Here is a 144,179-nt window from a genome sequence, read left to right on the forward strand (position 1 = left end):
ATGGAAACAGCTACAAGCATGACTCAGATATTCTAGGCTTCAGAGTGACAATCCTGGAATTTTACTATATAGATGCTTGGGAGCAGTTTGCAGGGGCCCAGCCAATAATAAAATGAAAAGGATAAGAATCAGACTGCAAAGGGCTTATTCAGGTCTTGCTCAGAAGCTAGAATATGCCAAGATCTATGGTAAGAGACACTTGACCATTAGACTCTGATGCTAGTCCCACCTCCTAGAGGGAACAGTGTTTTCTGGAGCCTTACAAAAGGGCGTTGAATTGCATGGGCTACTGCTCTTCTTTTGCATGAAGGGGAGAATATGGCCCTTCACTACCTTCATACACATTCATTTTGTTTATTTAATTACAACAGTGCTCATTGGGGTAGCAGATGAGATACACATCTCATTGTTGTGAGGATCCTAGAGCGGGGGTGGGCAAACTATGGCCCAGGGGCCACATCTGGCCCTCCAGACATTTTAATCCGGTCCTCAAGCTCCCATCAGGAACCAGGGTCCAGGACTTGCCCTGCTCTGGCGCTCCAGCCAGGGAGCGGGGTCAGAGGCTTGCCCCACTCTGTGCGGCTCCTGGAAGCAGTGGCATGTCCCTTCTCCCCCCGCAGTTCCCATTGGCCAGGAACCGTGGCCAACGGGAGCTGCAGGGGCAGCACTGGCAGACAGGGCAGCACGCAGAGCCACCTGGCTGCGCCTCCACGTAGGAGCCGGAGTGTGGACATGCTGCTGCTTCTGGAAACTACTTGAGGTAAACGTCACCCGGAGCCTGCACCCCTGACCCCCTTCTGTGACCCAACCCCCTGCCCCAGTCCTGATCCCACTCCCACCCTCTGAATCCTTCGGTCCCAGCCTGGAACACCCTCCCTCCCGCACCCTGAACTTCTCATTTCTGGCCCCACCCCAGAGCCTTCACCCCCTCCCACACCCCAATCCCAAATTTTGTGAGTATTCATGGCCCGCCATACAATTTCCATACCCAAATGTGGCCCTCGGGCCAAAAACTTTGCCCACCCCTGTCCTAGAAGGAGCAGGCATCATAAATTCGTATTCTATTGTATATCTGTACAAGACAAATAATATCATGCCTGAGTCATGTGGAAACCCATCATTAAAAGAACTTAATGAATCAAAAAGAATTCAGTTATTAAAAGTAACACAGTTTAAACTAACTCTCCAGCACTCACCATCTTCAAGAAGGTTAATAAATAACTCCACATCTGCCAAGGAAGTTATACTAATGAGATTGCTATTATCAGTCTTGCAAGAGAGTAAAGCCTCATTCCAGCTCTTTTCCTCTTTATGAAGTTTGTAGCAGTTGCGGTTGTAGGGATACCAGCCAGTGTTACAGCGGGTAGGATGATACTTCCATATATCTTAGTTAAACAATAAAAGATAAGACTATATTACACAAAATTAATTTCAGGCTATGCTCTATTGTTTTCTTAATACAGTCATAGCTTTTTTTTTTAAATTTACAAAAGTAGAAATATAAAACCATCCAAAACTACTAGGTAAAGACAGAACATTTCCACATACGAACATGCAGTATCATGTATCAAAATACAAATGCTAAATATAGATACTTTTTTGTAAAAAAAACAAAAAACAAAAAACCCCACCAAATGAAATATTACCATTGAGAGACTTACCAAATGTTTCATATTCTGTACTATTTCCATATTTTTTGCATACATAAGGCAATCCAGATTCACATTTATAACTTTGCCAGTCATACTGCGCCTTTGAATTAAACACCACACAGTGATTTTCTCCAAGTGCGCTATTGGTGAGACCTACAACCAATTTTTAAAAAAAAACGTAAAATTAACCATAATTTACTTTTGAATTGCAAAACAGGCTTACAATCTTCTACAAGTGTTATCATATTGATACACAAACCAAAAGCTCTCAGTAAAGTAAAACAAGTTTTATTGCTCAGCACTGGGTAATGCAAAGGAACTGATTGAATTCACAGGAATTGGATGGTTGAACATCACAATCTATATTTGTTGGTACGTGTTTGCTCACTGAGTGCTATCCCATGAAATACCTGAAAAGTTCCAGTGTCCATTTTCTGTGGAAATTTATAGCCTTGAAATATGGGACAAGGGATGTCATAGGGCTTATCATAGTAACGTGAGACTAATCAGTTAAAATTCCCAATAGAATACATCTTTAAAATACCCTTTAAAAAGTCCGATCAATGAAACCCTGATCTATGTCCCTGGAATTTTGAATATCCCTCCAAACGAAAACACAAAAAGGGCCAATACTCTTATAAATTTCAGTTATAGAGAACATACAATTACAATTCAATAATATAGTGCAAGAGGAACATCAATTACTTGATCTCCAGTTCACAAATGCCAATGATGCTCCATCGGACCACTGCCAGCCAGAAGATTCATCCAGTCTATTTAGCCCTGTCCATAGCAGAATTCCTTTAGTGCTTAACTTCTCTGAAATATAAAAAATAACCAAAACATGTTGAACATTTCAGATGCAGATATACTGTTCTGATCTCTCATGATGATAACAAAGCAAAGCTTAAAACAAGTCTCCAGAAGGCTTAGGAATGCCATTGGCATTTAATCTTTGCTCTTGAAAATGTTCTATTCCATTACTAATCAGTATTATACTGAAAGACAGCTAACTCAGCCAGTCACAGTGCAGGGATAACATATGTCTGCAACAACATGATCTCTTCACCTTCCATCCTGTTTCAGGTTTTCTTGCTCATTATGAATGAAATATGATTTTAAGGTCAATTATAGTAAACAACAAAATTGTCAGACACTTAAATGAACATAATTTGTTGGAGAAGAGTCAACATGTTTTTTGTAAAGGGAAATCATGCCTCACCAATCTACTAGAATTCTTTGAGGGAGTCAACAAGCATGTGGACAAGGGGGATCCAGTGGATATAGTGTACTTAGATTTTCAGAAAGCCTTTGACAAGGTCCCTCACCAACAGCTGTTAAGCAAAGTAAGCGATCATGGGATAAAAGGGAAGGGTCTCTCACGGATTGGTAACTGGTTAAAAATTAGGAAACAGAGGGTAGGAATAAATGGCCAATTTTCAGAATGGAGAGAGGTAAAGAGTGGTGTCCCCCACGAGTCTGTACTGGGACCAGTCCTATTCAACATATTCATATATGATCTGGAAAAAGGTTAAACAGTGAGGTTAAAACATTTGCAGATGATACAAAACTACTCAAGATAGTTAAGTCCCAGGCAGACTGTAAAGAGCTACAAAAGGATCTCTCAAAACTAGGTGACTGGGCAACAAAATGGCAGATGAAATTCAATGTTGATAAATGCAAAGTAATGCACATTGGAAAACATAATCCCAACTATATATATAAAATGATGGGGTCTAAATTAGCTGTTACCACTCAAGAAAGAGATCTTGGAGTCATTGTGGATAGTTCTCTGAAAACATCCACTCAATGTGCAGCAGCAATCAAAAAAGCGAACAGAATGTTGGGAATCATTAGGAAAGGGATAGATAATAAGACAGAAAACATCATATTGCCTCTATATAAATCCATAATGCCCACATCTTGAATACTGCACGCAGATGTGGTCATCCCATCTCAAAAAAAGATATATTGGAATTGGAAAAGGTTCAGAAAGGGGCAACAAAAATGACTAGGTGTATGGAACGGCCTCCGTATGAGGAGAGATTAATAAAACTGGGATTTTTCAGCTTGGAAAAGAGAGGACTTGGGGGGATATGATTGAGGTCTATAAAATCATGACTGGTGTGGAGAAAGTAAATAAGGAAGTGTTATTTACTCCTCATAACACAAGAGCTAGGGGTCACCAAATGAAATTAAGAAGCAGCAGGTTTAAAACAAACAAAAGGAAGTATTTCTTCACACAACGCAGAGTCAACCTGTGGAACTCTTTGCCAGAGGACATTGTGAAGGCCAAGGCTATAACAGGGTTCAAAAAATAACTAGATAAATTCATGGAGGATAGGTCCATCAATGGCTATTAGCCAGGATGGGCAGGGATGGTGTCCCTAGCCTCTGTTTGCCAGAAGCTGGGAAATGAGCGACAGGGAATGGAACACTTGATGATTATCTGTTCTGTTCATTCCCTCTGGGGCACCTGGCATTGGCCACTGTCGGAAGACAGTATACTGGGCTAGATGGACCTTTGGTCTGACACAGTATGGCCATTCTTATGTATAAAAATATTTAGTGCCTTCACCTGCAAACTGTAGACATTTCAAATCCTAGTGTAATAGGAATTTCAGAGTTTCCTGTTAGCCACATCCTATAATTGAAAGTGAGAATTGTTGGGATTCCCTCCAAGACCTCTTTCCACTTGGCTTCCCAAGAACTCAGTTTGACTCCAGACTTTGTCACTCAGGTATCTTCATTTGGCATACAGCAATGCTACACTGAGTTGATCAGGCTCAAACGCAGTGGGAATAGATGAAGGGTTCAGAATAGCTCCAAAATTACACAGAAACTCTCCCTTTATATACATATCTTATTGCATTTACTATACATTACATCACACGTTTTTGGATTGGATTGGTTACTTTGAGCTGTCCATGCATTGTCCATCCTGACCTCCTCTTTACCACCTCTTTACATTCCTTCCTTATCTTGTTTGCAGTAAATGGTTCCCTGGTTGTCCTCCCTCTGATCCTGGCTGGCCCAGACATTTTATCTTTTTAGCCTAATGATCTGTTTACCTCCAAAGTCTATCTTCATGAAATGGGGACTCCTTCAATGTGTTAATCACTCATGTCAGGCCAGGCCTCAGCTACATTCCCTGCTTCTGTTTTTCTGTTTTATATTAGCATTCATTTCATCTGCATCATATTCCTGTCGTTCTGTGCTCTCTTTTTTAAGTTTATTATCCAGCAACACATGCCTAAGACCGCGGTAGTTGTAATTATTTGAACCACCATCAATATTAGACTTAAAGTAGGAACCAGGGGATGCAAGGGCTCTTCTGGTACAGCCCACCACGGTGTTTCCACTGCCTGAACAATAGCATCCCAATGATAACAATATAATTGCTCGGCTATTAGTTGGGCAATGGACACAAACTGCTCTATTTTCCTTTGTATCAAATCAGTGATGTTAATGGACAAGGAATGTACGGGTGCAAAGAGATTGGTCACCAGTGATTCCCATTTGGTGTTGTCTGTCATGACCTCTGTTACATTCTCCTTCATCTTCACACTTGGCCATAGGGCATGGGTCCCAATCTGAGTCAGAGAGGTGAGGTTCAGACAAAATCCATCCAGCACCCTGTCATGGTTTTGTCTCCACTGAAAAGTTGTGGTATCCCAGAGCACATACTGTGTCCCCAAGCCGTACCACCTCCTTCACTCTCTCTTTAATGACTAGTTGGGCCCAACCTCCCTTGCTTGTGGGAGGTTCATTCAGGCTGAGCACTCACAGCACCAGCTGTGCTTGATTTGTTTACAGCAGACTGTGTTTATTTCATCTACTCATGTTGCCATCTTCACACTGGGATAATGTTGTTTATAGGTCCCATTCTCTATTGTACTGTTAATATATACCATACATACTGTTAACATATACCAATCTTTTAGGATTCCTGGCCTGTCCATCTAGGAATAGCAATCACAATTGTCACAGTTGAATTATTAATTTCATGTGGTGCCCAAGATCCAGGACCTTTTAGCCTCGCAAATTGCAAATTTTCCTTCCCGATATTCTTAAATCCCGTATCCATTAGTGTGGTTCAGATAAGTGTGCTGTTTAACATTCACCCCATTTTATTTCTTCTATTCCCTCCATTAGATGCATACCAAGTTTGGTACCATATGTGGCACACAATATTCAATGAATCAATCACAGTATTCACAGATATATTAATCCATTTTAAAGTTTGTGCAACGGAGTGCATTTTACTAATACTTAATACCTCCTGCTGCAAGGTTAAAGTACTAATCCCTCCTCCCTTTTTAATGCTCAACCTAAACTATCAGTTAGCAAGTTAATCTTAAGGTTCAATTCCTTGATATCGGCATAATTCCATAGAGAGACCCCAACTCCAGTGCTACACATATGGTGCCACTGTGTCCCTTTTGGCTGTACGATTTTTGTGTCTTTCTTGGAATATGCCTCCCACCGGATCCTCCCATAATCAAATGTGTGCCCTGATATTATTGGTAAACTATTTTTTTTTTTACATGGGGCTGGGCAGGTTCCAGTCAACCTGTGTTTTGTACAGTCTAAAATATACCTAGTACTGCTGTTTCATGAGCGAGGTATATAAAAATACCATTTTCTAGCTATGGAGCGGTTATTGGATAAAATAGAGGGGGGAAGTTGAGCCCTGTGGAGGGAGAACAGTGTGGATATGCATAGGAGTCTGTGGGACCATGGGCTCACTGTTTCGAACCACCCTCCACCAAACCAGTGAAAAAGAATTGATGATAATGTCAACTATCCATCTGGGTCCAATGTCAGTACAATTAGCGTATATAAGCACACCCACAGTTCTGAAATTCTAGTGCATGCCATAGTTCCCTAAGTCCATATCAACCACCTGGACTTCATTAGCCATCTTGACGTTCCGGACCCACTAGAACTGGAGTCAGAGTCCCGGCAGCTGCAGGTTTTTGTCAGTCAGAATTCATATGCCCTGTAGGTAGCCAGATAGCAGGCCCCCTGACACCTACACATGGCAAGGTAAATCACCTCTCGTCACTATGATCTTAAGCACGGTGCCAGAGGGGTTTACCACAAGACCAGATGAACATTCATCTTCTGAGGCATGTCAACATCTTTGGCTTTCTGCTTGGATAGGAGTGATCTGAACAGCTGTAAAAATTCACCACAGATCTAATGCCACACCAAACCACAAGAGTGTGCCCAATGTTGGAAGCCACCACCACTGCATGGATGCAGAAGGGAAGAAACCATTTCTAGATTCTCTCTTTTACTGAACTTTGTGAATTTTGAGCTGGCTTGCATGAACTCAACTCTGCCCTTTACTTCCCAGGTCTACCAACTATACAGAGGGTCCAAGCTGATCCAATATCACACATGAACCATACCTCTTTGCCTTTGGGAAAGTGTAGTAGGGAGCTAGATCGTGGATCATGAATTTAGATCCTACTTGATGTTCAGTTAGATCTCCTTTTGCATCGAACCATGCCTTGGCCTTCTGTACTTCTGCCTCATTGGTTACCACCATGCTTTTTTAGACCTGTAAAATTTGCATCTGCCAGTCCTGTACCCAGGCTTCTGATAGAGCTACTGTAGCCAGATGGGCTGGAACTGGGTTAATCCCATCCTCCCACAGTGTCATTTGTCTTCTCATCAAGACCTTGTAGGGGCAAAAGCCTGTGGATCTGCACTCCCTAGCTCTGATATGCATTAGTACCAGTGGTAACATTTCATCCCAATTGCTGCCTGTAGCATTAACCCTTTCCTGAGTTCAGATTTTATGGTTCTGTTCATTCACTCAACCTGTCCTGGTGCTGCTGGATGACACGGGAATGTGGAACTTCCGACTGATGTCCAGCAGTGCACACTTCTTTGACAACAGACCCCACAAAGCTGCTCCCATTGACTAAGACAATCACCTTAGACACCCTTGTCTGCAGGACAAATTGTACACCAGTTGTTTTGCTGTAGTTAGGGCAGTCATATTCTTGGCGGGGAAGGCCTCAATCTAATCAGAAAAAGCACCAACAACCACTAGCACATATTTATTACCTCTTGGGCTTAAGGGTAATTCCCCAGTATAGTCCATTTGAATTCTTTCCCATGGACCTCTGGGTGCCTGTCTCATAAGAGCTCCCCTATGATTTCTGTTAGCTGGTTGTGTCTGGCATAGATTAGGCAGGCATCAAGATGCTCCTTTAGGTCCCTTTCCCATTTGGGCCACAACCCCCATCTTTGCCAACCTATTTCTGGCCTCTGCCAGTTTGGGGTGGCCACCCACACTGGACCCACACACCCATAATAGCAGATCTTTTCACATATCCTGTGGTACCAACCATACCAAACCATTTTCTGATTTTACACCTAAGAGTCCCTGCTCTATTACTAAATCCTGACCTGCTACCTTCACTTCCTTGCAGCATGCTTGCTCCCAAAGTGATCCTAGCTCCAAATCGTTTCTGAATGTTTTGTAGCCACACCGCTATAGCTTGTGTTTGTTGCTGGCCTCGAGTGAGCACTGCTACCGGGGTTGCTTCCAAAGCGGTCTCCCATGGCCAAGGTGACCCAGTAACTGCTGCATCCTTGAATGCTAGGTTGGCTGCCTGATTCCCTTTCACCAATGACCTTTTTTTCCTGTGCACCTCAATTTTAACCAAAATCAGCCAGCATTTGCCACATACTACTGAATTTGATCTCTCCTCCATCAGTAGCCCAGTACTTCTTCTGAGCCCACCAGGCTAACATTCATACAGCTCCCATGAACACCCAATCTGAGTCCAGAACTATGGTAAGTTTAGAGAGATCCCTTTTCTTCCATCAACACACTGATAACTGCTGCCACGTCTGCATACTGAGCCGATTGACTGCCATTTATATTGTAAAGTGTTTATAATTATTCCATCCCTCAGTTTTACTGCTGCCAGACCTCCTTTCCTCTGTCCTTATGCAGATAGATGGCAGTATGTACATCAAACCTCCTCTTGAACTCTGCCAGCATAAAGTTATTTAAAAAGATTGGATACCCAGTGCTAGAGGGGCTGACCTCACACTCATGTAGCATCCCTCCTATGCAAATTTCTGCAATCCATTCCTTTGGTTCCATAAGCTGGACAGCCTCCACATTTTCTCCTTGCAAAGCCAGAGTCCATTTCTGAATTCTTTCATTGCTCACTTGCCCAGCTGATAGGTTTCCTCCTAGAACTACCTTAAGGGGAGTATGCTGGCTGACTATAAACATGTTTTGGCTTCCCACCAAGCTTTTGTGCTTGATAATAGCCCAGTATGCTGCCAACATGATTTTCTCACACCAGTTATACTTTAGTTCCACACCCTGCAGCAGTCGGGAGGCAAATGCCACCGGCTGATCCTGATCTCCATATTTCTGCATGAACACAACCCCTTTACTGTTTGGAGTTAGACTTTTTAATGCACCCAGTGTTACTCTCATCCGGACTAGTCAGTAGCAGAGCGCCCCCAAAAGCCTATTTGGCTCAGCCACTGTTTCAGTGTGCTCTTCCTGCCAATCCCAATGAGGTGCCATTACCAATTCATACAATGGACTTGCTGGGGAGAAAACTCCCTGCAAAATCCTGTTATTCCAAGAAAAGATTGTAGAGCCTGTTTGTCTGTGGAGATGGGCAGTTTGGAGATTAACTCTGCTCTCTGGTGGTCTATGTTTTGCCCTTCCTCATCTATTGACACTCCCAAGAAAGTCACCTCTTTCCTTGCCAGCTGTACTATTTCCACTATTCACTTTTAATCCTGACCACTGCAGACACTGCAAAGCCTCAAACAAATCCTGTTTATGTTCCTCTTCCGTAGGGGATTGAATCAGTATTTCATCAATGTACTGGATGAGTCTGTCTGGCTGAGGGAAGTCCCAGAGTCCATGCTCACATGAAGCAGTGTAAATGGTGGGGGAATCTTTGTACCCCTGGGGCAGTACAGTGCATGCATATTATATGCCCTCCCCCATGTAAAAGCCATCCTGTACTGACACTCTGGGACTAGGGGGAGGGACCAGAACCCATTACTAATGTTCAGCACAAAAAACCACTTCATTCTATGAGAGATTTTTGCAGTCATCTCAGGATAAGCCATCACTAAAGCAGCCACAGATTTTGCCCTATAGTTTATGCTCTTATAGTTTACGGTCAACCTCCATCCCCCTCCTGGCTTCTGCGCTGGCCAGGCTGTGGAATTACACACTGAGGACATTGGCTTTATCACACCTTGCTCTAACAATGCCTCCACTTCTCCTGAATTGGACTGAAGGGACTCCTTAGGTACTGGATATTGACTCTGGGGTGGTGGACTTGGCCCATACCTCTGAAAAGGTCTCCATTAGTTGGGGTACCCAAGCAGGTGTGTCCTGTTCATATCATAGAGCAATTTCTTATGCATTGGGCATGACACCTCCTTCCACATTCCCCCAAAGCACCATATTAGTCAAATCCACCACTAATTTCATTTCCACTAACACACGAATCCCTAGAATTTCTTCTTGTGAATTTACTACCATGTCACAATCTCCATGTTCCTATTATAATTGGTTCCTTTTCCCTAATCTGAACTGGACAAGTTACTCCAGTAACTTCCTGAATCTCCCTTCCTCTGTCCCTTTTGGCAAGTGCCTTGTCATGGTTATTGCTACCCCACTGTCTAGTAACATGTCCTCTTCCACTCCCACTATAGTGATGTTTACCATGGGGCATGCCAGCCATCCTGTAAAAGGGGTGCTACGAGAGACAGCTGGGGTGCAAGGGTCTGGCAGCCCTATTGGGAGCTCACTGGGTGAGGCTGCTCACCAGACTGGCTACCTTGCAGAGCTTTCAATCTCTTCACTTCCTCTCCAGTTCCTCCTCCTCATTCTTAAGCTGTCAGAATGGCACCCAGGGTCTTCCGTGTTCCTGATCTACTTGTCCCTTTCCCCAGAGTCCCTTGCCCCTAGAGCTGGATTCCACTTGGAAAATCTTGGCTTCTGCCATCAACACTGTGGATTTATATGTAGCCCCCACCAGTGCTCTCCTCTGGACAACAGACTGTCCAACTTAGAAGGATTAAGGTCAAATTGTAAAACACAATCCTTGCATTCCGGTGACAGCACAACTAGCAACATTTCAATGTGCGTTCTCTCTCCTGTAGCTAGTAAATTATGCATATTAGGCTTCCGTAGATTCCACCACTGAAGGAGGCAATCTGCTAGTTCACTCAGACCCTCCTTCGGGAAGAACTTCATATTAAACACCTCTGCTTGAGCTGATCTTAAATTGTAAAGCACCCATGCCAACTCTGCCCCTAAAACTGAATCCTCCAGGGTATGCTCTATGACCCGTGTCCATAAACTTCCCAAAGATTTCTGCAATACCTTCTCCCAATCCTGCATAGTTAAGTGGTTCATATCTTTCAAGGCCATTCCTTTAAAAAACCACTGAGTATACCTATTCCAATCATCCCTCTACTGCACAAGCACGTCCCATAGCTACACTGCAAATTGGGAAAACCCTGCTGGGTCCCGTCTCCCATCATGCTGGCACTGTCACAACTAATCCCGTAAATTTGCTACTTGTTCCATGAGCTGGTCTTGTTCCTCCTTAATGCCTCACAGCTTTCATTCTTCTCCAAACATGTCTTGTTGGATTGTATTGCATGTACCTTGTATATTTCTTTCTGCTCCTCCAGCCATTTCTTTCCTTTTCCAATTTGTGGACTTGAATCTTTAAGTCCTTCAGTTGTTTATCCAAGGCTCGGATTCCCAATATTAAGCCTTGTAACAAAGTCTTTTGCTTGTCTGTTTTACATTTCTTATCCAGCACTAGGTGTTGGAGTTCCTTTTCCACCCAGTTCCAGTCTCCCCCAAACACATCTCTGGGGAGTCCATAGGGGCCTCTTTTGGACACAACCCACCCCTCCAGTGCCCTGGCAACTTCTTCAAATTTAAACCCTTCTAATGCCATTGCAAACCTTGACACATACAATAAACTATACATTACCTGCTCCAGACGAATGGATCTAGGTTGAGGCATGACACCACTATGTTGGGATTCCCTCCGAGACTTCTTTCCATTTGGCTTTCCAAGAATTCTGTTCAACTCCAGACTGTGTCCCTCAGGTATCTTTACTTGGCATACAGCAACACTACGCTGAATTGATCAGATTCAAATGCAATGGGGATGGATGCAGGGTACATAACAGCTCCAAAGTTACACAGAAAGCCTCTCCCTTTATATACATTACATATCTCATGGCATTTACTATACAGTGCATCACACGTTTTTGGATTGGCTTGGTTACTTTGCAAGAAGCAATTGCTGTGCAGCATATCCTGTCCATGTGCGACCTCCTCTTTACCACCTCTCTACATTCCTACCTTATCTTGTTCATCATTATTTTGCTTGTAGTAAATGGTCCTTCCTCTTATCTTGGCTGGTCCAGACATTCTGTCTTTTTAGCCTAATGATCTGTTTACCTCCAAAGTCTATCTTCAAGAAATGGGGCCTCCTTCCATGTGTTAATCACTCATGTCAGGCCAAGCCTCAGCTACAACAACAGGATAAAACTGATATTTGTAGAGAGGGGAAGTATCAGGATTCAGAGCAGTCTTTAGAGCACAAAACTAGAAGCCCAATTCTGCAACCCTTTCCCTATACTTATATTCTTTAGTCAAACTAGAAATCCCATTGACTTCAAGGGTTTCAGGATCAGGCTCTAAGGGAAGATCACAATCAAAGGCTTATTTAAGAGACCCTTTCCACAAGCAGGAAAACAAATATATCAAAGACAAAGAAGTGTTTTCTGTTTATGAAGAGAGTGTCATTCTCCCATACCTGATATTTACTTAAAATCTGCAAAACCTTCTGGTCAACCCAATCCAGTTAGTACAGGTACCGCAGAATAAATAGATTTTGACACAGGGAAGAAGGTAGTTATAGCTTGCAATTAAAAGGCTCTCACACTGTATTTGTGAAATTCTCCAGGGAAAATGAACACACCTGTAACTTCCTGTAATGGGGGCACTCATCTCTTGAGTGCTGGGTGTGAAACTGCAGTCCTTTTCTCACTCCAGGCACCCCCCGCAGTCTGCCAACCAACCTTGGCAGGTCTTCAGCAGCTTGTCCCTCCAGCCAAGTCATTAAATGTAAATGAAGCCTTTCTGCAGTACCAAAGTGTACAATAACTAATAGTCTATTTGCTCTCGCTAGGGTCTTGAGCCCCAGCTCTGGGCCCATTAAATTCGGCTCCAAAACAAGGCCTATCCCTTTCTTGGGATTTACACCACTTTACCTGTGGCTCTTAGGGGAACCTAGGCTCACCCACTACTCCGGGTTCTAACCCAAGAATCTATAAACAGCAGCCATGTACTACTTACTCCAATCTATGGCTGCTATTTTCCTGGGTCTCTTCCTAGTACCGGGCCCCTTTTATCTCCAGCCCTATTTCAGGGCCAGCATCCTCTGGTTCTCTCTCTCTTCTTCACTCCGTTGGTCCCAACTAGGAACTGACGTGTTAAAGACACTGCAGTGTATTTTTTTCTAAGCCTGCTGGTCTCTGATTAGCTGCTTCTGTGAGGTTTCTCTAGGCAGGCCTGGAAGACCCACCTTTGCTGTTCCTTTCCTGTTACTTCACTGCTTCCTGGGGTGGCATGTAGTAGGACTGTGGGGTCTCCCTTAGTGAGCTGCAGAGGCCAGATACACCCCATCACATACCTTCCCCTGCAGAAGGGAGTTGGGGTGGTGGTTCTGTCTGAGGGTAACATTCCCTCTTGTACAGGATTTGCCCTGCTTCCTCAGGGTCTTCTCTCCCAGACCTCTCTGCCTGGAAAACATGTTCAATTTAGGCTCCCTGGGAGTTCCCCTGCTCTGGAGTCAACATACATCAAAAGGTGGGTTTGACCAGTTACCCTTTAACTATGTTCTCTAGCCAGGGGACACTTTTTGTTTAGCTGTTACAAGGAAGTCAGCCAGGTTCTTGCCAATACCCTTATCTTCCTCAGAGAAACATGAAGTGGTGAAAGCCTGGAGTTCCCCCATTATAGGTATCCCATACAGTGCACATAGTCCTCAACAGTCCATGGCATGCTGTAATTTATGATGTGCCGAGCGTTCAGCTAGTTGAAGCCCTTTTTCATCTCTAAAGTGGTTAACAGCATTGGGATTTCACTAGAAAGAAACTTTTCTGCTGTGGCCTCCTGAGCTGGAGAGGAATCTCCCTGGGTGCACCTGCATGTACAGCTTTCAGAGATAAGGCTCTCGCAAGCTACATTTAGATCACTTTCAGAATTTCCAAAAACCAGGGATTGCACTGTTTTGCTAACTGCTTGTAGTATCTGGCTTAGCAACACCTGCTTTTGTTCTTTCTGTACCAATGCTATTTTATGGATGAAATTCAGTATATCGGGATCACTTTTATCTTCCTTTTTCCTCTGGCTATAGCTCTTCTTTTTAGCAGGGGTCCAGTTGTGGCTTTGGCTTGCAGCTTCATTGTGATCTCATATCATTAGGTCTATAGCAGGGCAGCTCCTAATTACAACTGGCTCATGTCCCTCCTGGCTCAATCCAAGTTCCTGTTGTAGTGGTTGCACCCTGCACGATTCCAACTCTTTTCAAAGGATGGGCTACCTCAGCCTTCAGGCTTTCTCACTCTTTATCTTTAACCTGCTAGACTTCAACCCTGACTGGACCTAAAGCAAATTATAGAGCTAAGTCAGCAACTTCTGCAGCAAACACTGCTGTTCCCCAGTCTCTTTTTCAATTATGAGATGGGTCCTGTTCCCACTGCACTGCTTGGGCTAAGATCTGGTCCCTTGAGGAGCGCATCTCTTTGAGTTCCTACACGGCCTTGACCTTTTAGACCTGTAGGATGTTGAGTTGAGCCATGACTTCCTGTTTGACCCCATCACCTGCAGTGACCCTATCTTCTACTTTTCTCCACTTCAGTAGGGGTTGGGTAGCTGTAAAGGCTACTGCCATTATTGGAGCCTCTACAGTCGACAGAGGCTTGGTACTGGCAGCTGTTGATACTAAGTCCTTCACTGGGCGGTGAATCCATATCCTCACACCATTTTCCTGGCTGCTCAAATCCTTACCCCGCTCCTTGTGGGGATGTAAGGTTCCTGGTCAACTATCACCCTGCTTTCCAGTTCAAGTCCATACTTGTGTTTTTAATCACACCTCTCTGCCTTCTCCTGGACCATCATCCTCTGTCCTCTCAATTCCTCAAATTTGTTTCAGAAAGTGGTTGCTGGCTCAGATGGATTCTCGTAGCTGAGCGCTGAAGTCATCCCATTGTCCTATGAGCATCTCCTTCTTGCTCCGTTGTTGCTGCAGCTTGCAGCACTAAATTCTGATCTTGCAGACTCATCTGATGTGCTTCCAAGATCTGTATCTGGTCCCAGAGGGCTTGTAGAACTACCTTGTGTTGGTAGCTGGTCCTACATCTTGGAGATATTCTGCAAAACTCTCTGTAAATCCTGATGTAACTTCATGTTACAAAGTTTGCACAGCTGTCAGCACCAAATCTTTGCTCTACCAGATCACCTCAATCTTGGCTCCACTGTCAATGTAAAGAGTTTTCTTCTCCATCTGTTGTTGCCTGCAACTCTTTTGATTCTCCTTTAACTCCTCCGTGAGCTTGTCTAGCTGTTCTTGGAGCTGGGAGGTCTTAGTCTGCTTCACTACCTGCAGACTTTGCAGTTGCTCCTTTAGCAGCCTCTTTAATTCATCTCCCATTTTAGACCCATCTCCATGAGTAGCTGCTTGACTGAGGAGGGACTGGTGTCTGGATCCTGACATTGGGCTGGATCTCTCAGTCACTTCTGAAGCTTGTTTGCTCTCTTCTATTCCAGCTGCAGCAGTTGCTTCAAATTCTTTTGCATGGTACTGTATTGTCCATCCACAGTGTCTTGACTGGTTGATGGCTTCGGTCAACTAGTTCCCTGTTCCCCTTAGCTGTCTAGTGGCCATCAGCCTGGCATTTCTTGGACTCTGAATCCCATAGCTGTTTTAGCAGCACTACCTTCGCCTCTAAAGCAGCGAGGGAAGATCTGATTTAGACACCATCATACCTCATCTCAGCCTAGACTGTATAATTGTTGTCCTAAACGGATCATCCCAAGTTGTGCTATGGCTTTGACTGTCTTCAATTCAAACTATCCCAATCTCAGAGCTCTGTTTTCCTTCTAAAATAGGGGTTCCCTGGTCCTGTGTATTGGCCACCACCATGATTGGTCCCTCCTGGTAAGGCTGTGTTGGGCCCTTGTAACCTTTTTCAGGTGTCCTGTTAAACGACTGGAGTATTTTAAACATCTGTCTACAAACCCTTAACTGTTGGCTTCTTGAGCACTACACCCTATGCTTTCTGCTGAGGAAGACCCTGTTAAGAATATAAGACATACTGGGTCAGACAAAGATCCATTTAGCCCAGCATCCTGTCTTCCGACCAGTGGCCAATGACAGATGCTTCAGAGGTAATGAACAGATCAGGTAATATCAAGTGATCCATCTCCTGTCACCCATTCCCAGCTTCTGGCAAACCAAGGCTAGGGACACTTCAGAGCATGGGATTGTATCCCTGACCATGCTGGCTAACAGCCATTGATGGATCTATCTTCCATGAACTTATTTAATTCTTTTTTTAAACCAGTTATGCTTCTGGCATTCACAACATCCCCTGGCAATGTGTTCCACGGGCTGACCTTGCATTGTGTGAAGAAGTACTTATCTTTGTTTTAAACCTGTTGCCTATTAATTTCATTGGGTGACCCATGGCTCTTGTGTTATGTGAAGGCGTAAATAACACTCCTCTATTTACTTTCTCCACACAATTCATGATTTTATAGACCTCCACTATATCCCACCTTCATTGTCCCTTTTCTAAGCTGAGCAGTCCCAGTCTTTTTAATCTCTCCTCATATGGAGATTGTTCCATGCCCTTCTCTGTACTTTTTCCAATTCCAATATATCTTGTTTGCGATGGGGCAACCCGAACTGTATGCAGTATTCACTATGCGGGCATACAATGGATTACTATAGTGGCATTATGGTATTTTCTGTCTTATTATCTATCCTTTTCCCAATGGCTCATAACATTGTTAGCTTTTTGACTGCCACTGCACATCGAGCAGATGTTTTCGGAGAATTATTCACGATCACACCAAGATTTTTCTTGAGTGGTGACATAATTTAGACCCCATCCTTTGTGTGTACAGTTGGGATTCCGTTTTCCAGTGTGCATTACTTTGCATTTATCAACACTGAATTTCATCTGCCAATGTGTTGCCCCTTACCCAGTTTTGGGAGATCCCTTTGTAATTCTTCACAGTCAGCTTTGGACTTAACTATCCCGAGTAATCTTGTACTGTCTGCAAAATTTGTCACCTCCTCTATTTATCCTTTTCCAGATCATTTATGAATATGTTGAACTGCACAGGTCACAGTACAGATCCTTGGGGGATCCCACTATTTACCTCCCTCCTCTGTGAAAACTGACCATTAATTCATACCCATGTTTCCTAACCTTTACCCAGTTACTGATCCATGAGGGGACCTTCCCTCTTATCTCATGACTGCTTACTTTGCTTAAGAGCCTTTGGTGTAGGACTTTATAAAAGGTTTTCTGAAAGTTCAAGCATGCTATCTCGACTGGATCACCCTTGTACACATAGTTGTTGAACCCCTCAAAGAATTCTAATAGCTTGGTGAGCCGTGATTTCCCTTCACAAAAGCCATGCTGACTCTTTCCCAACAAATCATGTTCATCTATGTGTCTGATAATTCTATTCTTTAATATAGTTTCAACCAACTTATTTCCCTGGTACTGAAGTTAGGTTTACTGGCCTGAAATTACCAGGATCGCCTCTGGAACCTTTTAAAAAAATTGGTGTCAAATTAGCTATCCTCCAGTCATCTGGTACAGAAGCTGATTTTAAGTGATAGGTTACATACCACACTTCGTAGTTCTGCAATTTCATATTTGAGTTCTTTCAGAACTCTTGGGGGAACTCCATCTGGTTCTCATGACTTATTACACTTTAATTTATGAATTTGTTTCAAAACCTCCTCTATTGACACCTCAATGTGGGACAGTTCTTCGAATTTGTCATCTAAACAGAATGGTGCAAGTGTGGGAATCTCCCTCATGTCTGGGATATCAGACATCTCATACTTGATGCAGTTAAATGCGTACCCCTGTCTCTTCATCCTACCTTGATGGGATAGGGATTTGAATCCCACTTCTGGCACAAAGTTGTAACCAGGGCATTCACTGCCTGATCACCTCCTAGTAGCTAGGTGTGGTAATGCAGTCCTTTTCTCACCTCTGGCACCTCCTGAAGGCTGCAGTTGACTTTGGCAGGTCTTCAGGGGCTTGGCCCTCCACCCAGGTCACAAAGTCCAAAGAAGCCCTTTCTGGGGTATTAAAGAATCCAATAACAAACAGTCTATTTGCCCTCGCTAGGGTCTTCAGCCCTGGCTGTTATAGATTCAACCCTTTGTTTGGGGTCCAAAACAAGGCCAGTCCTCTACTTGGGGTTTACACCACTTTATCTGTGGCTATTAGGGGAACCTGGGCTCACCCACTACTCTGGGTTCCAACTCAGGGACCCAATGAACAGAAGCCACGTACTACTTACTCCAATCTGTCACTGCCATTTCCCTGGGCCTCTTCCTACTGGGCCCCTTTTATCTTCAACCTTATCTCAGGCCCAGTTCCCTCAGGTTCTTCTCTACCTCCAGGCAAGAGAGGAGCACCCTTTTTCACTCCTCTGGTCTCAGCCAGGAACTGACCTGCTAAGGTCCTGCAGCTTCTTTTAGTTAAGGCTACCAGGCTCTGATTCGCTGCTTCCATGAGGTTTCGCTATGCAGTCCCGGAGGACCCACCTTTACTGTTCCTTTCCTGTCACTTCACTGCTTCCCGGGTTGGGATGTATAGGACTTCAGATCTAACTGTATGGAGCTGCAAAGGCCAGATACACCTCAGCACACTTCCAAAAAGGCTTCAGTTTCAAGAATGAAATAATAAGCCTTATGGTAAACCATTTGGAAGGGGAAAAAATTAATAAAATAACTACATCCTGGAGTAACATATACATAAACCTTGGACTTTGTTTGTTAAGCCCATAGCTTACTTGCACTCAGATTTAAAAATTTTTATTACTGGAACAAATGGTGTGGAAAGGCCCTGAAAACAGAAGTGGGTAAGAAAAGAGGTGTATATGCTAGATATTGGTGGCTATGTTGCAGCATCTCTTTGCAAATCTATGGAAACCCTTCTGCATGAATACACTGGTTGGGGCTCCACAGATCTAAGTAATGAATAGCCACTCTATACAGCCTGCTCCTCAGGCAACCTGGCTGAAATATCCCAAAGCTGTGAAGTTTTGATCTAGACTTGGGTCTGAACTTCTCCATAGTCTGGGGATGTTTGGGTCCAGCTTTTGGTTGGGGCCCATTTCTACTAAAGAGCAGTATTTGACACATGGGATGAAATCCTGGCCCTTCTGAAATGAATAGAACTGCCCAGCTAAACAAGCAAAATATATATTTAAGTAAGTTTTAACGTAACTACACATCTACTCACCACTTATATACTTCTGTTCTGCCATGTCTGTAATACTCAGCAAATCTCCTCCTTGTGTCTGACAGGCAACACGTGCCTCATTCCAAGAAAGAATAGAAAAAAGATTGAACTGGTAGCAAATTTGGGTGTCAGGGTTCTTCTCCCAAAAAATATCACTACCAGGCTCTGTGTGAAAATCAGTTAAAAACAACATGATGCAACAAAACAATTACAGAGAACACTATAATATAACAATCTAGTTAATGTTGAACACAACGTGGAAATGCTATTGAAGCATGAGTTTGAACTCATTTTCAATGTTTAGTGTTAAAAGCACACAAGGAAATAGGATGCTATGTGAATTTTAAAAGTTTAAAAATTTTCACCAGTATAAATGAACTGTTCAGCTTTTCACAAAGTTAATGAGTATTAGGGGGAAGGTCCTCATCTGGTGCAAATTGTCATAGCTTCACTGCAGTCAGAGCTATGACAATTTGCACCAGCTCCTAGAAGCTTAATGGTGAAACTAACTCACAGGGAATTTTGTAGGAACACGGCGAACCCCGATCCCCACAGCCGGAGGGGAAAGGCAGTTACATTTCCCCTTACCCAGTGTCCAAGAGGACACTCTGTTAAGGGATGAACACATTATGAACAATTAATGAAGGCAAGGCTGGTAGTACTGCTTATTAAGATTTCCTGACATTTCCCCATTATAAAACCCTGTTTTTAGTTGCTTATAACTTTGCTGAACTCTAACTATTTGGGCTGCAATTTTCCACCTTGCTTGTCTGTCTCAGGCAGAATTTTTTTGGTTGAAATTTGCTCAAAATAGCTCCGCTGTTTCCGAGAACATAGGTAGGGGAAAATATGTTCATCTACCAATGTTAAGAAATTCTGGAGACCTTTTCCTTCAAAACGCTATAGTGTCCCCATGCTTTGGAGTGGGGACTTGAAATTTAGCAGTGTGTGGTCTTGGGTCTCATGATGTGTCTTTTGCTATCTGTGATGGGGCAGCTGCTCCACACTATCAGAAAGGGAGTTAAAAGCAGCCCTAGGGAGGCTGTGCCGGAGGCAGCCAATTAGAAAAGGTCTGAGGGGAGCAACCAATCATGGCCTGGCAGGCTCATATAAGAAGGGCTGCAGGGCAAAGCAGGAGGAGTCACTCCCTGGAGCTTGAGGAGGAAGGTAGACTGGCTGCCTTGCAGGCTGAGGGCAGCAAGCACCCTGGACATAGCAGTGCTGGAGGCTGAGGCCAGGGCAAAGAGGGTGCTGGGGCCACAGGGAAGTGGCCCAGGGAGATCCACAGAGGAGTTGCAGGGGATGCAGTAATTGGCTGCTATCTATAGGGTCCCTCCCACCCTGCTCCTCGCCACTGGGGAAGTGGCTAAACAGTAGACTGCACTTGCCATGGAAAGAAGTGGCTGGACAGTGGATTGTAGCTCCCCCGGAAGGGGGGAGAACCGAGTGCCAAATACTGAGCCTGTTAAAGGCAGCGTGGGACCAAAAGCAGCTTAAAAAGGTGTGCTGTAGTCAAAAACAGTAGAGGCCCTGTACCAAATGAATCATCATCCACCTGCATGCTGTGGAGAAAGTCTCCATAGATCATCTGGATGGGTGGTCTGGTAAAAGGGCAAGGGTACAGTCAGTGGAGGTCAGTGGACATCCCTTGTATTCATATTTTGCTCTAGGGATCTGGGTCTCAGAGATAAGCATAAAGAATTATAGTAATGGCTATAATTTTTTGAAGAAACATCCATACTAACAGAATGGCAATGATCTTGCAATTCATAAAACAACCTGCTCTCCTTGAACTAGTGTATGACATCAAACAAACTTTTATTTACAAAACAGAGAAGAAAGGCAGTACATACCAGCATTTGGGCAAAACCCCCATTTTTCATCTCGTTCATACTGACTTGTTGTGGCACACCAGTAAAATTCCCTGCTCTCTCTGGTGCATTCGTAGTACCATTTGTTCTTATATTTAAATGGAAAAATACAAGGGAGACCAAGAGAATTTCCCAGCAGGGTATATGTTTCTACAATAAATAAAATAAAACGAAATGGAAAAATCTGTATCAGTCAAATACTAGTTTCTTTTCTACTTTTTTTTTTTTAAACTTGATATCACAGCAATGCTGTTATTAAGACTACAGCAGCATACCCTACATCAGCAGAAGTTTATTTTTTAAAAATTCCAGTCAACCTAAGATTTTCAGGCAATTTTTCAAAACTGTGACCCTGATTTACTACTATAAAAATGTATACGCAAAAAGTAATTATGCATACAAAATCTACATTTGAGACTAATTGCACATAGAAATGTCCATGCAATTTGCCTGATCTGCATGCACAAGTCCTTTTAGATACATTTTCAAGAGCAGGGCTTTGAACATCATATCCTTCTTTGTACATATTCAATGCCAAACAAACCCCAAGAATTTTATGGTTTTCTACTGTTCTTGAATTTTCCCTGTTTATTCCTCTCTTCTATAGTTCCTTGACGCTAGAATTTTAATAAGTGTATTTTACCAAAGGGAAAAAAAAATATTTTACAGTGTGAATGGTAACAATCTGACTTTGGGGAAGAGTAACCAATGCTATTTGAATTCACTATATCTTTGGTTAATGCCTTTACAAAACAATCTAGATTTTTTCCTACTATATTTTCATTAACAAAATATGGAAAAAATTAAGTACATCTGAAAGCTGCAAAGAAGCTTTACCTCACTAAATAATTTATTAACTTCATACTATTGCCCTTCAGCATAGGGGCATTTTTAAAGCACCATAATTGTTTTTAGCATGAAACTAATATTTGTGAAAGTTGCTGGACTGATAGCCTGGAGATCAAAGCCCTCTGTCTACAGCTCAGGCACAGCATACAGAGTTTTAGTTTCCCAGAGCTGATGGCAGTCCGTCTCAATAAGGGTGGGAGAGTAGTTTATTCACTATGAATCTCGTTCAAAGCCCAACAACGTTAACGGAATAGGGTCTACGGCTGGTTGGAGGAGGGCACTGGAATCTGCAGGGGTGATGAAGGCTGCTGGAGCCTTCAGGGGTTGGGGAAGGGAACATGTGGCAGCTTGCTTGGGCTACGAAAAAGGAGCTTCTGGAACCTGCCAGGGAGCAACGGGGTGCAACTGGAATTACCAAGAAGAGGGCACACTGCAATTTACACAGGGAAAGGAAAGAAACTGGGGAAGGGAGTGCTGAGTGCTTAGGAAAGGTGAACAGGGGGTCAGAGAAGGAGAGAATGCTGGCCAAAGGGGTTAAGAGAGGAAATATGGAGTCCATGTCAGGGGGAAGTTAGAGAAATTCCCTCCTGATATTTGTGCACACACATTGTGTGTTTGAGCTTGACTTTTTCCTCTTGAAACATAATACATGCACTGAAATGGAGGGCAAGGGAGGGAATGATGGGATCTGTGAAGACTTTGAAAGTCAACACCAGACTCAAAGTACATCATGCTTTTTTAAAAATCAAATCTGATGATTATTTGTAGTTTGCCTGAGGATTTTTAAAATCATAGGGCTTGTAATATTGGGATCCTGATCCAACTTGTGATGCTTTATAATACTGTAAAAAAAACAAACACACACCCTGATTTTAAGACTCAGCATGATCAGGTCAGGAATGATAATGAAATTGATAAGTTATGTCTCACTTTGCTTCAGAGAAACTGTACAAAATTCTAATGGCAATGTGGATGGAGACTGTTTTATTTTTACCTTGAAATGGACGTTCACAAAGATCTTCATCATAGGACATGTACTGCTTCCACTCGTGATTAGTGATTCTTTTTACCACAACGTGTTTGCCATTTTCAGCTGCTAGTTTGTATTGTGATGCACCAACCAACAGCTTTCCCTTACAGTTCCACCATAATGAATGCTGAGCAGAATCACATTCTAACAGGCTTAATGGTTGCTCTTCATTACTGATGTTCAGTCCTAGACAAGTGCTTCTGCCTATGTTGAAAAGATGACGTTTCGATACCCATTTCCACAACATATATTTGGAAAGTTGATTGCAGTCTTCAAGAACAAGTCTAAATGTATCTGCTTTAATGCACAGGTTGAGATGTTCACTTTGGATGATAAACATCCCTTTGTCTGGGGAAAAAAGAAGTTTCAGTTCATGATACTTTTTTGCAGATTATTATACGTTATGCAGGACCAGGGCCTTAGTTTTGACCATTTGAATTAAAACATGCTTAGCTTTTACAAAGAACTTTGAAATTATCTTTCAAATTACATGTAAAATATTAAAAACAACAGGTACTCCAAAGACAAGAAGACTGTTCCAAGTTGGTGGTGGCATAAAAAAAAAAATGCATTAATCTCTCAGCAATCCTTCCCAGCCCAATGCAAATAATCCCACCCTTTTATTTAAGGCTAGTACTTCTGAACTCACTCTTTCTTGTTTTTGTTTAAGTATTCAGCATTGTGACACCTATTTTATGTTATATAAAATGTTAACTACATAGGCCGAGCAATCAAGAGCAATCAGTAATTTTTATTCTCGGTTGCGACATGCTCAGCACTTTCTAAAAATCAGGCCTGTTCAATATAGCTCAAGCTGGCCACCCAAATAATGAGGCACCCAAAATCATTAGTCACAAAATCTTGGCCATAGAGAATTCATAGAATCATGGAAATGTAGAGCTAGAAGGGACTCCGAGAGGTCATCTAGTCCATCCCCCCTGCGCTGAGGCAGGACCAAGTAAACCTACACCAGGGGTAGGCAACCTACAACATGCGTGCCAAAGACGGCATGTGAGCTGATTTTCAGTGGCACTCACACTGCCCGGATCCTGGCCACCAGTCCGGGGGGCTCTGCATTTTAATTTAATTTTAAATGAAGCTTCTTAAACATTTTAAAAACCTTATTTAATTTACATACAACAATAGTTTATTTATATATTACAGACTTATAGAAAGAGATCTTCTAAAAACGTTAAAATGTATTACTGGCACGCGAAACGTTAAATTAGAGTGAATAAATGAAGACTTGCACACCACTTCTGAACGGTTGCCGACCCCTGACCTACACCATCCCTGATAGGTGTTTGTACAACCTGTTCTTAAAAACCTCTAATGATTGGGATTCCACAACCTCCCTTGGAAGCCTATTCAACTATAACCATAGTTAAGCTCTGGAAAGATTTTCCTAAAATCTAACCTAAATCTCCTTTGTTGTAGATTAAGCCCATTATTTCTTGTGTTCCCTTCAGCGAACATGGACAACAAAGAACAGTTAAAGGTTCTGCAAGTTTGCAAGGTCAATGAGAAGAGTCCAATCATAGGATTGGAAGAAACCTTGAGAGGCCTCATGGCAGGACTAAGTATTATCTAGAGTCTAGACCATCCTTGACAGAAGTTTGTCTAACCTACTCTTAAAAATCTCCAGTGATGGATATTCCACAACCTCCCTAGGGCAATTTATTTCAGTGCTTAACCACCCTGACAGGAAGTTTTTCCTAATGTCCAACTTAAACTGCCCTTGTTGCAATTTAAGCTCATTGCTTTTTGTCCTATCCTCAAAGGTTAAGGAGAACAATTTTTCTCCCTCATCCTTGTAACAGAATGATGTTTGCTTGTTTTGCAACAGAGTTACACTGTTAACTCCCAGATCTCTGTCTGCAGTAGTCCTTCCTAGGCAGTCATTTCCCATTTTGTAAGTGTGCAACTGATTGTTCTGTCCTAAGTGAAGTACTTTGCATTTGTCCTTATTGAATTTCATCCTATTTACTCCAGACCATTTCTGCAGTTTGTCATGTTCATTTTGAATTTTAATCCTGTCCTCCAAAGAACTTGCAACCCCTCCCAGCTTCGTATCATCTGCAAACTTTATAAGTGTACTCTCTATGCCATTATCTAAATCATTGATAAAGATATTGAACAGAACCGGACCCAGAACTGATCCCTGTGGGACCCCACTTGGTATGCCCTTCAAACATAAATGTCAACCGCTTTAGAATTGCTGGCTTTTCTCTATCCAATATAGGGAGATGGGCAAGCCTAGTACAGGAAAAACATACTGTGAATAAAACAATATGCTTAGGTCATCATTCTATGCCAAAAAAAAAAAAAAGTCAGATTGCAAGGGGTAAAAGGCCAACAACTGTCAGCACTCTCAGTTCCTGTTTACTATGTTCAACACTGCAAGAGGGCACCTTCACTTCCCACAAAAGGCAGTGGGAAACTTCTCATGCTGGTAATGAGTGTGTTTTACTCCCCTCAGCAGCAGCAGATGGGAGAGTAGTAGGGAGTTGCTCGGAATAGGGAGAACTTCACTGTCCTCTGACAAGACATTGGGAAGGAGAACAATGGTGAAAACCTGATGGGATGCCTACAGTCTGTTCTCCCAGGATAAAAGGCAGCCATTGAGGTGGGAGAGGGGATCTTTGTTTTCCTCCCACCAAGGGTCCGTCTTCACTGCAGAATTAACCATGGCTCTTACTTGGGAGTTGTCTCTAACTCCCTTCCTGTCCACACACAAAACTTTTATCTCAGTGTGATGGTACTTTCAACCCAGACTAGCTGGCCTATCCTGGAGGTGTAGCCAGAATGTGAGGCTTTCACTCAGGCTGGTAACACACTCACTCTGCAGTGAGGACCCAGGCTAGATCACTTAGTTCTCTACTCCCTTCCCACAATTCCCCTATGTGCCCAGAAAGCCAGAGGAGTTCTCCCACAATTCACTGGGAAAGAATCATACAGCAGCTCAGTTTACTGCAGCACAGAGAACCATCGGATTTGCCCCCCAAAGTCCTAATGCCGCACACCAGTCAGGCTCTGTAGTGTGGCTGCTCACATCTCAGGTAGGTTCACCCTGGTGCGAACACCCGAACACTTAACTCTGCAGTAAAGACATGCCCAAAGACAGAGAAGAGAGGCCGGGAAGCTATCAGAAGGGTAAATAGAGATGTGCATTCCCCTCCCCAAAAGCAGAGGAAAGAAGAGCAGATCTTCACCCCTCTGCCTTCTGGCAGGTAGGAGAAACTAGCATGGAGGAATCCTTATGCTTCTCACCAAACATATAATTGCTGGGGTGGGGAAAGGAACATCTTCACTCCCCTCCCTAAAGTTCAGAACAGAGCCCTGAGGAGAGTGGGCTTTCCTCAGGGGAATGGGGACAGCACCACTATCCTCCCCTAGGACAGAGTATAGAGGACATGGGGGAAGCTGGCACGGTGGCAGTGGGGGTGGTGAAACTTTTCTCCAGAACAGGAAGGAAGAAGCAGAGAGGACTCACCAGAAGAGGAGAGGGATCTGGTTTGAAAAACGGAGAGCATTTCCTAGTGTAACCTGGTGATTATGTTCACTTCCCAAACAAAAGCCAGAGTCCCATGCTGCTGCCAAAGAGCTGCACATGTAAACATGCTGTCAGTGTGAACACATCCCCCAAACAGGCTGAGTGCAGTCTACAACTGCAGGACAGAACAGGAGGAAAACAAAAAGGAAAAGGAAAACTGCAGGATAGAACAGGAGGAGGAAAAGGAAAAAGCAACAACATTAAGCCCAGGGCTGTTCAAAGCAGCTGCCTTTCGCACTAGTTGCTCAACATGGGTGGCTCATTGCTTCACTTACTCAAAAAGTAGGGCACTTGGTCTTGACTCAAAGCTGCATCGTCTTCAGCCAAACTGCAGCAAACTAGCAGCATGGAACAAACCAGGAGTTGGATCTGCACACACAGCATTTCTGCAGAGTAACAGCTCCTGGCAAACACTTTCCTATGGACTCAGTCGATGCAAGAATACCACACTTTTCAGGGAGAGGGCGATCCTGGATATGCAGCTGTTTCCCGGACCACCACAGCCACTCTGACTCCTCCTGGATTGATGAGGGGGGAGGGACATGCAAACCCCCACCTCCACTAACAGCAACTGCTTTCTGAACAAGGGGGAGGGACATGTCTCGCCAGCCCCCGCCTAAGGAAGGGAAATGCAGGAACCCCACCCTGTTAATCTGTTTCTGCCTAGAGGAGGGACATGCAGCACCGACTCCCTCCAACCCCTGCTTGGGGAAATGACATGTAATTTCCCAATCTCACCCACTCTGCCCCGCAGCCCGAGGGAGGAAATGGCAGGGACCTTCTGCACCCTCCACGTCACTGCCACATGCTGCCTGAGGGAGGGGAAGTGAAATACACCACACTTCTCTCCTGGCCCCAGAAAATCCCAAGTGAGGTACAGGCAGCTCCCCTGCTCACCCCACCCCTCCCGCTGGTCTGAGGAAGCAGAAGTGCCATGCAGTTTCCCCCAAGGCAGCTGTATCTTCATTCCCCCGGACCTCCCCAGCTTCAGAGCAAACTTCTTGGAACTTGAGTGACGTTCTGGGGGACTGTCTCTGGGAAGCTGATAGGGAAAGAGGTCTCTGTTTAAGGAAAGAGGGACATGCTAAACAGAAGGGGGAGAACTGTTAGCTGGTATAAAGTTAACAGCTGGTACAAATACACTTCTAATCTTAATGGTATCAATACATTTCTAATTAAGAGGTCAGGACAATGTTTTTAATGCTAGAAAGCAAATTCAGAGTAGAGATTAGTATGAAATGGTGTGCGGAGCACTATACAAGACTGAATCTGTGACTGATTGGGGGTTAGCCAGCAGTGGGCTCAGACTGACTAGAGCAAAGTCTGACATGGGCTCCCTGACTGGTGAATGGCTCAAGTGACACAATTAAGACATGCCAAATTAGAAGACATGGATTTACTTGAAATCTGAAAAGCACAAACTCTGTTCCCTGTGCCCCTGCCCTGTACCCAATTGCAAGTATCCTGAAAAAGAGCACGAAAATTACAGGAGGACACTAGGCAGAAACAGGCGATGCAGCAATTCCTGGCAGTGTCCAGTCACATGTACTGACTGGACACTAAAAATCCAGTTGCTGCAGGCAGCTCAGGGGAGAGTGGCAGCCTGTCGCCCGGCCCTGAAGTGGCAGTTACCATGGCAGCATACATGAACCAGCTTGGGCTGCCCCTTTGAGGAGCATGGTTTGCAGGGCTGCAGTGGAGGACAGAGTGCGGGGGGAGGAGGGGCATGGCAAGGGGGTAAGGAGCTCCCCTTAGGGAGGAACACAAACTGCTCCACCAGCCAGTGTTTCCCCAGCCCACACTCTCAGGCAGCTCCAGGGCGGGGAGGGCCCGCGCGGGTGGGGATGGGGGTTGCTGGGCAGCAATGCACAGGGAGGCAGGAGGGCTGCATCCTAGTTCACAAGCAGGGTGGCCTGGTTGCTCCCATGCGGCCGCAGTGCTCTTCTGACCTGCACTCCCAGGCAGCCTGCTGAAGCTGGGGTTTGCAAGTCCCTTGGGGCTGCTCACGCTGGAGTTGAGGGGGGAGAGCAGTGAGCGATGAGGCCTGGGGGACGGTGTGGGGCTGGTTTTCAGACATTAGAAAGTTGGCCACCCTAGTTGCCAATTTAGTCATTTTCCAACCCTTTCCAAAATTCAAACACCCCCTCTAATTTCAATTTCTGGAGAAAGTACTGGGACAGAACACAGATGGGTGGAATTAATATGAAGGTACAGTTTTAATCTGGGTAGGCTCTTCCCTCCCTGGCTCTGCTATTCATGAGAAGAGATAACCAAAGTCCATGTTTGTGTTCAGAGCATAGCTGAAATCCCTGCTTGATTTCCAGCTATTGTTGTGGTGACTTGTCATCTTGTTTCTTTTTCTCTTTCTTCCCCCTTTTATCATATCTCCTGCTTCCCCCCCCCCCCCCCCCCAAAAAAAAGATACAAGGGAGGAAAACAGAGTCCTTGGGTTTGAGGGAGTTGAGTGAAGGTCTATCGGGGAGAATGGGGAACCAGGAGGTCAGGGCAGGCTACTAGGTCTGAGGCTACAGGGAGTCAGTAAGTGGTTGTCATTCTCCCTGCACAGAAAGGCAAACAAATAGCTGGCAGATGAGGCACTGCATCATATTTTGCATCAAAAACCACAGCAGCAGTAGTCAAAAGAAAGGGGCTGAATTACAGAACTAGCTGGGGAAAATCACGTTCTCTGGATGGTTTGGCAAGTTGCAGTACTCTAAGAACTGTAATGCTTCTTTCACAAAGGCTGAAATTTTCAGACAGGCTCAGACCCTGCAGCTGGGATCAGTAAGATTTCAGTATGTTGGGTGATGAGTAATTTCTTAGAATCTAGCCATTAATGAGATCCCTAAATAGGAGCCAAGCTCTTTTGGAAAAATCTAGCCCCAATTCTGGGTGCTAAGAATTTGAAAATCTGGCCCTGAGTTCTTTTGAAAATCTGGCCTATAATGACCCTCTGGTCCAGTTAACATTTGATGACCTTATTACCTGAAATCTGCCCAGCAATGCCTCGCTTTTCCTATGGGACCTTCTGGGTCACATCGAGGGATTGCACTGCTCACATAGCTGTACATTCAAAAATAAAACTACCCAGCAAACCATGAAGTTCTGAGTGGAGAGAGTATCACCTGACTGTTTAAAGCCCAGCTCTTTTTTCTGTGTATTTTAATGTAAACAGAGTTGGTACCATAGATTTCAAATATTAAAACAAATGTTTTATCAAATAAAATTAGCAATTTATTAATTCTAAGTGGCTTTACTTCCACCCCCCATCATTCACATTTTCCTCCATAACTAGATGCTTCTTCAGTCTCTTTTAGGCCCATATTAGGAGAGTTTTGCCAATTTAACTATACATCTTCCTCCAAGAGATTTTCTTCACTGTTTTGGGCTCACTTATTTCCCTCTGTTCCACATCCCTCTTTTCTAAACATGCCTCTCAATTTCCCAGTCCACCATCTTCTTTCCCTGCCCCTTCACACATTAGTTGCCTCCACATATACTAGTGACATCCTGTAACCATGTTGCCAGGGTGGCAAATCCCAGTGGTTCTTCAGGGCACAACTCACCCCGCTGCAGCTCTCCACTAGTATGTCTATCTCTCAGAGGTCCAGTGTAGTGGTGTTTTGGCCCTCAGGCCAGAGTACCCTTTGGTCCTACTCCTTTCAGGGCACTGAGGCTCAAAGGTAATCGGGAACAAAACAAAAACAGGGTTATCCACAAATCTTCTGTAGGGCCTCACCCTTCCATTCTTGGCTGGTCTCTCAACCTATCTGTGCTCCTGCCAAGTCCCCCACAGGGGTGTCTGGTTGTCCCTGCTACGAGAGCTGATCCAGCTGGCAAGCGAGCTCCATTTCAGGGCTGAAACCAGGCTTCTCTCCCACCTACAAAGGCAGAGCTCTGGACTCCTCCTTGGTCAGGCCCAAACTAGGCTAGCTCTCCTCCTTTTAGCTGTTCTCTCCACATCCACCAATGGCTGTGGGTGTAGCGGGACAGCTGGGTCCACAGGCTTTCCCTAACCTTTTCATTGCCAATGGAGAGCCCGTCAGCCTCCTTAATCCTCTCATTGCCAGTGTGAGGCCTCTCTGCCCCATCACACCCACAGAAGTCCCCATTATTTCCCCACATACTAGTCTGTATACACTCCTGGTACTGCTTCACACACCAACTCCCCCCACTAGAGCCTCCACACACAGTCACTAATCTCACCCCTCACTAGAGCCCATCCACAAACACTAGCCACTCTCTCGCCAGTGCTAGGGTTGCCAACTTTCTAACTGCACAAAACCAAACACCCTAGCCCCACTCCTTCCCCAAGGCCCCACTACCTGCTCACTACATTCCCCCTCCCTCAGTGGCTCGCTCTCCCCCACCTCACTCTCTTTCACTGGGCTGGGGGAGGGGGTTGGGGTGCAGGAAGGGGTGAGGGCTGTAACTGGGGATGCAGGCTCCAGGGGGGGGCCAGAAAGGAGGGGTTCAGGGTATGGGAGGGGGCTCCGGGCTGATGCAGGGAGTTGGGGTGCAGGAGGGGTGAGGGCTCTGGCTGCAGGCTCTGGGGTGGGGCCAGGAATGAGGGGTTTGCGTTGCAGGAGGGGGCTCTGAGTTTGTGGGGGGCTCAGGGCTGAGGCAGGGGGTTGGGGTACAGGGTTACCTCGGGCGGCTCCTGGTCAGCGGTACAGCAGGGCTAAGGCAGGCTCCCTGCCTGTCCTGGCACCGCGCTGTGCCCTGGAAGCAGCCAGCACCAGGTCTGGCTCCTAGGTTTGAGGGGGGGGCAGGAGGCTCTGTGCACCGCTCTTACCTGCAGGCACCGCCCACCGGCTCCCATTGGCCGTGGTTCCCAGCCAATGGGAGTGTGGAGCCAGTGCTCAGCGCAGGGACAGCGCACAGAGCCCCGTGGCACCCCATCCCTGCCTAGGAGCCAGACATGCTGCTGCTGGCTGCTTCTGGGGTGCAGCGGAGAGGCAGGACAGGTAGGGACTAGCCTGCCTTAGCCCCGCAGCACCGCCTACCGGACTTTTAACAGCCCGGTCGGCGGTGCTGATCGGAGCCGACAGGGTCCCTTTTCGAAAACCGGACACCAGGCAACCCTAGCCAGTGCCCTATAGGTGTACAAGCTTCCCTTCCTTCACAAAGTAGCCCACCACCTTCACTAGAGACCCTCCACACACACACTCTGGCCATCCTCTTGCTAGGGCCCCCACACTCTCACACACTAGCAGCTGTCCATATTCCCATGGCCCAGTGGAGAACAGAAATGTCACATCTTTAGCTGAACTGTACTTGAGATGGCAACTAAGCAGCCTCTATTTTGCTGTTCTATTTAATGAGCTGATTTGTAAATAATTTGCATTAAACATTACACATGTTGCTTCACAGAACTTGGCAGATATGCATTAGCTCCTCCAGGGAGGGCCCCACTGTCATATACTCTAGCAATAGTGCCAAGAACAAACAGGCCCCCAAAATCATGAGATCTTTTGAAAAATATAAATTTTTTAAAAATTTGACTTAATAGTTTTTGATCATTTAGGTTTCACTTTTCAAGCATTTATCTCCATCAAAGAGGGCTAGAAAAATTACCTTTTTAAAAATGAAAACATTTCCAGCATAAAAATGGCATTCAACTCTAACACCTCCTTCTGCCACTAATCCCCCCCCCCAAAAGAAAAAGCCCCCAAACCTACTGCAAGCAGAGTTTTTATCCCAAGAAGGGAGAAATGCCAGAGCGTCCATGAAGTCTAGTATAGCTTTGGTATTAAGAAAACACATCAACTATTGCAAGACTTGCATCACAAGGTTCACTCACCACTAGGGGAGCCTCTTCCTGGCTCTGCTAAAGTCCAACGCCCCCTTCTATGGATCATTCATGCTCTCTCTTCATGACTTGGCCCTCCTGTCAGGTCACCATACCCCTCCCCTTTCGGGATACCAAAGTCCCACTGGATGACTGTCCTAGGCAGTCTTCACTCCATTGCCTGGTCTGTGACACTTCCCCAGCAGCTTGTAGGGGAACCCAGGTCCACCAATAACTCTGGGTTCCAGGCCAGGGACCCTGCAACCAGCAGCCAAGGTCTGCACAGTCCCAAACCTTGCTACTGTTTCCTTGAGCTGCTCCTACTTCATCTCTATCAGGCTTTTTGCCTCTATCAGGCTCTTTCTCTACCTTCCTCTGGGTATGCCCTTCCCTCAGGGCCAGGGCTCCAGCACTTTGATTCTCCCCTGCTTTCCTCCTTTCCCTCTCTACAGCTAGGGAGTGACTGTAGGGCTCCACACTGCAGACCCCTTTCTGCTGCCAAATCCCTGACTATCATAGATCCGCCTGTCCCTTCTCAGCTGGGCTCTATTCCCAATCAGGGGCCTCTCTAATGTGACCTATCAAGTTAATTGGCCCCCCTTCTCAGCCTCATTAACCTTTGCAGGGCTTGTGTGGAGGTGAACACCCCATCACAGCTTGCAATAAAGTTGTGAGAGTTAGCAACAGTGCACTGGTCTCCCCACACACTATCCCACCCCTCACTAGATCCCCTGTACACACACACACACTACATCACCTAATTCATCTTCCGCCCTTCAGGCCTCACCCACACATACACTAGCTTCCCCTCACTAGCTCCCTTTGCACAGTAACCCTCCCACCTACGTAACCCTACATCCCACCACATATTATAATATCTCACTCCCTTGGGCCCTACTCACATGTAAACTTGCCTCCCTTCATTAGGTCCTTTTCTTCACACACGGTTGGTTTCAGGGTCTGCCTACCAGCTACTTCACCCTGTACATACACACAGCTAGTTTGTGTCTCCCCTATTCCCAGCAGGGCCGGCTCCAGGCACCAGCGAACGAAGCAGGTGCTTGGGGCAGCCAATAGAAAGGGGCGGCACGTCCGGGTCTTCGGCGACAATTCAGCGGCGGGTCCCTCAGTCCCTCTTGGAGCAAAGGACCCGCCGCCGAAGAATGAAGATGCTGAAGTGCCGATTGCGGCTTTATTTTTTTATTTTTTTTTCCCACCGCTTGGGGCGGCAAAAAAGCTGGAGCCGGCCCTGAAACCTAGACTCATATACACATTAGCACCTCTCCTCTTATAAACACAGTTGTAAACTGTGGGAGTCTCCTTCCTCCCCTACTTGCAGCCTACCTTCCTCCCAGGACTGGGGCTGCAGTGTGTTGACTGAAAGGAGGGAAACAGAAACAGGCAGCTGTGTACAGACTCCCCAGCATGCCATCAGCATCTCTGCAGGGGGAGAGGAAGAAGCACAGAAGCAGCTGCAGCTCCTCCTCCCCTGCTGCCACATCCCATGAGAAAAGAAAGGCTGCACTGCGCAGAGGGGCTATAGCTAGGGATACTTTGTATTGTTTTCACCTGTCCTGCTCTAGCGGAGGATTTGGGAGCAGCAATAGAGGGAAATAAAGTTTGTGGGGATCTGTCTCTTCACCCTCCCCATAAAATCATGCATTTTCTTTTAGTTACAATGACTGTAGTTGGAACAGAATGGCAACAACAAAGTACCAATAAAAACTAATCAAGTTGACACAGTAAGGAGTCTTACATACAAGCTAGATACTTATAGTGCAACTTCATTTCTAGCATTAGACCCAAGCAACTTTCAGCTGAACCTGCTTCCAGCTCACCAGTGTTTTTTAACTGTAAGGCCTCGTCTACACTACTGATATTTTGCAAAAATTTCTCATCTTTGTTAACCACTGGTGCTAACAATAGTGTAGATAGCTGACCAGCTGCTACCAGCATTTTAAGCACTAGGTCATGTAACCCTGCTCAACATGTAACTGATATAGGCCAAGATCCAGCAAAGAATTTAACCATGTACTTAACTTTAAACATGTAAATAAGACCATTAAAGTCATGGGACAACTGATTTGTTTAAGTTATTTGCTAGATTGGAGTCATGGTGCTTAAAATTCAGGTGGCTTCTGGTTAACTATATACAGTAGGGATCTCAATGTTGCTAACACCAGTGGGGTGGAACCAGTGTTAGTAAACTGTTAGAAATTGGCAAAGTGTCTCTAGAGAAGATATGACTTAAAAGAGGTTAGTATTGCTTGGGGACACACAGAATCATAGAATATCAGGGTTGGAAGGGACCTCAGGAGGTCATCTAGTTCAACCCCCTTCTCAAAGCAGGACCAATCCCCAACTAAATCATCCCAGCCAGAAATTTGTCAAGCCTGACCTTAAAAACCTCTAAGGAAGGAGATTCCACCACCTCCCTAGGTAACCCATTCCAGTGCTTCACCACTCTCCCAGTGAAAAAGTTTTTCCTAATATCCAGCCTAAACTTCCCCCACTGCAACTTGAGACCATTACTCCTTGTTCTGTCATCTGGTACCACTGAGAACAGTCTACATCCATTCTCTTTGGAACCCCCTTTCAGGTAGTTGAAAGCAGCTATCAAATCCCCCCTCGTTCTTCTCTTCTGCAGACTAAACAATCCCAGTTCCCTCAGCCTCTCCTCATAAGTCATGTGCTCCAGACCCCTAATCATTTTTGTTGCCCTCTGCTGGACTCTTTCCAATTTTTCCACATCCTTCTTTTACTGTGGGGCCCAAAACTGGACACAGTACTCCAGATGAGGCCTCACCAATGCAGAATGGAGGGGAATGATCACATCCCTCGATCTGCTGGCAATGTCCCTACTTATACAGCCCAAAATGCCGTTAGCCTTCTTGGCAACAAGGACACACTGTTGATTCATATCCAGCTTCTCGTCCACTGTAACCCCTAGGTCCTTTTCTGCAGAACTGCTGCCTAGCCATTCGGTCCCTAGTCTGTAGCAGTGCATGGGATTCTTCCATCCTAAGTGCAGGACTCTGCACTTGTCCTTGTTGAACCTCATCAAATTTCTTTTGGCCCAATCCTCTAATTTATCTCTACCCTCCAGCGTATCTACCACTCCTCCCAGTTTAGTGTCATCTGCAAACTTGCTGAGGGTGCAGTCCACGCCATCCTCCAGATCATTAATGAAGATATTGAACAAAACTGGCTCCAGGACTGACCCTTGGGGCGCTCTGCTTGATACCAGCTGCTAACTAGACATGGAGCCATTGATCACTAACCATTGAGCCCGACGATGTAGCCAGCTTTCTATCCACCTTGTAGTCCATTCATCCAGCCCATACTTTAACTTGCTGGCAAGAATTCTGTGGGAGACCGTATCAAAAGCTGTGCTAAAGTCAAGGAATAACATGTCCACCGCTTTCCCCTCATCCACAGAGCCAGTTTTCTCGTCATAGAAGGCAATTAGGTTAGTCAGGCATGACTTGCCCTTGGTGAATCCATGCTGACTGTTCCTGATCACTTTCCTCTCCTCTAAGTGCTTCAGAATTGATTCCTTGAGGACCTGCTCCATGATTTTTCCAGGGACTGAGGTGAGGCTGACTGGCCTGTAGTGCCCCGGATCCTCCTTCTTCCCTTTTTAAAAGATGGGCACTACATTAGCCTTTTTCCAGTCATCTGGGACCTCCACCGATTGCCATGAGTTTTCAAAAATAATGGCCAATGGCTCTGCAATCACATCCGCCAACTCCTTTAGCACCCTCGGATGCAGTGCATCTAGCCCCATAGACTTGTGCTCATCCAGCTTTTCTAAATAGTCCTGAACCACTTCTTTCTCCACAGAGGGCTGGTCACCTCCTTCCCATGCTGTGCTGCCCAGTGCAGCAGTCTGGGAGCTGACCTTGTTCGTGAAAAAAGGGACGAAAAAAGGATTGAGTACATTAGCTTTTTCCACATCCTCTGTCACTAGGTTGCCTCCCTCATTCAGTAAGGGGCCCACACTTTCCTTTACTTTCTTCTTGTTGCTAACATACCTGAAGAAACCCTTCTTGTTACTCTTAACATCTCTTGCTAGCTGCAACTCCAAGTGTGATTTGGCCTTCCTGATTTCACTCAGCAATATTTTTTATTCTCCTCCCTGGTCATTTGTCCAATCTTCCACTTCTTGTAAGTTTCTTTCTTGTGTTTAAGATCAGCAAGGATTTCACTGTTTAGCCAAGTTGGTCGCCTGCCATATTTACTATTCTTTCTACACATGGTTTGTTCCTGCAACCTCAATAAGGTTATCAGTGATCAATACCATTGCATTTACTCATGTACTAACACATAATTATGACTTTTTTAGAATCAAAAATAGTATTTACTTAATGTGCAGCTGCAAAAAATATTTAACATTTGCAAAAATTATCACATAATTGCATGCAAAAAGTTGAGTAAAAATAATGTTGTTTTGAGTTCTAAGAATGAATTAAATGATCTGTACCCCACAAAAATAAACATTACCACAATTACATTACAAATTGCAGAAGCTCGGCTTTAGTTATCTGGTTCTCGCTATATATACATGGAGAGAGAGAGAGAGAAATAGATTTAATTTCTCCAAATAGCTTTGTCACATTTAAAAAAGAAGCAAAATAGGTTTGACAGAGGACAATGGAATTTTGATTTCAGTTCATGTGGCAAAAAGAAAGACACAAGGCTATTTTTGAATAAAGCTGGTCAAATAATGAAAAGAAAAACTTTAAAATAATTTACATGAAAGATATTTTTAAATTTGCTGAATTTTTATTGTGTAATTATATTATGATTTATTATTAGACCAGCTCTTAGGATTTATATTGTTTGATTACACTATTACACCTGTACCTCCCTAGACCCAGATGTGTATATCTGAAATGTTTTATGACTTATTTGCAAAAGATATTGTTATGGGCATTATTTTTTCTAGAAGAGATCAATTTGATATGGACAATGCTGTTCCTCATTTGGTAAATGTTCTGCAGAAGGATGACAGAATGAGAAACCTCAGACAAATAAAACATACTTAACTGTAGCCCCAGATGTGGGAACTAAATGTTAGTTGACCATTAATCATAAGTTTTGATCTACAATTCACTTCCATAGCAAAATCTACACATTGAGATAAGTTTTAGTTAAGAAAATAACTGGTAAAAGTTGCAAAATTCTGAGTCCCCATGAAGCTTAGCCAAAAAACAGAAGTTTTAGCTCAAGGATCTTCCAGATGGAATAATTTTGCCTTACGTGTCTTATTTTGCATTCAGTAGAATTAAATACAAACATATACTGTGTTCTCTTTGATATTTTCTTTTGGTGTAAATCCGATATATATTTTCCAAAGGGAAAAGATTATGGTCCCATATTTGATGTAATTACATGAATTTATACAAAGTATGGGTCCAATCCCGTTCCCAGAAGAAGTCAGTGGAAAAACTTCCATTGACTTCAATAAGAGAAGGATCAGTCTTCATGTTTGGATAATTCAAATTCTTTTTGTCATTGCTCATAACACAGTCTCTGGCCTCAGGTAATTGTTGGCAGCACAGAACCACTTTTGATACCATTTTTTCCCCTGAGTCCTACATTTTGAATCATGGATATTTACATTATTCAAACATTGAAAGGATGTGGAAACATTCAATTTTTCTGTGGATGAACATTTGTAGAGACATAATAGGGATTTCATTTGATTCACAAAATACAATCATCTGCTACCATTGATCACGGCAGCGTGGAGGAGATCAGCACTTCTCAACGTACTAGGTGACTTTGTTATGAAGGAAGCTGGATGTGTTCCTGAGAATAGCATCAGTTGACTGAGCAACTAGCATGAGGCTAAGAATGTCATCAAACATAAACACACAGGCAATAAAAGGAAACACATTTATTGTAAATAATAGGCCAGATGCTCTGAACATAGTACACTAAACTTAGCCAAAATCTTTGATATCAATGAGAATTATTTATCGGCACCAAAGCCATTAGATCAGTAAATCCAGATATGTAAAATTGCAAATCTTTGGTCCTTGGGATGGAGAAGAGGCTAGACAAGCTCTCCTCAAGTACTTTGTACAGGCACCTTTGTGTATTTTCTGCTTCCAGCTTTTTTCCTTCTTAGGGCTTGTCTACATGGGGACCTGACCTACATTACAAAGTTTTGCCACCATAACTATTTTGGCTAGGAGTGTGAAAAAATTACGCCCCTAACCAACATAGCTAGGATGGCAAAAACCCTTAGTGTTGACACAATTATACTAGCAAAAGTGTCCTTTTGCCAGCATCATTTATATAATACAGGGGTGTGGTTTAACTATGCTGGCAGAAGAATTCCTTTTGCCTCAATACAAGCAGTGTCTCCACTAGGGGGCTTTGCTAGAGGAGTTATACTCGTATAGGTATGCTAAGAAGAGTTTGTCATGTAGACCAGGCCTCAGGACTTCATCTGAATCAACTCATAGCTTGAATTTAAAGGGCATAAATTAAAGTGCATTAAATCCCTGCATGGATACTCAGCTTCAGAAGTGGCCTTTAAGGAGGATTAAGCTACAGTGAACTTTTTACTTCTGAATCAGAGCATCCACAGATGGTTTAATGCTATTTAATGTATGTGCATTTACTTCACAGCTTCCACTGATTTGTCTTAACTTTCCTGAGTATTCTCATGTAGACAAGCCCTCAGTGTCAGTCTTCGAACTGCTTCTTGTAGAGGTGGGCAAATTATTCATAGTGAAAAATATAATCCTGGGGGTAAAAACACTCCATCTGTACAAAGCCCCTATAATCAAGCTCAATATAGCTGGAGTTGGAGAGGCTAGGAAGTGGAATCCAACCCCACAACCCACGGGCAGTGAATGGAGCTGCTGTGCGGTCTCCTTGAGGCTGCTATTCCAGCTGGCCTGGAACAGTAACCACAATCCCTGCAGGTCAATTGTGATAGATATTGGGGCCACTGGATCTGTGACACTTCTCCAGTTACAGCCTTCTGTGCTGGCCTGTGTGGCCTTGGTGCAGAGACCCTCTGTACAGCCCAGAGTGGGTGCTCAAGCACCTTTGCACAGACACTATGTAACGCCAATAGACCCCATTTTTGTGGCTGGCAGGATCAAACCTGGGACCTCTGAAGCTAAATGCGTAAGTCTCTACTGCATGAGCTAAAAGCCACATGGCTCTTAGCCAAGGCTGTAGCAGACTCATCAATCTCTAGGTGGTCTAGGTGCCACTAGAAGGGGACAGAGCACCACACTCAGCCGGCCTGGGTTACAACTGCACGGATTCAAAGATTTTAAGGACAGAAGGGATCATTAGATCATCTAGTCTGACCCTCCTGTATAGGGTGACCAGACGTTCCAATAGAATCGGGACCATCCTGATATTCAGTCATTTGTCCTGCGTCCCAATGGATGTATGGCCGGGACGCCATTTGTCCCGACATTCTGGCTCGGGTTTTATTTTTTGCTTCGGCGGCGCTCCGGACCTGCCCCCCTATGTGTCCCGATATTGTGTTCATGTAATCTGGTCACCCTACTGCTGTATAACATGGAAATAAAACCATCATAATAGTCACTTCTGACCTTAAAACCTATGAACCAATATGCTCTATGAGTCTATGTAATGGGTGGCTGTACCTGAACCGAGGTAGCACCAGTATAGACAGACCTGTGGGGGAGAGTTTAACAAACAAAGGAAATAAAAGGGCATATAGAGGAGTCTGTATAGAAGTTAGAGAAGAAAACAATGTTGCTAAATGGTACAGAAAATAGAGAAAATAAGTATAGCATGAAAGTCCTTAAATACGGATATTTTTATTTAAAGGCTCTCTCCCACTTAATTCCAACTGTTCCTTGACTGCCTCTCTATCTTTTCAGAAGCCTTTATTTTATTTTTTCCTGGGAATTTAATGGTTATACTATGTTCACTTGACCTGGCAATGGTTGGATGGACCTCCTACAGCTTGAAATAGAATCTCTTGGGGTTCATTATATAGAAATTTTGACCCTGACACTGAAGTCATTTGGGCCTAGTCTTGAAGTCAGTGAGAGTTTTAGTAGGAGCAAGATCGGATCTACACATGTATCTTTGATCTAACGGAGATCAGCATGAAGGCACCATTTTCCTTAAGATGAGCTATTTTGTAAAGCCCAACTGTCTTTAACATTTCAATTAGTATGTGCCATTTCTCTCTGCATTTAGCCCTCAGCTTTATTTAACTCCTTACTTTGTCCAAATTTGGAAGCTGTTATTAAGAAAACTATTGCTGAGAAAAGTTACTTTGCAGACAAGTAGCTTGTAGAAAAAATATCAAGCCACACTCCTTTTCTATCTGAAAATGACATTTCTTGCCATAGTTTTTAAATTACCCAGTTTTATTAGAAATACAAACTTTAATTCATCTATTGTTTAAATAATTCTCCGAAAAGTTAAAGGTTGCCGAGAAAATCAATTCCTGGTTCATATTTGCTCTCCTGAATTCTTATTGATAAAAGTTCAGATTGGGACAAACTTTAAAAGAAAAAGTTGTGATCTTCCTAGAATCTCTGGCAAGTTCATGCCTTTTTATCATGCTAGACATGTGTCATTTTTGTCCTTTTCTTGATAATCTCTCAATCTTTGCCAATATGAACCACAATGAAAAGAGAGAAGAAAAGTTTCAAAGTATGGACCATTCTGGGAATCAAGAAAATAAAGATTTATAGAGAGTTGGTGTAGGTAGAATCTGCTATAAATTATGCACCATAGATACATGCTATAGAATCAAATCAATTTCAACTTTCACATCCCACTGTGAAATATGAGAGGACATTTTCTCATTTTGCACTGGGGAAATATGATAAACTGGCAATATAGTTCTATCAAGGATATAGAGCAATGCTCTCTTCCTCACAGCAGGATATTAACAAACAAGACAACAATATATATGAATTTTCATTAGAACAGAAAAAGGAGAAGTACCCTACAGATAAAATAGAAAATATGAACTTTGCCCTATAGCTTCTAAGAGAAGTAAAACAGTTATTATAATGATTAATGGAAGACCCTTAGCTGTAAGCATGTTGTGCACTTTAGGAATCACTCTATTTAACCCTCTCATACATAATCACATGATATTTTGGAAAAACAGGTTGAGTATAAAGCTTATTCATTTACCTAAGAGCCTCTTGAAAAGTAAATAGATCACAAACAGGAGACCATCTAGTCATATTACACCTCATAAAGAAAGCAACATCATAAACTATAGGGCACAACAGAGCAAACAAAGATGTTAAATAAAAACAATGAATTTCAGCAGAACAAATTATGGAAGCATGAGGGAGTTGCTAGGAATAATCGAATGACATGAAGCAACAGATAAGGACAGGCTGACACGTAAAAGATTTAGAGAAAAAAGAATTTACTGTAAATACACTTGAACCAACAAATAAACAAACAAAAAAGATACAATTTTGCAGTCTTTACTCAAGATTAAATAATTCCCTCCTTACAGAAGGAGAATTCAGTGGGAGTTACTCATACCCTGCAGAGGAATGGAGGAACAAATGGGTTCCTTCAGGTTTTACTCATGTAGCTTGTGTGTGATCATTCCACTCGGACAATGTTCCCCTTCCACCTACTGTAAAACAAGCTGGGAAGTTTGGGTTCAAAAGGCTTGACCAGCATACAGGAAGTGTGGCTTTGTACTCAGAACTCAGGGCAAACATGCAGAGCTGTGCAGCATTAAGGAAAAAAATTCACCTAGGACTCCACTTTTTGGATCACATTGTGTGGCTGATTCCAAACACTCCAACAGCAGGTCTCTCCTCACAGAGGATGTTTCTATGTAAGATAAGGGTTGGTGTTATCTTATGAGATAAATCTCTATGGGTTTTGAGGAGGAGGATGCTTTGTAGAACAGCTACTCCTCCCAGCTTCATCCACCCACCCTGTCCCACCTTTCCCTCTGAAACCAGGGAGCTGTAAGTCTGTGAGGGACTTCAGGGAGAGGCGGACAGTGCTGTTTCTGCACATCTCCTCCCAGTCTGTGGATACTTGCAGATACTTCAGCTCCTTGATGCTTGGTCTCTAGTTAGGATGACCAGATGTCCTGATTTTATAGGGACAGTCCTGATTTTTGGGTCTTTTTCTTATATAGGCTCCTATTATCCCCCCCCCCCATCCCGATTTTTCACATTTGTTGTCTGGTCACCCTATCTCTAGTCCTATCTCAATTCTCATTGGTGTCAATGTGAGATTTGCCTCTAGGAACATATGATGAATATCACAGATTTTTAGCAGGTAAAACTCATAGCCCAACTCCTGGAACTAGCTTACAGTCCGAGTAGCCTGGCTGTACACTGGGTATTTCCTCAGGGTGTTGGAGGGCGGGAATCCTCTCACTCGAAGCCAGAGAGCCCACCACAACTGCAACTACAAGCAAGTCAAGACTACAGCAGCCCAGACTGCCATTGGGCTCCCTTACCATCCTCCCTGCTATAGGGGAAAATGGTTGACTGGATCAATATACTTGTGGCTCCATTGGCCCTCTCCTGATTTATTCTGCATGCTGGGAGTCAGTGTGATATAGTGGAATACAGCTCGATAGCCAGTAGGAAGTGTGGACCCTCTGTATCTCCAAATCCTGTCCTCCTTTTCTCCTCTGAGAGAACTGGTCTGACTTAGGTGAGTCAGGGCACCCCATAGCCAGAGAGGAAGATGCAGGATTTGGCCCTCTGCATTACTATATACAATACACAAAGAGTACTGCCCTGACATTCGACTTCTGGATTCATTACCTATTTTCTGTATTATGTTGTTTCCTGAAATTGAAAAAGCCATACACAGGAAATGCAATCTGGACACACAGTACATATATAAATTTTTGTAAATCAAAATGAAAATTATCCATGCAAGACAAATTGCTTAAATTACATTTTTAATGTATGTCAGATACACAAATACAAAAAAAAAAGTTATGAACATTCTTTTATTTACTTAGTTTAACTCTTCAGTGAACAGAAGTACATCTATTAATAATGTTTTGCCCTTTCTCCAGGTCCAGCCTTAGGTCAAAACATCATCCATGACAACAGCAAAAAAAAGACTTTTCCATCCTCTCCGCCGCCCCCCGCTTCCCCCAACACACAGACACTCAGAGTTTGAAAAAGGAAAAAAGGGTTGTAAAAGTTTGCTAAAAGTATCTACAAGATAACAAATAAAAGGACAAACCCCACTCCTGGAGTTGGGGAAAATGCCACTGGTCTCTGATCAACATCTTATAATATGCTGTATGACCTCTGGGAAGCTTGCAGCACGTATTTTAATTAAAAATAGCTTTCAGCATGATCTGTATTTGAGAGGTCTCCTATAGAATGTAAGCTCTTCAGGGCAGCGACTTTCGTATAGTGACTTGCACAATGGGGCCCATTCTTGGTTGATCTCTAGGCACTATTGTAATAAACATGATTAATTATAACAGTAAATAATCCGTGAGACTGGCTATTTTCTCTGTTCTGATGAATTCTTACTATAAAATGTAGTTGATTGATTTTCATTCTGGCAAAAAGTGCCTGACTGAGAGTCCTGATGCACAGAACTGGTACAGCATAAGCAGCCTTCTTCACCACACTGCCTTGCCAATGTGCCTCTGGCCTGCCAGGGCTCCCTGCCAGGGGATGAATGAGTTCTGTAGTTCAGTCTGTGCATTAGGAGAAACTGAATAGTGTTCAGAGGGTAACAACATTCAAACACTACAGAGCTGTTCTATATATAAACTGGTGACCTAAAGATGAAAGGCTCTTCTTGCTATTCCTGATCCATTGAGTCAGCCATTCTGAAATACAACTTAAAAGGTGTTTAATAAAACAATAGGCATTTGGTTACTTTAGAGATACCAAATGGAAGATGCTTTTTAATCTTTTAAAAATGATTCCCATTTGATACTTTTACTTTAAAACCAAACACAGAAGTAATATCTATTTTACCTTTACATTCTTTCCATGGTCCAAATTCTGCTATCCTTACTTGTGCAATAATCCTACTGAAGTCAGTGGGTAAAATCCTGGCCCCATTGAAGTCAATAGCAAAACTCCCATTAACTTCAATGGAGCCATGATTTTGCTCAGTGGGACTATTCATGTGGTTAAGGAAGCAGGATTTCACGCTATATGTAACTTTCACTGACTTCAGTATGAGTTAAGTGAATGGAAGGACTGCAGATCTGGGCCCTCTGCATACGTGTAGCTTCCACTATGAGTTGTGAAAGAATAGTGAAAAGTACAGATGCCTAATTAACTTATTCCAGTTCCAGTGATTAGATTTACAGTAAGCCTTTCACACTGCAATTATTTCACATGCTGTTATATTGTCTCATCTTATTTCTAAAGATGTTTTAAAAGTTTCTTTGAACACAAATATATATCATAGGTCCCAATCCAATAATGAATAGTGTTAATCAGCTTCTATCTGAACAAACAAACAAAACTTCCATTAACTAATAGCCAAGGTTCCATTGTAACTATTTTGGGGAAAGAGTTGAGATTTTAACAAATAAAATAAAATATATGTGTTGTAAGTTTCAGAGCAATATATACATCATTCTGATGTGTTGGAATTTAGTCTGAAGTCTGGTTACTGAGGTAGAACAACTTGAACTGATTTCAAGCTGTTTAAAAGATATTCTGCAATTCAAATAGAGAGAGGTGACAACCGCAGAGCAATGGACATCTGTTTTTATGTCTCTCCAGACATTAAGGGCTCATCCATCCTTACCAATTGACTTCAGTAGACTTTGGATCAGGCCCAGAAAAACAGGTATGATTCAGCGCTACGTGATAAATCAATTCACACCACATCCTGTATTTGCAATGTACGGACATAAAAGCTTGAAGTTGCACACACTGTTGGAATAAATATTTATTTCAAAATGGCCACCTACAAGGATTTTTAGATCAAAATTTTGGTTTAATGAAGAGAAAAATATAGTTTTTGGTAGTCTGTCAATAGGTTAACATGTTTTTTAAAAAATATTTTCAGATGGCATATGTATCTGTCGTAAAAATAGTCTGCACTCTGAATCTCTTTACCATGGATTCCAGAAGGTTAAAACATTTCAGAAGAAACTAATATCTAGGTCAATACAGTATTTTTTTCTCTCTAAAAAAAAAAAAATCTTGATAGTGTCATTAACATGTTATCACATCAGCTGTTTTTTTTCAGTACTGTGCATGCCATCAGCATTTTTGACTAAGGGTCTATGGCAAGTAGTTAGCAACTCTAGTTAAAAACTGAGTTTTTAAGGTCACTGCCATGACTAGCAAGTGGAATTAGTAATTATTAACTGCTTATTTTGAAAAACTGCCCAAAAGGGCCAAATATATTCTCTTTACTAGAATAAATGGACTGGCAGGTTAGAATACGCTGCTGCTATGGACACCTAAAAATCTCATCATTTGTGTGTGTGGTATCCACAAAACAATGCTATTATAGGTATGATAATTACAAATGTGCCTCATGTATGAAATTCTCTTCTATGCAAAGGGCTTGCACAATAGCCTGTGCAGCTCCTAGGCATGTCTTGAAACCTAATTAGGATTAAGTGGTGTATAGGCCTTGTGTGGGATCTCTGCACAGGAGGTAGATTTTTCAGAACCCTCAGGGTCCTCTTCAGGTTTAAAGCTGCTCTATTGAGTTTTCTGAACTATGACAAACATTTCTTTTTTGTACAAGAACCTCTCCACTAGAACTCAGAGGAAAGAGGAGGAAGTGATCTGGCTGTGTTTAAACAGGATTCACTTTTGGCAGTGCCTTAGGATGGGTCCTTAAAGAAAGGGGTAGAACACCAAAGGGAGAAGAGTCAGGGGCAGGGAAGGAGACAGGCAAAGGAAGAGGGAAAGGCAAAGAGGTTGAGGAGATATTTCTGTAAGTTTTGGATCCATGTAAGCTAGGCTATACAGTCAGGTGTTTCTGATTAAATCACTATCCAGGCCCATAGTTTGGCATCAGGACCCCCTAGCCCTGCTCGCATTAGTCTTGTCATCCATAAATTCCTATCTTTTATTTTATGTAAGCCAACACCGTAGACTGATTGCGTTTGGGCATGCACCATATGTGTGGCATTGTAGTGTGAACAACGTAAAGTAAAATTCACCATAAATAGCAAATACAAGGTAGACTCACCAAAATGTGCTTATTGATGGTGAATTTTTATTCTATTTGTGGAGCAAATTCCACAGAAATCTTCAGTGCTTTTTTCTTTAAGACTAATTTGTGGGTCTGAATGTTAAATGTGTTTCTTTGTAATGTTCCTCTTAACTGCTGTATGACTAAAAATTATCTACAGTACCTTCAATACACACAAAATATATTTGCTCTAGCTGAATTATATCACTAAGATGTGCTAACAAACATCCATGTAATCAGTTATAAAGAAATAAAAACGAAATAGTGCTTTTATATTTCTTGTCAGTAAAACTAATTTTTCAGTGTCTGAAGTGCTAATAGAAATCTGCAGTAATGTCCACTTTTTGCTTTTCTTGGTGCTTGTAAGTTACATTTTTAAATGTAGTTGTTGAGCCTCGGTACAGGGGATTTGTTCCCTAAAAAGAAAAAAAAAAAAAGAAAGAAAAAATGCTAGTAAGTTAAATATAATTTTTCTTAAATCTGCCATTTGACCATTGACTCATTTGCACATGTGTGTAGATGCAACCCATTAACTTTAATGCTACCTCTTCAGCTTTAGAGCAGTGTGGGTCACCATCATGTAAATGATTCCTGACCTGATTCAGTCTGGTAATGCAAACCACACACAAACTCAGTAGTATCTTTTATTCCTTATATATGGAAGTAATGTGCTTATTGCTGCATTACAGAATATAGCACAGTAAATTTGTCATGTGCAGATCCATTGAAGATCGTAATATGGCATAATTATGATCAGTCTACACAGAGCATAACAAATCAGTCCAGAACTAGGAAAAATGTAACAACAAACAAACCTGTCTTCCAGGTTAAAAAAACAAATCTAGTCAAACAGTATGTTGTCAAAGATGTAGTTAACCATGTGCCTTACATTATTTTCATGCAGAGCATCATGACTGGATCATTCTAGAAGGAAAAGACTATAAAAAGTGTTTTCTATAAAGGGTCATTTAAATTGTTTATGCTGCCACCATTCCCCTACTTGATCTCTGCAGGCTACTCAGATGAAAGGGTTGTTCCCCTGGTCCCTTGATAGCAGATGTAACAGAGTGGCAGATCAGTCTAAAACTTCCCAGTTGTAATCACATATAACTATTAATAATCAATCAAATGATAGATTTATTACTTCTGGCACTCAGAACTATGGGCCAAGTAAAAAAAGCAATAGATGTGTTTTAAAATGATAGTAAGAACACCATGTACACTTATTATAGAATGAAACACTTTATATACAGGAGAAGTCATGCATCAATACCCCTTCAGGCAAGTGTGCTTTGCTGGCCTGCACCTGTGGAATAAGATCCCTTCCAGTGGTATCAGCGGTTTTGTGCTATCTGAAACTACAGATATCCTTATCCTTGCCTTGAGGATTACAAAGCTTTCCAAGTTCTTAACACACAGTTATTTACCACCCACAATGAGCTAGAGCACTCCTTCTCCCCTTGAGGCCAGTCCCTCACTGAACCACCTTCCTTATGTAGGCACCTAAAAGTTGCCTTCAGATGGCATTTCTGCTTTCAGCATTGACACTGAAATGTCACTCCTCAATGTTCCCCATCACATTGCCGAATCCTTCAAGCAGAGTGTGTCTAATTACACAGATGGTATAATTATATTTTGCAGTACAGTTTCCTGAATTATTTTTGGGGGATTTTTAGGCAAATTCTCTCCATTTCCCCCCCACTTTCCCTTCATTCTTACAATCTTCAGGTGAATCCCCCATGCCCACCCTAGACCCACAGAAACTGGCTGGTTGCAGCTTTCTCAGCAGCTTGTCAATGTTATTATGACTTGAACTCTGGTCAGATGCAGCTACTTGGAGGCGAGGTGTCCTGACTCTCATACTGATTCCCTCTGTGGTCTCTAGCAAGTGCCTTAACTACCTCAGTTGTCTGTGTGCAAAATGGCACTAATAATACTTTCCTACCTGAGGATTAGTTAGATGATGATGGAGAAGTGCCTTGAAAATGAAAAGTGCTAGATAAGTATTATTAGGTAATGCATATCCGTTCCGGCTTTAATTAATTACCAACCCATGTAAATTCTCAACACGTTATTTTCTGTTTTAGATTTTTTTAAAAAGAATCACAAAGTTTACACCTTAATTTCAATTATGTGCTAATCCTAGATAAAATGTTCTGTAGTCACTTTGGGGGGAGAGGGGGATGATTCACCATTAAACTGCTCAGTTAATTATAAAGATAGTACTCATTTGTCAAGCCTGTTTTTTTTCTATAAAAACACAAATTTGTGCCAATTAGTGTATGTAATGTATAGTAACATGAATTTGTTCATCGCTTCTTTTAATCGTGTTTAAACAAAGCTGTAGCAACTCACTAATCTGCAGTTGATATTGCATGTCTTTTCAGGTCTGCTGGTTAACCCATTTTTACTGCTATCAACACAGTGAAATGTCACGTACACCTCTACCCCGATATAACACTGTCCTCGGGAGCCAAAAAATCTTACTGCATTATAGGTGAAACCGCATTATATCGAACTTGCTTTGATCCGCCAGAGTGCGCAGCCCCGCCTCCCCGGAGCGCTGCTTTACCATGTTATATCCGAATTCGTGTTATATCGGGTCATGTTATATCAGGGTAGAGGTGTAACAGTTTTCTGTTTGAATAAAAATGTTCTCACAAAATGCTGCTTTTATTCTTTTATATGCAAGTAGTACTAATGAGGCAGTTAAAGTGTTTGTTGTATAGCAACATTGACATTACCATTATTTGGTCATGCAGAGAACTAAGGGGGAGTAGAGCTGTACAGAGTGTGGCTTTGGCTACAGAGGGAGATCAGAGAATGATCAATCAGGACTCTCCACTGTAAGCAAGTGGTGTGTGTGGGGGAAGATAGGGAATGGATGGGGCAGGGAGTGGGAACCTTGGGTCCACCACGCTACTCAGCAGTCAGAATAGCTGGCTGAGTTCACAGGGTGGGGGAGCAAACTGCACTCCAAAACAGGGGTGAAGTAACTTACTCCCCATCAGAGCAAGGGGAGAACTGGAGTGGAATTGTAATTCTGAGACATAATTCTTTGCCTGACCTTCTCTTGGAAGGGCACAGTTGTACACCGTCCCTTGGTCTGGGCTGAGCTTAATGGCTCAATCTAGCTCAAAGTGCTTTCCAAACTATGCTGTGAGCTGCTGAGTGCCTTCAGTCTTCACAGTCAATGGAAGTTGAGGATGCTCAACTCCTCACAAGATCACGCTCTCTGATTTTGCTTACCCATGTAGTACAGGCATTTCTGGGGTGAAATGCATCAGCTATTTAAGAGATGAGCCTAAACCTTGGAACAAAGTTCACAGCTTACACCTAGCTCCATAACATAAGAACAGCCATACTGGGTCAGACCAATGGTCCATCTAGCCCAGCATCCTGTCTTCTGATAGTGGCCAATGTAAGCTGCTTCAGAGGGAAAGAACAGAACAGGTAATCATCAAGTGATCCAGCCCCTGTCGCCCATTCCAAGTTCTGGCAAATATGCCCAACATAAACATCCCTGAACATGCGGACAGTTCAGATCCAGAACCTTGACATTTGGGAATTTGGTTTTGCCTGTTATAGAACTTTAAGGGTACACAGTAACTCCACCAAATAGTTTAAGACAGGAGTGAGGAATACAATATCTGAGAGTACAGGAAGAATTTAGATAAGCAGAATGTAACTGGAATTTGGGCAGCTCACTTCACCCCAACTCTTGTAGAAGGTTCCCTGGGATTTTTAATATAACAATATGTCAACTCCAAAGCTATGCACTCCTTTCAGAACAAAACCTGAAGCAATGCAGAAAACCTCTGTGGTTCCAGGCTTTGGATGAAAATGAGGCTGCTTTATCTTTTACACAAACTTTTAGCCGAGGTTCAGGATCCTGAGCCTGAGATGCACGTAAACCTCAGAATGCACAGATGGCCTCCCACTTCCCCAAGAGGTCTCCTCCCACCACAGGCCTGTGATCTTTCATTTATCTGTTGCCAGTCTTCTTGGGGCATGGCAGTGGCTTCCCCATCTCCTACTATGGGCAGCTGACAGGCCTTGGAAATACCTTCTCTCCCACTTTCAGCAAGAGTGGTGGAAGACATATGCTGTCAGAATTTTATTCAGCTCTACTGTAGTCAGACACTTCAGACTGTACCACGTGGTTAATTAGGGAAACCCCAGGGATTTTCAGGGCTAACACTAGGTATGTTAATGTTGGTTTCCAGTGCCCTTTGTCTGGCCTCACTGATTTTCCCTTCAGAAGCTTTTTTATTTTCCCTCCTGATGGCTCTTCTATTCCTTCACCTCCCTCTTACCAGCCTTGGCTAACCAAAGGCATTGTGGAAGCATTCTTGGAGTTAAATTATACCTATTTTTCTTTCTCAGATGCTGGAGAATATGTAGTGACTAGTCCTGCTGAAGTGTGTCAATCATGATGCTACTTTGCTCAGCGTAGCTTTGTCTTAGTCAATGAATCAGTATTTAATACATCATAATACATTAAAATCCCTTCCACTCTTCTCTAGAAAAGCTTACTGAACATATGGTTCCCAGCCCTTTTCATTTTAAGACTATTGCAACAGAGCAAAAGTTCCAGGCAGAAGGAACGGGGAAAAAGGAACATGTGATATTTATGGGAACAGGCTTGTGCCTCTGATCTTAATCAAACTATTTACTAATAGATGCATATAAAATTATTCATTAGATGCCCAGTTGTTCGTTAAAAAACCAACATCTCAGTGCACCATATTTGTGTGTGGAAGAAATAAAATGAAGAATATTAAAATCCATCTATTTTTCATTCATTCCTAAAAACCCATTACAATTTTAATTTATAGCATGCTATATAGTGAAAATCTACTGACACAAAAGCATGGTTTGGGAAATCTGTCCAATTCCTTTATTACTTGAGAGCCATTGAGCCAAATCATAGAGACTTGTATAAAATTAATGCAAGTACATACCGTTTGCCATTTGGCCTTTGATCTTTCTGCTTCAAACTTGGCAACCTCTTTTCGGTCTTGAAAAGAAACTAGCAATTTCCATATACAAAGTAGAACAATGCCAATCAGAAGGATAGCAAGAGAAACACCCAACATTATCATTGGAATGTTTGGAGGTTGTGGGCAATCTGTAGAAACAAAGCAAGCTATGAGTGTTATTTATAAGTATAATTGAAAACAACTGAGAAGAACCTGCTGGTTTTCCTTGCTGAGTGTTGCATGTGCCTTTTCTTTCAAGTTCATGTACCTTTCCAGTCCCTGAATACGAACCCAAGAATTCAAAGTGAAGCTCAGCTGAAATAGTTTTATCTGAAGCCACCATTTAGCTCGGGTTTCCATGAAATTCAAACCAGGTTTACGAAAAGGTTTGAGAAACTGGCCCAGAAGGATTATACTGCAAGGGTAAAAAGTATTCACTACGGAGGTTTCTCATAGCTCTAATACAAAATTAACTAGATACAGATTCTCTGGAGTTAAATTTGGAACACCAAAAATAAAAATCCAAAAGTGATTTTTCCAAAAGAAATGAGAAAAGTGGTTGGCTTAGTGGTAGCATGAAGTCTCACAATAATCTCACTTCTTGGATTTACAGCACTCAGGCATATTGCAGAGGGAAAGATGCTGACTAGATCGTCGGCAGTATAGTGGATGACTACTAACACAGGGAAACAGCATTGGTGAAATGGAGAAGCTAGGGGGAAATGGCATCTAAAAAATAAAGAAAAGCAAGAAAACCCAAGATTCCCCTTGAAATGCCTCAGATGTGGGACTGGGATTTGACTCAAATAAATAAGATTAGAGTTGCTCGGAAAAAGTTACAACTGAACCATTTTCCATCAGAGAATGCAGCTGTTGAAAATAGAAATGCTGGGAAATCATGACAATTTTGCAGAAAGTTCATTTAGCAGAGAAAACAAGGGAAAACGTTCAGACAATGTTGAAATGTCTCATTTCAACATTTTCAAGATGAAATATTTCAATTTTTAATTTTGAATCTTTTTGTTTGGAATTTTTAAAATTCACTATGATTTCTTTATATTACAATATGTAATGTAACATTTTTTAAAAGTGATAATATCAAAGAAACATTTTGATTTTATCCAAACAAAATGTTCTGATTGATCCAAAATGATTATTTTTCTGGAATTTTCTTTCATGGAGAATTTTGAAATGTTCAGGTTTTGGGCTGATTCAGAGTGAAGCCAAATTTTGAAATATCAAAATTCTGTGCGAAACAGAATTTAAATTCTTCACACAGGTCTAAATGAGATATAGAAAGACTTCCACTGTTTTCCAATGTCTATTGCCATAATGTAAATAGTATTGCTAACCTAGCTCCCACTAGAATCCATTGACTTCAGTGGGGCAGGATCAGACCCCTAGAAACTACACTGAAGGTGCTTTGTCTTGGGCTCCATTGATTTGAATATACTCATAAAAATACAGACATGATCTTGCGCACGTGAATCCAGTCAGTTCTGAGTTCTGAACAGATGTCACTTTCAGCCCTATCTGAAATGGTCATGTCCTTTCCATTCAGTGACCAAACCTCATGAGTAAAGATGGAGTGAAGGTAAGGTGAAGTATTGGATAAGGAGATACTGCATCAAATCAGATGCCCAATTTTCAAACAAAAGCACCTAAGTAGGACTCGGAATAACACACTTGATTGATCAGTTTGGCACTTCAGTGCATAAATGTTCATTATACACATCTGGGTGCTAATTACGAGGGTCCAGGTGTGGGATTTGTAAAGTTTGTTAGGGTACCTGTGTTTAAAAACAGGAACTAACATCTTTGAACCAGACAGAAGTATTCTAGACACCTCAGTTTTGGAAATGTTTCACTTTCATTTCCATGATGAATGTAAGTTGTTACCATGCTAGAAGTTGAATACTACTTTTTAAATGGTTTAATTTTTTTTTTCTTTTTGGTTCTATAAAGGCTAGCTAGCAATCCTAGGTCGAATATGGGCATTTTAGAATAGAAAATCAGTATTATTCTGGGATAGATTTTTTTTCTAGAATTCAACATAATAATAGGCTTGTAAAGCCCAGAGGGCATGTTCTTTTTGTCAGCTCTCAAATAAAGGATCATTTTAATATTAACCAGTATTACTCATAAAAGTCAATGAAGGTTACTATTTTATGAAATTTGCTGCTGAACCATGGTCTGATGACATTTAGAATTTGTTTCAGTTTGGCATAATTTACACAGATTTTATTTTGCATGACTATTGTGACGTTGTGCAGTCTACATGGTTTTATAAAAACATGATAAGTGAATATAATGCAACTGGGATATGCTTCGTGCAAAAGGTCTCTTGTAAGGTATCATTACAAAGCTCATAATCTACTGAGTGTGATCATCCTATTTGTAAAAATGTACCACTCTTGTATCTAAAACTAGAAATATAAAACATAACTCTGAGGGCCTATTGTAATTATGTAAAGTGTGGGCCATTAATGATGGTTTGGAATCTTGATGACTCCCATTAACCAGGACCATTGTCTGCAGATGGCTGTGTTTACCTGTTAGTCTTCCTGTATATGTGTGTGCTGGCAAGTGGGCAATGAAGTCTTGCAGTGACATGTGATCATGTCACCTGAACTGGAATCCATCTTTAACCTGGTGCGTTTCCAGTGGGGGGGGGGGGGTGGAAACCCAGAGGGACAAAGGGTTCCCACCTTATGCAAAAGATATATAAAGGGGTGGAAGAGAACAAAGGGGGGGAGGAGCCATCATGAAGAATCCCCTAGCTATCACCTGAGCTGGAACAAGAGCTGTACCAGGGGAAAGAATTGTGCCCAGGCCTGGAAGGTGTCCAGTCTGAGAAAAACTTACTGAAGCATCTCTGAGGGTGAGATTATCTGTATTTAGCTTGATTAGACATAGATTTGCGCATTTTATTCTATTTTGCTTGGTGACTTACTTTGTTCTGCCTGTTACCACTTGGAACCACTTAAATCCTATTTTCTGTATTTAATAAAATCACTTTTTATTTAGTAATTTACTCAGAGTATGTATTAATACCTGGGGGAGCAAACAACTGTGCATATCTCTCTATCAGTGTTATAGAGGGCAAACAATTTATGAGTTTGCCCTGCATAAGCTTTATGCAGGGTAAAACGGATTTATTTGGGTTTAGACCCCATTGGGAGTAGGGCATCTGAGTGCCAAAGACAAGCACACTTCTGTGAGCTGTTTTCAGGTAAACTTGCAGCTTTGGGACAAGTGATTCAGACCCTGGGTCTGTGTTGGAGCAGACGGGAATGTCTGGCTCAGCAAGACAGGGTGCTGGAGTCCTGAGCTGGCAGGGAAAACAGAAGCAGGGGTAGTCTTTGCCCATCGGGTAGCAGCTCCCAAGGGGGTTTCTGTGATCCAACCCGTCACAACTATTTTGATTGATGTCATTATGCAACTCATTTTGAGAGGTCTAGTTTGAACACTGGATGAAGGCATTAGCTGTTCATGCAGACTGAACTTCAGATCCATAAGTGAAAATGAGCTTTTGAGCGTTCATGGTGTTCTCATCTTAGTTCACATTTGCATACATCACAAAACCACAGCATAATTGTTCCTCTACTTGAGACAGGCCGGGAAGTGGAACAGCAGATTAGAATTTAGGTTTATTGTCAGAATTGTGTGGGGAATGCTGCAAAGCATTTGCATGCAGTATGCCTGCGGTAAGCTATTTCTATCAATCCTGATCTTTAAAGAAACACAGTAAATATATTTAATAAAGTGACTATCATACAGCTATGAAAATATTTTATGATCTTGAATCTGGGGAGTGCAGTTTACACGTGTATACCTTCCATCCTTATTGTAAAGCTTTGCTTCAACATTCCTTGGTATAAAGCTACTGTATATAATAGCACACTACTATTATTAAACAATAATATTCTTACAGGAATAGCTGATTATTTCCAGTGCAATCACTTTAATTCCTGACACAGATACTGCAGAAACACTGCACACAGAATTAATAAAGATGATGAGTGGCTGGAGAAATTTTCCAAACCTCAAGTTATACTGCCAGAAGGAAAGCAAGCATGTGCAGTGGTTTCCTTAATGATGTAACTAACTTTTAGAAGTGAGACACTGGGTGTGTCTAGGGTTGGCATGCATCTGGTTTTTGACTGGAATGCCCGTTCGAAATGGGACCCTGGCAGCTCTGGTCAGCACCGCTGCGGCACAGCGGGGGCCCAGGGCTAAGGCAGGCTCCCTGCCTGCCCTAGCTCCACGCAGCTCCCGGAAGCAGCCACCAGATCCTTCCGTTCCCTGGTGCATGGGTGGCCAGAGAGGCTCCGCACACTGCCCCCGCCCCAAGTGCTGGCTCTGCAGCTCCCAGCTGACTGGGAACCGTGACCAATGGGAGCTGCAGGGGCAGTGCCTGTGGGTGTGAGGGCAGCGCAAGGAGCCTCCCTGGCCACCCATGCGCCTAGGGGTCTCAGGAACCTGATGGCTGCTTCCTGGGAGCTGCAGTAAGCGCTGCCAGGACCCCGTACCCCAACCGCCTGCCCGGAGTCCCCTCCCACACCCAAACTCCCTCCCGGAGCCCACACCCTGCACCCCTCCCAACACCCCAACTCCGTGCCCCAGCCTGAGCCCCATCCTGCACTTCAAACCCCTCATCCCCGGCCCCACTCCAGAGCCTGCACCCCCAGCCGGAGTCTGCATCCCCCCCCCATACTCCAAACACCTGCCCCAGCCTGGAGCTCTCTCCTGTACCCTGAACCCCACATTTCTGGCCCTACCCCCAGCCCAGAGCCTATACCCCCCACACCTCAATCGCCTATCCCAGCCTGGAGCCCTCTCCTGCACCCCAAACCCATAATTCCCGCCCCCACCCCAGAGCCCGCACTCCCAGCCGGAGCCCTCACCCCCCCTCCTGCACCTCAACCTCCTGCCCCAGCCTGGTGAAAGTGAGAGATGGTGGGAGAGAGTGAGCGACAGAGGGGGTGGGGCCTCTGAGAAGGGACAGGGAAGGGGTGTTCGGTTTTGTACCATAAGAAAGTTGGCAATCCTAGGTGTGTCCAAAAATGTATTTGACTGCCTGGAAATGTGCTATCTAGTAACTGAGAAGAGGAGTGTGTTTTCTCATGTCCCACATGATTAGGATCTTTAAATGAAAGATAAGCAAAGACAAATAACACCATAAATAAATAAATAAATATTTTTAAATGAAAGGACATACCTTAGTAAAAATGACTGTTGAATATCTAGGGTAACTTTGTGAAAATCATTCAAAACGTGGTAATAGTGCTGTGTTAAATGTAATTACAGTATGTGGACTGGGCATGATTTTAAAAAATATTTGCACATAATATAAAATATTTACTTCATCAAGCCTAGTGTAACTATTATGGATTCTTGTTAATCTATTAACATTTTTTGTATCTATATGAATAAGATTTTACAGGTAATTTGTCATGTAATGTGATGGTATTTGCTATCATCATCATTATCATCATGTTTAGTACTCCCATAGTGCTTTTGAAAAACTAAGTAATTAATCCTCACATCATTTCTGTGTTGTAGAGAATGAAATGTTATCCAAACTCTACAGATGAGGAAACTGAAACAGAGATAGAGTGAGTTGCCTCAAGGCCACAGAGGGAGTCAGAACTGGATTTAGATCAGCAATGTCTCGCTCCTAGCCTTGTGCTCAGTCCACTAGTCCATACTGCCTGTATTGCAAGAACGGTCACATCTCATTTCACCATCACATGAAAGAAATATTTTAGGAGGTGCTTTTTTTTTGATTAGGTAGAGAAAACTATTAACACAAGAAAATACAGTACTGTACATAACATCTCAGTTGGCTAATCTTCCAATATGTATGGCTTGATTCTCCCATCTGTACTTTTAATTCACAATGTGCATATATTAAAAATGTGATATTAACAACTCACCTTTCTGCTTTATGCTATGAATGATTGTCCTTCCCTGTTCATCTGTAGCCATTAGAAATGTAGTAACACATTCATTTTCCCCTTGTAAAGAGCAGGGAATAGATTTATCCTTTGAGAAATCTGTGGAAAAAGAAGCCACCCAGTAGGTCAAATGCAATTTAACATGTAATAAAAACAGAGACTATGGATTAATGTGTGTCATGGCCTCTTCAACATATAGTAAAGTCAGGAAGAGAAGGAAATATCCTAAGAATGTCCACTATATTTAACAACTTTTTCTTCCACTCTAAATGGCTTTTTGTTTTTGTTTTAGATTTTCCACTTATGTTTCAGAAGAGTACGTCCAGGTGTTGTCAATCTGAATTGACCATCAAGTGCACCTATCAATCTGCTGTAGTGTGAATTTCAATGAATTGCAAATACTTCTAAGACACTTTCCACCAGTTGTCTAGGGAATATAATAGCCCTGATTCTAGTACAAAGTAAACAATATGTTCTCTTTGGCTTAGAGCTACTGGTAGTATGTCTAGATTACATTTCAGAAGTAGATAGTCACATATCAAACAGATACTGATACCTTTAAAAGGACTACCATTTATTCCTTCCACAATGCTGTTCCTAAAGAATACTGTGGCATGTATTGTAACAATAATAAAATATAAATTAATAACAGAAGTAGTTGTGGGATCATTGTAATGTGATTCAGTGGAAGGCAGATACAAAAGTAATCCATTATGACAATCTGCCCAGTTTTACTTGCCCCTTCACTTAATGTATTTGTGCAGGAAAACTTAATCCAGTATTTTTTTCAAACCTTTCCGAAGTAGGGAACCTTTCATGTTGGGTTCATTCAAGAGGTCGGGGGTGGGAATGAATAGTTGTGGCAGACAGTAAAGAAGAAGCAAAATGATTGGAATCTGAGACTGTATATCCAATTCCAGAAGTGCCACAATTCCAATTCTAACATTATATAATATCTTTATGTTAAGAAAATATCCTTCATTTTTAGCAATGCCTGTTAACACCTCTGTAGCTGAACATCTGTTGTTGCTTCTGTTATAAACTATGGTTTCAAGCCATTTATACAATAACTCAGCTCTAAAAATTAGCTTTTCCTTTTAATGGATTTTTAAAGAAGCCTGTCCGTCTTTGTTATTTTTAGATAGATGTGAGAAAACTAGAAGTTTGTAAAATGGATTTTTAAAAATGAAATGTTATTGGCGTTTAAGGCTCTATTCACCACTCCTTCAGACAAAACTCTGTGGGAGTTTGGCTGAGTAAGAAGTGCCAAACAGCCCAACCTAAACCTTTCAAACATCCAAATCACAAAAAAGGAAACAAACAAACAAAGAAATAATTTGGCTACAATAATGGAATTTTCAAGGAAGCTATTGTACATACACAATGTCAACTTTTATTTACTATGTATCATATACTTTCATATAATTTGGCCTTTATTTATATCATACATAGGGATGCAATGTGGCCATGTAGTCAAGTGATTATAAGAGAATCTCAGTTTTCATTAAAGAAAAAAGTAAGTTTCTAGTTGTCAGTACGGTAGAGAAAAGCTTGAAAAGTGTGACCCAAGTGCATTCAAAAGGCTCAAGAACCAGAAGGCAAATAAAAGGAACCCCAAATTTATTACTTTTTTAAAATGCCACGACTTAAACTAATCTCAGGATTTTTCAGGGCTTGACTCCAGATTTTTGACAACAGTGCTTTAATTTCTTAAATTTAATTTACACTGAATATATTCATTCCTCCTCCAAGGTGTCCCACTGTTTTAGTATATGAGGTCATTAACACTAGGCATTATCTAGGTTTTTAAAAAATTCATACTCAAAATACAGCCCTCTATAGTGCACACTGAGTTTTATTAACAAGACAACACAAGAAATATGTTTAGAAGACATGTGTAATTTGCACTAATTATGGTATCTGTGGCCATGATTCACTACATTACTCCAGTTTTATACCAGCATAATACCATTGATTTCAGCAGAGTTTGAAATCAATGGAGTTACACCAGTATAAAACTGCAACGACACAGTGGTGAACTGGGCCCTGAGAACACACAAAACTCAGTTAAACCTGAATGGGTTCCTGGACATGCTAGTGGATGCAAAAAGAGTTTTAGACTGCAGCATTTATCAGGTCATCTGGAAAATTTCTTGTTTGTCTTTTAAAAAAGGTATCCCTACCACTCCCCATCTCAAAAAAGAAACGAGAATTTAAACAAAATAACAGTAAGGAGCTGATTTTAAAAACACATTTATCTGAAGAATAAGGATAAAAAATGTACACACCAACCAGTTCAGGGGTGCTGGAACTAGGGACGCTGGGGGTGTGGCAGCACCCCCTGGCTTGAAGTGGTTTCCATCATATACAGGTCTTACAGTTTTGTTCAATGGCTTTCAGCACCCCCACTATGAAAACTGTTCCAACTGCACCAGTTTGATTCCTTCTGAAGTGTTTTAGCTTTGTACTGGGTCAGATAGCATGCAAGGCTTATCCTAGGCAGCAGGACTGCAGGATTAGTGCCTGAGGTTTACGTTGCACTGAGATGGGAAGCTGACAGCTTTAAAGGGGTGCCTCCACTTAAATGTTCTTAATTATGCCAAAGTGGAACAAAATCACTTTTGTCAAATATATCTGCCGCTTATGCTCCTTTTAGTTCTTTCCTAATCATACTGTCCTGGGCTTTTAGAATTGCTTTATTGTGACTCATACAAACAGTAAGGGAACATGTATAGACCTGATAGGATGTGTGTGCGGAGCAGAGCTGGGGAAGGAGTATGGGAACACACTGAACACTAGCTGTGCATGTGCCTCAGGGATGCAGCTCAAAGCAAGTGCCTGGCCCTCTCCCCAATCTGCAGCTCATTTCCCTGATCCTCTCCTCTGCTGGCTCTATAAGCTGGTTGAGTATGTTCCTCCTAACCCTGCTCCCTGGCTTGTAGCTCCATACCTAGCTACATGGAGAGACAGATGCCTCCTTGACCTTTCTTCAGTTTCCATCTCTGGCTCCTGTAGTTCATATAGATTTTTGCAGCTATCTCAGCATTTTTAGAAATTTTCAATTTTTTAATACTTAACATTAATTTGACAATTTCTCTTCATCCATGAAAAACAGTAACATAAAGTAGCACCTATAAAAACTCAGAAACTTCAGCACCTCCACAGTTGTTGTGTTATGTTGACACCCTGTTGGAGTATGAGGACAAGAACATTCAAGTGAGTTTCCTGCACAGCACTTATAAATGTGATGCTAGCACTTAAAAGTGGGAAGTGAAACTGACTTTGCACAGTGCACTGCCAAATGCACAAAGTAGGCAATCTAAAGAAACAGAAAAAAACATGTATGTGTTTTTGTGTGTATTTTGGGTGTTTGTGTTTAACTGTTTCTCAATTGTAATCAGCTCAGGTTTTACGTGTAACAATTATTAGTAAAGGAATCTTTCAGACAAAAATCTATTTAGAAATTTTTAATATTCTATATAAAATATTTTTTAAAAATATTCAAATTTCACAATGAAGCACTCAAAAATCAGGAAACACCCAAGTTGAGGTTGCAACCTTGCCCAGAAGCAGGACTCCTAAAATGCAACAGAACAGGGCTCCCTTTGTGACTCTTACAAAATGGGCAACCCTTCTTAACTTCTTTGCCGCTTACAAGGTCTATGGGAAAGGAGTGAAGGGATCCTCTAAACCCCTTGCCTCAGTCCATATGCAGCTACGTTAGCCATGCATAGTGCAGTCTTCCTTAGCTGCACTCTTTGGACTTGACCAAACTCCTATTGAAGTCAATGGGAGCTTTTATATTGACTTTAATGGGATTTGGATCAGACTTTTCAGAGACTAACAAACACCCCTCGCACAGATACATACACACTATATACAGTTTCAAAGGGTTAGAACTTGTTAAGTTAAAGCCAACGAGTATTATTATTTATCACAGTAGCACCTAGATGCCTCAGTCAGGATTGAGGCCCCATAGTGCTAACCCCTGTACAAACATAGATTAAAAGATGGTCCCTGCCTCAAAGATCTTACAGTCAAAATATAGGGTGAAATGCAACAAATATGTATAACTAACAATGAACAAGAAGCTGGGGGAGGAAGAACAAGGGTAACAGTGACAAATTTATGCAGTTACATAGGGCAAGTAATGCACAACTTGATTAATTCTCATTGCATTGCAGTTCAATGAGAGGGAGGGATAGCTCAGTGGTTTGAGCATTGCTAAACCCAGGGTTGTGAGTTCAATCCTTGAGGGGGCCATTTAGGGAACTGGGGTAAACATCTGTTTGGGGATTGGTCCTGCTTTGAGCAGGGGGTTGGACTAGACGACCTCCTGATGTCCCTTCCAACCCTGATATTCTATGATTCTGTTGTTTTTGGAACCTCTGATTATTTTTTTCTTTTAAGTATTCATTTTCTCCAGACCACTTAAAGTCACTTCTCATTGAGGGCTATTTCCATGCCCAAATCAATCATTCCACCCACCACTCTCAACCATTTTGGATCAAGTGTAGAGCTGTTCAAATAAAGTTTGCAATAATTATTTTATTTGTGGAGTTAGAATGGAAACTATCATGCAGTTTTTACTACAGCAGTTATGAACAAAATCAAAGTCTACAGTTGCTGAAGATTATGGTCAGGGAAGGGTAGAATTTGAAAGAGGCTCAAGTGCAAAATTAGGACAAAGCAGTGTCAACCCAGATTCTCTCTCTCTAAACACACAAGGATATAGACAATGCAATGGGCTAGTCCCAGTTTTCAGTAGTATTGTGGATACCTTAAATAGAATGCTCTATGTATCCTTGGCTACAAAGATCTGCCATTCAATGATAGCTTTTTGAAAATTTGTACTAAGAATACCAAATGATACCAAAAACTGTATGGAAGGTACTCAGATACCAAATATCCATGCTACCCACAGTCTTCTAAATAACTATCCAAACAAACCTGTTCATTCAATTTATTATTTTTACTTGTATGTTTCTGAGAATTTTTGCCATAAATATATACTACTTATTGTACTTTTACCATAAACTATAGGAACTTATTTGGATTTATAGATTAGTATCATCCAAAGAAATGTATCTATCATTTGAACAATGATTAATTGCTTTTATGAACTTATTTACAGTTTATAGAATTCCATATGTTCATGAATATATACCACATATATTAATCATTGTAACTTATTGTTAAGTTCTGGAATACAATGTTGCCATCACTGCCCCCAAAGATAAATTCTTACAATTTTTGCACGTTGTATTTGATAGCTGTAATAGAAACCACAAAATACAACTGTGCTGAAGCTCATCTCAGAAAGGATGCAAATGTCACTGGATTGCTGCTATTTGTTATCCTGTGGATAAATTCCCAGCGGTTTAGTGCAAACAATCTCAAGATGTGCATACAGCATTCTGCATTGTTGTCCTAATTATTGTATTTGCCTGATCTAGAGGTGAAGTCATATCTGTGATATGTTTACAGCATAGTGATTGTGCTGCCTTGCCTCAGAATTACAATATGTCAGGGTATTAGCTGGCACTGGAAGTAATTACAGATTGTCTGCATAACTATATGCAGGCCCCTCCCTTTTTTTCTTTTTAGAAAAAGCAACGATATTGCTTAGCGGTCTTGTTTAAAGTTTTATTTCTTTGTCTATGAGGGTAATATTTTATTCAATTTCTGTCCTGGAAGTTCTCATGAACTTCAAAGGAGTCACTGCATGTGCATCTGAGGGCAGAAATCACAATGAAACTTATGGGTTGGGTATAATTTTACACCCAGATGCTTTTGTCAGGATACTGCTTTCATTGGGAGTTTGAATTAGTGCACGTAAGACTAAAATTCAGCCATAGGTGGATTACAGTTTTCAAAAGTTGGTTAGGAAACTAAGTGTATAGTGGTGAGTTAATTAACCTGAAGGGATAAATAGTTCTGACTGCTATTAATAAGAATGTTTTTCAGTGCAGTACTGTATATGTAGATAGATAGTCAAATAACTGGCATAATTTTTTAAGCCAATCCCATGGAAAAAATGATGTATGTACTGCAGTAATTTTCAGATATTGTATATACTTTTATGTAAAACTAATGAAAAATGAAGCTATTAATAAGGCAGACAGCAAAAGGCAGTTAAATAAAAGATGTACAAACCTTCTGCACTGTTGACAGTTGCATCAACTAATCTACATTTTTCATTGCATTCTGCCTGTGACTGGACATCAGAAGCCAAATGACATTCTATGCAGCTCCTGTGAAAAATAATTCAAAAGCTCATCAATCTCTGTCTGTTACAAAGCACAAATATAAAGGAGAATATATATGCTGTCTACTTTTTAAAAAGAAGCCAACAAAAGGTCTTGTGCTATAGATACAGTAGTTCTCAGAAATGTGATATGTATTGCCTCCAAAAAACCCTGAATAAAGGTACTGTAGTTAAGTACTCTTTTGCCCTCTTTCTCTCTAAGCTCTTGTTAGTTACCAGACAGAACCCCAGGCAACATTATTCATGTATGTCTGATAAAGAAATGGGGTTACTCATACATAGCATTCATTTTTAAAGATAAAGGTTCTGAATTAAGCCTACACTAAATACTTGTCAGAAGAATGTCTACCAAATGGACTAATATTTGATATTGACTTCAATGTGAGGAGGCTGAGAATCTAATATAAAACTCCCTATGTTTAAAATCTCTTAAATATTGTGTTATATTTACCAAGTAACTAAAAACATGCTCAGGTATCTTAACAGATGTCTCTCAAATATGATTCACTTGTCTCAGGAGCTACTAACACAGATGCTAATTAAGCTGATGCAAGTTATTGGCAAAATAACTTCAAAATATCTTATTTACTTTATTTACTTGTACAATTACTGGAATATTTAAAAACAAACTCAGGGTCTGATCCAACTCCCACTGAAGTCAATAGAAACTCTCCCAGTGATTCAATTGGAGTTGGAGCCCGTCTAGAGTCCGCTAGTGGAATAAAGAAAATACATAAAGAAAATTCACATAAGAAAATTGTTGTTGCAAAGTATATTGGAACAATTCTAGGTTTAAAGCATTGACTGGATTCAGAGGCTGAGACTCTGAGAACAACAACTCTGTAGGACTGACTGTTTAAAAAGAAACTGGCCATCACAGTTGTTGCATTGAATTACATCCCTCTATGAGAATAATGCTGAGGGTACTGTGATTGTTTTCATGAGATGGGGGTGACCTTATCACTCACAAGTGAAGCAGTGAATAGAATACATGAGTGGGTAATGGGATAGTCCCTATCAAATGTAGATACATTCAGTGTTGTTGGTGTTTTTGTCATATTTGCCATGTTTCTCAAACTACTGCCCTCACTTTCTCAGCTGCCTAACCATGTCTCTCAGTCCCCTCTGACCTGGTCTCTTAACTTAGCCATGTCTTCCAATCTTCTCTCTCTTGGCTTTTCCAGCCATATGTTTCAGCTGTCATGGCAGTGACAAAGAAAGAGGAGAGATGGAAAAGGTCTGACAAATGGATGATGTGGAATATATTTTTAATATGCTAACTCAATGCCCATCAGATAACTAAATATCTCCTATTAGTCTGCTGAATTAGTCAGAGTATAAACAGATCAATAATATTTACTGCATAATGTACTTATACTCAAGGGCTATGTTTACTCAAAATATTATGCACTTAGCCTATCCATGTGAGTCTTGAGCAAACTGTATTGGCCTTCTGGGACCTGATCCACTAGTTGTACAGAGCCATAGTAGTATAAGTTACACATCATGGAACGGGTTCCTTTCTCATTTACAATGCTATATTGAGAATAAGGCAATGGAATTCCAAAGGGGTAAAGACAGTGTGGGAGAAGAAGCAGGCCTCAGGTATAAATCAATATAAGTAGCAGAGTAGTGATACTTTAACGTAACTTGCACTGATTCAGCACTCCGTGAACGTGCAAATGTACTTCGCACCAATTTGGTATTCTATGGAGAGCAATTCAAGCACCTTGCCTAATTGGGCAGTTGTGCCTACTTATATCAAGTAGGCACTACTGCAGATAAATTCAAGGCTGAATTTATCCTCGGACGATTTGGCAATAGTGCAGGCATACGAATGTGTGTTTAGAGGATCTGCTTTTCTTACCCTCTTTTTAAATGCTTTTACTGGTATACCCGCGCATGCAAGCTCCACTTCTTTTACATATCTCAATGAAGGTGAAATCAGTGCCTCTTTGCCACTTATGATCAGTCTCAGATCAGCTTATACCTGATGCATAACTTACGCCACTGCTTTTATCTCCACTGAACTCACCCAGACACTCCTATGACAGCTGCATCTGCTTAATCCACGCTCCATTTAGCTGAATTTGGTATTTGAGTTGCTATATATGTGTAAATCTGGTGTAGCTTCTGAGAGCAGAACTTGGCCTTCTGAATCCGCAGACATAAATAATGTAACAGTCATGTTGCAAACTTTATTATATGTTCCTTCCCTGTCTGTTTTTCTTTCTGTGACATTGGTTATGCTGCTGTGTTGTTGTTCTGTTCCATGAACAGATGTCAGTATTGCTCAGCTGAATTCATTGTAGGACTTTTCCCTGAAGTTCATTTTGAGATCTAGCGGATCAATGCTGAGAAATGTTTGGTTTCTGCATTATGATTAGATCGCACAGAAGAAGCAGAGAAGCCCTTAGGTTCTAGGACCAACACCCAGGAAAAATGTGGTGGGAACCCCAGAGCTATTACTATACTGCACACATCTGAATGAAGCAGAAAATACAAATATGGTAAAAACAATACCTTACCGTTTGGAACTACAAGGATCACCACATGTAGGGCATCTTTCACATGTGCTACCAGAGGCCCCGGGATTTGTGCAAACACATGTTCCACAAATGCATTCACCTCTTCCACTGCACAGTATTCCATCCTCAGAAACACAGGAGTTAGTGTCAGTTGTGCAGTTACAATATTCACCAGTCCATCCCCTGTGGCATACACATTCACCACAGTCACAATCACCATTACCTAGAAAAGTAATGGTTATCTTGCCAGGTTAGTGTTTTCATTTAAAAGTGACAGAAGAAGTCATTACAAGCATTCTATTTCAGAATGCACATTTTCATTACTACCAGCACCTCTCATATTTAAAAAAAACCACCCTTTTCAATATATAGTTAAACATAAAGGACCTGATTCGCATCTCACTTAAACTAGTGCAACTCTATTCACTTTAATGGAGTCACTCCTGATATATATGGGTGGGAGATCAGACTCGATCCTCATGGGCCAAATTGTCTTTTCATTGACACTGGGATAACTCCAACCTACCTGATTCACTACTGTGCTACTCCAGAGAGATGCCAGTTTAACTCTATTCCCATTGTTTTTAATGGACTTGCTCTGGAATTACAACACTGTAGCAGACAGAATTCAGTCCAGAAGAAGAAAATAAATATAAAGGGCCTGATTCTTACTTCACTGACACTGGTGTAAATCAAGAGCAATTCCACTTATATCATTGGCATAAAACCAGTGTGAGATCGGAATCAGGCTCAAAGTGATTAAATACTGGAGGGCATACTTGGATAATTATAAAACAGAGAAATGGTACAGTTTTGGGGACAGATCTGGAAATGACAAAATGAGACACACACCCTGGAGTTGCCAATAGCCTGGTGGTTAAGGCACTCACCTGGGATGTGGGAGACACAGGAACGTGTCCTAACCACTGGGGTACAGTCCCTCATTCTCTCTGGTCCAATTAATATTTAATTATTTATTTGTAGAAAATGGAAGAGCTCCAACAGGAAAGATTGAGACACTGCTGCTATAGCATCGCAATTAGGGCACTCACCTAACATGTAGGAGACCCACAGACTGGGACTCCCACATGCCAGGGGAGTGCCATAACCACTGGGCTATGGGATATTCTGGTGTGGGAAGGGATCTCTCTCTCTCTCATTTTTTTGCAGAAATTTTTGAAAGGTTCTGGTTTCATGCCAACGTGGAATGAAAACAAATGTCAAAACCTTGAAATTAGCTCACATCTGGGAATACACCTATAATGAAGGTCACATCTACATAAAAGGTTATAATATAGATTTTAAAAATAGTTTAAGGGGGACATACCTCCACATTGCAATCCTTTAAATCTCACGCAAGAGAAATTGTCACATTCACAGTATGGCCCATAAATATTTCCATACACTGAGAAATGGCAAATACACTGCCCGCAGTAACAGTCGCCTCTCCCGCTGCAGGAGCTCTGCTCTGGAGACCTTTTACAGGAATTTGTGCTCAGGGAGTTTTCATTACATTCACAATAAGGACCCATGTAGCCAGGGTTGCAGGCACACACACCACACTCAAAAGAGCCCTTTCCTTTGCTGCATTTGGAACTGTTCATCTCAGCCTCCTTCTGACAGTTACAGCTGCATTCCAGCTGAATATCAATTTCCAGGGCATCACTCAGGCCCACAGGCTTTATTACAATCTGCCTCCACCTTTTCTCACAGGTAGGTAGGCTTACTGTCATGTTGAAAGAGACCTGGGGAAGAAAATATATTAACCATTCGTGGCTGCAGCATACAAAATGCAAAGAATACTCTGGACATATAATGCACAGCCAAGAACAAGAATTTATTAGGTATTGCCTAATAACTCTCAATTTGTTTGGAAGAGATTTATTAAATAAAGGAAGCAAGATTTCTGCCTTGGTGTTCTAAAAAAATCTCTCTCAGTTTTACAGGAATGAATGTCATTTGAGAATCTGTTATCTACTTACTGTCTCTCCCACTTTTATATGGGAACATTTCCTCTGGTGCGGAAAAATGGTACCATTGTTACAGATTGCCGTGAAAGAGAGATTGAGTCCTTCTGTGTCTCCTAACACCTCCAGCTCCACTTCAGATCGTAGCTCCTTAAAGAAAAGGAACACGATGGATGGAATGGTTGCTAATGCTCCACGTCTTTGTGACGTATATTGGAAAAACTCAACCTTATCTATGCAGTAAAGAATTCCGAATTTTTATACTTTATTTACATACTTCTTTCTTACAAGAAAAATGGAAAATGAACAAAGTATTGGCTTTTAGGCTAACGTCAACAGCCGTATCAGCTGAATATCTGATACCAGAGCGACCATATCCTGCACTTGTAGGGTAATGTACTTAATGCTCTAATAATAAGTCTTCTTTCATTTCTAAGTACTCTGCTCCCTTCTGTAGGTTTTAATTTAGCCATGGCCTTACTGAGGAATTTATATGATCACTTTGCTAACACTGTAGCTTTCCTTGTTTAGCATGTAACCTTACAGTCTTTGCTCAGGCATGACACCCATTGACTTCAGTTTTGTCTGAGAATGGCCAGAGAAAAGACTCCAGGATTTGGCCCTATCTTTCCAGTACCAGAGCCAGCCCTAATCCTCTGGCTCTGGCTCACTCCATTGTGTAAATCTGAGTCTCTTCTTCTTCCTGTTTTCTTCTGTTCCCCAGATGGAAACTCTTTCAGTTTATGAGCTTTCGCTTGGATTTCAAAACAGGTTCAGTAATGCCAGAAATCATGCTATTATTGCTTAAGGAAGAGAGACTCTTCATGTTGCTGCCTGCGCTCTCTCACACTCTGCTTTCTGGGTTTCATTCTTAAATGTTTTTGTATTACACTTTTGACAATATACTGAGACTTGATCTAAAACTCACTGAAGACTGCGGCAAGATGGACTCCTATGGACTTTAATGGGCTTTCTAATTCAATCAATAGCGTGCATCAGGCTAAACCTCAGATACATAATCCGTTTGATGGGAAATTTTCATAAGTGCTTAAGGGATTTAGGAGCACAAGTCCCACTGACTTCCAATGGGATTTGTGTTCCTAAGTACTTTAGATGCTTTTGAAAATGTCCACTTTTTCTTAATTTCCCTGGAGACTCTCATGTGAGTCATCCTAATGAATGGGACCACTCACTTGAGTAAAGGTTTGCAGGACTAGGTGCAATGGGCATTAGCTGAAACTTCAAGTGGAATATGTATAAACTCGCATAACTGTCTCATTTGTATAAGCTTTGGATTCTCTACATAGAATCATAGAATCATAGAATATCAGGGTTGGAAGGGACCTCAGGAGGTCATCTGTTTATCTACCTCATTTTAATTGTGTCTTTCCATCTGAAAAACCTCACTGAAGTATTATTTTAATAAGATAAATGATAGCAGCCCATTTGTTAAGCAAGATTTTTAATATATTCATTTAGCTCCAAATCCACTCTATAGTACACAGCTTGAGCAACAAGGCTGTGCAGTGAGGATCAAGTTGGGGAGCTGGATGGGATGCAATTTCTCCCTCCCCGCTGCTACTCCAGCCACCGACTGAAGTAGCCTCTGTGCTGCCTGCATCTCCCTCTGAAGCAGGAAGATGGGCACCTCCTCTGGCTCTGCTGTTCCCCAGCCTTCTCTGTTTGGAAGTACAAAGGAACCTCCTTAGAGAGCTCTAATTCAGCTGGCAGGGTCTGTGCAATCTGTGAGTGGCATCCCCAAATCCTGCCTACTCTCCAGGCAGTGGAACTATACAGTTTCTGCTGCCACCAAGGTCTTGTGTGCCCATATAGGGAGGGGACAGGGATTTACCTCTTAGTGAAAGTGACATTATTGCCAACTCCAAGCATTCAAAAATTATGAGTCCAGCCCCAGAAAATCGTGAGATTTGCTTAAAAATCATGAGATTAAAAATAATAAATATTATGTTCTTTTGATTTGCCATCTGGTGTGGGGATGTTTAGGGTCACATGGTCAAGCTTTTCTCTGCAGCCATGAAGGCAAGAAAATTCCTTAAAAAAAAAAAACCCAAAAACCAAAAGCAGAGATTCTCACACAGTAACTGATTCCAGCAGCTGGGGTTCTAACAAAAGCATCAACTACCATGAGAATGATGCTAAAATAAGGAGAGTTGGCAATGCAGACTTTATAAGATGTACCACAGAATAGTCTGGTTTTCAACTCCTCACTCCATCAGCTGGATTGGAGGTCCAGGGCTGGAATTGAGGTGCAGCACTGCAAAACTATTTAAAAGTGAAATTGTAATTGTAAGTACAAATTAAATGCTGCTGTGCATAAGCCCATCATCCTTTTGGTCAGATGCATGGGATAGATCTTTATCACCACGTCTCCATTTTCTATTTGTGAAATGTTTTTTTAAATTAAAAATATGTAACACCTTCAGCTGAAAATGAATGAAAATCCGGGGTCAAACTCCACCCTGTTTTCACCTCCATGACTTCAAGGGAAGACTCAAATCTAGTGGGTTACATGGGCATAACTGGGAGCAGAATCTGGCTCCCAAGTACAGTGAGCATTAAAACATTCCTGCAGAAGCACTTTTAACTCAAAGATTTCCTGAATGAAACAGGCATCAGCGGTGTTACAAACTTGAGCCTTTGCTAGCAGCTCCCTCTGATCTGTTTAAAATATTATTCCTTCAATCTTTATTACCCTGTAAGCCAAAAGGGACCTGGCTGCTGGAGAGAACGGAATTCTTTGTATTTTTAAGAATGCTGGAATAACCTGGGAATCAACAGGCTTGATTTCAGATATAATGCAACTTGAATGATTGCTTTGAAGATACAAAGCTAATACAGAATTTACCCTTTGTCAAAACAGGTAGCAACATGCTTACTGGAGACTATGAATCACACTGGGGGGGGGGGGCGGCACAGGGAAAGATGAGAACATTTTACAACAAATATTTTGACAGCTCATAGTTTCCTAATTTGCTTACTCCCACTGAAGATTTTAGAGGTCAATACATCTGTGAGTGATATTAATAATAACTTGAGTTTCTATAGTGTATGTCATATAAAGAACATAAAGCATTTTAGAAACATTCACAGATTTAACCTAACACCATGGGTTGTAGCCCACGAAAGCTTATGCTCTAATAAATTTGTTAGTCTCTAAGGTGCCACAAGTACTCCTGTTACTTCTGAGGAAGGTAATTATTATTATTCCTAGTTTACAGATGGGGAAACTGAGGCAGAGAGAGACAATGCAAGGTGACACAGGAGTGTAGCAGAGCTGGAACTAGAACCTAGAATTCCTAAGTCCCAATCATGTGATTTTTAACAAGTTCACCTTTATTCCCACCACAATTTCAGCTTTTCTACACTCCCACCAAATATAAGGAAATGGTGTTTCATTCAGTGAGGCATCACTTCATTTTTATTTAAAATATTCTGCAAAATAAATCTTCAAAGCACTCAAGGAGGTGGGAAGGAGGATTTTCTTAATGTTTGGGTTAACTTGCTTTTTGTGCTTAAAAGAGTTTCAAACACGAACTAATGGAATAATTAACCTTTAGCATTAATACAATGGGCACGAATAAATTCTGAAAGTCTCTCAGCCAGGGGGCCTTGATTCATATGTGGCAACATAGGTATCTATATGAGGCTCCAATTGGCACTCCTCTCACTCTCTGCCCTGATCAGAGGAACCCTGTACTTTTCAAACTAGCCAAACTATTTGTGGAGTGCTGAGCAATGTGTGGGAGCGGCCAGGATCCATTTTCCAGCTTCTCTTGCAGATAGTAAGTAAAAGTGGCTTTTCATCCATTAAAGGTGGAGTAACAGTAGCTATGTCCTAAAATTCCATCCTCAATTAACCCTAACAGAAGGCATGTACCCTTAGTCCTATGTTAAACTCCAGAGGTGGAATCCTGGCTCCACTGGAAGTTTTACCATTGACCTCAATGGGGCCAGGATTTCACCCAAGGTCTATTGCAATAGTAGTCCCTTGATTGATTGATTTTAAAGTGCATTGTCATATTTATTTGTTAACTTTATAGAAAACCTGTTGGTGTTTATTAGAAACCCATAGTATAAAAGCTATTACAATTAATTATAAAAGATTTCACAATTTATGTTATTTTTTTCTTTGTCCTGCAAATCAAAATAATTTTGTTGAACCTATTAGAGATATGATATAAATAAAGGATGTGAGAATAAAAAAGCATGGGAAATGATAATTACAAAGAGGGGTTTTTTAAAATGTAGTAATTGCTAGAGTACATGCTTGTAATAAAGAAAAGTGAAGTAAAGAAAAAAACAACAACAGGGACTAGCACCCTCAATATATTACTGTAAATGTACCCAGAGAGATTCCCCTGACTTCCAAGAGCAAGGCAGCCAGGATCTATTTTATAAACAAAGCTCTGAAAGGCAGCACCAGGTTTATGTCCCTATTTGTATTTCCCCACATAATCTTAAACACATTCAAATCTTTTTTTCCTGCCTATATTCTATCCTTTAAAAATATTAGAACAACTTCACAGCGGCACCACCACCTAGCTAAAGCAGTGAATAGCATTCTTAGTGCATTGCTTTCCAATATTACTGCAAAACAGTGTGATGTATATACTCAAACAACATTTGAACTTGCATGTTCTTTTTTTCAGGACCGATGGAAAGTTTCTATAATGCTGGGCATCTGTCCACAACTGATGCACTTATTGTAAACAATGCAGAAACAAAACCAAAGGCATTTGTTTTCACCAAATCACAATTTAATATCTGAGAATAGCAGACATGCAAAAGGAGAAGTATGTTATAAACATACCTTATATGCATCAATGATCAATTGGAGAATATTTCCAGAATCTTTCTGAAGTTGTCCAACAGTAGCTCCAGGAATAAGTTTGGCATAATTCTGGAAAGAGCAAGTATAAAATATAGACTTAAACTGTTAACAATAATTTGAAAGCATAAATTGGTAATAGGTGGTATGGTCCATCTTACTGGCAACGTACCCCACCCCCCAAGCCCATAACTACCAATCTAAAGAATTATGAGTAGGATTTTCCAAAGCACCTAAGTGACCTCAGAGCGAGCACAAGTCCTTTTGAAAGTCAATGGAGGAGCACAAGTCACTTAGGAGTTTTTGAAAATTTTGTTCTCCAATTAAAGTGAAAATATACTCTCAACAGTTCTATTTGTTTTTAATAAAAATAATCAGAGCCTGATTCTGCTATTCTTACTACTATTGTAATGTTGTTCCCATGAGCCCTATATGCATTTGTTTAAGAAACTATACTTTTCTGAGGCAGGAATATGTTAACTAGCATATAGCGTACTGTGCACAAGGGCTCAGCGACGAAGGGGCCATAAGGCCTCAATAAGCATGAGACTGGTGAGCCTGGAACATAGGCTCTGAACTATTTGCTGCTGTTTTATTACTGGAATAGAAATACCACATGTTAATCATTGGTTAGTTATAATTCAGGAAGGATTGCCTGACTATTGCCATCGGGGCGGCTCTATGTTTTTTGCAGCCCCAAGCACAGTAGTCAGGCGGCCTTTGGCGGCATGCCTGCGGGCGGTCTGCGGTCACATGGCTTCGGCGGCGTTTCTGCGGGTGATCTGCCGGTCCTGCGGCTTCGGCGTACCTACCGCCGAATTGCCCCTGAAACTGCGGGACCGACGGACCTCCCGCAGGCAGGCTGCCAAAGGCCGCCTGACTGCTGCCCTCACAGTGACCAACAGGCTGACCCCCACGGCTTGCCGCCCCATGCACGCGCTTGCTGCGCTGGTGCCTGGAGCCATCCCGATTGCCATGATTATATGCTATTTTGTGTTAACAAAATTGTGGTCATTTAATGTCCAGTCTCACCTTTGTGCTGTCATTGTAGCATGACACTCAGCAGCTAGTTGTTAGAACTAGTAGCTAATATTAATCTCATCTGGTGGTTACTACAGTGCATTTAGGGCTTGAACCAATGCCTATTGAAGTCAATGGGACTCCTTAGAGATAATGAGATGGGCAGTTAAAAGAGAAAATTGGTAACGTGATAAACTCTGCAGAAGAAAGCTGCTGTTATAATGCTGATTTTTTAAACATTAAAAGCATTTTAAAAAAATCAGTGAAGATGGACAATTTGATTCCCTTAAATCCCTCTTATACTTTGCACTTCCATCAGTATTATGCTTACTTTAAATATTATGTATGAAATACCTACCATTCATTACATTACTAAAGTGCTATTTTAAATCAGCAGGATTAACACACATTTTATGTGACAACAGGCGATTTGGCATGCCTGACTCCTGTGAATTATAGCACTCCGTCTTTGAAAGATTGTTCTTAGCATTTTGTAAACATGGCCGTTATGCAGGCTGATTATAAATGAGAGTTGGAGAGTTTGGAATCTAAAATATCATTGCGTTTTATCTGGGGCATGCAAAACAAACAGCAGGAACATAGTGGGCTTAGGGCCATATTCTACCTTTCCTCTTTGCACAAAAATGCCATGGATGACAATGTGAGTTCCATGGAAGGCACAGGTGCAGACTATGGATTGATTTTAAGAAAGTTTCCATCTTTGAGCATATGTTTTAATGTTTTTCCATATAAAGTTTCTGAGCCGATTTACCAGTGTGGTGTGATTGCCTTGGATCGCATGGTTAATATTGTTAACCAGTTACGGCAGGTTGTCTTTTTAGTGCTAGTGTGACACAAATAGACCTTCTATCTTTTTAGCATGCGTTTACTAAATAATTGATTTATTTTATTTACAGATATATTTGCAAAATTCTGCTCTGACTCATTCTTAGTGGAGTTAATTTGAAATTGCTCCACTGAGGTCAGTGGAGTTGCAGATGATTTGCACCATTGTAAATGAGAACAGAACTTGTGACATGATCCAGGGTGGAAGAGTATTATGCCAAATTTAGAAGAACCACATGACATTTTTTGAACAGATCTTAAGCCTAGAGAGCTTCTAGTGCCATTTGGCTATGTTGAAATGAGAGTTTTGAGCAGCTCATTTTTAAACTATATTCTCTTTGTCTAGAAGCAAAAGAACAATTGCTTCAAAAGAAGAATATTTTTGTTTGCATGGCACAGGATTCCATTTAGTTAGAAATACATTTGTGTTGTTTTTTCCTCAGCTTTAATTAGAATGATTTTTAACATAATTTTCCTTGAAAATAAATTTCAATTAAGGAAAAATTGTTTTGCAAATCTCCAAAAAAATTCCAAGAAACCCAAAGCTTTAGACAAAATTAGCAGTTTCATTAAAACCTAAAACACCAGTGGATTCCCCTACCCTAAATGTGGTACACATAGTCTGTCAAATTCTCACTGTCATCACAATACTCATAAAAATAATTTTCAAATCAATAGCTTTTAAAAAGAAATTATTTTCTTACTCTGTTATAAACAGCTTTCAGCTAAGAATAATGATATATTATTTGGTCAGCCATATGTGAATATATTCCAGAGGAAGGTCTTTTTTGTTTGTTTTCCTGACCTTTTCTTTTTTATAAACTATTTTAAACCGACATGCCTCATTTGTAAACAACTTCCTTCCCCCTCATGTGCCCATGCCCCTCGGTTTTTAGCTTTTGAGTAATCTTGGCAAATGTTTAATTTAAAACCACTAGTTCAATGCTACTTTAAAAGCATCTGTGGTCATGTAATACTTTGCTGTTTTAGTTTTGATTCTCCCATGCAACATGACAACTGCTATTTTAAAATTAGGGGAACAGTTTGGTGTTTGGTGACATAAAATACATGTATTTGTTGTCTGGGTATACCGCAAGAAGGACAGGAGACTTGTTATGGGTTTTAATCAGGCCGCAACTTTATTATATAGATGTCTGGGACTACCGGCAGATAAAGTGTACAGTGCAGGCAAATCCATGCTTATTTAAATCAATTCTCTGGGGCTTTCACCAGCCCCCACCCCCTTTGTTTAATCCATACTTATTCAACTCAGTTTTCCAGGGCTTTCACCAGCCCCTCTTTGTTTCCATCCAGGTCCCCCAGCCGACCCATGGCTTGGACCTTACCATCCACCAGCCTCGTGAGAGGGTTTGGAGGGCTATGAGAACGGAGGGGGTTGGCTCCCTGCTGTGCCAATCATAGGAGTCCCCGAACCCCCTCCCCGTTCTGTCCCTTTATCCAGGATCTCCTTTTAAGTCCTTTACCAGGCCATTTATCTGGTCACTGACTGCCCTCCCTATGGAGTACCTAAACTGAACATCCACCCAATATTACAAAATAAGTTGCGACTTATGGCCTACCACCTTTTCTATTGACCAGAAAAGGTCCATCCTCACACGTGCTGTGAGGAAGGCGAAAAAACCACACTCTACCGAAGCCAATTCTGGTGGTGAGGGAAAAATTCCTTCCCAGCCCCGCTTTAAAAGGGGCGACTAGCATAATGCCCACAGCAAGTCCTAACCCAGCATGCCAGACGCTTCCGCAAGGGGAGGGAGGGTGGGTGTTGGCTTCCTTGCTGCTTGGACATAGAGACTTGCCCCACCCAGGTTTCGTACCTTTATGCACATTCTGGGGGACGGGACGGGGGGGGGTCACCGCTGCAAAGCACCTTTTGCAGCAGTTTCTGACCTTCCTCCCTTCCCCCTCCCACCCCAACCAACCACAAAGCAGAGCTGCCTTCTTTGGGTAAGCCCAGACAACTTTTGCCCCACCTTTAGTAGTGGTGCAGTAAATAATATACACATCTATGTGGGAGGTAGGTCTGAGCCTACATTGGATCTGAAGGGGATTAGGAATATTAAATGAATACACGATTGACATATGCCATGCTAAACTAAAGGGGGATTATAAATAGCTAGAAATATAATGGTACATTTGATTATTTGACTACTACATTTATTTTAGACTAATGCCATCTATCCAAACTATTTAAGGAGCTTCTGGATAACTTCTAGTATAGTGTTTGCCCTCCTTAGAAACTAAATTATCATCTGTCAAGATCAATTATATTTTTTGGTCCAATAAAATACAGTTTCAAGTTTCTGGGCCTGATCCTGCAAACTTAATGTCATTTAGGGAAAGCTCCATTAGGCTCAATGATAGTGGTTTCAACTGAAGTTTTGCCTGCGGAAGGCACCATCTGTAAAGGTGCCACCAAAATGTTTGACTAAAGACATGAACCTTTGAGCATAGGGGTCCTTCACATACTAAAACTAGGTTACCAACCAAAGTCAAAAGTGCCCTGTTTCTTGGCAGCACTGATTGGCTGATACTATTTCCAGATGTGCCGAAAACTGATCTTTCACAGGCGGAGTTAAGGTTTGTCATTACATAAAGTGGCTGAGAGCAGTGCACACAGGTAGCTTTGGTGTTATGGATGAGTACATCTGCATATACTGAGTGATGATTTGGGTTCAGCTGCATCTGCTATTGTATCTTATTAAATAGTGAGCTCTTTGTTCAATGAGAAACCCTTAGCTATGACTGTATAAGCACAATAGGCTTCCATTCCTTAGCCTACTCTTGTTTCTGGAACCAAAATCATCCATTTTCCTCAAAATAGTTTAGATTCCTTCTTTAGTTTCCTCCCCCCACACCTGCTCCTTCCATATAACAATGGAATGCATATTTCCCAACACATACATGATCTCATGAAAAAAATCATGGTTAGTTTTTTGACTCTTGGATTTCAGTTCATCCTTTGTCAAAAATAGATAATACATCACTTGTGCAAAGACTAAGAGGTTATGCATTTTAAAGGCCTGGTCCACACTACCCCCCCACTTCGGACTAAGGTACGCAAATTCAGCTACGTTAATAACGTAGCTGAATTCGAAGTACCTTAGTCCGAACTTACCGAGGGTCCAGACGCGGCAGGAAGGCTCCCCCGTCGATGCCGCATACTCCTCTCGCTGAGCTGGAGTACCGGCGTCGACGGCGAGCACTTCCGGGATCGATCCGGGATCGATTTATCGCGTCTAGACAAGACGCGATAAATCGATCTCAGAACATCGATTGCCTGCCGTCGGACCCGGAGGTAAGTGTAGACGTACCCAAAGTCTCATTGACTTCAATGGGACTTAAGCACTTGCTTAAAGTTAAGAATATGCTTAAGTGCTTTCCTGAATTGGAGCCAAAATGCATGCTTGCAGCTTGATCCTGCTCCCAGTGAAGTCAACGATAAAATTCCAGTGGACTTCAGTGGACCAGGATCAAGTCCTTAAGCAAGTCGCTGTCCTCCCTTGTCTCCTAGCACTCTGTCCTCTTCTTATTCCCCTAGTACCCTTCTAATTGCTCCTTCATCATATCCTTTGGAGGATCTTCCTTATTCCCCCTCCCCCCCACCCCCCCGCACCAGGTTTCTGTGGGGATTTCACAGGGCTCTGTCCTTGGTCCCCTTATCTTCTCCTTCTATACCTCATCTCTGGGTAATCCCATCTGCAAACGCAAGTTCAACTACCATCTCTATGCTGAGGACTCGCAGATCTCTCTTTCTCTCTCTCCACTCCAGACTTGTCTCCTTCTGTCCAAACAAATCTTGGCTTGTCTCTCTGACAACCCCCTCCTGGACGTCTAGCCATCAGCTCAAGTGCAACATGGCTAAAACAGGGCTTTAAATGTTCACCTCAGTCCCTCTTGCTTGCATCCTTTCTTGGTCACTCTGGGTGATACTGCCATCCTGTCTGTCCTGGGTGTCATCTTTGATTCGGACATCTCTCTAGGTCCTCAAGTCCCAGCTATCTAAACCTTGCTATTCTTTCACTATAATACCTGTAAGGGTGTGTGTCTACGCTGCAATCACAGGGTGTGACTGCAGCTCACGTAGACACACCTATGCTAGCTTTAATCTAGCTAGCTTGGGTATTGGAGCGAGACTGCAGCAGCATGGGTTTCAGTGCGGACTTCTCAAGTCTGTCCGGAACCCTGACCCTGAGTGGCTAGCCCACACAGACACCTGTGTGGGATAGCTAGGTTAAAGCTAACTCAGGTATGCTGCCTGCTGAACTAGCCTCTGACTACACCCAGGGTTAAGGGGGAAAGTGGAAGCTAGTTTTGCTCCCATTGCTTTAGTGCAGTAACCCCCTAAGGACTGATCTGGTGCACCTGAGGAGTAAGCCCCAGGTTGTGGCTGCAGAAAAAGATATTTAAAGCAAAAAAAAAAAAAAAATCAAAATACAAGTTTTTAAGGTGAGTCCAATCTCCATGCTCAGGGGAAATAGTGCACTCTGAGTTCAACAGATAAGGAACTAGTAGACGTCACTCAAGTATAATCACACTGCAACATATAGTTACATAATCAAAGGGTATAACTAGCTAAATATTTATGGCATCCACAGAGCAGGTATTAAAATTCTATCACCTAAGGTTTGCTGGCTGGGGGCCTGATCCTATGGCCAATACAATCTTTCCACTGACATTAATGGGTGCTGGATTAAGTCCTACACCTAAATTTGGAGCTATGCAGCTCCTCTTAATCTACTGTCTTATTGCACCGAAAAGATCCATCCCTCACTGACTGCATGAAGGTTTCCTTTGGAATTTTCCAGTGGTCACGGTCTGCGCTAGCCAACACTGTTCTTATCAAAGGTTTTATGTTTCAGTATCTCTGTGTCAGTTTTATACCAGTATCAAAGTTATCAAGTGGCATGCTTTGTTCACTGGGAACTCTATACTAAGATTTACAACTAACAAAAAATGTGAGCCATTGTTAATCCATCTATTATTTTTTGTTCTCTACTTTCTTTGTCAGAAAAATAAAGTGGCACCATTTTCTGTCTTGTATAGAATATAGCAATTCTTTTAAACATATTCTATCTACTGCTTTCATCTTTTGCATGTGGCACTCTGTCACTTAACTGGGTATCTGCTGTTATTGTTCCTTGCGCACAGCCTCACTAACCTGTGGGTTAGATGGACAGTTAGTCAAAGCAAATACAAAATAATAATAATAATAAAAAAAAAATCAGACTTTTACGGCTGTCTTTCACAAACATCAAAGAGCATATCTAAAACTATGGGACAGTATTGTCACATTCCCCACCTGTGTCAATCAAACTCAGAATATTAACCTAGAAGTCTGATTCGCTCATGCTTATGATTATAAAGAAAACGTAATATGACAATATAAATCAAGATTATAAGACTGCAAACACTGAATTCTGATCTAGGATTTATTTTTAGACACTACAGATTTCTTCACAACAGCCTGACTGGGCAAAAATATACACAATAAAGTAAGATGGATACTGGCAGTTCTCTTAATGGGGGCATTGTGCCTACCCACTGCACAACTCAGAGTGAAAGAGAAGAGAGGGAAAGGCCCCTTATGTGTGGGAAGAGCTCCCTGTAAAAATCCCCAAAGATATTACAACTTCCAACTCTCTCCTTAACCCATCTGTGCTGTGACTTCACTTCTACCCCAGTTCAGGGAGCGTTGGCTGGAGGACATAGGGAAAAAGGCCAACAATAGCATGGCAGGGAAGCTGAAACCAGGGACTGCATGGATGGTTAGGTCTTCATGTGTAATCTGGGATAGGTGAGACTACAGCCGATCTTTTCTATAGATCCTCCAGATCCAGTGTTATAAGGCCATGGGTATAATTTTCAGGAGTGTTTTCAATGGAACATAGGCCCCTTAGCCATGCTGTCCCCTCTACAGCATGGGCGGTGGGTATAATAGGCCAGGGGAGGCTCAGCTTCCCCTAGCGTAGCCGCTGCTGCTGGACCCCGGTTGCAGGTTTGACGGGGGAAATTTTTGCTTTTTATTATGCCCCATGCAGGTTCCGGGGCAGCTGAGGAGGCGGTATGTGCTACTCAGCTTCCTGGGTTCATCAGTAATCTCCCTGGAGTCCAGAGAGATTACTAATGAACCCAGGAAGTTGAGTAAGACATACTGCCTCCTCAGTCGCCCCGGAACCTGCATGCTGCATATCAAAAGCTCAGGTTCCTCTTCCAGAAGAGAAAAGAATTTTTGAATTTTTCCGGGGAGCGGCGTAGGGTCTGCAGTGGCTCTGACTGACCTGGGACTCCTCTGGGCAGGTTGGGGGGAGGGGGGGCGAGGGCTCAGGGCTCTGGCTGGCCCAGGGCTCCTCTGGCATGGGAGGGGGGTGTAGGGGGCCTTGGGACTCCAGAAGGGGGGGCAGGCGGGAGAAGGGGTGAGCTGGGGGCTAGCCTCCCTGAAGTGGGGCTCCATCTGCCGCCCATGCTCCACAATGACACAGACACCTCATAATGGAGGGGAAGGGGCTTATCAAGCACCGAATTGTCAGATTACTTTTCTGTGGTTTTACTGCAGACAGGAAACAGGCTTTTTTTCTCTCCCATCTTCTACTTATTTTTACTCATCATTTTAAACAGAAACTTTAAGTGCTGTGGGCCCACTCCAGGGCTGTCCTATCACCCCATACACTGGTTCTGCTGGTACTGGTCACTGGGAATTCCCCAGCTATAGGAGAATCCCCAAGTATATTCAGTCTAGGGGACAAACTGGGGGTACCTGGGGAAAATGTGCATGCTGACACAAGTTATGGCTGCTTTAGTTTCGCTGAGGGATGGAACCACCTCTGGCCAAACCCTGAATAGATGCACAACAGTGGTGCGAAGTATCTTTTCCCCTCCTTGCTCCAGTCCCATTTGCAATAAAATGTCTAATCTCCTCTCCACTCTCTCTGCTCCCATTGCCATGCAATGACTTTTTAAACAAAAGAGTCTTCATGTAACTGAGACTTGTATTCTTCACTTCAAACAATGCTAAGTATCTTTTCTCCCTTCCGTGCATACAGGCAGTTAGATGTCAGGGGGAGGGGAGAAGTTTTCCCTTCTATTTTGCCATTTTGTACTTTATATTTCCTGCTATCTTCCAACTTATCTCACTGAAAAGAAGTTTCAAACTGAAGAGCAGGAAGAAAACTCTCAGAGCAGGTGAAAACACATTATCTGAGAGATGAACAAAAGTTCATGATGACATTTTGTTTCAAGGGGTATCCCTGTCTCACAGGAGAAAGAACAGGCTCAAGTATTAGTACCCAGCATCTTAAGATATAACTGTCTAACGCTAGTGATTATGCTGAACAGTTTAGATAAGCTTCAGGGTTGAACATCCTTATCTACTATGACTTAAAAAGTAGGTATTCACAGTGTGATTCAACATAAAACCCAATTTACAATTACATAAAGAACCATAAAAGCAGTACATGACGAGGTGCTTTCAAAGTAACTGAGTTTTTAGAGGTTCTAAATCAGGTATCTAATTTTCTAGCTATAATTTTAATTAAATATGCACCTTGCAGTGTTGAATCCTCAATGCTAGTCTTCTCAAGCAGTACTGTATAAATAGGGCCCTTCATTTTCAATTTTTATTTTATTTAATTTTTCTTGGGAATTTATCAGACAACAACCAACCAACCAACCAACGAACAACAAAATCAGGTAAAAATCAGTGCAAACATCTATTAATAATTTTTCTGGGTAAATATCAGGGTTTATTTTGGTGGATGGAAAGACAGAGGAAAAAAGTATTCAGTAGATTAATGCTTTGAATTCCGTTCATCAATGTGGTTTGCTGCAGAACTAAAAAAGAACTCAAAACACAATGCCACCTCAGAGTTTAAAAAAACAGTATCTCTCTAATCCCCAGATAAAACTTTTCACTTGAATAAAAAGTTTACTGTTGTAGACTTAGAACTATTAGACTCAGAATATTTACATTTAATAATTGGGCCACACTATTTGCAGTGCATACATTCAACACCATCCTTTTCTCCTATTTTTGTTTTTTTAAAACTTTTGAATAGTTCCTTGTGTTCTGAAACGTATTCTGATACAGATTTTCATTTTCTTCCCATTTTAGTGTGTTAAATCTTTAAAGCATTATTTGCTAACAGCTTGAAATGTGGTGGCATGAGATTCATCAGTGTGTTCAGATGCACACACAATTCCGAGCTTGCATGCGTGCCTGTTTATTGTGTGTATCTTCTAGACCAGGGGTCGGGAACCTTTCAGAAGTGGTGTGCCGAGTCTTCATTTATTCACTCTAATTTAAGGTTTCGCGTGCCAGTAATACATTTTAATGTTTTTAGAAGGTCTCTTTCTATAAGTCTATAATATATAACTAAACTATTGTTGTATGTAAAGTAAATAAGGTTTTTAAAATATTTAAGAAGCTTCATTTAAAATTAAATTAAAATGCAGAGCCCCCCGGACCAGTGGCCAGGACCCGGGCAGTGTGAGTGCCACTGAAAATCAGCTCACATGCCGCTTTTGGCACGCGTGCCATAGGTTGCCTACCCCTGTTCTAGACTAATACATAGCCTTACTTCAACAGGCAGCTTTGCATATACACACAGACTAATATATTATCATAATACATATCTCATGCAATGTATTGTATTTTCTTGAAAAAAAAGTTATTTTTTATATATTTGAATGATACAAAAGTAGGGTGAAAATTGGAAATAAACTGAATAATACTTTTTGTAAAACCCGGGAAATTTCTGGTAAAAATCAGTTTAAATTGAAAAAGAAAGGGCTTATGTATAAACATTATCAAAAGGAACATTAAAGCAAAACACTGGAGAGTTACAAATGTTAGTTACCTCACCTCATATAAGTAAACTTGTTCCTTTGTTACAGCAAAAATTAGTAAAACGTTATTTTGCACAAGCTTGTCTGTTAGTTGTCCAATTGTTGGATACTCCTGAAAACAAATATAGAGAGCCAAATCAATCTCTGTTTTACAAAAGGACCAAGGAGTTAAAAATAGTGATGAAAAACATTGCATGTTATCTTTAATGAACATACATTCATACCATGCTCAGTGTAATATAAACATGTAATTACACACTACATGTGTACAGAGTAAGTGTGTATGTGTACATAGAGCCTTTCCTTCTGGTGCTCACATTACCCTGAAGAGACTAAGGATCCACCTGTATGTCATGCTTTGGTGCCTGGGGTCAGGAGGTTTTAGTCCACACTGGAACACAGGCCTTTGAAATCTTCTTTAAATCTCTTAATTCTTGAATTTAGACTTTAAGAAGGTGAGAAAACTAACTCTTTGAGGCAAGGACACTACTTACCTTTGTGTTTGTACAGCACCTAGCACAATACGGTCCACATCCTAACAGGGGCCTCTAAATATCACCATAATAGAACTATTAAATAACAGTATTAGTCAGATCACTTAACTCTTAGTTTGAAATGTTTTTCTGACCTCAGCAGTGTCCTACACATTCCTGAACCACTCCTTAATTCACTTCCTTTAAGACAAGTGATGAAAGCATATTTTTGCTCCTCTCTCAGGAGAGGATGCCAATAGGTCCTGTTCCACATGTTACCCATGGTGGCAGTTATTGGGAGTAAGAGGCATCACTTTTTCTAATCGTAACATGTTCTGAGATCACTTAGGTCAATATGCTGTGTTCTTAATTTTGATTTTATGAAAATATGTGATTAAAATTAAAATGGATGACATCAAATAACTGGATTTCCCAACTCCTACTGCATATCACTAAACACTATCATTAATATTCCAATTCATCTTTCCCGTACTTTAAAATTCCCCAATGAAAGAATTGTACGAAGCACATTACCAAAACTGTTGACATGGAATATTCATTATTGTGGTCCAAGTGACAATGCCCATCGTTTGGAATAACAATCCCTGCCAGTTTACTGTCCATCCCAAAATGGGAATCAGCATCACTCACAAACACCAGCAGATGTAGAGAGTCATTTCTCCACCCAATCTTTTCCTGTAATTAAAATGTAACGGTTTAGTATAGACTTTGATTATATTGATAGAAATAATACAGGATGATGGGGTCGAAAACAGAAGAAGAGGTCTTTCAAAGAGATCTTTAAAAGGTAATGTCCTCTCTGCTTTAAGCAGACATCGAAAGACACCATGACAATTATTTAACAGAGTTCACCCCATTGCCTCTGACCAACATATCTCCTCTTCCCATTGTTGTGTTGAGTGAAGTGTGTATAGCTGCTTGTCATCTATATAAAATATTGTTAATCATTAAAATATTTAAAGAGAAAAAATTGAAGAAAATATTATGATTACGTGGTAATTTTATTGCTTTTCATTTCCCATAGACACCTGATTATTACATGATCAGTGCTTTTATTGATGGAAACTACAAAACAATCATTTTTCAATGTGCGTATTTAACTTGATTATATATACTTTTCTAATGAAAAAAAGAGATAATTTGAATATACCTTTACAGTCTGACCAAATACCCACTAAAATCAATGGGAGTTAGATCAGGGTCAGAGTCTACATTTTGAGAAAACAAGAGCTGCTTTTTAAAAAAAAAATCCATAAAAATCCATTAATATTAAAATGTGGAATAATAAATATTACACCTAGAGGTTTCATTACCTTGCAAACAGCTGCCTGCATAATTGCATCAAATCCTCCCTCTGGAGTATCTATATTAGCTGAGATTTTCTGTTCTTTCACAATTTCATTGAATTTTTCAGCGTCATTTGTTAATGGCAAAACATGTTTGTATCCAAAGGTGGGTAAGCAATCAAGTGGAACACTTCTATAAAATAAATGATATATCTATGTCTATATCTTACAGCCAAAGCAGAGATAGAATGCACACACTGTCGTTTCTTTGTAACTCTATCTAGCTTAGTTTTCAGGTGAACATCTCTTCTGTGTAACTAGTTTTATTAATATCATTGCTGAAAGTAGTACCTTTATAGTTCAGTGAAACAGACCAAGTGAAAAAACTTCAAGGTTAAAACATAACATGGCACTCAGTTAATTTTAATGAGAAACCGTGCATTTAGATACGCTGTGGCTAAAGAGTGGTGTGTAACCTGCACCTCCCCAGGAATAGCCCTGGGAGGCATTGTACCCCAGTGATACCCCGCAGTGGCATACTCCTCCTATGCTCCTCTTGTAATCTGCTCCAGCCCTTTACAGGGCACAGTATACTCCCACCCTCACATCCAGATAGGCCCACTGGGCGCATCCCCACTTGCTCGGAGGAGGAGAAGAGTAACAGGCATGCAGCCCCCACTCTCCCCAAGCACCCCAGAGTTGTGATCTGGGCAGGACTCATGCAGCATGAGGCTCAGGGGACTGTTCCTGGTTCTTTAAAACAAATAAATAATAAGAACATTAATAAATATACTGCACTGTTGTTGTTTGGTATTTTTGAGTACCCAAAAGTATGGTGAGCCTTTACAGCTGTAACAGGAATAATCCAGGATTTAAATAAATAATATATATTTCAAGCAAATTAAAGAGACATATAACTTGAGTATCAATGTGCTAATCAGTCAAACACACCTGTAACTAGCAGGAAAATCTAAACAGCAAGCAAAAAGGCAAACCTCTTCCCGCCTAAACTCCCCCTCCTCCCAACAACCCAATGGGGTATAGAAAATGACCAGAGTATGAACCAAGAGCCAAGTCCCATTTGCTTTATTCGCTCAACTGCAAGTGAGTAAGGTGGAAAGGCTCCAGTGAGGGCAGTGAGCAGGATTTTGCCCCCAGTGTTCAATCTTATCTGTGTTCCTACATTAAATAATAACACACACATAGGTGCTTTCTTTGCCTACCTGCAAGGGTTGTTTATTTCTTCAGCTGTGGTTTTGATGAATGGTGAAACTGGTTTTTCAACAAAAGACCCAAAGCCCAGTCTAAAGTTGCTTGTTAGTTTTGACATTTCTTTGGAAAGAGTTGAGCCTAATTCCTTTATTGTATTCAGATCATCATCCATGGAAGCGGAAAGGTCCATGAGGTAATAGAGATCAACTGGATAATCTTCAGTCTGGCGAACTTTAATCTCTATTGTTTCTTCATTTCCTAGTAAAGCCATAGGGGAAATGGAGAAGAAATTAACACATTTAACTTTAGACAATGTTATGGGCAATATAGCAATGATGCTGTCTGTTTATTCTTAATGCTACCGTATGTGCCATTGGTGGAATTAACAGAAATGTATAAAATTATCAATAAAAATTCCAAATAGAAAATCTGAAAGGCCTTAAGTAGGTATTACGTGAGTCGTACAGTAAAAGTTAAGTACTAACTTTAGGTTTAGGACTATTTGATTCCTGTAGATCTAGTGTGTTAGAAAAAACAAATGGCAGAGTGCAGCTTTAAAACCTTCAAATATGAATCTATAACAAAACAGAAGTTAGCACTTGTAGGAGAGAGTGCAAGTGTTAGTGGTCTGAGAATGTGACTGGGAGAGTGGATTACAAGTGCGCCTGGGTTCTATTCCTGGTTCTAATACAAACATACTGTGTGTTATTCAAACCTCTCTGCGCCTCATTTTTCCCTAGAACAAATTCTGATCTATGTTATATTGGTGTAAATCCACAGTAACGCCATTGACCTCAGGAGATCTTGCAAATCACATTGATATTCTTAGATAAAAACACTATACGGCAGATTCTCTGCTGCAACTAAGATTTTCTCAGGGTAGCAATGAAGAGGCAAGACACTGGGGAGCTGGCTATGGCTGCAGTTTCCCAATTCTCTCCTCATCTCTGCCATGGCCTGGGTGCAGGTTAGAGAAGCCTCCAGAATAGGTGCTGGACCTGGTGGTGCCGTGCCCCCTGGCCTGAAGTGGATTCCATTATATATAAGGTTTACAGTTTGGTTCAATGGCTCTTAGCAAACCCACTATAAAAACTGTTCCAGCACCCCTGGCCTTCAGACTCCTCTAACCAATACCAGCTGGCTACATCCCCTGGGATAGCATGCCTACTGTGCTATGGCCATGGCCCCTTCATTTCCACCCTCAATACATGGCACAAGAGGAATGGTATAGGAACTAGCTCTTCCAGCTCTACACCCACGGGGGGGAATTCCCAGCCCAATAGATGTGACACATTTCCATTCCCTTTGTGCTGCCCCGGGCCATGAAGAGAATAGAGCAGGGAGATTAATCTCCTTTTACATAAATACAAAGTACTTTGGGGGGAATTTAAATAGTGTACATTTTAGATCTATCCATCAGATTAACACATCATAAATATTCACTAGGTCTTATTTGATTACAAATAATGCTTAATTTTGAATTTGTTAATACATTTTATTTAAATACAGTAAATACATTCTGTTTTTTAGATCATTAACAATTTAGTCTGAGAAACCTGGAAAGATAGCATCAGCAGGAAAGAATCACAGTTATGAACTGAATAACTTACCTGGTCGCAGTCTAAAAGTTAACTTTTGAGGGGAAATCTGTGTGACATCAGAGTTATTCTTCTGGATTCCTATGCTAAGGGGGTTATTTTTGTGAATTTCTACTTTAGAAATGGGAAATTCAATAAAGTTCAACTGACATCCTTTTGACAAAAGATTTTCTGGAGTATCACACCTTCCGTGAATTCCAGATGAGTCTGTATAATTCTGAAACAATCAGCAGAAAGAATGGAAGAGCTAAATTTATTATTGAACAATGGAAAATAAATTATTTTCTGACCATCATACACCTGATGTTTAATTAACACCATATTTTCATGACCATGAATTTAGCCCAGAGATACACGTGGCACTTGTATTCACTTCCTTGAATTCAGCCCTGTGTGCTGTTTGGCCTTCTCCTGCACTTAGGACCTGATCAATCTAAAGCCCATTGAAGTCAACAGGAGACTTTCCACTGACTTCAATAGTCTTTGGATCGGGCCCCTGCATTCCTACTCAAGCAAAACTCTCACCAACTGGAATGGGAGTTTTATGATTATATATTATTCTTCCTCTTCAAAGCACTATACTCACATTAATTTTCAGAACATTGTTGTAAGGTATTATCATCATTGCCGTGTGAAAACTTTGGCAGAGAGGCTAAGTGACTTGACCAAGGCCACAGAAAGATTCCATGTCAAAGCTGGGATTAAAATTTGGAAATTCCTGGTTTCCAATCCTGTGCTCATATCACTGGTCCATACTCTTTTCTTGTGCCTATATAAGGAATTTAAACTTTGGCCCTTAAACTGCAAATGTCCCCTGAATTTTGTCACTGAGAAACACTATGTTAAAGTTACATCAAAATTACTTTAAATCCACAAAAGCCCAGAAATTCAAAGTTAATGCTAAGACTCCACTCTTTACTTCCCACTGGGAGTCAAATTCTGTTCATGGATATGTGTGTGTCTCATTGATTTCAGTGGAAACGTAGGATGGAAAAATTTGCCTTTCTGTACTTGGACCACTTCTGATATCTACTCAGACAAAACACCCATTGACTACAGGATCAAACCCAGTGTACGTAAAAATCACCTATTATTATGAAACCCTTGGAAAGCAAAGCATACCGTCCGCAGTAGCTAACACTGAATTTTCTGGCTTCTCAAAAAAAGGCATTATCAGGTAAACACATGGTTCAGGGCTAGTTAGAATGTGTATTTTTATCCAATAGACCAGGGGTCGGCAACCTTTCAGAAGTGGTGTGCCGAGTCTTCATTTATTCACTCTAATTTAAGGTTTTGCGTGCCAGTAATACATTTTAATGTTTTAGAAGGTCTCTTTCTATAAGTCTATAATATATAACTAAACTATTGTTGTATGTAAAGTAAATAATGTTTTTAAAATGTGGCCAGGACCTGGGCAGTGTGAGTGCCACTGAAAATCAGCACGCGTGCCAGAGGTTGCCTACCCATGCAATAGACTATGATGGCTACTTTTATTGAGTCTAGCCTGACACTAAAATAAATATACAGATTTTAAATATACAGATTCTTTGCCTGCCCCACATCACATGAGTGCAGCAAATAAATCCATGGGCAAACATTATATTTATTCCACTGCCATTTCCAATAAGTGCACATGATCTATACATGATCATCTATACATGATCTATACATCTATACATTCCAAACTCAAGAACTTAGTTGTTTTCTTTTTGTGTTTTATGAAAACACCCAATGGCAACTGGCCTAATAGCATGGAAATTTTCATATTATGAAATCCTGCATTTTGAGTTGTACAGAAATATTTTTTAAAAAAAGCATAGAAAAGCCACTTTTTTGGGAGGCGGGGGTGGGGGAACTTTCCTAGTGTTATATCTTGCAAATTGCTAAATTGCTTTTAGTAAAAACTGGATTAAAAAAGAACGGTATGTCAGTTTCATCCAAGATGGTATTTTTACTGTTCAATTAAACCCCCCTAAGGAAAGCATTTATAAATTATGTAAAGAGTCCCTTAAAAGAGAGCTGTAGAGATATGAACAGTAAACCACCACAATAAAGTATTTTAACACACATTCTGTTTCTCTCTCATATCTGATCTATGTATTGTGTTCATATATTTATTACATGCTTTGGACCTGATCCTTTGAAATGCTTAGCACTCTCAATTGCCACTGAAATCAATGGCTATGAAGGGTGCTCAGCAGGACAGAAGTATCAAACACAATCCACTTGACTAAGACATTATTTTAAGAAATTTTGCAGTACATACCTATCTGATCAATAATTCAAAAACTATCTAGCAATTGACTGGCTTGCTGTTGGCTGAAACAGATTCACAAAACCGTGTGTTTGTCTATCTGTATTTATAAGAGCCAAGATTTCCAAAATCTAAAGTTAGGCTTCTAAAAGTCATATTTAGGCTCCTGAATAAGCAGCCATCTTTTCAAAAGTGCTGAGCACCTAATAGTTCACCTTCTGCTTTAAAAGGGAGAGGGACATGTGGCTCTCATTTGAACCCTGCTTATTTTATTTATTTATAGCCATGTCTATTGAGCCTTTAATCGCAGTAGCCAACTGCTTCACAAACACTAACAAACTGAGGCTCAGAACACCTGCTGTGAGGCCAGGAGGTATTCCTATTCCTATTTTACACATTAAGAACTGAGCCACAGATAAGTTAAATGACTTGCCTGGGGTCACACAGGAAGTCAGTGACATATCTGGGAACCAAATCCATATCTGTTTCCCAGCCCCATACTTTAGCCATAAGACCTCCATATCTTGGGCGCTCTATCCAGTATCACAGGAGCTGTACAATCCTACCATATTTACTTCCAAAATGATGAGGGCAGCTCCTCTGATAGGGAGAAACAAAGGTGCTAAAAGCTGGGGATCTTTTTTTTAAAGAAACAGAGAACAATAAAGCATAATTTCCAGATGTACCACTTTTGATTTCCCGAGAAAATTACACAGGCAATTTTTCCCCTCTAAATTCCTCATGCATTACAAAAGCACCGGCTGACCCAATTAATTCAATAATTCCATCACTCATAGCCACTGCAAACACTCCAATTGTATGGCTTTGAAATTTTAAGATCATTTACTTTACCTCTTGAGAACACCAAGCACACTGTGGTCCAGAAAACAAACAATCTTCACAAGTCACTGCACTCCCTGGAGAACAATTTCCTATATTTAAACCCAGGAAGGTAAGAGATTAATAATGGGTTTAATTATTCTTTTTATAAAATGTCCCATTTTGTTAAAAATATTGGAGATAAACAATAGTGACACATTAGGACATACTTAAGATTATTGATAAAATTCCATCATTAAAATATTTATATTAGTTTAGTATTTAACTTGATCAATAATTACACTATTACTGGTAATTAATAAAAATGTGAGCACCTGAAGGTCACTCATCTATGAACAATATGCATACTATTATTTGTTTTCTGAAATGCATTTCATAATTGTTAAATTTGTTTCATCATAACTAGAATTTTTAGCAAAATAGATCTGTCTACATTGTACACATTACAGTTGTTTCATTCTGCTTTCCAATGTATTTGCTCTGGAAGTTAAAATTATGCCAGGTTCCATAGACACACTACCAGAATCACAGATGTAGTGTGAAATTTCATGATGGATCAAACTCTGATTTGTGTAATTAAAATGGCTCAAAAGCCTGTGTGTTTTGTGCAGGTAGTTCTATGTTATGAACAGATGTACTCTAAATACATTTATTGGCTATGTAGTCATACTACACTCTGTCAAAACATTCATTAAGTGGAAAGGAATGACTGAACAGACAACATGGGAAGCTAGTTAATATAAAGTTGTTAAACAAAAAACAATGTAAAATATGCTTTTAAAGAAACAGAGTTCACTAACTGTACGCCTTACCTTGTACATTGTTATTTCTTTGCAGAAATAGAAAGAACAGGAAAAGCAATACAATCCCCATTCGTTTTCAGTTCTGGCTGTGTGAATTAAAAGTATAAAAGAATAATTACCTTCAGGGTAAATGATTAATGTGGAATGTTGTAAAAGTCATAGATTCCTGAAGTGTGTATTCTAAGATGATACTTACACTGGTTTGAAGAGAAACTTCCAAAATACCAGGACAGAACATTAATACAAAGAAAACAAAAGCTACCTGAATAGGTAAAGACGACAAGCTGTGCATAAAAGCAACTTCAACATGGTTATGGAACTTAACACTGCTCTTTATCTTACTTCCTTATTTTCCTTATAAGGAAAACAGGTACACAATCATAAGAAGGTGGGGGAATTCATTCAGGTACTGATTTTTTTTTTCTTTTTTTCAGTCAACACTCACAGTCTCTCTGGGTCCTAGAGAAATTTGTCCAGGAGATTTTTATCAAGTGTACAATAACTCTAAAATACTGGTACTCCTTTGACTGTTTTCTGACTGAGTTCAATATACTGGCAAGTCATACAAATAGTGAGGTGAATATACCTGGAGAGATGTATAAATCCCATTTTTTCAGGTTTCATGTTGTGGAATGAACCTTCTAAAACCAGCTGTGAAAAGAAAACAAATCACCAGAACTTATTATAACACTATAATAGAAAGCCATTTTAGGAATACAAAATGTCTTTTGTTTTACTGTGTAGAGTTTATATATGTTTTATTAGCATTATAAAGTGAAAAAGAAATAAATCAAACCTACATTATTGTGAAATGCAGTTACTATTGTACAGGTGTGGTCATCTGCATGTTACTACCCCAATAGAGAGTGTCTTCTGTGATGGAATTCAAGGTAATTTCCCCTGCAGCCATTAATACATTCAGGTAACTATGACTAGAAAGAGGTTTTCATTGCATTTCAAAGCATGTGGGGAACAAAAAAACTCACCCAACCTTCACAACAGTGAAGCAACAGTAGTGAGTACAAGATGCAAGGAAAGACAGTATGGTTAGAGAAGGGGAATGGTGGCTTGAACACCAGGCTTCAATTCCCAACTCTGCCACTGACTCACAGTATAGCCTTGGGAAAGTCACAATCTTTAAAATGTTGTGAAGTGGTTTTTAAGACACATTTAACTCCTTGGAGGAAAGGTTAAATATAAGTTCATACTATTATTATGAAAGGAAATTTAAAAATAACAAAAACCCATGTTTATATGTTGTTTTATTTCCCCCCACCTTTTATCCTTTTGTCCTTTTTAGCGTTTAAGTTGTTTGGGACAGGGACTCTCTGTTCATAATGTGTTTGTAACAGCACATATCAAACATTAGACTCTACTGTATAAATTATAAGTAATGTTAATAATAACCTGTGTACTAAAATAAAACTTACAAATACATACGTCATTCCTCTTTGATCATTTCAGTATGTCTGAGCCAGTTCATTACACTAGGAGTTACAGGGACCCAAAGTTGTCCCTGACGTTAGATCTCACAAGTCTTGGTGATTTATTTTAACTAAAATTTGCCCTTTCTATGCTTCACAAACTGATTCCAATTTCAGCTAATGTATTTGCTGTTCATAAGTATTCACCAAATAGTTTATGTGAACAAATACGCTATTGTTTTTGTCCCTTGGATGGACGATGTTTAAAATAAAACAGACTAAAAATTACAGCATATTTACAAACTAACTAAATAAAAATTCACATGCACTAGTCATACTGCCTTTGACCTTAAGAACATAAGAAAGGCCATACTAGGTCAGACCAAAGATCCATCCAGCCCAGTATCCTGTCTATCGACAGTGGCCAATGCCAGGTGCCCCAGAGGGAGCGAACCTAACAGGTAATGATCAAGTGATCTCTCTCCTGCCATCCATCTCCACCCTTTGACAAACAGAGGCTCGGGACATCATTCCTTACTCATCCTGGCTAATAGCCATTAATGGACTTAACCTCCATGAATTTATCTAGTTCTCTTTTAAACCCTGTTATAGTCCTAGCCTTCGCAACCTCCTCAGGCAAGGAGTTCCACAGGTTAACTGTGCACTGTGTGAAGAAGAGCTCCCTTTTATTTGTTTTAAACCTGCTGCCCATTAATTTCATTTGGTGGTCCATAGTTCTTATATTATGGGAACAAGTAAATAACTTTTCCTTATTCACTTTCTCAACACCACTCATGATTTTATATACCTCTATCATATCCCCCCTTTGGGCTTGGCTACACTTGCGAGTTACAGCGCAATAAAGGAGCCCCGGGTGCACTAGTGCACTACCAGTCCACACTGGCAAGGCACGTAGAGCGCTCTGACTCCGCGACTACAGCGCTGCTGGTACTCCACCTCAGCGAGTGGAATAACGTTTGCTGCGCCCCTGCTGGAGCGCCACGGCACCAGTGTGAACGAGGTGTTGCATTACTGCGCTCTGATTGACCGCCAGAAACATCCCATAATCTCCTTAAGTCAAGTGGCCACTCTTGTCATTGTTTTGAACTCGCAGTACAAATGCTGTAGGAATGCGGATATGCCCTTTCAAAGCTCCGTTTCTGACAGCTGGCTGCTTATCTGCTCTGGGACAAAGGAACCATTACTGAGGAATGCTGCTTGCTTTGAGTGAGTGAGAGAGAGGCGGGGGGTGGGGGAGGGAGGTCTGCTGCTGTCTGAACTTACAAGACAGCATGCTGACACACACTCAGCCCCCCCCCAAAACCCACTCTCTCTCCTTCCACATACACACAATGCACTCCCTGTCACACTCCACCTCGCCCCCCGCATTTGAAAAGCCTATTGCAGCCACTTGCATGCTGGGATAACTATTACAATGCATTGCTCTCTGTGGTGTTGCAAGAGCTGCTAATGTGGCCACACCAGCGCACTTCCAGCTGAGAGTGTAAACACTCGGCAGCATTTTCCCTACTGCAGTAACTCCCAGCGCTCTACAACTGCAAGTGTAGCCATGCCCTTAGTCTCCTCTTTTCTAAGCTGAAAAGTCCTAGCCTCTTTAATCTCTCCTCATATGGGGCCCGTTCCAAATCCCTAATCATTTTAGTTGTCCTTCTCTGAACCTTTTCTAATGCCAGTATATCTCTTTTGAGACGAGGAGACCACATCTGTACGCAGTATTCAAGATGTGGGCGTACCATGGATTTATATAAGGGCAATAAGATATTCTTCATCTTATTCTCTATCCCTTTTTTAATGATTCCGAACATCCTGCTTGCTTTTTTGACTGCTGCTGCACACTGCGTGGACGTCTTCAGAGATCTATCCATGAACTATCTCTTTCCTGATTAGTTGTAGATAAATTAGCCCCCATCATATTGTATGTATAGTTGGGGCTATTTTTTCCAATGTGCATTACTTTACATTTATCCACATTAAATTTCATTTGCCATTTTGTTGCCCAATCACTTAGTTTTGTGAGATCTTTTTGAAGTTCTTTACAGACTGCTTTGGTCTTAACTATCTTGAGCAGTTTAGTATCATCATCAAACTTTGCCACCTCACTGTTTACCCCTTTCTCCAGATCATTTATGAATAAGTTGAATGGGGTTGGTCCTAGGACTGACCCTTGGGGAACACCACTAGTTACCCCTCTCCATTCTGAAAATTTACCATTTATTCCTACCCTTTGTTCCCTGTCTTTTAACCAGTTCTCAATCCATGAAAGGATCTTCCCTCTTATCCCATGACAACTTAATTTACGTAAGAGCCTTTGGTGAGGGACCTTATTAAAGGCTGTCTGGAAATCTAAGTACACTTAACATATCTTCTAAGGTTGGATCCTTCAAACATATATACATATCTTTTTAAGGATGAGCTGTCCACTTCCTGAAAACCATTATTTCCTTTTCTCCTCCCCAAACGCTGCACATCTTTCACAGATCATAATGACCCCATTTTTCTGTCTGTACCTGCAAACTCTTCCCTTAGTTAGACTAGATCTGCTGTTTCCAGGACCAATTCCTTCTCTCCCTGTTTACCCTTTCATTCATCTTCTTTTTTCATGGCCACTTTGGAGCATCAGCACTAAGAATACTATTATATTGATTTCTATCAGCTCTGGGCCCCTTGCATATTCCTATTAGGCCAAATTCTGCTCTCAGTTACACCAGTGCAACACAGTAGAATTTGGCTCATTATTTTAAAAGATGGGCAACACTAAAAATATAGGCTTTTTATGATCATGGAACCTGGGACATTTCAAAAGATTCTGCCCTGTGAATAAGATTTCTGTGGTCTCAGAGTGTATGTGCAGTCTCTTTCTTATTCCTACCCTTTATAGTATATCAAAGATAGCACAAAAAGACATTCTAGCTGCCTGCTGAAAAAAAATCAGAAATCTGGTAGTGAAAAAGCTTTGAAAAGGTACAAAACCAGGGAAGATGCATCTTAGGCACATATGAAGACAAACTAAAATATATCCTAAAGGAATGCTAAAAAAAAAAAAAAAAAAAAAAAAAAGTATTTTCTTTCTACAGCTAATGTGTAGCTTTCCTGACAAGCAAGATCTTGTTTCACTCATTGAGCCAAATCCAAATGGAAGGGTGGTGGCCAGAAATAAAGATTGTGTAAAGATTCTAAAACGGAACATGTTTGCATACAAAAGAATGCCTAATAGTTCATGCATCTTCATCTGAATAAACACTTTCCCTTTGAAAAAAGCCAAGCTCTGTAGCTAGTAAGTTAGGAATTGATGTATTAGATATGACAGTTACACTTTAGGAACCCAGTCCCGGACAAAACATCTATGGGTTCTTTCCAAACTAGGCAAGCTCTGGAAGAGAGGGGATGCTGGCTCCACAGAAGACTGATCTACCCAGGAAAAAAGGTCAGTAGGGGACACAGATGCCTGAAGGCAAGGAAAAACCCATCTCAATAACTGGGAATTGGAGAGCTACCCAGAATCCTACTTTCGACGTCTCCGACTCAAAGAATATTTCCAACATACCTCCACTAAGAAGAAAAGTTCATACACATGATCTTTCTACTTCATAGGCTACATATCTTCTGATTCTTGGGACTGCTTACTACCCCCACCCCCATAAAACCATGCAGCATGTGGGATTTATTACAGCTGAAAAGTTACAGTAATTCCCTTGAATGGTCATTGTTGGGGAATTCAAGGGCTGGTGTCTACAGGCAGAGATTGTTTTAAATCCTCCCCTGTTGTTGGAGAATGGTGTGACAAGTGGACACAGTGGGCCAGCTTCTCAGTTGCCCTGCAGCTTAGTCATTTACACCTCTGCAAAGTGGGTGTAAAATGCCTAATCAGAATGGTAATGATTTAGAATCCCTGTACACTCAGGGCTGGAGGGAGGTGACTTTACATTTGGGTCACATGGCTAGTTCTTCCTTTCCCCATCTGGCCTCCAGAACAGATCTGCCAGCCAAGGAATTCCCAAGAAAAACCTCTTAAAAGATTTCCTACCTGACTGTCACTCATTCCCAAGAATCTACTTGCTCAGTATGGCGATTGGGAGGGTGGAGTTGCAAACTCTGTGCCTGTCAGTAGTGTTTGGTCACCTAATAGAGATACTTCCCGTCTAAATAAGATGTTACCTTTATAGCTGCTGAGCCAAGAAGCTTGAGGCTTTCTGTAGGACAGCAGACAGAGAGACTCATTTTCTCTGGATTGGGTGACTGCCCAGAAAGATATTCCTGTCAACTGGAAATACCTGGTTCCAAAGACCATCTATAACAGAGATTCTTCAAAGGCTGCATATCAATTACCCAAATAAGGTTCCCTGAAAAAAGGTCTAAAACTTCAGAGCTTACACTAGCCCTTCTGAACTACTGCTGATTCAAGTAACCCCATGGAGATCTGAATACTTGTAAACATGGAATGGTCAGATGTAGATAAAACAACTACCCACAGCAACAGTATTTTGATGTAGAAGACAGTGTCATGCGCCTGTCCGCTACAGCATCCTCCTGGCTGTACGGGGAAGTACAGTTGGCAGTAGTACCTCAATGCCTGCTGGAAGACGTAATGCCTCTGGCAATTTTATATAATAGGGAAACTCATATTACACAGCCAGGTGGGATTTTTAATTTTTTTAATTTTTGTGTGTATGGAACCCTCTTGGTATTTAATTATGTCACCGAATGGAGCACTTTACAAAATAAATAAAACTAGTCTGAACTCATATGCTTTAATGTCAGTTAATGTTGCTTGCTGCCTCTTGCTCCCTTTGTTCATTAGCACAGCTGGAGATGGATGATATCACTGCAACAGAAAATGTCCCAGATACAAAGAAACAGCTGTAAACATTCAGGGCTAGCTTGTCAGCCCTTACTTGGCTATACAAGGGAGTAACGAGCAGTAATGCCCCACTGCTCAGACTGTGACTGCAGGCACATTGAGCTGCTTGCCCAGTGCTCCTCTCTGAGAGACACAGACAAAATGGGAGGAGCTTTGGCACCATATCCCCTGTTCCTTAGTCACTGTAACTAGCCGGTTACACAGAGGGAAGTCATTTCCTCCCCCACCCACCCTGAGCAAAATGAAATGGAGGCCTGGAGGGTGTTGAAGAACTGTGACTCAGTGAATTATGATTCATTCTCCAGTCTGCCCTGAACTCAGGTGGAGACATAATCTAGCTCTAAAACAGATCTGCACAGAAAGAGAAAGAGCCAAAATGCTTACAAATGCTGAAATGAAAAGTAAACAGTTCACCAAGAGTAGTTTTTCAATTTATATGTACCTCAGCCAGAAGTCAGGACTTCGTGGCTTCAGTTCAGGGTGTGTGTTTGTGCGCGTGCGTGTTCTGAATTTGCTTTGCACGGGTGACCACTCCTAGAGATTTGTTTGATTTTCAGATTTGGACAAACTCTCACACTCAAAGCAAAAATAACCTGCTAAAGTTCTCCCGGACTCAGGTGGAAACACTGCAAAGCGATGAGGCTTCTGTCCTTGACTGCAAGCCAACTCAACACTGTTCAAAGGTGGCCCAGCTCGCCAGAGCCAGGCAGCTGCATGACTCCTGCCTGAGTTTGGGTTTTACCTTCTTGGTTACATTGTTAAAGTTCTCCCCACTTCCAGGGAGGTCACTTTACTGTATGGTACAGCTTAGTACCATTTTGGCTCCTTTTTGGGTCCATGGGGAAACCTCTCTGCCTGGTTACCTTTCAATATCTCATAGCTTCAAGTGCTGAGGGGCTTCCGACCTTCTCCCTCAAACACATGGAGGACACAGAGGTCCTGCCCATGCCCCCACTCTTAAAGGGCCAGGAGCACTCCTGAAACACCTAGTCCTTTGCTCCACAGCTAGTTCTGCATCCCCTCCTCTCTGACCCCAGAGCAACCCCCACTCCTTCCGGGGATGAGGAAGCTCCCCTCCTGCCCTATGGAGAGGTGAGGGATTCCCAGCTGAGCCCCATCAGGGCAGCACCGAGAGGCATGAGGAAGCGCAGAGCTAAGGGCGGGGGTGAGAGGACAGGGACCAGCGGCCGTGTCTGGACAGGTGTGTCTGGGGTATAATGGGGGTTGGGCTTGTGAGGAGTGGCAGGTTAGTTCATTTGGGGGGGCTAGGCCCTATTCTGTTTAAACTTCCAGAAGCTGTCAGGAACTCCCCCAGCAAGCCCTGTCCAGCCATCCTCAGCCAAGGAAGGTGCCATGATACAGGACCTGGAGCATGGAAAGGGGGCTTCTCACTTTGCCAGCCCTCTGCTATGTCAGATCCACATTTGTCATTCGATTTTCCCCTCTCTGCCTCTCCTTACCTCAGCTCTCAAGCACAATGTGAACCAGTTAACGTATAAAGTTCAGACAATCCTACCTCTAAAAAAAGGGAAAATGGATTTGCCCACCCTGTGTGATTCTCTTTTGCCACCTGTCAGTTTCTCACCACGAACAGGTAACATTTAAAGACTCTACTGCAGAGGTTCCCAAACTTATTTGGCCTACCGCCCCCTTTTCAGAAAAAAATTACTCAGCGCCCCCCTGGAAATCTACCTTCTTTAAGCGAACAAACAGAAAGATGCAGTGACAAATTTGTGTTCTTTTATGTATCTATATTTCTACCTACGTCCTACAATATAGTAAAGAAAGATGTGTTATTAGAATATCGCCCACGACATCAGGTATACACTGGTTTTTGCGTAAGACGGCAAAAGACAACCAAACTAAAATACTAATGAAACTAATAAACTGGGTTTTGTTCTTTGCTCAGCATTAGATATATGTATTTGATATTAAATTGTCAAATATCAAACTAAATTAATCAAGAAATAATTAATTTAAAAAATAATCAATATGCAATTAAAAATCAATTAATAGTTTTAATTTAGTTTGCCCTTATTTAAATAATTGTTCCTTATTAACACATGCCTTATTTACCAATTAACACAGATGATTCGATAGATATAAATAAATGTTAATAGTTAACAGTTTTTTTACGATTTCATTCCCCTGTTTTCGTTAATATTGTAATAAAAATATGACAAATATATTGACTGTACACTTCAAATAGTACTGTACCGACACAAGCCTGCTACGATTTTATTATTAGTAAGCACTGGAGAGACAGAAACGTACAGTAGATATTTAAGAAAATGTATAAAAATACTCACGTGTAAATTGCTGTTTTATTGAAACAACAATAATACAATTTGCTTTGTATGTGATCCGTAATCCGTAAAGATCGAAGATATCGAATATGAATAAAAAATTTTAAATACTTATTGCACTATTGTTAACTGCTTTTTACACAATTCAGAAACAATCTAAATTAGATTTCATACATGTCGCCTATTTATAGTATCGTATTGTAAACAAGTCATTACACGCACATATTCCTGCCGATGCATGCTGGACTTCCCGACAATGCGCGACACGCTCGCCTGCCAACACTTGCTTGTTAAGAGCTGATGGCGGACTTGACACCTGATCGGTTATAATTTGTGAATTTATTTGGAAAATAAAGTAATCACTACGACTTTAACTCTATGTTACACAACAGATGAAACACGTACGAACGGTTTTTCAAAATTTTCTTATATTCTCTTCTTTCTTTATGCTTCCACCGCCCCCTTATTTTTATTCAACGCCCCCCAATTGCACCCGAGGCTACTACTGCCCCCCTGGATCGTTCCAGCGCCCCCCAGGGGGCGGTATCGCCCACTTTGGGAACCTCTGCTCTAGTGGGAGCAATCCCTTTCACCAGTGCGCACTAAGGATTCCTCCCGAGGACTGTCGTCATAGTTCCTATTAGAACTATAAACATCTTGCTGAAGTTACATATATGGCAGGCTGATTCTTTGCTGAAATATAGCTTGACTGTGGCTAGCATAGGGAGAGTCACTGAAATTGGTAACTATATTCTGGTCAGTGCCAAATGGCTTAGCAGACCTGAGACAGTGGGTTCAAGCAACAAACAAAACACACTAGAATGGTAAGGTTCCGATATGTCATTTTGAATCTTGACTACATTGGCTCCATTTACAGTAACATGTTCAAACCCTTTAGACCTGTGAATGGATTCACTCACATCTGTTATTTTAGGGAAAAGTCTCATACTTGGGTTTTCAAAAGCTCTTCACACAAAGTGCTGCCATCTTCTGGGGACTTTACTGTTCTGTGCTTGAGAAACAACGTTCTCTCTATAGTGGGACTTTATAGTGGGAGTTTATACGCAGTGCAAGTACTACATTACCTCCCTGCCTCTAGCAATGTTCAACCAAACTATATATTTAAGAACCTTACATAATATTGATTCAGCTTCTTTGCTGAATATTTCTCAGGCTATTAATGTTAATATGTTTTTTCAAACTCATCCTGTAAAATCCTTGCCTCTCTATAATGGAATAAACGGAACATTCCTTCTATCATTTTTAGTATGTGCTCAGTGAGATATATGGCTCTAAAACTAAAGCAAACTGTTTCTAATGTCTTGATCAGTGAATTGTATTTTAAATACGTTGCCATTACTGTAACACAATACAGTCTCATGAAAATGGTAGAAAAGGAATTAAAAGGGACACTGTCAACTTATGTTTAACCTAAAATTTAAATGTTGTAAAACAACTTTTTATAAAAGATAAGACCATTGTTGCCAAACTACTTAAATTTCAGTAAAAACTGTTGTCTTTAAATACACAAACATTTCCAAGCAGTGTTTGAAACTCAAACACTGCAGCACTAAAAACCTGAAATTGAAACTGTCTATAAACAAAAATGAAACTGGTTTAATTGATTTGAATTGTCCTTGTTGTGTTATACAAAGAAAATAGAGACAAAGAAATTTGATTTTAAAAATTTGTCACTTTTAATAATTTAAAATGTTGTTACTAACAAAAGTAAAGAAAAGTAAAAAAGGGATTTTTTATTTAACAATTTGTAATTTTTAAGTTACCAGTGTTCCTTTTTGGTCTGAAATTGGTGAGTATTTCTTACTGCTGCTAACTGTGATAATGCAATGCATGCTGCCATGTTGGTTATGTAGAAAATAGTGTTGGACAGAAATTTCTTAAATGTATGCAATTTGTTCAGAATGATTCATCACATAACATCCATGAATATAGTTCTTTCTGTAGCTCATTGCAAGTATTTGAAGTTAGAAATTATGAACAGCATTATGAAAGTATGAACAGCATTACTTAGACACCCAGTTCATAGGGGTTCTTTCTGTTTTCTGATTAGATTAGCATCACTCTTAGGAGTTAGGTTTCTATTGCAAATATACACTAAAACTGCTTTCCATGAATATTCTCTAGTATTCAGTGAACATTTATTGGTTTTGCAAACATTCCTGGCAATCTTGTTTACTAGAGTTTTCATGAACGGTGAACAAAAAAGGGTTTTGAATGCAATCAAAGACGATCTAAAAATTCAAACTACTATTCATAGCAAGCTTTCTGAAGAATTCACCCAGCTGTAATGCAACGTCTGATTTATTGTAATCTTGTTATATTCTGATAGTGAATACTGTAACTGTTTGTGCCTGTTACATTCACTCTGTTGCCTTTGAAAAAATAAAGCCAGACCTTTGCCTCCTCTAACAATCACCCAAAAGGCAAATATTGCATGGAAAATAAGTTTTAACATGCATGTGCAAATGAATGATTTATGTATGTGACATAATTCTTCAATTTACATCTGTATCATGAACATGTAAATGTTTAAGGTATTGTGTTTTTTATACATCATTGTACACCTCTGCTTGCCCAGGGAGTGTCAGTGTCAGTGACTAAACATTAACAAATTCATGATAGAGTACCTCATTTACTTATTTTAAGATCATAATATCTAGAGACTGTGCAGTCATAAATCCATCCCCCGGCTAGGGCTGGTTTGATAACAGCATAGAGAATTTTTAAACTTCTATGCTGCAGCTGTCATGGAGATAAAAGAAGATTCGCTGTACCACCCTGTCTGTGTCTCAGAAGTTCTGCCCACTGGAATTTTTTTAAATCCTGGTTTCCTTTGCTTGGAAATAATCAGATTTTTCTCAGTGTGTAGAATTTCCCATCTACTTGTGGGCAAGCTTGATCAAATTCAGGTTGAGTGGGCTGATGTTGTGATCATGAATCTGTTTCTGCCCGGGGTAAACCCAATGGCTTCTCTCTATCTTCTGGCATATTGGTGCTGCTTTGTGCTGCTCAGGTCATGCATGGTAGCCCTAAGGCAGTTTTAGTCAGGGAAATTCCACATGGCATTCAGCCATTGTACAGTCTCCTACCCCTTCACCTCCTTGCTAACCATGTGCCCTGGTGATCCCTGGTAATCCATAGCTACTGGAATGGCGCTCAGGAGCCTTTGTGGCCAGAGCAAATTAGAGTAGCCTTCAGACATGCACTGAAAGCCAAACTGGTGCCTGAATTGCCTCAGTATTAGGGGAGTAAAAAGAAGGCTTAAAGGTGCCTTTTCACACACACGGATCCCTGCTGTGCCGATCACTCCTCACCAGGGATTCTAGGAACAATGTCTTCAACAAAATGAGAACAAAGGATGGACAAATCTTAATTATGAGGGCAGAAACTACCCTGCCCTAGACAAGATCCTTCATCCAGCTTAGTAGCATCTCCCTCATCTTGTCTGGATGTAGACTTGAACAACTCACTCATATCCAGGTGCTTTTCTCGGACACTGGGAAAGTCGAGACTCTGCACCATCTGTGTCCAATGAAAAAGTAGATGCAGAAGTGACTGTTTGCTTTCAGAGCATGATGCACAGCTATGTCTTCAGGCTTCTTCTTGAATCAGAGCTGGGTGCAAGACTGGCATTTTGTGAAAAAAATCAACACAGTTCTTCTCTTGCTGACATGGATCCTCAGAATAATGTTCCCCCCCCCCCAAAGTCAGGCCATGGGATGCTTTATTTTATAAATCAATCGAGATCACATGACACTTTAAACTGATACCACACATGATCTTAGCTGAGAAGTGATTTTTACACTTTCAAGTCTTGATTGGCACACTTAGCTCAAGTGTAGGTAGCAAGCAGTCCACAACTGCCTAGAGCAGGGGTGGGCAAACTAAGGCCAGCGGGACCGTCCGGCCCGGCCCCCGAGCTCCTGGCCTGGGAGGCTCACCCCCGGCCCCTACCCTACTGTCCCCCCTCCCCCGCAGCCTCAGCTCGCTTGCTAGGCCACCGGCGCAATGCTCTGGGCGGCGAGCTCCTGGGGCAGCGCAGCTGCAGAGCCTGGCCTGACCCAGTGCTCTGTGCTGCGTGGTGGTGGTGGCGGCGGTAGCAGCATGGCTCGGTGCTCCAGGCAGCGTGGGCAGGGAGCAGCGGGGGTTGGATAGAGGGCAGGGGAGTTCGGGGTCGTGGTCAGGGGGCGGGGGTGTGGATAGGGGTTGGGGCGGTCGGAGGGGAAACAGGGGGTTGTATGGGGGCAGGGGTCCTGGGGGGAAGTCAGGAAAGAGGGGGGGTTGGATGGGGTGGCAGGGGGCAGTCAGGAGTAGGGGTTCCGGGGGCTATCAGGGGACAGGGAGAAGGGGTGGTTGGATGGGGTAGGGGTTCCAGGGGGGCTGTTAGGAATGAAAGGAGGGATTGGATGGGATGGGGATGGGGTCCGGGGGCAGTCAGGGGGACAGGGAGTGGGGGACTGTGGATGGGGCAGGGGGTCACAGAGGGGCCATCAGGGAACGGGGCGGGGGGAGGTTGGATGGGGCAGGAGTCCTGGGGGGGGGGCCATAGGAGTTGGGGGCCGAGCAACGACCCCCTCCCCTAACCGGCCCTCCATACAATTTACGAAACCCGATGCAGCCCTCAGGCCAAAAAGTTTGCCCGCCCCTGGCCTAGAGCCCTGCAGCTTTAAAAAACAAGAAAAGTAAGCTTACCTGTAGGCTCAATGCAATGGGTACTAGAGATGGCAGTCAGTAAAATGTCTGGTCAGGATAAATTTTCTGGAGAGTTAAGTCTAGTATTCCAAACAAACATTAATGATACTGGGGATCTCAGAGAGAACTATCTTGGGAAAATCCAATGGTACTTTTCACAAGAGGAGAAGAGTTAGCCATAGTGTCCTGCCCAATTCGCCCTTTATTTTCATAGTGTATTCTTCTTCACTTCCTGTCCTTATGCAGTTTTCCTACAATATATACTGTTAAACATCTGTTATGTCCCACCCAAGAGATAGCTGCAGTTCTATGGTTGTTGAAATGACTTCTGTTTATGTATATTATACATCGATTATACAAACTCATACACACTTTATATACATGTAGTTAGTGAATAGAATCCTTTTGGATAATGGAAATATTTAATGAAGATACTGACTTTATTTTTATAAGACATGGGACAACTTTAAAATTAAATAGTTCTCAAGTTTTATGAAGAAATATTTTTGAATGGAAGAAGAGCTATGGGAACAACTTGACTATACTTTTGAACTTAACTATTTGTCAAATGTCTCAACACTTCTCCTGAAGGTATTTTAGTCAGTTACAGTTAATCATTACCTGAAACTATGTGAAAAATCTATCCAGAACCAGTGGACAGTACACTGTTGTTTTGCTAGACAGGGAAGAAATGTAGACAGTTGAGTCATAGCTATCAGTTATTCATTACACTTAAATTTAGTCAACGACTATAGGATTTTCCAACACTTATTCCCACTTTTGATTTATAGTGTTACTGATCTCCTAGGATAAGCTCCTCTAAAAGAGGGCAGAATCCTACTTCTCCCATTTAGCAAGGCTAATTGCTTTGTGGTGGGAAGAACAGGGAGTCCAGAGGCCATGCACAAGGGGCTTCACAACCCCCTGCTTGCTGTGGATCATGTCTCTCTAAAGAAGCATCCAGGCAGAGTTCAAGGGTGGGTTAGGGAAATGGTGGAGCTGTGGAGAAGAGTTCTGCCAACCGCACAGAATCACTAGCTAGGAGCCCTGCTGTAGCAGCAGCCATGGACTGGTTGTGAAGATGCACTGCATTCTGGACACAGGTGATGGGCAGCGAAAGATTCCATTCTTCGAGCCATGTGAAGCCTGTTTACTTGGGTTTTGTGCCAGTCATATGAATTTCACCTAAGGTGAGAAATCTAAAGAAACATGTTGGAAGTACCCTCTATGCACAAGCCATGCTGGAGTAAAGGTGGCTGGTAAAGAATACAGATGAGCATTTACTAATTTCCACTCTTGCGGAGTATGTAACTCATGAGCCACAATCATGGATGTGATTTCAATTCGGGTCCTTTAAGACACAGTACCAGCAATGGAGTGCGGTTGCTAATGATCTCTTATACCAGTTAAGTATTTATCATAATCTGATGAAATTTTTAAGCTTCATTTTTATTTCTTGTTTCTTAAAAATATTAAACAATTATCACGATTAAAGGATAATGTGAAAAAAGCAGATATACAATTTTATAACCCCCTATTCAAACTGCTGCGGCTTTTGAAATCCACCAAGATCTAACTTCCATAAAATGCCTGCATAAAGCACCATTCCTGATATAATACTTGCTTTCACCAGAGTTCCCTCACCACGAGTTTGCTCGCTCTGCATAATAAAACTTGTTTTCACCTCCAAGTACTGAACTGAGTTTATATCGTCACTTTCTTCCAGCTCTTTTATTCCTACTACCTTTTTGTATGATTTTCAGGGGATTTTTTGCTGGCTCTTCAGAAGACCCCATTTATTTTGTTTGCTTTTTTTTTGGAATGAACTATAATAACCTGATTTTTGCCAGTGCTTTGAAAATTATCAGTAATGAACCTTCGGAGACTTAGCTTTTTACCTGCATTCTTCTTTCATCTGTTCGTAATCTTCATGGAGATTACTCAAAGGATACATTTTTGCTTCATTAGTTGTTATGGTGATGTGCTTGAGGAAGATATTATAATTATTGTTTGCTTGAAAGAAGCACCTGTGCTTCAGGAAGTAGGTTTCACTAGAATCAGCTCACGCTTAGGCACAGACACAGAATCACTAGCATTTGCTTGAGTGGCCCTTCTTGGCTTAAGAACTTTCTTAGTGCATTCTTGTGAGAAACCTTTACGTCTGCTCTTCTTTTGATTTTTATTTTCCCTATTAACATTCTGCTTAACAGCCCAGGCACCATCATGGGCTTGGTTCACTTCCACTGACATACTGAGGGGCAAACTGTACTTTCCTGTGCGAACAGGGGTCACTGCTTGCAAGTAGGTATTCAGACCAGCAGAGGACAGATGGTATTTTCACCTCCACACTTTTGAGGGTCTCACCAGGAGAGGATAGCTTTAATCTCCACTGGGCAGCCATAGGAACCATGTTTTCAGAAGTTGTTTGGGGACTGTACTGAATCAATGCATTTCCTGGTGCTTCAGTAGTATCTCATCTCTACTCCACACCTTTCGCTTCAGTCCAATTCAGATCGTGGCTTTTCTTTCTGACATCCTGTTATGGATGTCTAGCTGTGAGCTCAAGCCCCCACAAGGCTTAAACAGAGCTTTTAATGCCCCCCCCATTCATTGCTCCCCACTACCTCATTCTTGACCTCTGTGGGTGACACCACCAGCCTGCTTGTCTCTTAGACCCATAACCTGAGTGTACTCTGACTCATGCCTCTCTTTAGGTCCCCCCATCCAGACTATGCCTAAGTCTTGTTGATTGTTTCTGCATAATGTCTCTAAGATAAAGCCTTTCCCCTACCCATCCACACTGCTAAAACTCTCATCCTGGCTGTCAGCATCTCACATCTCAATTACTGCAACACACGTGTGCCTGCCTTGACAAATACAACATTGTCCTGCTCACATCCATTCAGAATACTGCTGCAAAGTTCATTCTCCTAGCTTTTCACTCTCACCATACTTTGCTCTGTTGGCTCCCCATTCTCTATCACATCAATTAAAAGCTTCACATTCAAGGCCTTTCATGGCCTATCCCCACCCTACCTACCATTTCTCATTCAATGTCAAGATGCTGACTTCCTCCTGTGCTTGTCCCCCCTTTTCAAACAAGCACCTTTGTGCTTTCTCCCATGCTGCCCCTCAGGCATGGGAGGAGCCCCCAATACACATCTGCAAAGGGCTTCCTTGTTATCCTCTTTCAGATTTCTCCATAAAGCTCTGCTTTTTTGTGATGCTTTTCTGACATCACACCGTGTCCCAGCAAACACATAGGAGTTATTGCAGGAGTCCTTTGAGAGGTGCTTTAGTTGGAGCTGGAACAAACACGCAGGAAAATCCCAGCTACTCATTTGCATTTTCTTATTAGTTGTTTGTGATACTGAATTTAAGAGAAGAGTTTCAGATCCACCCAGACACTGTCCAAGCCATTCCAGTGGTTTGACAGACCCTCACTTCAGTGACACATACTTATCTCAATGAACTTCTAAAAATGAAATCTTGATAATCACAGGACATTCATCTGAGCAGAGATGCCCAAAATCCAGTCACTCTTACATTTTTTAACAATCAATGGGCACTTTCTTGTACCCAGAACCTTGGTAGAGGGACACTCCATCAGTTTCCTTTCATTGCAAGTTTCAGTGAGCTGATGGAGTCTGCCAGATTGATGAGCTGCACGTACATTGTAAAAGACACCATGAATCTGGATGAGCATATTGAAGTGCTTCTTAGATTATCATGTTCCTTAATTTAAAATTTCAGTGTAGCGGATGAATCACTCATACTTATCACAATGTTTATTCTAAAAGGAGCAGTCATCCAGAAATAAATGTAACATGACATAAAAAGTCTGAATAACTAATGTGGACAAATAGCAATACTAAGCATTGCTTTTGTTTATTCTACAAAAAGAGGATTAGACAAATGAATCAGTGTCCATATGAGACAAATATCGTTTTACCTGGGCTGGTATACAAAGGGTGCAGACATTAGATCATGATTTAAATATGTAGACATATGCATTTCAATGATTATAAGGCCATTCTTATTTCAATCAAGATACCATCATGGCTTTTGGGGGATGGATGATTATTTTTCTATTGGGACAAAATTTGTTTGGTCCTTGAAGTTAGGCAACTATATCTATTGTTAGGCACCTTAATAAGGGGCCAGATTTTCAGACATGCTGAGCACCACATCTCCCAATCAAGTCCGTGGGACTTGCACCAGCTGAGGATGGTCTCTTAAGGACCATATACCAGTTACGGATATCTAAAGTGCTCAATTGAATGAGACAAGAGTCCTGTGGGGAAAAAATAGTACAAGATCATGAAATTAATCCATATGACCAAGGAAGCACAATTAAGATTGCACAGCCAACCTTAATTCTGGCACTTTCTAACTGCTGAGTGCTTGGCTTTGCAACCATAATATTCTTTTAATGTAATTTATTTGTATAGAATTCCCACTCACACATGTGTGTATCTATTACCTACAAGGAATATAATGATGTACCATAATAAAGTAGCATCAAATATTTGTTTCACATCTGAATTTTGACAACCAATACTTTTTATAGCTCATTTCGTTTACTTGCTTTGCCCATAAAGAACCCTGAAGGATTCAAGATTTTTTAGATCTAGCTTCAGATTACATCTTTCCTACCTGTGGATGTCGGGAAAATGCACAAGCACCAGCTCCTAAATACTGGAAACTTTTCAACTGGTTTGTTAAAAGGCCAAGGTAGGGATGTAAAAGGGTGTGTCAAAAATGTGCATATGACACCATAATTGAATATCATCATATTGAGTGACTGTTGGTTTGTTTCTGGGGTCTTTTTAAAGAGACATTTAACACAGCAGGGGAGTGAAATGGATAGTGGATTTTTAAAGTGAGAAAATATAAAGACCCATTTTGGATCTGTGTGTTGCTGTGTAAGGAACAAAGATAAGGAATACAAAATAAGAACCTATATCCATAAGTTCATCACTCACGAGAAGGGAATCTCTGTTCACTTACAAGAAGGAAGACCAAAATAATCCGACCGTATGCTTCATCAACACAAAGAAAAATTATACCATAATTATATTCAACTGGATTATCACAACCAATTTTCTTTTGCAGGGATGTGCATATTCAGTTTAGAGAAGAGCTATTTAATTGATTAAAGGTACAGATTGCTTTTAGCTATGATGAAAGAGGCATTTAGGCCAATTTTTAATGTTGCCAACTATCATGATTTTTGTCCAGAGTACTGTGGTATTTGGTATTTTTCTTAGAGCCTCAGCTGATGGAATCAAGAGATTGCATGACAATCTCAGCTTTCATTAAAAATAACAGACACTCATAGCGCACAATACTTAAGCTACAGGTATTCCCTCTCACAGTAGGATTAAATTTAACACCAGTGTTGAGATCAGGAAGAAATTTTCCACTACCACATGTTTGCATTGCATATTTTTACCTTCCTCTGAACTGAGCAGGCATCATATGTTAGGGTCACGTATGCTTGTCCCATGTGATTGGTTTTCTTGCAGTTGAGAGGAGGGCATTCATGTATCTTGGTCCTCTTTTTCTTCTATTTCAATGCTAATGCTAAAAAAATAAAATTCCAAAATAACTTTTCAGTATTGAATCCTGTGAGGTCAAATTAAACTTCGTACTAAACTGAATTGCTTAGTTCACTCCCAATGAATATCACATTGGACAACAAAATAGGAGATGAACTGAATTCCTGTGTAGTCAGGCCAACTGACCTCTCCACCCTCTTTCTTTGAGGAGGGATCCATGAATGGTTTTCCAGGCTCCAGAAAATTAAACAAGTAAAGTACTCTGAAGGGATCTTGGGTAAAAGGACACTTCTGGATGCTTCCTTTTCAGTAGTTTTATTTCTCTTATTTGGTGTGATCAATGGAGCCTTCAATTGCAGTCCATGCTAAGATATCACAGTGTTGGAGTCTCATGGCTTTTCTACACAGAGCTGCAGCGTGCTCTACAGAGGTGGGCGCTATCTAGTGTGCATTAATGTAGTCCGTGTGAAACCATAGGTGCTGGAACTAGGGGTGCTGCCGCACCCCCTGGCTTGAAGTGGTTTCCATGATATAGACTTTACAGTTTGGTTCAGTAGCTCTCAGCAACCCCACTATACAAATTGTTCAAGCACCTGTGTGTGACACGGACAGGACTATATCAAGATGGGAACTAGGTACCTTTTAGTTTGTGCCAGCAAGATCTACACAGGGCAGATAAAGCACTCTATGGTTTAAACCCCTGTAGGGTGCACTGCGGCACTGTGTAGACAAGCCCTTAATATAAGTGATGCCCTCTGAGAAGTTTGAAAACAAAATTTCTAGCCCTGTAAATTTATTCTTATTAAAATCTCCATGTTTGTCAAGCTCTTTTTTCAAACTCTGTTGGAATGTACATTTTTAGCTATAGTTGGTAATGACCTTGTTGATTACATCTTGCCTATGTTCTAAGGGAACAGGCTCTTTAATTGTACATCAATAAATGTTGAGCAAGTTCCAAGCTTTTAAAGCACAGTTTATTATGCAGGTTGCACAACTCTACTGTATTAATTCTCAGATTACTGGTATTTGAGACAGGGTAATTCTAAACACTTTAGCCCTTTCTCTGTTTACTAGATAGAGTTTGAAACACTACCAATAAGCTATTTTGTTAACCATGATGGATAACTACAGTTGGCGAGACAGGCAATAAACCAGCATCTGCTTTTGTATTTTCTGTAAATCAGGCTGCAAATAATTAAACTTCAGATTTCTGGAATCTACCCAATTAATGGGAAAAAGCCTGCTGTGTTCAGTGCCCTGGAATGTTCTTTTACCATGAAGTCATAACTGATATTGTACTAGTTGAAGAGTATTCTGCTCATCTCCTTATAGATCTTTATAATTTAGACCCATCTATTAGCAGGATGAATTAATTTCTGCTGACGGTGGTCTGGGGTCATAAAGGAATATTGTTCTTCTTGAGGCATTAAACATCTCCATCACAAGATACAGTCCTGAAAGCACCTATAGATTACTCACTCTAATGCTACTACCTTGAGTAGTCATATTAAAAATCAATGGATTACTCATGACAGTAAAACCTAGTAAAGATAGTAAACATTTGCAGACTCTATAACATTTCCATACTTCAGGCAATATTCTATAATTATTCATCCTTTTTCTCCGTCTTTGTCTATATTTATGTGTGTCTGTAGACCCAATCACTGCTATAAAAGTAAAAGATTTGACATAACTACACGTGAAAATTCATCTGGACAAACCAATTGTGTATACAGGAGTCGGCAACCTTTCAGAAGTGGTGTGCCAAGTCTTCATTTATTCACTCTAATTTAAGGTTTTGCGTGCCAGTAATACATTTTAACGTTTTTAGAAGGTCTCTTTCTAGAAGTCTATAATATATAACTAAACTATTGTTGTATGTAAAGTAAATAAGGTTTTTAAAATGTTTAACAAGCTTCATTTAAAATTAAATTAAAATGCAGAGTCCCCTGGACCGGTGGCCAGGACCCGGGCAGTGTGAGTGCCACTGAAAATCAGCTCGCGTGCTGCCTTTGGCACGTGTGCCATAGGTTGCCTACCCTTGGTGTATAGTCTGATACTTTCCATCAGCTCTTAACACAGTCCCCTTAAGACAGTAATGGGAAAAGCTCAAACAATTCAGGGCAGAAAACCCCCCAAAAGAAAGACAGAGCAGAAAGGGAGACACCCGATAATAAGGTAGCACTGGGAGCAAGGAAACATACAGTAAAAGGAATGAGACCTTTAGGAATTTGGTAGAAAACACAGCAAAGTGCTGGGACAGGATGAGAACTCAGACTGGGATGTGCAGAAGTAGTTACTGGTTCTGCCTTGTACAAAAATATATAGTGGTGTTTCATTGTGAAAATAGTCATCTCACAGAAACATGATTTGACTCAATTTCTCACTCTTGGCCAGCAAGCCTGGAAGTGCTATAGAGGTACTTAGTTGAGGGGAAGATGGGGCTTGTTATGACCCACAGCAACAACTCTGGCTGAGAACTCATATTAAGTCCCTCCCAGGTACAAGAATCATAGCTGTGATGGGGGGTGGGGTGCACTTCAAGAGTGATGATGTTGTAAATGGCTATAAAAAGGAAAGTAGGGAAGTTAACGGAGAAGATAGACGTATTTCAGCACTTTGGTTACACCTGATGATTCAAGTGATCAAGTGTTAACAATGCACTGAACTCAGTGCCTTAAATTGTGGGGGTTATGGGAGAGCAAACTCACCAACGCACTTCAGCATTATGTCCAAATCTCTAAATACTAATCCTTTTTTGTGCGTGGTGTTTTTTTCACTTCAGAAGCATATCCTTACTTGTGTTTTCAGTACTTGGTTCCAGCCTGCGTGGGATCAATTAGCATAAGGCAGTGTGCATAGTATTCAGCATGGTTTATAACTATGATCTGGTTTAAAAAAAAAAAAGAATGGCTATTAACAAAGGTAAGTTTCTGATAGATAAACATACCTTTGAGCCTGTGTAATGCTGTCTTCTCTTGGAGATAAATCCTGCAATTCCTACTCACTCTACACTCCAGTTGACTTCAGTGGGAGTTTAGCCTGAATAAAGACTGCAGGACTTGCCCTTTGTTTGAAGAGAAGATATATAGACAGAATAACAACCTAATATTTTATGAAACCTCAAGAAGAACCCGAGTAAACTGATGTCACATTGAGGTAAACTGGGCTTGTGCTGTGCTGCAGGCATTGGCTGTTTAAGAAAATATTTAACTCGTGGCTTGCACTTGCATTATGCAGATGAAATAGGTTAGAAACCATCTTGGAAAAGCTCTTCTGCAGGCGACATGGTCTGCAGTAGTCTGCTATGAGCTTCTTATCATCATTCAGGACCTTGTCAATTTCTGAGAAGGACTGAGCTTGATAGTTGCGGCAGATGTCGTCGGCATAGATAAACTTGCAGGAAAGTGTTGCTGGCAAGTTGTTGATGTACACATTGTACAGTACTGGTGAAAGAACTGAATCTTAAAGAAGACTGTTAATCTGACAGTTCCAGGAACTGCAATGGTCGCCTATGTGTATTCTGAACTGCCTATTTTGGAGGAAGAGCTCTACTACTTCACCCAAAGTGGGGCAACTCGAGAGAGTTTACACGGAAGGCCTCTCTGCAAACCATGTCATAAGCAGCAGTCCAGGAAGATGGCTCCTGTCTTTGGTTTTCAAAAAAATCTATTTTATATAAAGGTTGTCAAGGCCAAGACTTGATCACAGGTGCTACGTTCTTTCCTGAACCCTGCCTGCTCAACCTGCAAAACATTGTCCAACTCCGGAGCAATTTGTTGGAAGATCAAGCACTCAGACACCTTAAGACACACTGACAGCAAGCCATGTGGTGAGGGTCCTTGCCCAGCATGAGCATGGCAATAATCTTTGCTTGACGCCAAGTACGTGGCAGCTTCTTCTCATTAATGACTCGTATATAGAAATTAGTGAGCCACTGTGATGCCTTTGGTCCAAGGTGCTTAAGGAATTCTGGCAAGATGTTATCATACCCTGCCGCTGTACCTGGTTTGATGGAGTTAAGGGCCTTATCTAGCTCATCGACCGTAATTAACTTTGGTTGACTCCTGCCTACATTCTAATGTTGAAGTTGACACCATTCATCATGTACTTTGTGTTTAATCATTTCTCCAGCAGAACCTTTGCTTTGCTTGCAACCTCACTGGGTGATTTTGGCCTGGTGATCACTGAACAACACCCAGCCAATAGATCAGATTCCACCACTTCTGGCTGGAATAAGTGAAGTCAAGCTTCCCCATAAATTCCTTCCACCAAGCGGTGTCCAGAGACTCATCAGATGGTCTGCAATGTCTAGGTCACCAGATAATTCAAATTTCCGGAGCAAGGCTTGGTAATCGGCACTCAGGCAGAGAGATTAAATTGATTGATGACAGCCTCGTGGTATAGCTGAATATGCAGCTTTGTAAATGGCTCCTTGGAATCAGCATAGGCTTCATTGACTGGGGTACAGTGTGATCGAATGGTAACCACACTACCAGTTCAAGAGCATTGCAGAACTTTTCCCAATCTGCCTTACGAAAATTCCACCTGACACTTGATTGAACTTCAAATGGTGGGTAGCTGGAGCCCAATGTGGACATCAGCTAATTTGTTACTAATTTAAATTAGTTAATAATCTCTCAAGTGCAACTCTCCCTGTCCTTTCTTCATTGAAGTGTTTCTAGTCAACTTCACGACCAGGTACAATAAACATCTTTAAAAAAAAAAAAAACCCAAACCAGATGATTTGATGGTAGGATGCGTATTAATGGTCCATCCTTCAAGATGCTGAATCCATCCTGAGAAGAGCAGAACAGTCTTGTGACAGGGCAGGGTCCTGCTCCTGTCTCTTTTCAAGCAACAAACCTCTCAGAGACTTTCTTCTGGTCAAACATCTCATGGTTTACTTCACAGTGTTCTCCCCACCATTTCTATAAACTCACGCAGCTCTGTATATACAAGATCATAAAACCCTTAGCTCACTCAGCCAATGAGGAGGGACACAGAAGATATCGTCCCCCTGAGAGAGCTCTGGCAAGCCTGCAGATCTCTCTCTTCCCCTGAGTACTTCCTTTACGTACCTTTTCTACCGCTTGGGTAATGGGCTAATTAGCCTTTTGGGCTCTTCTCAGCCAAACCCAATCCATATGTTAGGCACAGCTCTTCTTAATCAGGGCTAATCGAGAGCAACTACTTGTAGTGGCAGTGACCAGAGTGCTGCATCAGTTGCTGTTTCCCAGCACTCTGTCACAACCCTCAACGCCTATTAATTTCTATTGGGCCTTAACTCAGACAGCTCAGGGTTATAATAAGGTGTTGTGCTCTTAGACTTTTTGCACCTATTTTCTACTGAGTCTTACAAATGAGAAATTATGAACCTTTACTTGTAACTCTAATAGCTAAACCTCCCTCCTCTTTAAAGAAGCATTGAATACGTGACATCCCCCATCCACCCAATGAAGCAAGACAGCTTCAAACATTGATATGGGAGGCTGCAGTGTAGCAGGAATGGCTGGACTAAGATTAAGAAAGGAATGGACATTAAGAGTTCATGCAGTTATTAGCTCCAGGGAGCAATTAGTGTGGGGAACAGACTCCCTAGCAGCAGCTGAAGCTGCATTTAGAAATATTTGGAAGAATACAAAGAGTAACTGGGGCAGTGGACACTGAGGACCTGATCTTGTTTTCACTAGAGTTGATAGTTTTGCCACTGACTTCAGTGGAGTAGGACTGGGTCCTAAAGGGCTAAGATGAAATTCTGTCCTCAGATATGTAACACAGGCATACCTCCCTCTGAAGTACATTGGAGTTTGTACTGATTTAAATACGTTGTGTGGACTCAGTACTGTAAATTAGCATTTCATTTACAACAGTGAATCAAAAATCAATTTCCTTTTGAATCACAAGTTCTGCAGCCAAGTTCATTCCTGTGTAACTCCAATAACTTCCACTCCATTTGGCCCCTCATGTCTCAGGAGTAAAGAAGTATGGAACCCTCATAGGAAAAAAGTGTTAATTAAATACAAACACATGCACTTTAGTCCATAAAGCCATTCAGTGCTTTCTCTGAGTAAAATACCCCAAATCCTGTGTTCAGAACAAGCAGTTAATGGTGAAGCAAGGTGTCCTGAAAGAGATTTCACTCCCAGCTATGAGAACAGCATTAGTAAAACACAGTATCTAACAAGTCACAAGGTGTTACCTACTGTTACTGTGCACTACCCACCAGGACCAAATTCTGCCCTCAGCCATGACTGTACACCCCCTTTGACCATAATGAACCTGCATGGCTGTAGCTGAGAGTAGAATCAGCACCATATTGTGGCCCAAAAGCCTAACAGACTTGCATTTAAGAACTTCTCTAAAACCTGAGGGACGAGCTGGTGAGCAACTTCCTATAGTGCAATCCATTCCCTAAAACTAACCAAATGTAAAACCCTCAAGAAGCTACCTAGAACATCTTCTGGAGCAAAAGCCTTGCAATTTGTATTTATTCAAGATAACATTTATGGGTGTTTAAAGTTAGGCCTCTCCATCTGTATTTAGGACCCTAAGTCAAACTGACCCAAGGACTTTCAGTTGCTATTAATACCTAGCTCTTATAGACCTTTCCATCAGTAGTTCTCAAAGTGCTTTACAAAGGAGGTTAGTATCATTATCCCCATTTCAGGCACAAGAGGGGAAATGACTTGCCCAAGTGGCCAGCTGGCTGAGCCAGGATTAGAGTCCAGCTCTCCTGAGTCCTGCTCCAGTGGTCTGTCCATGAGAACCATACTGCTGTCTGCGTATTTTTATGTCATGGGCAATTTCTGCCACACACCCAGTCTGTGGAACCAATTTAATTATTATTACTTGTCTTACAGTAGTGACTAGAGTCCTCAGTCAGAATCACAGCTGCATTGTACAAACACATAATAAGACAACCCCTGCCCCAAACAACTTGTAATCACCCAGCTGGGGTGTGGGAGGTCAGGATTTGGGGTTCACCCCTTGCTTGTTGCAGAGGACAGTTTAGTGGGGCCTTCAACAATTATGTTGAGAAAGAGGGGTTTGGAGAGTGGGGATGGGCTGAAAGAATGATGGGACCATCAACCATTGTCTCCTTCCACTGCTGAATAGGGGTAGAGTAGAGGGTTCACTGCGCTAGTGGAAATGGGGGAGTTTCATTTCTGCCCTGTGGCCTTCATGGGCCTGTCCCAATGGGATCCCTTGAGCTGTGTGCTGAGGAGAGGGTTTACTCTTTCCGTGCATGTGTGCAATAATAGCTATGATGCCATGAATGATTATTAAAGATAGAACATACCAGTAAATGAGCGTAGCTTTATCTTTTCTGTTGTAAACCTGAGTGAAGTGTTCAATCACTGGGTTAATATATAATTTTTACATATTTTTCATTAATAGGATCATTTGATCTGGATCAGTCAAAGCAAAGCTCTTATTTTCATGATGATTAATAGGTTAACAGTTGTAGAGTACATGGAAGTTGTAAAGGATTACAAACCATGTATTGTGTGGGTCTGGATTCTTGGCAGACTTCTCTGATTATTCTAATACATGTTTATAACCACATTTATATATTTTAGACCTCTTAATGCAGTAAAATGTTTGAAAATACCAAAATGTGCTTTAACCTACATTGAAGGACTAATCACCTTCACCATTTCATGTTTAATACAAAAGAAACAAAGACAGTGCTTAGGTCATAGCAACTCTTACAAAACATCTAAAACTGGTAAATGAAAAGAGTGAATATTCATAGCCAAAAGTGACAGGAAATGCTAGCAGATCCTTAAATTTTAACTGCACAAGCTGCTACTCAATATCAAGAGAAACTAAAGGAGACATTCACTAATATATCTACTTTTCAGTATATTTCAGAATGAAACATGTCCTCTTTAGCAATCAGCATTAGTATCTCTTAAAAAACCCTGTTGTATGAACTATAATAAACCAAAATGTGATTACTTTTAAATACATTTATGAATTCATCATAGATGTGTATTTCCTCTATGCCCAGTTGTAACTTAAAATAACAAGAATATAGATCTAGAATTTGTGTAGCAAGTTTTTTAGCCATGCATTATAGTGAGATTTTTAGCCATGCATATATCACTTACCTTTCAGGGCAGGCCTTTAATTTCGGAAAGTGCTGAAAGGCATTACCGTACCCATTATCAAAAATCTTTTCTAGACATATCATTTATCTTTGTTGTGGTAATAAACAGATTCCCAGTGTTCTGGTATTAACAGTCCAGAAGTAACATATTAGCTTTAATTTTCCTTCCACAAGTTAAAATGATTATTTTGGGTAAAGCACATGGTTTTAGAAGACTATGAAGATACAGCCCTAGTAAAAGACAGAATGGCTGGTTGATTTACATGAAATACCAAGTGCTTGTGTGAGAAAAGGTTAAAATTAGATTGACGAGCAAATGTGTTACCAGACTGCTGGCTGACAAATGGCAAAGCTATGCCAATGTATTACTTATACTGGAGATGTACTAAAAGTAAGCAGGAGGATAAAAACTATGTGCTAGAATACATTCAAACTTAGCATAAACAAAGAATGCTGGGGTGGCCACAACAGAGGCATGCCAGGGATTTACATATTTTGTGGCAATAAAATACAGCGTGGGTACAATTTAACAATTAGATATGGAGATCCAGACGCCTGTTTTGTGAACAAGTCAAGAGGGGCTGCTTTGATGGTATACAAATTCGTTTACAATGATATTCTTGTTGGATGACTATACATCAGTTTTCTGATAAACTTCTTTCACTGACCATGGAGACTAAATGGCCCTACTTCCTAAGACACTCTTTCTCAGTTAGGTGAGACAATGCAAATAAGAATTAATCATATAACACAGTCGTTCCCATCTTGACCAAGGTCTGATCGCTTCTTAGTGGCCAGTGAAGAGCAGTCTGGTCACATGGCACTGGCCCCCGTTTCCCCCCAGCTATTTCTACAGTGATACAGGTTTTAGCCAAATTATAACTATTTAGGACAAAAATTTCAAAAGTGTCTGTTAATTGTACATGCCTCGCTTGAGACACCAGGGGCTTCATATTCGGAGATGCCGGGAACCGACAACTCACATTGACGTCAACTAGAGTTGTGGGTGCTCGGCCCATCTGAAAATCAGGTCCTAGATGAGTCAAGTTGGACATCCAAATATTGAAGCACCAAAAACTTAGTAGACGCTTTAAAAAATATTGGCCTTATTGACTTATCAGCTAAGTAGATAGGTAGTCTGATATGTGTGTGATGTTTCTACAAAATGTAGATACAATATTTAAATAGACAGAAAAAAAATTATAAATGTTTCAGGCTGCTACTTCATAATCACAACCTCACCATGCTGCTATACGTGTATTTTAAATAGCAACTGTTAAAATTTTTAGCTAGCATGCAGGACCCTTACTCATGATGAATATAATCTGTATGTCTACAACAACACTCTATGGGCTCCAACATGTAACAACATGTAGCATGTTCCCTTTGAAGTTAATGGGAATTCTGCCATTGACTTCAATGAGATTAGAATTTGGCCATAGCGTGAACTTTACAACATTTAAGAATTGACTAAATGGGAGTTTACACAGTAGACTTCATGGACCATATCCTGCCTTCCAGTGGGTCCGTTTTGTACAACTCTGCTAGTGTGGAATTGCCCTGAAACTGGCTTACCAAGTCCTAAAACCAGTTTGCCCGGATCCCCCTGAAGGACCTCCCTCTGTTCATGTCATATGGCCAACACAAGGGGCATGGCCACGAGAGAGGGGTCAGCCATTCCTTTGCCCCAGCAGTCGGTTTGGTGCATCAACCTGTTGGAGCTGCTGGAAGCTGGTGGAAGGTAGACCAATCTTCAGGCTTCTCAGACTTCTGGACGACTAGCCTAATTCAAAGCAGCTCCAGAACTTGGGGACAGGAAATGTCGCTTAAAGTTACCTTTGTACCCACCTGCTCCTCAGCAACAGCTGTGGATCTGGCCCTGTGTATTCTGCTGAGCCTCTAATATGTCTGACTTATTTCTCCCTCATTACCGTGAAGTAACGGAAGAAGGAAAATAATTTAACATTCCCTTAATGCCACAAAAATAAACTGGTGTTGAGATTCCAGTGGTTTGCCAAGATATTGCAGATGTGATGGTGTAAGCAGAATGTATGTGCTGCAATATCCAGGAACAATAAAGGGATGTTATTAAATATTGTGTGAAAAACATAACTTTCACCAAAACAGAAGTTTAAAATAATCAATATGTCATTTTTACAACTGAAAATCTACCACTTTAATGAGACACTTTGAAGGGAGAGGCCCTGCTTCATAAATCAGGTGGCATGATTGAGATCCAATATGCTGCATAGTACAAAAAGCCTTTATCGTGCCTACCTAGGAGTCAAATTAACTGTACTACAAATATTAGAGAACATATAGAAAGGACCACAAATAACTAGAGATAGGCTGAACAAAATATCCAGGTCTGAACTGTGCTGCTAGCCATTATCTTTGCAACAAATAGTGATGATAATAAATAAAAAATGCAGATCCTCCCCAAACATTTGGATCTGGATCTGTACAAAGAACAAATGCTGCTGCTGTTAAATCAGCAATTGCACATGTACTTTCTGCCCACCCATGAGTAAGTCAGGCATGCAGTGAGTGCATGCTAAACCCCAAAAACCTGCTGGGTCCCATGAGCCAAGCATAATCTGAATAGCTCTTTTCATTGCAGTAGTAAAGGAATAAGAATGAGAACTATTATGTTTTGACTCAAAGATCAAATGGCAAAAACAGATTGTGCTTGACTGATTGAAAACCAGGCAATCAGACATTTTAACAGGTATTCTTAAACCGTAAGATTACAAAATGGGTGTTTTGAGACACTGGTAAGGTTCTTCTTTCTCTTATTGACACTCCAAAGCAACTCCTTAAAGTAATAAAGGACTAAACCCTGCAACTGCACAGGTTCTCCCCTATTGACTTCTATGAAACAGAGGAGATTGGGCCCTAAAGGGCAGACCCCGCACTCCTTAGGTAGAGAGAACCTCAAATCCATGGCAGGATCAAGCCCTACATATCTGTTTTCAGCTACCAAATCCGGGATTAATCACTTAACCTTGCTTTTCAATGGAGAGGTGAGGCTGCTACATCTCAGTCTTAACTTACTATATGTGCCTGGAGATTATTTGACATTGGGAGACTGCTGAAATCCAGTGAAGGTGGTTCCTTCTGTGGCTTGCACTACTTTCAGTGTACACTTGTCTGCACAGCCCTATACACATCAAAGCAATATCTGATTTTGTGCAACTAGCATAGATATCAATATAACAAAAAGCAGCCCATAGTCCTGAAATTCTAACTGAGCACTGACTTATATGAATGGATTAACGTAAAATTTACTTTGCACTAAGCAGCCTGAGGTCAGGGGTGTATGCAAAATCATAGCTTTAAATTTCAGGCTTTACAATATTTTACATTTGCTATTCAAGAGGGGGCATACACTGACCGGCTTGCTCAAGTTGTTCTCTGTCTGTACCCTGCAATTTGAACAGGCCAAGAAGCGAGTCACTTAATTGCTTGCAAGCAAGAAGGAAAGCTTGGCAGAAATTTCCAGGATGGTTTTGGTATTCCAGGTCCAAGAATAGGATGGTGTGGGTGAAAAAAGGCTGTTGGCCTTATCTTGTGCTTTCCCCATACAGTGTATTTTACTGTTGGGCATTCCACAGCATACACAGCCATATACAACTCTCTTCAATGTTTATGGGTTAAATTCTGAAATCTTTACACAAGCCAATTTCCATTGGTCCCATGGGAGTTTGGCCTGCATAAGGACTTCAGGATCTGAACACCTAATAGCCTGTGCTGCTGCTTGTTCATTGGTTCAAACTGCCTTGTCTTAATCATATGCAATATGACGAGACAAAACATTTTTCCCCATTAAGAATTTGGAGAGGAATGCCAGATCTTATTTTGATAGCTACTAGAGGATGGTTTGTTGAGGTAGGTTTGCAGAGAAGAGCAGGGAGAGGTGTTTGACACACAACAACCAGAAACCATGCAAAATTTGCCTGATTTAAATTTTCAGTACATCCTCTTCACTCCTTCTGTGTGTATTGAAACATTCAGAGCATCTGAATGACCCACGTGCTTGTTCCCTGACAACATGAAACATGGGGGTTTTGCCTGAGCTACACCCTGAGTTTTTTGGGTACTTGAAACTATAAACTCAAAGCAAAACCAAGAGCTGCCTGTCCCCCAGAGAGAAGATATGCAGACGCTGTGGGCTGAAATGGCTGACTTTCACAGCTCTCTCATGGAGCTGAAAGAACCGTCTAGACCTGGGGTGAGTTAAATCCTTCAACTTGAGATTATTATAAGAAGCCAATGCTGCCAAATTGTCTCTTACGTGCCCAGAACACCCTGAAATGAGAAACTGGTTTAGTATTTCTCCTCCCCCGCCCATCCCCACCTGTGAGCAGCTTTGCTTTTTTTTCTAGTTACTCTATTCAGCTTCCTCTCCCCTTTCCCATGATGGGCACCCATTATAAGAAGAGTGTCCAGTTGGGATGTATATAAGCTGGCTTTATGTATTTCACTTCTCAAATCAAAATGATAAAGGTTTTGTCTCCTTCAAGACAAACTTGTTTTTCTTTGTGATGGAAAAATCACAATATTGGGAGTGTGAAAGGTTATGTTGTGTTTTGCAGGGGCTGGATAAAGTTATTCTTTTATTGACAATCCTATAAATATATAATATCCTAGGCACATATAGAGAATGGGATTCAACTACTGATTATTAATAAAATGAAGATGCCCTCTAGTGGTTAAATAAAATAAAGCCCTGCACTCTCTTTTGTTCAAGGGAATTACCCCCACCTCACTTTTTCTTTTCTCAAAACTGCTGTGAGCAAGATTCCACACCATTCTTACACTCCCTCCCCCCAGGATGCTTGGGTACAGAGGATCATTTGAAATGGTTGTGTTTAGTGCTGCAGGGCATCAAATAAGCTTAGTAAATTCACTACAGTTTCTATCAGGGCCATATCTGAACACAGTAGGGCTGGTCACATGATCACCATCTGGAATAGATGAGAATCATATAACTTACAGTGGTGTGTTCTTTTTATAGCCAACTGTTTTCTCAGACACGACTGGTGACTTTTTCATCTGCAAAATATTTTCAGGAAAAGAACTGCTGGAACTGTTCAAATCATTTTTGTAACTGAATGATGAATTTTCACCAGCATTTCAGTACTGTGAGGTGAAGTCTCAGTGCTACATTTCTTCCAGTGAAAGGCATGGTGTAATCTCACTCTTAAGTCAGAGTTGTGATCTTACCACTTCCTTTTTATAAGGCTATCCTTGGAAAAAAGAGTAGTGCAAATGTTCGGGAGGTGCATTGTAAAAGAAAGGGGAAGCTTAAAACCACATTTTTGGACATAGAGGCTTTAGAAACACAGGCAGCCCAAGATTTAAAACGAAACAAAAAACCCCATCACTACATGCCTTATAAGGATAGACTCAAGGAACTCAACCTATTTAGTTTAACGAAGAGAAGGTTAAGAAGTGCCTTGATTATAGTATACAAGTACCTACATTGGGAACAAATATTTAATAACTGGCTCTTTAGTTTAGCAGAGAAAGGTGTAACATCATCCAAGGTCTGGAAGTTGAAGCGAGACAAATTCAGACTGAAAAGAAGGTGTAAAATTTTATCAGTGAGAGTAATTAACCACTGGAGCAATTTACCAAGGGTGTTGGTGGAGTCTCCATCACTGACAATTTTTAAATCAAGATTGGTTTTTCCCCCCGTAATAGATATGCTCTAGGAGTAATTTTTAGGGGATGTTCTGTGGCCTGTGTTATACAAGAGGTCAGACTAGATGATCACAATGGTCCCTTCTAGTCTTGGAATCTAAGATGATTTGGTCTCACATGTGGTTCAAGATGCCATATGGGTTCTTCTCTGAAAAGTGATGATACAAGTTGCATTGTGGCACTCTACATCTGTTATACCACCCTGCTTCCATCTCATTGACAAGCTGCCTCCCACCCAGTCACATGTGAAAGCTAATCCTGCTGACAGCTGGAGTCATTTTTGCAAGTTGAAATATTCCATGAGGCTGGGATGTTGAAGGTAGGTGTGGAACTCAGGACAGCGCCCAGATGATGACAGTTGATTATCTTTTCTTTTAGTTTATACTCTTCCAGGACAGGCTGGCTTTTCTAAGGCATGTTTGAAATGAACTCACTCTGTTGTTTAAGAGACGAGTGAAATTTTGGAGTTCTCTGAAAACATACTCCTCCAATTCCACTTGAATAATAGTCTTACTGCATTGCCATGCATGGAATATTAATAAATACATAGAAGTCTAGATAAAATTAGCCAAGTCTATTTTTTCTATAAGCAGTTCCTAAGGAAAGCTTTAAATAAACACAAGGGACAAAGTCATTTGCCACTGCTGACCACAAGTAGTTAGAATATGCAATGTGGGACAACTTGATTCACTTGCTAAATGACCTGTTTGGCACCCTCTATTTCTAGCTCCTTTTCTCTAAACCAGTGTTTAACTCCATTAATTTCAAACCCTTTCTAGATGTAGCTTAGGGATATATGCAACCCAAAAATGTATCACAATTTCAATATAACCAGTTGATGAACAAGTTGGTCAAGTAAATCTGGCGTGATTCCCGGGAGCTCAGTAAAGTTGCACCAGCACAAGTGCAGAGTAAATGGGAGCAAGAGTTAGTCTGTTGTTTCAGATTCCATTTCCCCCCTGCTAACACCTGTAAAACAATGAGGCTACTTGGAATAAGGTGCTGTTCAGAGTAAGCTAGGGGATCTGAATGTGGCCCACTGTGCTTGTTAGGGGTGGGCTGTAATTATGGAAGTAGTTAGGGAACAAATACATTAATTCCTTAAGTCTGTGACAGTCTCACAGTAAATTAGTTGGAGGAATGAATTGTTAATTGGCTGAAGGCAGGTTAATGAACTATAGCAGAATTCAGAATGATTTGTTAACTGTGGTTCTAATATATTAAGTAAATTAATGCTGCTGAAAGGGGCAGGATTGATAGCTTGAACTATGCCTCAGTCTTGTTCTGAAAACATCACCTTCAGTCTCCTACTCCAGTCACCAATTCTCTTTTCCACTGAGACTGGGGGGGGGAGGGGGGAGGATAGATCCAAATATAATGGTGATTTTTGTGATGTGGCCACTCATTTGCTAGGAAATGGACTCTTTATATAAGCCACTGCACGGCTAGCAGCTGGCAATGACTTTCAGCTACTACTGGGGCGGGTTAGATGTGAACTTGTCACCTGAAAGGTAAAGACTCCTACTACCAGAGCCCTTCAGCCACCTATGCCCCTAAATCTTTGATATTGACATAGTTTGTTTTCTTAACAGCTGCAAAAGAAGTTACCAGACAGAATTGTTTTTGTATATTCTAGCCATATTTTGGGCAGAATTAAATGGTCAAGTGAGAAAGCCAAGAAGCTCAGCCTTGTTTGGTATTAATCAATGCCAGGATCCATTGGCTAGGAAACTGACACAGATGATCTTTCTCACTTGAAAGGAGTATGCCAGTTTAGCAAGCTCTGTTAGTGCATTTGGGAGGTAACTGCACGTATGGCTTAAAGACCATCAAAATAACATGCTAGCTTGTTCACATTAAGACATTGTTGGACAGCAGAGGATTGGATGTTGTATCCCAATGCACATGAAGGTTTGCAAATAATTCCAGAGTGGCTGGCAAGAGCAGAATGGACAAGTCAGGGGCGGCTCTATGTTTTTTGCTGCCCCAAGCACGGCAGGCAGGCGGCTTGCCTGCGGGCGGTCTGCTGGTCACGCGGATTCGGCAGCATGCCTGCAGGAGGTCTGCCGGTGCTGCACCATCGGCATCCCCGCCGCCGAATTGCCGCCAAAACCACGGGACCGGTAGACCTCCCGCAGGCATGCCGCCGAAAGCCACCTGCCTGCCGCCCTCACAGTGACCGGCAGGCCGCCCCCTGCGGCTTGCCGCCCCAGGCACGCGCTTGCTGCACTGGTGCCTGGAGCCGCCCCTGGGACAAGCGTAGTGAGTGTACGTGGGGCATACAGCTACATACAGTGCCATTGCTTGTGGTTGGGATCCATTTTTCAGATGTTGGATATTTTTCAGTTAGCTATTGTCAAGGTTTTTGGAGAAGGTGATGTCATGGCTTTGGTTTACTAGTAAGTACAGAATTACTGCTAACGTCTTATGGTGGAGCTACCTCAGCACAAATCAACTCTCCTTTTTGTGCAAGAGCTCCGAGCTGGAAGGGGAAAGGAGGCAGGATCAGGGCTGGTGTTCAGAAAAGCTGACAGAGACACCCTCCACAGGCACCACAACAAAGAGGATGCTAGAATATAGCGAGGACTGCCCCACTCATTTGTCTCCAAGTGAGGCATCTGATTGTGAGATCCTCATCTGCAACTTGTTCAAGGAATTTTCTGATGTAGTCGGGAGCAATGGGAATGGCAGTCTGTGTCTTCACCGAAGAGGCTAACATGTCCTGGCCAGTACGTTAGATATACATACATCAAACTCAGATGTATTTGGAGAGGTGGCCTACTAATTAGGTAGAAGTAGTGGACAGCGTTGGAATTGTCTCATTTATTATTTGGTTCTTGTAAAGTTAATTACAAGAATAGCATTTTTATCTGAACAAGATTCAATTTATTTGTATCCACATTTGTTTCTCTTAACTTTATACAAAGTAAGTATACAAAAACACTGAAGAAATATAGTCACAGTATTTGTTGTAAAACCCCACTTATTTCTAAATTAATATTAGCAAAATCAACAAACAAAATACCCTTCCAAAAAACACTCAACCAAGCAACAGAAACACACAGGAAGGACAAACCACATATACACGAAAAGCACCACTTGTTTCTGTGATTGAAGACTAAGCAGTAAATTAACCATAAGAGACATCATACAAACACAGGAAAACTAAAAAAGGAAGAATTAATAAAACGAATCCTTCTCAAAGTGTAGCAGTTACATTTCCAAGAGTACACAACATACTGTGGGTGTCCTGCAGATGAATCACAAAGTAGTGGCCAGATCTTTTCAAAGTGATATTTAGTTTAACCATTTATTTATTCATGATTCTCCTATTTACTTTTGTTTCCATTAGTTTTATCAAGGAGTAAGGGTTTTTTCCTATCCCATTCGCATTTATATTTTTGTGCAAATGAGTAACTCTTGGAAACTGTGGTTGAAGCTTTCAGAAACACCTAAGTCACGTAGGAGCTCACAGAAAGTTAATAGAACTAAGACATTTTTGAAAACTTCACCTTTCTTGAAATGACTTTGCAAAGACGTTCAGGAGATAAGGCCAACTGTAATAGCAACCTGAGATCCAGATTCATTCAAGAGAAGAGGTATAACCAAAATGGCTCAACTTTTGGCCAGGCCCTAATAAGTGAACTTCAGAAACCTGCTGAACATCATGCAATTCATTCTTAAGCATATTATTTGGATTGGTATTCCAGTTACATTGTGATACTTTGCTTTTCACATCAAATTTATAAATCTTTTAAACTCAAATGGGAAGCCCAGGTCGGAATTGAGAAAGACCTTGTCTAGCGACACTAGGCAACACAATCTAATTAGTTTTGGGAACTGGAAAGAGAGCTAAATGGCCTTGGTCCAACATTCTCAGTAATAGGATTCCTTTCCTATTAATTTACCACCACGAGATATGATCAAAGTGTTATCCAGTGAGCAAGTCTCACATGTGATTATAGTTGCATAAAATTGTAGTTTTACAGAACTTTTATAACTAATACTAAATTAGCTAACAATAGAGAGCATGTTTTTATTAACAGCATCTTGGCAAATAAGCTACAAAATAACAAAGCAAAACTGTGTTCAATGGTCAGTCAAGTCAATTTTTGAACAAGAGACCTGTTACCCGTTGGTGAAAGAAAGACCAGTTTTGAACTACAGAGCTCTTCTTCAGTAATTTTGAGATATATAATAATATATATAATTGTGTGATATACACTGAGTTTTAGGTGTGTATTTAAAATATATTGCATACAGAGCATGGGCACCAGGACTGGAAGAGTTGGGGGGCGAAGCCCCCATGCACAACAGCCCAACCCTCTTGGAGCCTGAGCTCCCACTCCTCCCACCTTACTAGAGCTCCTGCCCCTAACTACCATGTCCATCCTCCCACCCCACTCTCCTTACCTTACTCTCTCTGCCGACCAGTCCGAAGCCCTCTGGTGACAGGTCTTTCCTGCTTCCCAGACCTGGAGGGTCCCCGGCACCTTTCCGCTGTAGTTTTGCTAGCCGACAGGTGAGGGCTCAGTTGCTGGCATGTGGCTCAATGTGGAGTGGGACCCAGGTGCCGGCCAGGTCACAGTGCTCTATCTCCCAGTCCGGTTTTAAGGGGTGGGGGACAATGGCTCTTTACGCGCCGGAACCTTTGTAGAAGTGTGTATGGTGGTGGTGATGGACATGGCCAAAGTGGCAGAGGAATTAATACTTAAATATCCCATAAAGCGCATATGTTTCTTTTGTTAAGAAGTGTGTGTGAGGGGTTATGGCACTCTGGCCACCCCAACGCTGGTGATACAGAGATCTGTATTATTGAAGACCGGGTGATATATTGTGTGGCATATTCACCAGCCAGGCAGAAACCACTGATCTCAGAGTATTGATTCTTTTCAAATACATTTGATTATGTAATAAAGAGCTAAAGTGCATCATAGTGCTAATAAGAAAAGCTAATAAGACGCCATATAAAATTGGTAATAAAATAGAACATTCGTATTTGAATACATGAATACTACTTATTCATTCCAATTAATTTAAGAATGATAGTAAAGAGGAATATGGTCCCTCACAGATTTGTGTAAATCTTCACGCTCATTTGATTTTAGATGGGTGAATTGTTGAGCCACTGGTTAGATCGGGGTCGGCAACCTTTCAGAAGTGGTGTGCCGAGTCTTCATTTATTCACTCTAATTTAAGGTTTTGCTTGCCAGTAATACATTTTAACATTTTTAGAAGGTCTCTTTCTCTAAGTCTATAATATATAACTAAACTATTGTTGTATGTAAAGTAAATAAGGTTTTAAAAATGTTTAAGAAACCTCATTTAAAATTAAATTAAAATGCAGAACCCCCTGGATCGGTGACCAGGACGCGGGCAGTGAGAGTGCCACTGAAAATCAGCTCGCGTGCCGCCTTCGGCACACGTGCCATAGGTTGCCTACCCCTGGGTTAGATGAACAGCTCGACAAAGCAGTAAACACAGTATACATTCACTTATGGATCTCTCTAAATTTTATTTATCCTTAATTAGTATGCAGTATAGTCCAGTCTTTTCATTTATGCAATAAGAATTAGTACAGATGTTATTTTATTACGTAAGTCTAAAATAACAATCATCTCCCCTCCCCTGGCCCCCAGAGACAAACCGGAACTCAAAGCTCCTTTGATCAGCTCCAAAGGAGAAAAATCATGCTGTCAGCATCCTGGCTGTCACTACATCTGTATGTATGTGTTATAATATATATATAATATATATAAAAAAGCAATTTTTTGTTATTTTCCCTTTCCTTGGAAACAGCCCTATATTATATATATAAAAAATAGGGCTGTTTCTAAGGAGAGGGAAAGTAACAAAAATGGCTAGCGCGTAGTGAGTCTGCTTCACACCATATCTACAACATCCCAGAAACAGCTATATTTTAGATCAGGGGTCGACAACCTTTCAGAAGTGGTGTGCCGAGTTTTCATTTATTTCACTCTAATTTAAGGTTTCACGTGCCAGTAATACATTTTAACGTTTTTAGGTCTCTTTCTATAAGTTTATAATATATAACTAAACTATTGTTGTATGTAAAGTAAATAAGGTTTTAAAAATGTTTAAGAAGCTTCATTTAAAATTAAATTAAAATGCAGATCCCCCCAGACCGGTGGCCAGGGCCCGGGCAGTGTGAGTGCCACTGAAAATCAGCTCGCGTGCCGCCTTCGGCACGCATGCCATAGGTTGCCTACCCGTTTTAGATATTTGGCTATTTAATGCTTGGTCGGGGGAAAGAGTTTTTGATATTTTGCAGTAAGTTATTTGGTTTAGAAGCCTGGGGCAGGACAACACACACATACCACATGAACAGCACCTCTTGCTACAGATAGCACAATTGGAGGGAAATCTCTTTAGAACATCAATATGTTTGTGTCCTTCTGTATGTTTTCTTTTTCACCTCTCTTTCAGACTGAGGCTAAAGGTGACCAATTAACATCATACAATTGCACTGAAGTGATGCTAATGCTCTAAGTGAAATTCACTGGGATTGTACATCCTCAGCCAATTTAATTCACAGCAGCTGGCACTGGCAAAGCACTTTTATGCAGCAGTGTGATGTTAGTGACTGTAACTGTTAAATCCCATGTTGCTTGCAGACTTTTTATGGAGAAACCTAGGCCTGAATTTACCATTACGTGCGTAGGCCTGAACTGAGGTAAAGAAGGGCATAGCTTTTGCATTCAAATCAGATATTTGATAAAACTATTATAATAAATCATTTCCTGTTTGCTCTTAAAGAACAATAAATAACCTGTCGTTTAAGAAAGCTAAAATTCCATTTTAATTAAACATTTGGGAGGGAAGGGGAGCCTCTGAGAAGTGGAATCCAGATTTGAGCAGTTCAACATGAAGAAACACTAAAGTTTCACCATAAGCTGTGTGGGGTCCATCCGTTCTCCAGATATAGTTAGAATTGAAGAGAAAGAAGACATTTTCATTTTTTCAATCTTTTTTATTCAAAAGTTTTCAAAAGAAATAAAACAGAAAAAAGCTAACAATCTAATCAAATGTACAGTTCAAAAATGTCTTTTGGCGTTTAACAACAAGTCCTAGGAAACAAAACTACAGAGTTATCTTGAACCGGACAAATAAGTTACCACTGGCAAGTTTGTGGCACTAGAAAAACAAAAATAAAAAATTAACTCTCTTGATCATATAGATATCTCTATGAAAATCTTTTTTTTTCAATCTGTACAAAAGGTCTTTCTTCATAAATTAATTTTTTTTATAATTTAATGGCTGTCTACTATGTGATGTTTAAGTAACTGATTATTTCTTTATGTACAGAGGTTAAATTTCCCAAATCTTACCCAGACAATGAGTATGGCACTTAGTTCAGACGTTTCTAGCAGCAGCTCTTCCCTCCCTCTAACACAGCTATTATATTGCAATTTTAACGAATGCAAAAAATATCAAGTAGTGAGAGATCCAAGAATGGCAATATACCAGATACAGGGAAGGTGCTGCAGGAAGTCTGGACTTTTACAAAGCAGTAATATTCCAGGGAGCATAGAACCAATAATACCACAACTTTTTTTTTTTTTTTTTTAAAAAAAGAAAAAACAAACATCTCTTATGACTATGTAATTCACTAGAATCTACACTTCTCAGAGCAGCAATTTACTTTTGAAACTATGAAATGTCACCGACATCTATACTCCAATACTCACACAATTTAAAAACTAAAAAATACTTGAATGAAGTAACTGCTCAGCCCTAGCTCCTGAGCTAGGATGATTTGGTCTGTGGAAACAGGGAGGGCCAGCAACCTGTCCCAGTACAAAAAGAAATAAACTTTGAGGTAGATAACTGATCATATACAGCTGACCAGACAAGTACACAGTTTTGGAAGACAACTTAATTTATCATTTGATTTAAAACATATGCCATTGTAATAAAAGAGCTTAATAGCAGTGAATTATCTAATACGTAAAAATACAAATAACTGTGTATTTATGAATCAGGAATTTCATAGTTTCAAAATTGGTTTTCTTTACACTTAACACTTGTAGTGATGATGTAAAGCGTGGCACTGCTTGGATCCAAGTCTTCCTTCATGCTTTTTGTGTCCATACATCAATTAAAATTATAAAACCTAAATGCAAATGTACAAAAAAAGGCACATTCTCCTAACCGCAAACTGGTCCGGCAAAAATAAAGAGTACAGAAGACGTAATGCTGAGACAAATCAGAATTATTGGTTACTGGCTCTTTGTTCTTTGGTAAAGTTACCTTTAAAAGTGCCATGTCTTTTTATTTTTATTTACCTACTATAGAGAGCTAGTACCCAATCAATTATGCGTCTACTTACATCTCAGCTTATGTTTGCAAACAAGTCCTTAGCTTTTGCCATTTTGCTGTAATAGCAAATTTTCTGTTTGCTAGGTCTCAGCACAATCATCAATCTAAAGCACTATCATTAGTATAAAGGAAGGACAAAAACATTCTGTGATATTCCCACCCCAAATTCCCCCCTCTACCTACACTAAAACTAGAACATCAAGTTAGTTTCTGAAAAAAGGCAAAAAAAGATTTTACATTGCATCATACAGCAGAGTTCCTAAATCATTCAAACTATCAGAGGAAACTATTGGCATATGGCCTTACAAACAATTTATCCTATTAAAATTCCCCCAGTCAGAAAATGTGTTTCACACAAAACATTTTTCCCCTCTTGCATTTCACTACCTTACATATTATGTGAAAAAATCATTAAAAACACCTACTACACATTAAAAAAAGCCAAATTTTCAGCAATTTTTATTGACTACCTTTTAAAAGCCCTATGCTGCTGTTTTACAAGGCATAATAGACCAGCTCATTTGGTCAAAGCATTCTACACCATTAGTTTGGACTACTTACTGAAACAGCTACAGCATGAAAGATTTAAGGCAAATTGGAATTTATAGAAAAGGATAAGACACTTCACACTACGTTAAAAGAAAAACAGAAAGCTAAGAGAACAGACACTAACTGCAACACTGCACTGTAGCAACACTCACACACTGCAAGCACAGATCATCATTTTAGATGTTTTACTATTTTAAACTTCAGAAAACCCATTTCATACAATAAAAAAACAAAACAAAAGAAACAAAAACAAAAACAAACAAAAAAAAACCCAAAATACAAATTCTGCCATGCACGTAAATAAGTCTTCGTGGTCATCTGTGCATACCCAGAAATTTGAAAAAAAAAAAAAAAAAAAAATTGCGTCATAACACTTGATAAAAATTTTCTTACTAAAATAAACCTGTTCACAGGAACAGCTACTAGATGAATTTAAGGATTTTTTTTATGCACCTTATAGAACTTATAGCAAAAATAGTTTTAGTTGATTTCATTATAAATAATGTTTTCAAGAACCTGTGCAAAACTGTCAATAATTCCTAAAGCACAATTGATCAGTAAAATCCATGATTGTTTCAGCCTTTGCACCCTTCTCCAGGCAAGGTCAACACTGGGTATCTGTAACATAAAGAAGTCAGAGCTAGGGCAGAGTTACTTTTGCATTGTCTTCTATTGTAGACATCTATGAACTAAATTGTTTCTTACCTCAGATGTAGTTTTGAGAGGACCAAGTGAGCCCATGTACATACTTGACACCTGATCAGGGAGGTGCCAAGTGCCCTGGGAGTTGAGGGTGCTCAGCACCTCCCTGGATAGGTCCTTTGCCTAATTACAACCTTATCCTATAGTTTTTTTTCCCCCTCACACACAACCTCACTGATTCGCCCCTGGAAGTTCTGCTTACTGAAAGCTTAGGGACTGTGACCCTGCACTCAAACTACTGAGTGTTTTTTTTTTTTAAATGGTAACTACTGTTGGCGCATTCATGGGGAGGAACATTATTTTGCAGATTCAGTTTAGTAATTTTAATACTCTTCTCCACCCTGCTATTCATTACTTATAGGGACCATACTGACTCATAGTGCATGTAAACACTAATAACAATGCTTCTTAAGATATTACGTTCATGCAATATTGACTTTTAAGGGGAGTGCTCAATGTTTCCAATGGTGGCTACTATAATATGCCTCAGAGAAACTGGGTAGCAGTTTTACCATCTCTTCAAGAGGCCAAATGCTGTCCCTTCTGCTCTGTGAACATGCAAAGCCCCAAACGAGTGGAGATAATACTGATCTGTTGCTAGGGACAGGATATGAAGAGCAGAACTTTGCTTCCCTGTGTGCCCTGGATCACTGCTTGGCAGCAGCAGTCTCCACAGGCCCACAGAGAAGGCTTAGGACAAGACCATGCATCTGAACTATACTGACCCACAAGCCAGATGCCCTGAATTGGGAGCATGCAGGGGCCATGGTGCAGTAACAGTCCACAGGATGTGCCTGGGTAATCGCGAAGTGTAGGATTTAGGCCCCTCAACCTCAAAAGGAAGAATGGGAATGTGCAAGGCCTGTTTACTTGGGATTCCTGTAGGGGCCAGTATTTGGCCGATGTAAAGTAACAAACACGCAGACACGTTCACTATTATATGGAATCAGATAAAATGTGCTCAGCTACTGAATTTTTTTATATGACAATTATTAGACTTCTTGAGTACAGAAGAAATTCTTATCTGAATACTTGGGATGAGAGCAGTGTTACCAGTTACCACAGAACATACTTGACCTGCAAAACCAAAGGTAATTGAGAAATGTATGTATCAGTGAATGTGCAGTAGGAAAACAGGATTTGGTTCAGAAGGAGAGGGTCATACGTACAGAAGGTGCACAATCATAAAACTGCTGGTGCTTTCTGTGTTTCTAATAAACCTGTATCATGAGAGCTATAGAAATGAACTTTTATGAACCTTTCTGGGCACATAAACAATGCAGCAAGAGATTCACTTTCTAGTGCATGAATAAAGTTCTTTCAGTGTGAAGTCTAACAAAACTTTATAAAAATGTATGCAACTGAAGTATAGGGTTCATGATGGTTGGGGGAAAGACAAAGCAGAGAAGCGTAGGTCTTGGAAGGATGGAATGAAGAAAATGGAATGCTAGGGAAATGGTCAATGCAAACAACACTTTAAAGGTGGCAAGCTATAAAAAGCAGTGCTGCACGGAAGGGGTTACAGTCCAAACAAATGAGTGACTTATTAAGAAAAGCAAATGGAACATTCTCTATGAAAAGGAGGAAATTAACTAACTCTGAGACAAATTTAAGCCAGGACTAACACTTTGTTGACCAGTCAGTCTCCTTTCTACAGTAGTAAAGACATGGAAGGGGAGTCTTTACAAGTGAAACTCAACAAGGATTTCCTTGAGGAGATTCCATTGCATCATCCCACTGGGAGTGGCATTGCTTCTCTGTAGGAAACCCACTTCCAAGTTAGTGCTGGGATTCAAACTGTTCTCTGAACAAGTCCGATGACATATATGGAAGCACTGATGTCTCAATGTGAAAAGTTAAAGTAGAATGGTATGCAATTGTGTGCCAGAGAAAGTACTAATAAATTATTTCAGATAATTCATTAAGGGCCTAATCTTGAAGCCTGTACTCTATTTTTTCTAATTTCTTACTCTGGCAAAACTCAAATTGACGCTAGGCACTGGCCCTAAATTATTAGGGGTTTTATTTAGATTACATCACTTTTGTAAGCTACAGTATATTGTACATTTAGTTTTGAATTCATGTCTTTTTCAGAGTAACAGGACAAGCCCCTACCTCAGTTATTTGTTTTGCTGATACGTATATGGAGAATGGTCACTGGACGTCTCTACTGTAACCTGCTGTTGACCACTAGCTTCCTGTAAAAGAGGAAAAGGGGTTGAGACATGATGCCCAGCAATGCCTAGAGATTTTGGATGCCTCTGTATTCTGTTGACACAAGACACTTGACTGGGCCTGGCTTTCAGAAACTGTTAAGCATCTTCTCCTCCATCCTTCTAAAAAAAACCAAGCCCCTCTCTAAGGTTTCTCAAGTTAGGCACCCCGAATCTGATGCATCCAACTTGGCCTTAATTTTTATTTATAATAGAAGATCTAATGAAATATAAAGTGATCAAGTACATGTTCTATTTCCTGAATTGCTATAGCAATAACTAGACAATGTGATGAGATTAACAGAATAGAACAACACAAACATATTAAAAAATGAGTGAATAAATTCTGAAGTTTTCTGTAGACCACTACAAGTCACCATCTTTGTGCTGTGAGTCAGTGTGAAGAACAGAGGTCTGTATTCCCATAAATTTTGTGTGTATCTGCTTGAGTACTGTAGTGTGGCTGGCTCTACGGAACACTAAGGATTAGTTCCGCTAGAGCTCTCAACACATATCCCAGTAACCAGGCAATGACTAATTCAACTGCTAGAGACACAAGGTGAGTGGGCTAGTATTTTTTATTGGACCAACTTCTGTTGGTGAGAGAGACAAGTTTTGAAGCTTATACAGAGCTCTTCTTTAGGCCAATGAAAGCTAGTCTCTTTCACCAACATAAGTTGGTCCGATAAAAGATATCAGATGAGATGAGATGAGGTAATATCATGGTACCTACACAGCTACAATACCACAGCATAATTCAATGTCTGGTACTTAAAAGGACAATACAGTGAATCCACCACTGAAAGTTTGCCTCTGACACATCTGGGGAGATGTGTAAATCATACTGAACAGGGTCAAGTGTCTCAGGACAAACAGACTCTGAAATGGATAAAAGCTGGCCTGTAAACTTCAGGGTGTGGGCAGAGGGAGATAAAAAAAAGACTAGGGAATGAGAAGGTGCAGGGGTGAAATCTGCCTTGCCCAGCCCCAATGCTGGGGGTTCTTGGGATAAGTGGGGCCTATGTAAACTTGCAAGGAAATGCTAAGGTTTAAGTAAGATAATATACATATAGGCTTTTTGTTCCTTAACCCTTTTCCTTCCTGTGGATGAATAAATAATACTTTGATTTGAACACACTATTCTCTGTCACTACATTTTTTTAGTGGCCATGGGTCAGAAGTCTAAGCAGGGGCCAAAATCCAGCTGGACCTGCTGAGGACATGGTTGATGGACAGGAGTGGTGTACATAGTGTTACACCCTGAGAGTTACAGGCCTGTAACTGGGAAAGACTGCCCAAGGAGAGACTGAGAATGGTCAATGGTATAGCTCCCCCTGGAACTGCAACATGCAGTCACATCTCAAAGCTAAGCAGGGCGGGGCTGGGTCGCTGCTTGGATGGAAGAACTAACCATTAGAAGTTCACATTGGTGCAGTACATTTATTAGCTGAAAATAATGACATGGTGGTAGTTTAGTAAAACTGAATTTGTACTTAAAGGTCCTGCATAATGTAACGTTTTCATCTGTATGTTTTTTTCTGGCAAAACAATAAATATAACAATTTTGGCTATAATAGCCTGCCTCGTATAAAATTTACCAACCTCAACAGGAACAGCTGCTGTCTGAACATGTGTATACTGGGGTATGTAGGCTCCTTGCATAGCTGTTGTGGCTGGCATGTACTAAAAAGACAGAGAATACGTTCAGCTAAAATAAAATCTGATACACACCCCATAACATTTTTTTAAATATATATTTGAGTGCTTTGGTAAGGAAGAGGATTCAAAGCAAGCTTCATCAAAATGCAGAGAGGTGAGGTGTACTCCACTGAGCAGTGTTATTACACAAACTCAACTTTGGCCTTCAGAAACAAAGAGGTTAAGTATTTTCCTTGCAAAAAAATTCCAGTCTGAGTCTTTTTCTTAACAGTATGTACCCAAGGAGGAAGGATGATCTTATGGTTAAGGAACTGGCTTGTAACAGAAGATCTGTGTCAAATTCTTGTTCTGCCATACACCGTGTGACTTTGAGCAAGGCTCTTATCTCTGTGCCTCAGTTTCAAATCTGTGAACATAGAGGATAGTATTTTTCTGCTTGACAGAGGTGTTATGAGGATAATTACATTTATATTTGAGAAGTGGCAAGAAAGTACACTGATGGAGGCCAGACTTTATCTAAATAAAGTGTGCCATGTATTTTTTATTAATTTAGTGTATTTGTTTCCATGAGGAATGTAGTTTAAACTAGGAAGCTCATGGTGTTCCTTTAGGTCAGTGGTTCAAATTTAGCTTAAGTCAATAACGAGCAAAAGTTACCATCAGACGGGTCTCTTCAATCATCTGTATTAAATGAATTGGTATAGGTACTTCTCTATGTCAAACTACCATCTGGTATGCTAGATATAACATTGCACAGAATTTAATATTCAGATGTAAGAGGTTTTTAGCAGATCAAATGTCTTCATATCAGACAAACGTATGTGAATCAAACAATTTATTTACAACACTGAACCCTGCAGAGTGAACTCAGCACCATTGTTTCTGCTTCAAGTCCAGTTCTAGAATTAAAACTGCTTAAACTGGGCTACTTTCATTTGTTTTGTTCCATGTATTTGGAGTGCATTTCACACTACTACACTAGCTCGTCTGCTTACTCTTCTGCCCTAAAGAATCTGTACTGAAGTGTGGAAACAGCTATTTACATTTTGAGGAGAAAAAACACTTAGTGGGCTGGTTTTCATGTACACTACACAGATATTGTAATCAATACACAACATTTTCCCTTTGTATATGCTGAGCTTTATATTAAATTGCCACATACTGTTCCAGTACTGCCTAATGAAAGGTGACTCATCTGTTGTGTCAGAGGGTTTATCATTGATGCAGGCTGTAGTGACATGGTGTGGTCCATGGAGGGAGTCAATACAGCACCCTATAGGAGAAAAAAAACAAGTTTAAGAATGAGACCGTCTAGATTTTAATAACACTTCTCTTTTGGCTCAGGCATGTAAAACATGGACTTTAATTCCGAAAGCGTATACCAATAGGGTTTTCCCTAACCCGCAACAATGAGTCTGGATACTAGCGGGTCTTGAAGATCCTAAGGATTTTACTCCATTTTATAGCTAACTATCCGATTTATACATGCACCAATCTGAATTTGTAAACTAACTGCTTAACTACCAACCAAAAGTGCAAGATATGATGTACAATAGATAGACCTGCAAATACACCTCTACCCCGATATAATGCTGACCTCGGGAGCCAAAAAATCTTACCATGTTATAGGTGAAACCGCGTTATATCGAACTTGCTTTGATCCGCCAGAGTGTGCAGCCCTGCCTCCGCGGAGCGCTGCTTTACTGCGTTATATCCGAATTCATGTTATATCGGGGTAGAGGTGTATTTCATGTGTCACTGTCTTATAGAGAGAATATTTTCCTCCACAGCAACAAATGATGCACTTCCATGACTGCCTGTGCAAGTTTCATACCCTTGAGTTAGGCATTGTAACTTTTGATCAGTGAAGAAACAGTTTCACTAGGGCACGAGTACCAGAGGGCTATGTTGTAAATACCATTTCTTCTGTAGAAAGTCTATCTAACATGATGGGATTACCACATTTGTGTCACGTCTCTCCATCTTCGTATGTACAGTGGACATAGTTTTTACGCAGCTGAAGTTGCCAAATATTCAGTTGCTGTACAGATGCTCAGAAAACTCATAAGAATGCATGGTGGTTAATTTAGATGGATGGATACAGATGGGGTTTATTTCCACCCTAAGATGTTCCTGTAAAATTAGGTTTCTAAATATATTGTATGTGTTATATATGCAGGTGTGTGACTGAAAGTGGTTTAGGCTGAAAATTAATAGAAATAATTATAGTATACTGAAAGTCAGTGTTTTTGAATGAATAATTTATTCCTTTTACAGCAGGTCTTATATTTTGTATAAAGTACTGAGTGTAGTTAGAAAAACAATCATGTGACCAGTGTCGATGAAATGAGTCACAGGCACAAACACTGCAAGAATTTCCTGTTCTGCAGACTGCAAGCGTCTCTGCAAAGCAAATGAGAGAGAGAGAGCGCGCACAAGCTTCCACACAGGCCGAAGACCAAAACTGAGAAGTCAGGAATCTAGATCTTTCATTTCACCGAGATAATAGCTAGAATTGCACACCTGTAAATGGAATATCCCTAATAGCATGATAACCTATTAATTTGCATTTCTCACAGGATAACTTACAGGCTTTCAACCTTGTTTATCATTTCAAAACTCTACATTGATAAAGGGTGTAAATAAAATCAGTTGTCTCCATTAATGACAAACTTGGAAATATGCATCAGTTGGGCATGTTGAAAGGATGTAAGTGTTCAACACCATCTTTTTTGCTTGCACAAACAGAAAACACTTTGCCAAAAAGATTTACATTTTCCAGCCTGCATAAGGAGGTTAATTAAAGTCAAGGCAATTTCCTCACTAGATTTGAAAATGTGCTTGTTTGTCAGCCATGGCACTGCATATATTAAAGCACGAGTCAGTGTATATAATGTCAGTACCAATAAACTCAGTCATTTTGATGTGGAATGGTACTGATGAGGGGGGAAATATGATGGGCAAATTATATATATAAAAATACATGACTGTGTGATATAAAAATATCATAGCCACGAGGGGGGTGACCCGCATTACTCATGAGCGGGGAAGCCATGGGCAACTAAATGAGTGCCCATAAATCTGTGTATATCATACCATATATTTTGCTTCTGTAAAACAGGTGGCCTGAATTATTTTAGATCTGCTCTAGAGCATTTTTAAAATTGGCTCTGCAATTTATCACATGGATATTACCACCACATGGGCTATGTCACAAAGTGTTTAATCTCAGCATCCTAAAAAAAGGATGTACTTATCCCTCGGGAAATTGCCCTAGGGATAAATGTAGTTGTCCTCATCAACCTGTCACAGACCATGTCCCTTTTCCTTCCTATCTTTCACTTTCAAAGTGACAAAAAAAATGTGAGAATGACTCTATAGCCCAGTGGTTAGGGCCCTCACTTGAGAGGTTCAAGTTCTCTCATCTCATCATTTGGGAGTGGAGAGGAATTGAACTGGAGTCTCCCACATCTCAGGTGAGTTTCCTAACCACTAGGCTGAAGATTATAAGGAAGGCCACTGCCACCTCCTCCTCCTGGCTGTTTTGTATGGGGATAGACAGGCTCTGAGTATGTCTACTGGATTAGCTCCCACAGGCAAAATAGGCAGGGACATGACTATCTCCATCTGGACTGAAGATCATGTTGGGATTTAGGCATACAATGCATCTCGGCATCTGCCTGAGAAGCAGTGCACATGCCCAGAGACAGAAACTTAGGCACCTAAGGGAATTCTACAGCAAATATTTAGGTGATGAATGAGCTTAGGTACCTAGTGTTCAGTGGCAGCTGAGCAGGATTTTGTGGATTGCAGTGGTGCCTAAATATTGGCTTTAGGCACTTAAGTCCCTTAGTGAACCTGGGCCATTGTTATTGAGGACCAGCAAAGGGGAGAACTGAGCCCTGGCACAGAAAGGCTGGGCTAGTTAAAATGTGAAGTAGCAGGAGTCATGACTGAACTCCAATTCCAACTGATCACCTCCTCTTCCCTCCTTCTTAGCCTACAGAGTCCCACGGTGGAATCACCAAAATCCAAGAAAAAAATATGGAAAGGAGAGTTACTTACCTTGTACAGAAATTGTAATTCTTTTAGATGTTTTGTCCCTATGGTGCTCCCACTTCAGGATGTGTGCACAACTGTGCACTCTTGATTGGAGATTTGGTCAGCAGCACCCATGGGTCCACACCTGCCTCTTATGCAACTTTGTGCTCCAGTGTGAGGATGTATAGGTGAGAGTGGACCTGCTACTGCTCCAGTTCCTTCTGAACCCCAAAGCTCAAGAATAACTCCAAAACATAGGGAAGGAGGGCAGGTAATGCATCAGCTCTGGAAGCATGCACAAGAGCACCATGCTGGGAAAAAGCATGCACTGATGACCAAGTGGCAGCTCTGCAAATGTCTGAGACATGTTCCTTCTTCAGTAAGGCTACAGAAGTAGACTGCACTCTGGTGGAATGAGCCATCACTCCAGGAGTGGGATGCACCCCTGAAATTTAGTAATCCTGAAACCCATTTAGACAGTCTTTGGGTGGAGATCGGGTGCCTTTTTGTTCTTTCTGTGCTGGAGAGTAAACATCTAGGAGAAGCCCTGAAGGGCCTAGTCCTATCAAAGTTAAAAGCAAAAGCTCTTCTTATGTCTAGTGTATGGAGACTAGCTCCTTCTCTTGAAGGGTAAGGCTTGGAGTAAACCATCGGTAGATTAATTAGGACATTCATGTGGAACTCTGAAGATACCTTAGGTAGGAAATGGGGGTGAGGGAAATGATGTCCCTTTGTCACAATAAAACACCATGTCTGGTGGGCCAGTCATAAGGGCCTCCTAGCTCTTCTACTATCCTGGCTGAGGAGATGGCTATAAGGAATGAGATCTTGAGAGATAGATGAAGGAGGCAACAGCACTCCAGAGGTTCAAATGGGCTTTTCTTAGCATGTTAAGAACTAAATTGAGGTCCCCTGGAGGAGCTGGTTTCTTGACAGTAAGAAAAAGGTTAAACAGGCTTTTAATGAACTTTGCAGTGGTTGGGTGAGCAAAGACTGAAAACTCTTCAAAGGTGTGTGTGTGTGTGTGTGTGTGTGTGTGTGTGTGTGTGTGTGTGTGTGTGTGTGTGTGTGTGTGAGAGAGAGAGAGAGAGAGAGAGAGAGAGAGAGAGAGAATGAATGAATTCTTCTAGCTGCCATTAGAGCCTATCTGAGTTCAGCTATAATCCTGCAGTTTTCAAATTTACCAAGTAAATTAAGAATGTTGGAAAGGCGAGACTCGAGAGGCGGTACCAGATCAGAAAATGTTTCTATATTTGGATTTCCCATTACTGAGTAGTACTGTCTGGATCTCTGGAGAGCTGACCTGGTTTATGTTCCAGAGAGCCATCTAATACCCATGCCTTGAGATGACGTAACAAGAGGCTGGGGTGAATCATGGATCCTGATTCCTGGGTGTAGCGATTCACTGACAGAGGAAGACAGAGAGATGGTTGCAGGAACAGTCAAAGAAGCTCTGGGAACCATATTTGCCTTGTCTATGATTGTGTGAAGAGGATAGCCACTGATCTCTCCCGTTTCAGCTTATTCAGGAGATTGAACAGTAATGACATCAGGGATAAGCACAGACGAATACGCTAGGCCGACGGATACTGAGAGCACCTCCCAGTGAATTGCGACAATGTCCTCTCCTTGACCAGAACCATTGGCACCTATCAGTTAGTGACAGTAGAGTGTTGTTGATC

At 41.1% G+C, this 144,179-nt stretch overlaps 3 protein-coding genes across 5 annotated transcripts in view; all 3 read right to left on the reverse strand.

The window, feature by feature from the left end:
• PLA2R1 (phospholipase A2 receptor 1) overlaps positions 1 to 27,063 on the reverse strand; it is a 73,968-nt gene extending 46,905 nt beyond the window's left edge. The window contains exons 1-7 of the mRNA XM_026647495.2: positions 26,835 to 27,063; positions 22,971 to 23,354; positions 21,110 to 21,277; positions 19,257 to 19,421; positions 2,358 to 2,471; positions 1,662 to 1,805; positions 1,197 to 1,385 (exon numbers count right to left, since the gene is read on the reverse strand). Coding sequence (XP_026503280.1) covers positions 1,197 to 1,385; positions 1,662 to 1,805; positions 2,358 to 2,471; positions 19,257 to 19,421; positions 21,110 to 21,277; positions 22,971 to 23,354; positions 26,835 to 26,943 — 1,273 coding nt within the window. The 5' untranslated portion in view covers positions 26,944 to 27,063. The remainder of the gene's footprint in view (positions 1 to 1,196; positions 1,386 to 1,661; positions 1,806 to 2,357; positions 2,472 to 19,256; positions 19,422 to 21,109; positions 21,278 to 22,970; positions 23,355 to 26,834) is intronic.
• A 16,493-nt stretch (positions 27,064 to 43,556) lies between these two features.
• On the reverse strand, positions 43,557 to 119,434 carry ITGB6 (integrin subunit beta 6). The gene is made up of 18 exons (XM_024202941.3): positions 119,289 to 119,434; positions 111,066 to 111,196; positions 92,875 to 92,939; positions 92,298 to 92,374; positions 91,498 to 91,577; positions 88,404 to 88,608; positions 86,805 to 87,051; positions 85,609 to 85,774; positions 84,809 to 84,970; positions 83,818 to 83,913; positions 73,056 to 73,145; positions 68,240 to 68,374; positions 67,585 to 68,002; positions 66,258 to 66,480; positions 63,618 to 63,715; positions 57,441 to 57,560; positions 51,484 to 51,650; positions 43,557 to 46,935 (listed from the first exon to the last, which is right to left on the reverse strand). The coding sequence occupies exons 4-18, from the start codon at positions 92,356 to 92,358 to the stop codon at positions 46,834 to 46,836; spliced, it is 2,370 nt and encodes a 789-aa protein (XP_024058709.2). The 5' UTR covers positions 92,359 to 92,374; positions 92,875 to 92,939; positions 111,066 to 111,196; positions 119,289 to 119,434; the 3' UTR covers positions 43,557 to 46,833.
• A 14,690-nt stretch (positions 119,435 to 134,124) lies between these two features.
• RBMS1 (RNA binding motif single stranded interacting protein 1) overlaps positions 134,125 to 144,179 on the reverse strand; it is a 190,388-nt gene continuing 180,333 nt past the window's right edge. For all 3 annotated transcript variants that reach the window (XM_024203134.3, XM_024203055.3, XM_024203216.3), the window contains exons 11-14: positions 139,619 to 139,729; positions 138,400 to 138,480; positions 136,700 to 136,782; positions 134,125 to 134,500 (exon numbers count right to left, since the gene is read on the reverse strand). In XM_024203134.3, coding sequence (XP_024058902.1) covers positions 136,705 to 136,782; positions 138,400 to 138,480; positions 139,619 to 139,729 — 270 coding nt within the window. In that variant the 3' untranslated portion in view covers positions 134,125 to 134,500; positions 136,700 to 136,704. The remainder of the gene's footprint in view (positions 134,501 to 136,699; positions 136,783 to 138,399; positions 138,481 to 139,618; positions 139,730 to 144,179) is intronic.

This window comes from Terrapene carolina, unplaced genomic scaffold, assembly GCF_002925995.2.
Source record: "Terrapene carolina triunguis isolate 2854851 unplaced genomic scaffold, T_m_triunguis-2.0 Scaffold62, whole genome shotgun sequence".
NCBI classification, from domain to species: domain Eukaryota; kingdom Metazoa; phylum Chordata; order Testudines; family Emydidae; genus Terrapene; species Terrapene triunguis.

Bases quoted from the DNA above. Each gene is read 5' to 3' on its own strand.
- ITGB6 (XM_024202941.3), bottom strand. From the start codon at position 92,358: ATGGGGATTGTATTGCTTTTCCTGTTCTTTCTATTTCTGCAAAGAAAT. The intron at 91,578-92,297 runs GTAAGGCGTACA...GTTTAAATATAG, and splicing joins AAGAAATAACAATGTACAAG to GAAATTGTTCTCCAGGGAGT. The intron at 85,775-86,804 runs GTAGGCAAAGAA...TTTATTTTATAG, and splicing joins GAAATAAACAACCCTTGCAG to AAGTGTTCCACTTGATTGCT.